The sequence below is a fragment of the Pelecanus crispus genome, chromosome 8 (assembly GCF_030463565.1).
Source record: "Pelecanus crispus isolate bPelCri1 chromosome 8, bPelCri1.pri, whole genome shotgun sequence".
NCBI lineage: Eukaryota > Metazoa > Chordata > Aves > Pelecaniformes > Pelecanidae > Pelecanus > Pelecanus crispus.
Window position 1 is genome coordinate 12251620 of NC_134650.1, and position 141882 is coordinate 12393501.

The 141882-nt window shown below is 51.4% G+C and overlaps 3 protein-coding genes across 3 annotated transcripts in view; 1 reads left to right on the forward strand and 2 right to left on the reverse strand.

Annotated features, from left to right (window-relative positions):
* Positions 1–907, forward strand: part of NEURL1B (neuralized E3 ubiquitin protein ligase 1B) — a 6358-nt gene extending 5451 nt beyond the window's left edge. Inside the window, exon 4 of the mRNA XM_009481410.2 lies at positions 663–907. Within this exon, the coding sequence (XP_009479685.2) occupies positions 663–907 (245 nt within the window). The remainder of the gene's footprint in view (positions 1–662) is intronic.
* Positions 908–10791: 9884 nt separating this feature from the next.
* On the reverse strand, positions 10792–86948 carry SH3PXD2B (SH3 and PX domains 2B). Its single transcript, XM_075714894.1, has 13 exons — positions 86877–86948; positions 73803–73883; positions 52866–52941; positions 41600–41676; positions 37482–37573; positions 27072–27097; positions 20088–20222; positions 18476–18580; positions 16272–16389; positions 14753–14979; positions 14173–14222; positions 13205–13330; positions 10792–12288 (listed from the first exon to the last, which is right to left on the reverse strand). Exons 1-13 carry the CDS (start codon positions 86946–86948, stop codon positions 10792–10794), a joined length of 2682 nt encoding a protein of 893 aa, XP_075571009.1.
* Positions 86949–93956: 7008 nt separating this feature from the next.
* STK10 (serine/threonine kinase 10) overlaps positions 93957–141882 on the reverse strand; it is a 52027-nt gene continuing 4101 nt past the window's right edge. Inside the window, exons 2-19 of the mRNA XM_075715141.1 lie at positions 132851–133015; positions 114891–114939; positions 112361–112510; positions 110851–110923; positions 109922–110116; positions 108813–108894; positions 107610–107744; positions 106276–106842; positions 103178–103308; positions 101064–101187; positions 99576–99755; positions 99241–99333; positions 98952–99081; positions 98417–98541; positions 97692–97880; positions 97289–97414; positions 96901–97014; positions 93957–96778 (exon numbers count right to left, since the gene is read on the reverse strand). Coding sequence (XP_075571256.1) covers positions 96638–96778; positions 96901–97014; positions 97289–97414; positions 97692–97880; positions 98417–98541; positions 98952–99081; positions 99241–99333; positions 99576–99755; positions 101064–101187; positions 103178–103308; positions 106276–106842; positions 107610–107744; positions 108813–108894; positions 109922–110116; positions 110851–110923; positions 112361–112510; positions 114891–114939; positions 132851–133015 — 2769 coding nt within the window. The 3' untranslated portion in view covers positions 93957–96637. The remainder of the gene's footprint in view (positions 96779–96900; positions 97015–97288; positions 97415–97691; positions 97881–98416; positions 98542–98951; positions 99082–99240; positions 99334–99575; positions 99756–101063; positions 101188–103177; positions 103309–106275; positions 106843–107609; positions 107745–108812; positions 108895–109921; positions 110117–110850; positions 110924–112360; positions 112511–114890; positions 114940–132850; positions 133016–141882) is intronic.

Sequence of the window (141882 nt, forward strand, 5' to 3'; positions counted from 1 at the left end):
AGCAGTGGGAAGGTGTTCACGGCCTGAAGAAGGGATGCATGTTGCTTCCCACTTTGTCAGTCTGTCTAATGAAGGTGGCCTCTGTGGGGCTGCCCTTGCTGCAGCAGCAGTGCTGCAATAGTAGGGGTGCGGTATCATGTCTGGGGGTCTTACACCACCCAGACCACTGCTCTCTGCGCTGCCAGGGCTCCACTGCCAGAGGGATGCCCGCATAACTGCTCACGTGCTGGTGTTCGGGTCTCAGGCAGGCAGCCCTGAGCGCCCTGCCTGCTACCGTCCCCGGCACGTGCTGCCCTTGCGCCGTGCTGCAGCTGCCTGGCACGGCCAGTGAGACGCAGGAGCACCCTGCGTGGAACGCGGCTCCTTTGGGGAGAGCGGGGCTCTGCACGCCCACACTGTGAAACTGGCGCACGAAATCACAGCCCTGCTTGGGGAAGCCCAGGTGAGCTGTGCTTGCCCCCATGTAGAAGAGGGATGGCAGGCCCTGCTCAGAGCTGTACCTGTGCCACCAATTAGAATACTCTGGGGTTTGTTTGGCCAAATGGACCAGGCAATGACTAAGGAAGGAAGAGCCTTAAAAATTTACTTGAGTGTGTGTGTTGTACAGTGTCACGTTTGCACCACCCTGGTGACTAAATCATCTCATTCCTCCTCTTTTGCAGTGACTGCTCCCAGCTCCCCTCTGAGCCCCCCCATCTCTCCTGTCTTCCCCCCTCCAGAGCCATCAAGCAGCAAGAATGGGGAATGCACCGTCTGCTTTGACAGCGAGGTGGACACGGTGATCTACACCTGCGGACACATGTGCCTCTGCAACACCTGCGGTCTTAAGCTGAAGAAGCAGCTCAATGCCTGCTGCCCAATCTGCCGACGGGTCATCAAAGATGTTATTAAAATATACCGCCCTTAGCGCCCGGCTCGGGCTGTAGGAAGGGGGAACGCCGCTAGCAGTAACCATGCCTTTCCGTCCCTGCTTATGGGTTATCGTGCTGGTCAGTCGTTATCAAGTGGCTCGTTATCTGTGTTTCCTTATTTGACTGGTAGGGCACAATTCAGGGATAAAACTGAGCTGAGGATCATGTGGGGCCCAAAGGCACGGCTGCCGTGCCGGCCAGGCTGTGTGCCCATGGGCAAATCCGGGGAATCGCAGTCTGGAGCTGACCCAGCTGCAAATGAGAAATTTCCCGTGCAAAGGCTCTTTTTTTTCATCCTCCTCTGGAGGAGGCTCGCTGTGGTGCGGATTGGGAAGGGGAGGTTGCCACTTGGTCAGTGCCGGGTGACACTGGGCTTCCCAACCCTGAAACCCTGACAGCTCTGGGCTGCTGCCGGGTGCTTGCGCTGTGGTGGAACAAAATTAGGACAAGGCCCAGTGGGAGGGTTCAAAGTGGACAAAACTGATCTGGAATTGTCACGTTCATCCGTGTAAGGGGAACTAGCTAAGGCCAAAATAGTAGCACAGCCAGATTGTTTGGGCTTTGCCCCCCTGAACGGGCTTCTGGGGCACATAGAGAAGCTGGCCTGGACTAAGATAAAGCAGCTTTTGCTTTCTGTGGCAGAGCAGGGACTTTTGGCCAGGGAGGCTGAGACCCCAGGGAGCAACCACAGGGTAGCAGTGAGGAGCATGAGCCCGCTGAGAGCCCCAGCCAACCCCTACTGCTGCAGCAGCAATGGAGCAGCGGGCAGCAGCGCTGGGCTGTTCAGGCGCTGCCCGTATCTCTGGCGGCTGAAGCCATGAATTGCTGCCTGTGGATGAGAGGGGCGTTTGGATGGGCACACTGCAGTCCTGGCTTAGAACAAGCATGGGGGCTACCTCTGCAGTGATGGTGTTTGTCACCTCCAGGCACACAGGCCTGCGTTTTGCTCTGCTCCTCTTCGCAGGCGGCGCAGCTGCCGTCCACACCGTCCTGCCTGGCTCGCCTCTCCTAGCCCTTCCCCGGCAGCCAGCCGCCGCAGCAGGGCTCAGCCTTCCTCCCGCCCCACCACAGAGACTTCTTGGAGCCTGTGGGGAGAAATTGATTTCTGACCCAGTCCCAGCTGGCTCACCTTTTTTTCTGGGGACTGTGTATGTGCTGATTTTACCTGCTTTTTCTCCTGCCTTTCCAGGTTTCCCGGCACAGCTCCCAGCTGCCCGGACACTGGCTCCCAACAGTAGATGAAAACTTGTTGAGATGAGCATGAGCAGGGATCTATCTCACTTGACTTTACTTGGGAGGAGGAAAGAAAAAGGCTCTGGGGCTATTATTAGATGTTGGGACTTAAAAGGTAAATGGATTTCAGCTGTGATATTAGACAGTTCCAAGCAGCAGCAACCTGGATGAGCTGGGCAGCATCTGAGCATGCAGCACTGGGGCTGGTGTGAGGAGCTTGGTGTCCTTCTCCCTGCTCTTCCTGCAGAAGCTGCCCTCCATTCTCCATCCTCTGCCCACTTGCATGGCTCCTGTCCAGTCCTTCAGCCTGAGCCTGGCCAGTTTCCAGCTGGTCCAGGTTCATAAATAGGGGAAGAGAGAGGATGCAAATGGGAGGTTGAGAGAGGGGCTGGTGTCATTCTAGCTCAGTGACCATGTGCCACCAAGTGCGTAAGAACAGCTTTCTTCAGAAAGGTGCAATTACCACGTTTTAGTCCAAAAAAAAAAAAAAAGAATAGGAACCCCTGTACATTTCAGGGCTTCTGGGCACAGAGGGGCAGCCTGATGCTGTTGGTGTCTGTCACCTTGCCTCGCCATTTACTCTCCTCCGAGGCGCCGGTAGCTGTGGGTGCACTGCCACCTCTCGCGGCGCTGCTGCCTGGGTGGTGGTTTGGCGGTGCCGGCGGTGCTACGCTTGGTTACCGACCGTCACTCAGCCCCATCCCAGCCCCACTCTGCCATCAGGGAGAGCACACCCAGGGGAGCAGCTCACCCTCCTCCCACTGCCAGCTCACAGGGCATGGAGAAAACCTGTTTTTTTTTCCTTGAAGAGCTAATTAACATTTTAATTAAGTGTATAAATGAGAGGCTGCTGCATCGGCATGCGAGGCTGCTGTATCGGCATAAGAACCTGCTGGCTTTGCAGAGCCCTTTTTGGAAATTCCACTCGTGCCACTGGCTGCGTCGCCACCAAGCGTGCTCAGCCCTCAGCAGAGCCACCGGCACTGCAACTGCGGCACGAGTTCACTTAACCTTTGCAAAAGGAGGCAGTGAGGGCACCTTTCCAGCAGCTGGAGCCTTGCCCAGACCTCCAGGCTGCCCTCCGCCCTGGGACCACAGACATTGCCTTCGGAGACACCTCCCTGGTCCTGTGTTTTGCAGGTTAGGGTCCGGCTATGGTCAGTGGTCACAGCACTAAGAGCACAATGATGGCACAGTATGTGAGCATGGGATGAAAGGCCAGGGGGGTTAGCGCCTGTCTGGTGAACGGGCTGCATTGGTAAGCCTTCGCATGATGAGGAATTCAAGGAAAGTTGTCCAAATCCACAGCGAGCGCTGTTAGCTTGGATCAGGTCTGGGCTAGCAAACGCCAGCAGCCATCCCTGGGGCTGCTGTCCTGGTTTCAGGGGTGCCCAGTCCCTTTCGGTGGCTGCACACAGCTACACACGTGAGCACAGCAGAGCCTGTTTGCTTGGCTGACACCTCAGGTCGATGAGCGGGGCTAATTGCATACCTGGGGTGGAGTGGTTTTTTTGGTGTAGCTTTTTTTTTTTTTTTTTTGTAAGCCAGCAAGGAGAAATACCAAATCCACCCCAGGCTGTGTCTGAGCTGTTCAGGACACATTGCACAGGTTGAATTTTTCCTGTAGCAGCCGAGACCAGTTTCCAGAATGACAGCATCCAGCAGGGCCAGCGAGGGAGCCAGCTCAGTCAGTGGAGTGACAGGAGTCAAGAGTCTGGAGTGCAGCCGTGCAGCAAGCGGGATGTGGGAGCAGTGGATGTGTCGCCCTGCCTATCCAAGAGCAACAGGAATTTTCCAAAATAGGCCTCTCATAAGAGATTTCCAGGAAAAGGTAGCCTCTTACAAATTTAATTGTTAGTACTTGTATTGCTATTTTTTTTAAACAGTCCGATGATATATGATTTGTACAGAAGATCTGTTTGTGCCTTATAAGGGTGTCTGTGCACTTTTTATCCTTTTTAAAGCAACTTTTAAAAAGAAAAAAAAAATGGGGAGAAAACAACACAGATCAATGGTAGTTTTATAGAATTTTGTGTTCACTGAGAACCCTGCTTTTTTTTATATATATATTGGAGTGAAAAAAGTGTTTATTTCCATGGATTTTCCTCCCTCTCCTCCTAACCTATTTGTTTAAAAATTAAAAAAATAGGAAGAAAGAAAAAAGAAAAAGAATAGATGGGGGAACTCTTTTACCTTCCCCGTTTCCAAGACAGTTACTCTCTTATTGTTACCTTTATGATTCAGTACTGTGACCTGTACATCATGTTTAAACTGAATCAGATTTTGGACCTCTGTATTAGGCTTTTCAAGCAAATCATTTGGGGGGGCCTGGGGGGGGGGGGGGGGCATCGCACGAGGGAGGGAACTGCACTTCTACATGTCAGTGCTCTATAGCGTTGTGTTCGGTGCTGTGTTTTACTTTTGTCCATTTACCTGTTTTACATTAATATAATTTTACTTGTTTATGAAACAAATAAAACTTTGGCTTGTAAAGAGTGCTCCTAGATGTTTAAAAGTGTTTGACCTAGAGGGTGAGCAAATCCTTTATTTCCAAAGCGTGGCAATACTAATACATAGAGGCAGGACACCTCCATTCAGCTCAGGTGCTTCTGCTTCCAAAAAAAAAAAGTTAGGCACTTTAAATACCTTGCATGAGCTTTGCTTTGCTCCTGGGAGGTCACTGCACAGTGGCTACTCAGTCTCTTGATGGGCAGGGGGCATTCGTGGCTCATTTAACCTTGCAAACCCTTGAAAGTTTGGCCAGCCACTGCAGTAAAAGCAGGGTGTATTTTAGGGCTACAGAGGTGGTGGTGGGGGGTGTCCTGTGGCAAATGCCCTCTCCAAGTGCCTGAAATTCCTCATCCAACGTGCACCATCTCAAGCACAGCAGCTGCCAGCCTGGCCCCGCTCCTGTGCCCGCGCTGGGGCTGTGGCAGCCTGGGGACCGTGCTGGCTGGCCCTGGGAGGGGGTGATGCAGACACAGGCAGGAGGGCTGCTTTTTTTTGTTTGTTTTTATTTTGTTTTTCTTTTTTTCCTTTTTTCCTTTTTTTTTTTTTTTTTTTTTGTTGTTGTGTTGTTTTGTTTTGTAGCAATGCCTGGCTTTTTATTTCACAAGCACAGGCCAACAGAAGGCTGCTCTGTAAACTGTTTATATCCCAAAATGTGGCCCGCTGAAGCCAGACACCAGTTGAGCAGCCTCAGATGTGGTTTAAAGCAGAGTGGAAGAATTCATTCATAACTCTGCCCTGGCAAGAACACAGCCATAGTTAAGTGTTTGCATGAAAAGCCTCATGAGTTGCAGGTGGCGAAGGAGCCCGACAACGGCTAGTTATGCCAAAATGCCTTCTTATAAATGCTGCTGCCCCTTTATCCAGAATGCTGAGCCTTGTGGGCTGCCAACAGACTAATGCTGCTGGTCTAAGGCCATGGAGCGACTGCACCATGCTTGGCATTAGTGTGATGCACCTGCTCCAGCCACTGCTGGCCCGAGACCTGGGGATGCTGTGGAAGACCACTGCCTGCTCCCATCACCTGCGCCCACAGCCCCCTGCTGCTCTCCTCCCCTCTGCCAGCCTGGGTGCCATGACGCACGTACCAGCCCAAACTGAGCCTCCCATGGCCAAAGCCCAACTCTCATTAGCGCTCTGCCAGCTCTGCTTGCGGTGCAGCCACACAAGTGCTGGAGATTTGGGCAGCAGCTGGCATCGCTCAGCACCAGGAGCAGCGTGCCCATGGGGACGTGGCACGGCACTGTGCCAGCTGCAAGTGGCTGCTTGAGGTGGGACGGGCCCCGCGTGGCCACACTGGTGCAATACTCCAGGTTATGTCACATGCCCCAAATTTCTCCCTGGTGCACTCATCTGCTGCTGGGTGGCAAGTGGCAGCCTCAGGGCGGATGCTGTGTGCTGGGCTGCTGATGTGCAAGCCCTGCACAGAGCGTGGGCGGGCAGATGCTCGCTTCTGGCATGAGGCACGTGCTGCAGGCAGGTGAGTGAACAGCGGCTGTCGGGGGAAGCAAGACGGGCCCCGATGCTATGTCCAACACCTGACAGCAGGCTGTTACTTGCTGCCTGCACAGCCCTGCATATGGTCCTTGCAGCCCTGTGCGGGCTAGGTGGGTTTTGGCCACCTGGAAGCCAGGGAGTGAGCATGGGCAAGGCTTGCATGTCCCAAGCTGGCAGGCAGTGAGCTGGGCCAGTGGAAGACGCTCTTGCACGTCTTTTTTTCCCTCCTTCTCTCCTGCCCCTTACCAAGCACTGCATGTGTGCAATACCACAGCCCTCTGCCAGAAGGTACCTGGGCTCTGGGGTCCAATCCTTACTTTTGCGTGAGCCTTTTCAATTAATGTAGCCCTAGACTGTGCCAGCCTGAATCCCCAAAAGCCCCTCAGGATGGGCAAGTTGTTCCCCTCCTGTCGCCCACCCCCTGAAAAAAAAAAATCACCAGGCTCAGCCTGCTGGCTTGAGCTCAAAGTAACACAATTGCTACACTTGCACTGCCCCATTTGCTGGGTCACCAACCTGGGCTTGGGCACAAAGGCGAGACTCAAGGAACTGTGTGGGTTCCTGTGGCCCTTGGCACTCCCAGGCACTGCTGTGTGTGACAGGGAGCATAGCCAAGGCTGCCCAGACAGACGGACGGATGGCACGACCCACCGACACAGGGCTGGGAGGGTCCGCTGTGCAACGCCCCTCTGTCTACTGGGTCAGAGGTATGGGAAGAAAAGCAAAGCTTTGCTGAGCACTGTTTAACCTAGCAATGACATTTCTCCTTCTCATGAGCACTGGGGTACACACAGTGCAAGTGGGGACCAGGCTAAACCCCCACATGGGGAGTATGGCAGCCCCCCCCAACCACAGCTGCACAGGAGAAACAGCCAGAGCAGAGCACAGGCACTACACACATACCCATACCTGAACTCTGCTCCTGCAGTGCCTCCAGCACGGGACAGCCATGAGGTGAACTGGGGCACAGCAGTGATGGAGGAGCTGGGCTATTCCTGGCCAGAAACCATAAGTCAAAAGTCCGAGTGTTGTGACCTACTCCAGCCCTGTTCCAAGGGATGTCACAGCCCTTGCCGCAAGCCCCCGTGAAACCAGGCAACACAGCACCACCCCGTTATCTCCCAGCATTCAAAAGCACCCGAAGACAGAGAAATGCTTCACCTGGGAACAGCTCCTCTGCAGCACGAGGGAGTGCATTTCAATGGCTCAGGGCTCCTTGCTGGTACCACTGCTGGAGCAACAAACGGCACGTGCCAGAGCCCGAACCAGCTCCCGGCAGAGCTGCCGTCACTCTGGGCAGAAGAGCAGCACACCTCCCGAGACAACTGCTGTGCAGCACCCCAGACATATGCCAGCCAGACACAGGTTCACAAGGGTGCTTGAAACCAGTCAAGCAGTTTCTTTTTATTTCTTAAAAAAAAGAAAAAACCAACAAAAAAACCCCACCAAAAAACCCCACTGAATTTAAAAAAAAAAAAAAAAACAGTTCCCTAATGGTGAAAGTATAGATACGGCATTTACACAGCTACATCTATCTTCTGCTGACCCCCCCCCCCCCCCCCCCCCCGCCCACATTAATGTAGATTTATATGCGCTTACATAATATAGCGAGACATGGACAGACAAATGGGCTTCGAGAGCCTGCGGGAAGGAGCGGGGCGCAGCGGGGCCTCCAGCCTGTGAGGGATGTGCCGAGCCGTGGGACTCCCCCGCCACCCGGCTCTTCCGTCCCAAGCTGCGGTGATGCCCCCCCCTTTGCCGCAAGCCCCAGCCTCGGGGCTGCGCTGGTGGTGGGCAAGGAGGGAAGTTGGTCTTTGGCTGATGGGGTGATGCGCCTTGCAGCCAAGCCCAGGGAACCGAGCTTCCCGGCCACCCTCCTCCTCCTCACGAGGTAGTCGGGGAGCTTGGCCGCGTTTGATGTACGAGGTACAGAGAGGAGGCGCAGCCTGGCAGAAGGCGTGCGTGGCTGCGTGTTGGATGGTGGGGGGGGGGGCAAAGCCCTGCCAGCCCAATGGCTCTCAGCATCTTCCCAATAGGAGCTGTTGTCCAGCCTGCGGTCCCTTCGCAGATGGAAAAGCGGTAGGGAAGGGGTAAGGCTGCAGGTGTCGGCACCCTACTGAGGGTAAACTCCTACTTTGGGCATTCACCCTACCTTCCTGGAAGTTCTTTGGGAACAAGGGAGCGATCCTGTCATGTGCTCAATGAGCCAAATACAGTACTTATGTCAGCAAAATGAAGCACTACCAGTTCTGAGGTTCAGTCTCGGAGGAAAGCAGAAATAGCCCTCATTTAGTACGGAGGCAACAGAAATAGCATTGTCCCCTCTAAGGAAAGCCGGGGGCAGTGAGGTCGCTGAGACAGAGAAAGGAGAGCCACTTCTGCAATTAAAAGGCCATTCAGCAAAGCGAGAGCAAGGACACAGTGCCACAGGGAAAGGGCACACAGCCCTTCCACCTCCTGCGTGAAACTGCCAGAGCAGACGGGGACACGGGCCCAGCCCCCTCCCCAGATACGGTGGGGGCTGGATTTGGCCACTGGGCAGCTCTCTCTCATCCTGTCCCCATTCCTTTCCAACGCAAAAGGGATTTACTGGAGCAAGAGATGTGTAGAGACAAGGCAGCATTGTTCCCCCAACCCACCCTGCAAATCTCCTGGGAGCACATCAACACCTCGCAACGTGCCACGCAAGGAACTTGTTATTGGATTGGGTTGCAGATGTATTGCTTATTGCCAGCGCAGGTGAGTCAGCCTGATCAGAGGCTGATGTGCCACCAGAGAAAACTGTAGGTGGGAGGGAGAGGAATCAGCCAGAGATCGGGGTGCATGCATTCCCACGGCTAAAAATGAACCTTGGGGCTTCTGGATATGAGGCTGGACTGGGATGGTGAGGACTTCTCTATCAGATCAAACCAGGGCTGGGACAAACTGCCCCATCACCCTCCCAGAACGACCCTGGCCTGAGGCACCACCATTTTCATTCTGTATGCAGACAGAGATATCTTCAACTCCACGTTTCCAGGGTAGAAAACACAGGACAGAGAAGGAAGTGAGTGCTTGGGGGAATGGAGAACACTCCTTCAGTTCTGCCAGCTTCAAATTAGAGGGAAAACTATTTTTTTCAGCAGCAAAACAATGCGGCTGCGGAGCTGCAGCTGCAGTGCTTACACTTGCAATTACACTACAAAGGGCAAAGGGGCTTGGTCAGAAAGAAACCCGCGGAAGCGCAGGATTTAAAGCTCTTCCGGAGAGAAATGTGGCCCTGAATCTGCAAGTAGCCAAGTACAGAAGGGAAGAAAACAGCACTGGGGAATGACAGCCCATCCATGCTCATCCTCCTGCTGTGATAAGCAACACTGCAGGCAAGAGTAGGCTTGGCAGGCAGGAACGTCAGCACAGAAAAACCCCACGCTCTTGCTTGACCTGGAGCCCCCCAAACAGCCCACTAAGCAAGATGAAATGAAAGTACCTGGAAGACAGGCAGAAGGGGTGACAAACAAGGCAGGGAGCCCCTGAGCACCAGACACACCTCGCAACTGGTTGTGATGAGGAGCTGAACTCCCACATTCTGGATTGCACTTGATAATATCAGCACCTACTGAAGGACCCACCTCCTGGCTGCTGCCCGCCAGCCCGGGGAAGCTCTGTGGGTCGTGGGAACAGGTGGTCCCCTATTAGTCCAACAGGCAGGGCAGTCTGTGTGGGAAGGAAAGCAAAGCATCCTTCCTCTTTCCAGGGCTTTTGGGGTCATTTTGGTCCTCTGTGCCTTGCATAGTATTCTTCAGCTACCGAAGCAAAACACCTCTTGTTGTTTGGTTGCAATACTGCAAGGGAGAAGCCTGCATAGCGTCCTGGATCAGTACAGAGAGGACCTGTTATATATGTCTGTGTGCGTGTGTATTTTTTTACATTTGTTTTTCCACCAGGAGGATGTTGAAGTTAACACTTGTCATTGTAGAGCAGGGAAGGACCAAGGGACGGTCCCATGGCATGTGCAGGTTGGGAGCAAGGCACAGCCCTTAACCAGAGTGCAACACCTGTGCCTGCACGTGCACGCAGAGCTACAGGGACCCCATTCTCAGCAATAATTCCTCCTTTTTCCCATGTTCCCTATGGCTCTGCTACACACCTGGACTAAGCAACATGACCTACAACATTTGACCGTGACCCTGAGCCTCAGGGAAAGGCAAATCCTTTTATGCAGCCAGATTTCCTTCGTTGGTACCATTCCACACTTCACTTCTCTCCCTGGCTACTTCTGTATTTCTTTTTTAATTCCCCATACAGGTGGCAAAAATGTCCGTCAAGGTCCATCTCCCCAGCATGGAGAACCATGGTAGCCATCGTATGACACGAAGGTTGGCCAGAGCAGCTCCGGCTGCACGGCTGGGCTGCCGGCGTGGCCATGGGAGCATAGTGCTCGGGGGAACACGGGGAGGAGGGCGGGTGGGAGCACACGAGTGGGGAGGGGAGGCCGAGCTGCTTCCTCCATGCTGCCGCCAGCAGGCACCAGCTGGGATGTGTAGGATCTCAATTATTATCTTTTTTTTTAAAGCCAGCCTCACAGAAAACTATAAATTAATCTGCTAATTAAATACTCAGGTGAGAGACCAGGGAACCTCCAGCCGTGCAAGCAGAAGAGTGGCTATGGCTTCTTCCGCAGGTAATTGGAAGGGATCCAGCCCTCCCAGCACGGCCCCCCAGTCAGGACCTTGCAAAACCACCAGCCGCTGCTGTTCTTCTCACGAACTTCAAACAAAGTCCCTTCTTTAAAGCTGTTGGTCTCCTCGTCGCCTTCAAAATCTGCCACTGCCACATAGAGAGCTTCCCTGGAGATGTCTGGACTGGAGACAGGGGCTGAGGTCCTCTCCTTGGCTTCCCCTCTCTCCACTGGCTTGGATATGACCTTTGGGCTTACGTTGCTTTTCACTTTGGCTTCATCTTGGACGGAGGCAGAGAGGAATGGCTTGGCTTTTGGAGGAACCAGCATGGGCCTCCCTGGCACCGGGGACGACCTGATTTCAGGTGCCTCCCGTGCCGGGGCCCTGAGCTCTGCTGTGGGGCCGGAGGCAGGACCCCCTGTTTTCTTGGGTGGGGGTGGTCTGCGGGGTGGTACAACAGGACGCTGCGGCGGGGGCTCCCTGGCAGCCGGGGTGTTTGCTGGGCCCAGGGGAGATTTGGGCAGTGCCTCTTTCGCAGTGTGGCTGTCCAGCTTGGGCAGGGGTTTGCTCTCCACGCTTGGTCGCTCCTGAAACCTTCCAGAAGCCTCTGAAGAGACCACGGCATTATTGAAGGAGCTTTCACTGGCAGTGGTGTCCTGCTCGGAGGGTTTCTCTGGGCACTTTGCAGGTCTAAGCTTGCTCCGCAGGCTGCAAATATCCAGTTTATCATCAGCTGGAGGTGGGTCAGTCCGGGGGGCTGCAGCGGGTTTTGGCCTGATCTGAGGTCTTGACTTCAAGAATGGATTCTGGGTGATGGACTCAGGCTTGTCCTCCATGGGCTCAGCTTTTGGCTTGGTTGGCTTGACAATGGGCCGGAGGTTTGGCTTCTTCACTTCCTTGGCTGACACCTTGTGTCCACATTCGAGTCCCATTTCATTTTTCAGCTGGAACAGTTTGCCCTTCTCTGGTTTCAGCTCAGGCTTCTTGCTGTCCTTTGGGGCTGCTGACTGCTTGGGTGGGATCATGGGCAAAATCATGCCCGGGGGCTTGGGGGGAGGCCTCTGCCTCTCCAGTAACTCGCCTTCTGATTTAATGATGGACTCCTTCCTGGGCGGCAGGCTGGGCTTTTCCTCTGTGTCACGGTCTGAGATCTCCTCATAGCCACCGGCAAAGGCTAGGTCTCCACTCTCAGGAACCTCCTTCCCCTTCCAGTCTTTGGCCCACTTCCCACCACAGTCCATACCGTTAGGAGGAGCCTCCGGCAGAGGACGGCACGGTCCCGTCACTTCCTCGCTGGCGCTGCTGTCGGCCACAGTGTCACCAAGCCGGAGCTGGGCCATCTCGTTGGGTAGCGGAGCCAGGAAATTCGGCCTGGATGCATTGCTGGTTTTCTTGTACTTATCAATGAATGTGGCGGGGGCCCAGCCTTCCTTCTCCTCAATCTGAATGTACCACCAGCTGCTCAGGTTCTTCTCAATAACCTGCCGAGGGGAAAGGAAACTTTAGACATCCATGCAGGAGCCCTCTCTGCACAAGAGGGGATGCTGGGTGTCTCTGAAATGATATCAGGGTGGTACATGGCCTCGGTGCCTCCCTGTCCTGGTAACCAGAAGCCGTGTAATCACAGGACTGGTATCCTAGCAGGAGGGGAACCTGCCTACAACCTCTGCCAGGGAAGGGGACCTGCGTGCTATGGGACCGAGGAACGACAGAGCCATGTCAAGGAGCTGCAGCTGAGCTGTCACCATCCCGCCCCGGAGGCAGGACCGGGATGCTGGTTACTGGCGGTGGCCACTGCGCGGCACTGTTGGAGCGATCAGCCGGCAGCGATACCGCACGGATCAGTAGCCATCCGGCCTCTGAGTGCTCCAGAAGTGGGGCTGGGACCTGGGAGGAGCTGACAGCGGCAGCTGTAAAAGAAAAATCCTCTTAGAGAGGCACAGCTTACATTTTGAAAAGCAAAATCACATCTGCAAGAGAGATTCTGCCGGTGAAAGCGGGTGTGCCAGGAAAGCAGTTCTGGAAGGGCTTCTAACTTTACACCTGGCTTAACTAAGAAAAAAACACCATCTCTACCCCGATTCGTGATGTGGTTTTAATTTCCACTAACTCAGACAACACAGCACCCACATACTTGGGGGACAGGAGGCCACCAAAAGCACCAGGGACTCCAAAGTCTCATGAGCTCATAAAGGTTTCTCTCCCACTCTAGAAGAGCCCTGGGATGTCAACAGTCCACAGAGGCAATCACATGCCTGGTTTCCACCCAGAATGCCGTGGTGAGCAGATCTTCCCTGCCTGGAAAGGGAGCTCCTGCCTGAAACAGGTCGCAGGGCAATGGGAGTCAGGAGCACTGCACTGATGTGAAGATGTGAGAAGGGAAGATGACAGTCTTACCTCTACTTTCATTCCTGCCTGGAAGCTGATGCCATCAGGGATGGTGGTCTGGAAGTCAGCGATGGTGTAATATTCTTCTTCCACTTGAGGAGGGACAGGAGGTTTAGGCAGGTTCAAACCACGTGGCTATGACAAGGAAAAAGAAACCCATCAGCACGTTTCTACAGAAGGTGCGACACAACATCCACACAGACCATCAGCCTGCAGACACACAAATCAGCATGGCCAGGCCAGGGAGATCAGCTGTGCCCATGCAGCACCCTCACCAATACAAACCAGCAAATGATTTCCAGTCTGAGCAGAAAATTACTCAGTGCCAGAGCCCTTGCTGACAGCAGAGTTACCCTCCCCAGAAGGAGGGAGCCAGTCTGCAGCCTCCCACTGGCAACCCAGCCTTGTGGGACAGACTGGCCAAAAGTTCATCTAAAGACGACACACAAAGAGAAGAGTCTTAAGACAGCAGGGGGGCGACATGCATTCTCCAGCCTTATAGAATCACAGAATCATAGAATCGTTTAGGTTGGAAAAGACCTTTAAGATCATCCAGTCCAACCATTAACCTACACTACCAAGTCTACTCTAAGCCAATCAAGGGTAGACTGGACTAAACCATGTCCCAAAGTGCCACATCTACCCGTTTTTTGAACACTTCCAGGGATGGTGACTCTACCACCTCTCTGGGCAGCCTATTCCAATTCTTGACCACCCTTTCCGTAAAGAAATTTTTCCTAATTTCCAACCTAAACCTCCCCTGGCGCAGCTTAAGCCCATCTTGCCTTGACCAAGAGCAGCTTAAGCCCATGCTTAAGCTTGGCGCAGCTTAAGCCCATCTTGCCTTGACCAAGAGCAGAGCCCATGGTACAGGGGCAAGATCCCAGGCAAAGAATAACCAGTGCCCAGACATCCTTTCAGTGCTCCTCTCCAACTCCCTTTGCCATTGCTGCTCTCCTACATCAGCAGGCACTTACTATGGTGAGATCTCGGCGAGGAGGGGGTCTCTGCCTCATCTTTGGTGACTCTGTGGAGGAAGAATTTCAGATACTGTTGAGTTTCTGGCTTTTGGTCACACAAAAGACAAGTAAAAGAGAAAACAGAAAGGCAAGGACCAAGCCTGTCCCATGAGGAAAGGAAGCCAAAGGAGGAACCTGTCTGCCTGGTACCCAGGTTTTGAGACCATTCCACTAGAAGAGGAACCAGCTTTGCACCATCAGGTGCTGCTGGGAAATGCAGCTGAGGTCACCACATGAAATTGCTTTTTCATTGCAGGTCTGACCCAGAAGACTTGGCCTGCAGGGGGTTAAAATGCCCCAGCTTCTGGAGAAGCATCTCCAGTCTGGGAAGGGGAGGCTTTTATCATATTTGCTGATCCTCAGCAGGTGTTCCTGCCCCATCTGCCTGTGCAATGTCACCTCCAGACCTTGATGCAGAGCTCACAGTGGCTGCAAGCCTTCTACCTCCCTCACACCCCGTTATGTAGCCCAAAAGCCTGCAGGAAAGGCTGTGCTGCCACCCCAGCCACTACCGGCCTCCTCCCGACTGGCCACTTACTGCGTCGGATGTCAGCATTGGGCAGGGGACGGCTGTCGAATTTCCCATCCCTTTGGCCAGTGAGCCCATCCTTCTCTCGGCTTGCCACGACCTGCTGCCGGGAGATGCCATCCAGATCCAAGGCACACGAATGAGCGGAGGAGCCTGACCCCAGCTTCTGCGAGAACATCTCTCCATTCCCCTTTTTAAGGTAGGAGGCAGGGGCCCAGCCTTCTTGGCCCTGGTACCTGTGGTGGCAACAACGGCAGCGTCACTGTGCAGAGCCCCTGCGCTGCACCAGGGCTGCGAGCCCTTCCCAGAGGAGCAACTCACTGTGCTCAAGTGGTGTTGAGCCATCGGACGTCCCCAGAGCCAGAGCTCAGGACATGCATTGACTGAAGGTACTGCAAGATCTGGGCAAAAGGAGCTTGCCCGCTGTCCTGCCCCATGGCACGTGGGCACCTGGAGAGCTCCAGCCATGACTAATGCTCCCGTGCAAGCCGGCTGCAGCCAGCGGGCCGAGGGCTGGGAACGGCATGAAGCCCGGTTTCCTTTTCACCTCAGCAATGGCACCAGTTCAGGAATGAAGCTCACTGACAGGGGAAGCAGAGGGGAAAAACAGAGCGCTGCTGCTAGGATTGATGTACCTGGTCTTTGGAGAAAGCACAAGCCCTTTGCCTGAGCGCTTGCAGTCTGGATCCCTTCCCTGCTCTAAATCTGCACTGTTTAAGAGGGAAACCAGCCCTGCGATCTGATTAAGAAACCACATCCGCAGAGTCTCTCTGCCATGCTGGAGGGTCCTGCGCCAGCGTCAGAGACTCTCCCCGCTGGCCGGGCTGCAGCCACTACGCTCAGATGGCACCAGCTGCTGAGCTTGTAATTGCCTTTAGAGCTCTTGTGGCAGCTCTCCTCTGCTTAGAAAGTCGATGTACGTTTTTCTGGAGCTTTGCTGCTGCCAAGACCAGAGGTTCAATGTAAGGTTAAGAAAATTGCAGCATGTGCTCCCACCCTACTCATGTCCGGCTGTTTGCTAGACCACAGACAAGAGAAAATGAGCTTCCAGGAGAAAACAAGTATCAGCTCAGGACGATCTGGAGTCTTTGGCCTCAGCACACCCTGCACACAGCAGACCTGGCCCGGACAACGGCACTTCTCCCCAAGAGCCTCCTAACACAGCCAGAGGATCCAGCCTGCCTCCAGGATGCTCACTGGTTTTCCTATCAGCAGCACATGACGTAACACTAATGCTCTCACACTGGTTCCCTCTGCACTGCTGGGGCATGTGATGCTGTGATGTAGTCCACCTCCCAGCACAGGAAATCGGGGGATTTTAAAGATGTTTAACCACAGCTATGCTTGGCTGAAGCCCTGAACATCAGCTAGCCTTAGTTTGTAGGGATGGAGAGAAATGAGTTCTGGTACTCTGCCCTTCCCAATACGCTGGACATGCCTTTGGACCGTACATCCCACATGCATCAGGTCTCTGCTTTGCACAGCCCCAGCTGCAGTGCCAGGGAAGAGGAAGAGGTAGGGACAGTACCTGATTTTCCACCAGCCCTCCAGGTTCTTCTGGATCACCTCCACCACAGCCCCTTTGTCCAGGTTCATTTCATCCTGGTCCCTTGCAGTATAAGGGTAAATAACGGTGTACTTCTCCTCTGTTGGAAAGAAAGTGCGGTTTCACAGAGATACTGTTTTACAGAAACCTGGACTCAGTCAAACAACAACGGTTAAGTGTTTTATATAATGATAATTCCTGTTGTAATACAGGTGCAAACACACATAGACAACCATTCATAAAAGAAATGCCAGTGAAATGTATTTCAAAACAAACCCAGCTGCACTTTGAAATGTAAGCTTTGGTGAGCTAGTCTGGTCCAAGGAGAAGTTGTTGAAAACAGTTCCTCCTCTCCCTTAGGACTAAAGACTATCTTTTATATGACAGCTCTCCTTTCACCTGCTCTTCACAGAAGCCCTTCCATGCATCCATTTCAGTTCAAATTTCTTTCTCAGAGCCTTTAAAGAAGAACTGTCCTCTATAGAGGGAAAGAAATCCCACAGACATCAGGGGATAACCCTCCACACAGAGATGTGCTCTCATGCACAGCTCTCAAACCGCAGGTCTACATGAACTTCCCTGTTCAACAGTTGGGTCCCCCAAGACATTGGTCAAAGCCATGTAGTCCTGGAGAAGAGTCTGATGTCCTGTCCACTAGACCAAACAATGATAAGCAGGAACACGGATGCTCTTCCCTTCAAGAGGAAGGGGAAACATCCTAACAGCCATGCTGACAACATGTCAGACAAACACCCCTCTCCCTCACCTTGTCCTGTCCTCTCTGGAGGAAAGGCAGGAAAGCAATTGCCTGTGCTTAAGCAGTGCCACAATAGGGTGAAGGCCCGTTTGCGAAAAGTCTGCCTCCAAACCCCACACCTCTGGACGTTCATATATCCCCACCATGCATGTTTCTCGGCTTTGTCTTCCTGGAGGAGCACAGCCCTTGAAGGGCCCGATTTCCCACTCCCTTCATGCAAATGAGTCAAAGCAGAAAATGCCATCACGTCTGGCAAAACCAAGCTGGCTCTTCTCTTCCTGACCCCATCTGAGCTACCAATCCCAGGGCTATGGCTCAGAGGAGTTACTCTTACAGGAACTAAGGCAGCAGCTGCAAGAAGTCTGCATACATGTGTTGGGGGAAAGCAGAAACTCCAGCCTCTGTACACAAAACAAGCCTCAAAAAGTTAGAAGGAACAGCTGATAGAGGAAAGAGAGTTTGACATGAGTGGGCCTAATGGAAGGCTGAGGAGCACGTATGGCACACACAGAGGACTGACACAAGCAGGGTCCATCGCATGCAAAGCGAACAAACATGCAGACAACAATGGTCCAAGCACAAAACATGGGCAGCCGAACAAGTCTCTATGAAGTCCACCTTGACCCCATCCACTGGTGTACAAGTCCCCAAGAGTCCGACGGCGGCCAACGTGCCTGGGCAGAGACCAGTATCTCCATGGGACTGGGAAGAGCATGTTGGGGAAGCAGGAGAAGGACAAGAAAGGATGTAAGGAGGTGGCATTTCAGGTCCAAGAGGAGACAGGGCTGACACCAGCCAGAGAGTGGCACAGAGACTGTACTTGCCTGGAGCCCTCTGGGGGCTCTCCCCCGTCTGAGCCCCGCCTCCCACCTCCATCTCCCCAAGCAAGGGACTGAGCCAGCTACAGCACTGCTTTGAAGCATACAGTGGTCAATGGGAAGGATGCATTCTCCAGGGGCGTTTCAGATCTGCTCTAAGCAAAAATATTTCAGATATGGTCTAAGCATAATGTGAGCTCATGCATACTCTTTGTTCTGCATGGGTCTAGAAGACAAGGGAATTGTCCTAGGACCTGAGCTTTGTTCCTCCTCCACTGCAGGTAATACAGCTCCCTGGGGTCTATAGGAGGCATTGGGATGGCAGAACTGGGTGTTCCCTAGAGGTGGTACCTTCAGCCCCTCTGTGAGGGAGCAGAAAGGCCAGCAGTTACACCACTAGTATCCACCTGCCCCACTATTGCTACAGCACTGGAGCAGAGTGCTGGGCAGGCAGGACCATTATGGGCAGACATGACTGAACAGCACATGTGGGTTTGTCCTTCCCTGGGCTGTTGCCCTGCCTAAGTCAGGGAGGGCTAAGCAGTCCTGCGAGCAGCTCAGTGCAGTTCAGCACGAAGAAGCTGGAGCAGATGTCTCCAGCAGCTTCTTACCTTCATCCGGCTGCATTGCAAACTCATCCTGGACACCATCCTGGGCCTCCAGGCAGGTCGCTGGCACCCAGCCTTGCTCCTCCGATGTGCTCACAAACCACCATCCTGAGAAGAAAACAGCAGGCGGCTCAGTCAAGGGCTCCCACCAGCCAAAAACTCCCTCCCTCCCTCCAAACCACGAGCCTGGGGGGCTTTCCCCCTCCTTGCCACCTGGAGGCTGGAGTGACCCCAAAGCAACAGAGCCAAGCACTATGTGAAAGGGAGCACAGACAGCAGCATGGGAGAATCGCAGCTGAATGCTATCTAAATGTACGGTTCCCTCCCCATGAACAATGGGAGAGACTCTCAGAATGGAATGGCTCCAGCCACTGCGTTTGCTTTCCTTTTTTTTTTTTTCCTTTCATGGTTCACTTTCCCTCAGTCTGGGTCAGCAAGCCCAGGCCAATTAGCAGAGATGAATACACTGTCTGCAAATCGACAGCCGACTCCTGCTGCACTCTCACCTTCTTTACATTTGTGGAAATAGCAAATTTTAAAAGCTAAGAGCAAACACAGGGTTAAAACATGAGCTCTCCCAGCAGAAACCTAGCCAGCTCCATAGCGGCCATGAGCAATTCTGGGCCACCCTGGGTGGCCAATCAAAATAAACATGTGCTCCTCAGTTATTAAAAGCACAATCTATTTGTGTCTTTAGGAGAAAAAAAATTAAAGACCAAGCAATATCCTCAGAACCTCACCAGTGAGTCATTTAGCAAGACAACTAGATTGTCAGGGAGGGAATCAGCACCTACCTGCATGGAAGGGAAAACTAGGGCTGACATTTGATAAATAAATTATTTGCCATATCTTTTGAACTGGCTGTGCTGATAGGTTTCACTTGCTTCAGGGTTGCTTTTATTTTCCCCATTCTCAAACAGCTGCTGGTGCAACTAATCCTCTGGGGACCAGGTTTCCGGAATTTTAAAATCTATTTTCAGAATTTATCTTTAAAACCCCCTGAGTGACTTCTATTAACTTAAGGGAATAAATTCCCCTTTTCAGCAAACTCCAGAAGTTGGGCCCATGACATGACTCAATCCCTTTGCAGAGGTTAAGAGAAAGCTTAAGTTTTGAAGCAAGCAAATGGCTCAGCTGCCTGTCCCGCTCCACAGCCGGGTGCTTCATTGTGTTTGGAGGCAGGAATTGTGAATGCACAATGGGGGCTTTCATGGGCACCATGAGAGGGTCCCCCACTGTCAATAAAACAAGCCTGCCAATTCCGGGAAAGGCTTTTGTCCTCAGGACCCATCGGCCAAGTGTTTGAGCATGAAGAAGCATAGAGACTGTAAAAGATGGAGGGTGCCTGGTGCTCAGCACACGGGTAATCAGACCCTTCCTTTAGAGACAGCCCTGAAGTCTTGTCCATGCTCATACAGACAGCCTGCAGACTGAAGCTACTTCCTCCACATCCCACCTCAGCTGACCATCCAAGGACATCCCTGTGAGGTGCCTGGAGGCTGTTTTGCTTAAGGTCCTATTAGGAAAACACTGATAATACAGGATTGCTATTCCTGCCCCTGCTCTGCAACGCAGAGCAGACCTGAAACCCTCTGCCAAGCCGAACTCTCTGTACCTGATTCGTTCTTCTCAATGATATCCACCAACTGGCCCACGCACAAGCTGATCTCGGAGCTCTCCTGCTTCTGGTAGTCCGCCACCACGACATACTGCTCCAGCACCAAGGGGTCGACCGACGCAGAGTCAGCTCCTGCACAGGGGGGACAAGAACCGACCTGTGTGCCAGTGTCAGCGCCAGCTCCTGAGAGCGCGGGCCACCACTCCCAAGCACCTGCTGGCCTGCGAGCAGCTCCAGGACACCCTGGGGACCCCAGCGTGAGAGACGTGAGCCAGAAACTTGGGCAGAGTGAGGAGGAGAGAGACCAAACCAGCAGCCAGGTGAGATGGGTACAGCCAGGTGAGGCCTTTTACTTGCTACCCACCTTCCTGCTCACAGACAGAGCCATCCAAGCAAACCCACCACCGCCACAGATGTGCACAGCAGCCTGGTCCCTGCTGTGGGAGGCCGAGGGGGGCTCAGGGCAGTCTCCTGTGCACTGGCATCAGCTGCCCCAGCACACAGACCAGCTCAGACCCCAGCTCAGTACACACAACCGACAGTGAGTTTTGCCGGTCCTGACTAAAAAGCCTGGACAGCCAGGTGGAGGGACATTTGTAGGACAGAGCAGCATCCCCCTGCCATCAATGCCTTTATGTATTTCATCCGCCTTCTCACAACTTGCCAGTACTGTTTGCTCTCTCTGCTATTTGCTCCATTAACTCTGTTCAGCAACTCCTGCTGCTCCTCCTGCTGGAGATCCCAATATCATGTCAGAAATGAAAAAAAATACCCCAAGGAGGAGCAAACAGGCAGGATTCACCGGGAGCAAGGCCTTCCTTTGGCCAGAAAGGGGCCCGACAGCCGGTGGAGAGCTGGGTGCTGCGGCAGCGGCCGCGCGGAGCCCGGGCAGGCTGCAGGTGGCACTGCGGGCTAAGGGCAGGGGACACCCGGCTGCGCTGCCAAACCCCTCCTCTGCCAGGGGACCAGCAGCCAGGCACAGCAGGGCAAGGCTGGCTCGTATTTTCCCAGCACATTTTCATGTAGGAGAGCGCTCTGGATATAGACGCACCCCCTTCGCTTGGCGTTGCTTGCTGTGGTAGCGCTTCAGCAGAGGTTTCCGCTCGCACCTGTCTGCTTTTGAAACACGGCCCCAGGGTTGTCCCGATACACCAAGCAAAGCCACCCTTTTCCCAGACGTGCGCAGAGGCTTGCTGTCTGCAGGGAGACCACGAAGCAACCCAGGGCTTTGCAGGCCCACATGAGCAGACACTGTGTGTGCTCAGTGCCGAGCCCAGTCTATTCAGCCCCACCGAGCAGGGCGTTCGCTCGGGCTCAGCCTCCCACTAAACCAGCCACGAGGTGTTACATTACCCAGAGCACCAGCAGCATTTGCCCCGTCTGCCTCCAAAAAGCAAAAATGTGTAAGAAACTCCTGCCCATGACTCCCCTCCACCCTGAGCCCTGGCTCTGGCCTCCCACCCAACGCTTTGCCTTCTGGCTTCGCAACCTGTCAGATGAGGATGCTATTATATTATCTCGCTCTCCACAGGTGCGGTAAGAATTAATTAATATTTGCCCAGTGCTTTGGAAATAGGATAGTGTTAATTATTATAGCCTGAGTGATACAAAAGAATCACACACCTGATCATGGGTTTTAAGTTGAATTTACAGGGGCTGTGCATGTACTCTGAGCAGGGAGCCTCAAGTTTTGGGTCAGGGCAGAAATCACATCTGGCCCAGCCCTCTAGCTGCTGTGGCGTGGCAGATATGCAGGACAATTACCTCCCAATCTCTAAAGGGTGTCAGAAAGAAATGACATGGAGAGTGATGGTCTCTTGGGATGTAAAGGCAAAATGCAGCAAAGACAAATTCAGGCTACGTATCAGGAAGAAGTTTCTATGGGCAAGTACACCTAAACTGCAACGGCTCCTCTATCACGTGAGAGGTCTCAGCCTGACAAAAGATCTTTCCTATGGGGGAACCTATTTTAGGGCACAATCCTGCAATGAGCGGAACAAGAGAGATGAGTACAGATGGACAAGATCTAGCAGGTCTTCACCAATCCTAGGATGCTCTGCTCCCCCACAGAGACGTTCTCCTGTGCCCAAGGTCACAACCTCTCAAACTGGTTCTGAGAAAGAAAGACCACAGCAAAGATTTAAATGAACAACGTATCTTCAGGACGGCCTGATTTAAAGGAAGAGGAGGCAAAATGTCCGTGTTATTCTGCTATAAACAGCACTCTGCAGAGCTCCAGGTGAGCTGGCCAAGTGCAGAAGATCTGTTACCACTAATGAAAGCTTCCTCCATGCCAAAACCCAGAGGTGGGGCACCAGACAGAATTAAAAATAGCCCTCTAAAGTGAACGGTGGATGCTAGGACTATCTGTTCTACTAGCTCAATTAAAGGTTTGTGCTTAAAGTGATCAGAGGATCTACCCAGCCCCTGAGAGAAGAATAACAGCTATAGGAAGAGAGAAGTACTGTCCTTTCTGCCTCCCTCGCTATAATTACACCCATTGCTGTGAGGCTATTTGTAGTTTCAGCAGGCAATTCTGGATCCTCCAATGTACCTATTAAACCAGGAACAGAAGTGGTAAACTGAGCTTGGAGGAAGAAGTAGGAGTTAATTTCAGGAGCATCTTCACCTGGCATAATCATCCTCAACCACAAAACCACACACTCAAGTTAACAACAAAACATCCTATTTATGGGCAGACTTAGTCTCTTAAAAATAGCAATGGTGTAAACCTTACCATCTAAGATGAGAGACAGTACTAAACCCCTACAGCTGGGGAGGGGAGGAAGCGTTACTACAGTCCGGAGCCCACATGAGAGCGAGTTTTGCAGACAGCTGTAGGCAGGAGCACAGACTGTGTATCCTGAACACCCTTCATTTGTGAGACTGACACAGATGTGGCCTAGAGAAGGGATGTACATTGAGTCAAGAGACCACTGAGGTCCTTGGACTGGACTTGCAGAACTGATGTTTGCCATGGAGGCAGGAGAGCTGCCGGGGAGATGCATTCAGCTCTGCAGGCAAGGCCAGGCAGAAGCTACCTCCAGGCAGTGCACATCCCAGTTATCAACCCAAGGATTGCTCAGCGCAATGACCTTGGTCTCAAGACACATCACATACGAGTGATGGGTCAGCCCATAAATCTTTGCAGGTTTTGTTTGACCAGGAACTTGGCCATTCACCCAAAGTGTTGAGATGTATAAAACTAGGTAGGAAATCTCACAGATATAGGGTTGCTTGCAACATTTCCACCCTTTCCTATTTCATGCTTTGCAGTATGAGTGCCAAAAGTGAGGACTTTCTTATGGGGCTTGGATGCTGATACCTCCAGAGGGAAGCAAAGAGCTCAGGACCGAAATAAAAGAGGGGGTGCAGGTTTTTGAAGGCTGCCCTTGCTGTAGACTCTAGGCCTTGCCTAATGCACCTTCCAAAAATGTCATGCTTTATCCAGCTTTGGATAATGTTTCTTCCTCCTAGTCCTCTGGCCTGTGCTAATCTGTCCAATGCTCTCAGGACAACCCCTCCTCTCCCAGACCTGAAGAGTTTGTGAAGATCGGTACTGCAACAGTGAGTTTCTTCCTGCTCTCACATGAAATGGGCACTAGATGTTGCACTGTACTCTTTGCAAGCCCTCTCATCTCTCCAGGGATTTTCCCAGAACTGGAAAATAATCACATGGAAATACCATTCACCAGCAGTGTTTTAGAAAGGTCCTCCCTATGGCTGCTGTAGGATATGACAGCTGTGTCTTCACTGTCTCTCATTAGACTGGATATTGCGGTTTGGGGTCTCTACGCCATTGCAGGCACAGTACATAGCACAGCAAAAGGGATGTGGCCACACAAGAAAGCATCTAAAATAAAACTGGCAGGGGGATATTGGAGCTCTCTTCCAGCCTCCTTGGGCAGCTCCACCAAATATACACTCTGTAGACAGTTTCAGGTTCCCCTGCACTAAGTCAGTGCTGCAACCCATGACTCTCCATCTGTGCTTTCTGTTGAACTGCGAGAGGAGGAGTGAATAGAAACGCTCAAAACAAGTCTTGGGGACTGATATGATGACTACTTTTAGATGTACCTAAATCAGCGGCCAAGTCAGTCTTCAGAGTCCGGGGAATAATCTACCCCCCTGCAAGTTGCAGGCTGTACAGAACCTGGGCCCATGCCTGAGGCTTACAGACATGTGGGATTACAAACACTGGTAAAAAAACTCAGCAGAGGAAGCAGATTTTATTTCCAATGCTCACTAACAGCGGGCCCTCCTTCCAACAGCAAATGTCAGTTGAGTGTCTTGGTCACCACAGGAGACAGGGCAGAAAGCACTTTAACCCACTTTGCATCCCAGTGTTTGCTTAAATCCCATTTCAAAACAGGGCTTGCTGTGCCAGGAGTTCGGGAGCTCTTTCCAGCACTCTCCTGAAGAGCAGCTCACCCCCTCTCTGGCAATGCTGCGAGAAATAAGCAATTGGGAAACAATTCTCACTGGTTTTGCTTCTGAACAGCTATTGCTTGCCCCCTCCTCAGGGAGATCCCCTACCAAAAGAGCTTTTTTTTGTGTCTTGCTGCATATTTGCTACCTCAAAGCAGGCCTGGCTTAAGGAACTGATCAACAATCAGGGACTTCTACAAGGTAGAAGAGGATTCAGGGGGACAGCAGCAGAACCAAACTCTGTTTCCGCTGCCAGAAAATGCAAGACAGTGAGAGGAGTCTCTGAACACATCTGGCACAAGGCATCTGCCCTTTGTAACCCTACTGCATGCAAACATCTTTCCCTGATGGCTACTGCACATATGCCAGGTGCCATGGGCAAAACATCACATCCTGCCCTGCTGGGGCAGACTCTGGCTTGGATGTTACCCAAACTGTCCCTGCTCCCTCCCTCTCAATGGTACCAAGCAAACAGTATCCCAAAGAGCATTTTCTCTTTGACCTCAGCAACATCCCTGTGTCAGGTATAAACCTGCCATGCCAACAGGATGGCAGAATGAAACTGCCCATAAACCTGCAGTGGGAAGGCAGGACAAAGCTGTGTACACAGAGGAGAAAAGCTCCTGCTTCTCTAGCAGTCAGCATCCTTAAATTGAATTCTGCCCTCAAAGAACTGAGTTATGCAGCAGAAATTTTCTTCATCTTCTCCTCAACCCTAAAGAGGTCGTCTTTTCTCTTGCCTAACATAAGTAGACTGGGTTCAAAGTGATCTAAACACACACTGATCTCATAGGGAAACATAACACCTTTCCCTTATTCACCAAATGTTCCTGCTGAGCCAACACACAAGAGAAGTTTTCAAGACGAGATAGATTGTATCTTTATTTTACCTCTGTTTTATCAAAAGAGAGGAGAAGTAAAAAAATTGCAGTCATTTTTGTCTCCACCCAGAGCCAGAGACTTCGCTGTGCCTCCAAAGCTAGTTGAAGACCCACCACTTCAGCACAAGAAAGCTAGTACAAAAACTGCAGTCTGTGCTTGCAAATAGTTCATGAGAGCTATAAAATGACCATCCCAAGGTCCAGCTTTCACAGACACACCTTGCAGGAGTCAGAGTTTGAGGAGAAAATGTTGTCTGAAGGTTTTAACTATACTCATAAACCCATGCTAATCAATCAGGAGAGCACCCAGTTATGACCTGCCCATGAGAATAGAGCAAAACCAGGAGTCACTGTTCAAGCAGACATCTGAACTTTTCATATGCATCCTACAACTAGTCTCAGGTAAGAGGCTGGGACACCATCAGTTCTTGAGGGAGGGGTGCCCTGCAGATCCAGTACAAAAGAAAGGAAAGTGGAATTAGGTCTTTGACTCTCTCCTGTACCTTTTCTCTCTCCTCTGAGAGGAATCCCCTCATCTACAAGTGAATTTGCTTATGCAGCTTATGGCAGTGCCAACTCTCAGGCCAAAAACTTTTCCACAACCTATTTCAGCAGAATCTCCATCCAGCCAAGACTCAGACCTTCCTTCCCAAGGACCCTCGTGCTATTTTTATACCTTCTGTGGCTCCAGTAGCTAAAAGATGCCCTCCCTAATCCACAGACTGAAGGCTCTTCGCTTCTTCTCTCCTTCTCTTCTTTCTGGGAAGCTCAGATAACTGCTAAAACACACCAGCTAGGCGGTCTTGCAGAGATGTTCCCCTCTCTTGAGGAGCAGGGATAGAGCATCCCAGATCCAACTGTCCACCCAAAGGGTCCCAGCTGGTGCAATCACCAAGCAGAACACACCACTGCATCAGGAGACTTTCAACCTCACAGTGACCGCCACGCAACTCAGACCCTCCTTTGGACTTGGGAAATTTTGCATCCCCATCCTCCTGGCTGCAGACCAAGCCCTGCCCCTGACCCAAGACCTGCGACACAGCCCCTGCATGTGGAGCTGTACTGACGGTCAAGTGCCAGTCCTGAACCTGCCGTACCTCCTCTCCACTACTGCCCTGTGTCCACCAGCCACTACAGAAAGCTACGGGGGATGTGACAGCTTCTTGCAAGGGGCTTGCCCACCCAGCCCGAGCAGGTGTCCCCCCGGCAAAAGGCAAAGCGAGAGCAAGGGCCAGGTAGCGAGCGGCTGTTACTACCTCTCTGCAGGAAAGAGGCCGTTCTCTGGATAAACCCTGATGAAGGAACAAAATGACGGGAGACAAGGCATGAGGCGGGGAGGGAAACGAACACGGGGGTGGCAGCAACATGGCAATGACTTGATTAACAAGTAAATGGGGAGGCCAGCGCAGCGTGGAGAGCTGCGGGCGTCCATCCCACCTTTGGGAGCGCCACGGGAGGCGCAGAGGGGGCGTGAGACCGGGACTTGGAGGCTGCAGTGAAACGCTGGGTGGACAGAGGGGGCACACTGTGTTGGGGAGGCCCAGGCCCCACAGGGAAGCATAGCCAGGGGTTGGTCCGCCATGGGGCCAGACCCTCATCCCGCTCCAGGAGACCACGGCTGTGGGTGAAAGGAGAAGCTGGTGGAACCGGCAGAGGGGAAAGGAGTCCTTACCAGACCTCTTCTTTCCAATGGGCTCCCTGAAAAAGAGAAGGAAGAGCGTCAGCAGAGGGATGGGGTAGTTGGGTTGGTTGCTGGCCAAACAACAAACCCATGCAGGAAAGCACAGCAGTGCTGGCCCTGGTGGGGCCACTGACCTCCCTCAACCAACTCATGTCCCCACACGTGACATGGGGCATCACCCGCCTTGCAAACAGCCTGTCTCTCTCCCCCTCATTTAGTCATTTAATGCTTTCATCTTTCCCAGGGTGAGGCTCGGTTGCTGGCCTGAGCTCCTCGGTGGCTTGGTCTGACAGCCACAACTCCCATCATGTCACTTGGTGAAGGTGGGTGGATTGGGATGATCTGGCAGCAGAGTCAGGAGCTGGGGACAGCCAAACCCCCAGAACTGCTCCCAGCACAGACCACAGCTCCCACAGAAGTGGGCACCACTCTGAAGACAGACAAAGAGGGAAATATGGAAGTTCCTCCATGTCCCGCACCTCTCTCAGGGACAAGGATGGGGAGTGGTTGGGGAAGGGGCAAACATTTATACCCCAAAACAGAACACGTCATTGAAGTGTTGTAGAGAGGATGAACACGAGGGCTGTGCAGCAGAAAAAGTGCCTCCAGGACAGAGCAAGCAGGAGCTATTGGTGGTTATGAGGAGGCAATGAGGTAGCTTCAGCCCATGTCCTCTTGCTATGGCCAGCACTGGCCACACCGCTGATGAGATGGGTTAGAAACCACAGGTCCTGGGTCCCTTCTCTTATCTGAGTGTTGCCAAGAAACATGGTTGCTGCCTCAAACCCAGGGCACAAGCACAACCCTCTTCAGGCACAATGAAATCTCGGGCATTTCATGATTATAACCAAACCAAAGAAAATACGGGCCCAGAAAAGCCTCAAAAATTAACACATAGCAAACCAAGACACTCAACCAGCCTGAAACCCAAACAAATGCACCAGCTCTGTCCCCAGCCCAGCCACAGCGGTCCATGTTGTTACAAAAGGGCTCTCAACACTTTCACATAATTCACTGCTGTGGCCTTGAAATGCTACAGTAGTGTGGGGTGATGGTAACCTGCTCCCTGTTTATTTACGGAGAAGACTGCTTTCCCCACTCCTCAGACTCACATGTGTGACAGATCAAGACCATCTGGCCAAGAAGAAATACTCAGGTACCAGGAGACATGCATCGATCCTTGCTACTTCCAGGAAGAGTAACAAGCACAGAGGAGGCACTGGAGCTTCCAAGGAGGAAAACATTCACCTGGTGGTAAGGGGAACCTCCTGAGGCTTTGAGCTGCCTGACTGCTGCTTGGAAAGGCAGCTGGACCAGCCCAGATGGACACCAGGAACCCCTTCATCTGCTTATCAAGTCCACTGGCAAAACAACCTTTTCCCCTGCCTCCCCTTTGTTTCCAGGCCAAGCAGAGAAATCCCTCCATGCTCAGCAAGAAATCCAGTCAGAACTAGGCTTTACTTTGTTCTCTTTCAAGCTTATCTGCATTTTCAGACCATTTTTTTGCCCTAGAGTGATGGGGTGATGCCGGGACTTGGCTGCCTTCAAAGACTGTCCACCCATCCTAGCAATGCATTTTGCTAGCAACACCTTATCCTCCCAGTCCCCTCTTCCCTTTGCACCTTAAACCTCTGGTACCCATCCATGGAGCTATCAATAAAATTAAATGAAATGCAACAAAGATGGACTAGAAACAAATGGGACATTGTTATCTAGAAAGTGGAGACTATCTGTTGAGGTCAGAGACCACAGAACTGTGCAAAGACCTGAATACCACGTCCCAGGTGCAGAGAGCAATGGAGGAATCTACTGGACAAAGCATCCCAAAGACTCTTCTAAACAGAGACCGCACTGCAGAGCTAAATCAGAGTTTATCAATAAGCCACATTAAATTTACCCCAGCTCAGTGGGATGGCAGGGAAGGGAGGCGAAGCAACGCCAGATGAGCACACTGGAGATCAGCAGGTGGGCATGGCACCTTTGTGCTGACAGGAGGGTGCTGATGGAAATAACTGTTGTTTTTCCCCTGCCATCTGCTAAACGTATTACTGTAACTCATCCCCCTGTTTCCTTTCACCGGTTACTCCGTCTAAGTGAGGGGGCAAGGAAGGAGCTGCAATTTCACTTTGCTGCTGGGTTGTTCCTGGCATGGATACAAAGTGCTGCAGGTCTGAAGACCAGCAGCCCCAGCCCACCACCTCAGAGGGGACAAGAGCTCAGACAAGACAGGAAACAGCAATAAACTCCCATCATCCTCCTCTGTTCCCCATGGACCAGAGAAAGGCACGCAGCAGAGCCTGCATGCACGGCTTCCTGGAAACCGGTGGCTCCAGAAGAAGAGAAGAGGGAAAGACCACTCTGCCTTCCACTGTGAAACTCATTTAGCTCTCACTCCCACAACAGCCAGGCTGTGCAGATGAACCAGGCAGTCACAGCACAATTACAAGGCACCGATACACAGCTATGACTGTGTGCCACCAACCAGCCCTACAAATCTCCCCAGGTGGTAAAACTCAGGACCGGTTAGGAGTCAGGTTTCTCAAGCATCTTCTCCAGTGTATCAGACAGCGTTCCTCTGGATCCAGCCATGGGAAGGAGTGAGATGGGGTGCACAAGGCTGCGGCAAGGGAATGAGGCAAAGCTAACAGCTTGGGAGGTAGGTTCAGAACAAACAAAAGCTGGCTGTTCTTCAGCAATATGTAGGTGAGCTGTTAAACTCAGGATAAACTGCAGGATATTGCAGACACTGAAAGTCTTCATGGGCTTACAGGGTCATAATTCAGGAAAGAAATGTTAATTAAAAACCATTAATTATAAAACCCGGAAAACCCTAAAAGCTAGGACAGTGTCTAGAGAAGAACTGTTACAAGCTTGCTTGACTTTAAACTCTTTCCTAAGGCACTCACACTTGGTGGCTGCTAAGCTAGGCAGACCACAGTGTGCTGCAAGGAGGTGGCTCTGAGGTTGCCACGCAGCAGAGTTCACCTTGCAGTGGGACTTGTGGGAGGAAGGTGTCCCGACATGTGGCTCGGGGACCTCAGCACCATTCCTACTGCCCCGCAGCCCTGACCACAGCCAGCTCATGGAGCTGGAGAGGGACAGTGGAGCACCAATGCAAGGAAGACAACTCCAGCTGCTGCAAAGCCAACCACACAGAGGCCACAATCAACATGCAAGATGAGATGGATCTGAGGTCACCATTCCAAGAAAACATCTCCCACATAAAAAAATCTAGCTCTTGAAAAAAAATCCTTCCATAATACAGCAATGCCATCAAAACAGCTATCAGGAGGTAGTTCATCTTGTAAGTATTCAACAAGGTTGGAGATGTTAGCAAAGTTTATGCAGGCAAGAGAGACTGAGAACTAGGGTACAACAGAGCTCTTGTTTGGGGGAACTGATGTTTAGCACATGCTCCACTGAGCACTGAATGAAGCCCCTGTACCCCACACTGCAGTGCCGGTACTACCCCTGTGTTTAACCACTGGAGAGTTGGCCAAGCTGAACCTTAGGGCTCAGAAAGCTGCCCTGTTAGCACAGAAAATCAAGTACTCTGTCCATGCAAGGGGCTGGCACAAAGCGTATTTTTGCAGAGTGGATTCAACCACTCTGATATTTCTGTCTGCTGTCATCTAGGAAAGAGAGTTCTCGGCAGAGAGTAAAGGAGACCACTATTTTGGAGCTGAGATCTAGCCTGAGCTCCTGGTGAATCTGCACGTAGGCACCAGCAGAGCTGCAAAACAAACAATTCATTATACAAGCTGTAATTTTTCTGGATAGCGGGACATGGCTCAAAAGCCACAATCCAGCAAGCACCCTTAATCCAAACCAACATCCATCAACTCAGGGATCTCTAGTTTATCAGCAAAAGCTCCTGGAATGGCATCCTAGATGGGGCGGCCACTCCATCTTGGAGCAGGGACCTAAGCCTCCCCTTTTTCTATTAAATCCCCTGTCACCTGGCCCAGGAGTTCATGCCCCTATTACCCCCCAAATACCACTCAAGGGTGACAAGGAAAACATGTGCTCCTGGCACAGCTCAGCTACGAGGAAAGGTAAGCACACAAAAAGCTACAGGGAAGCAGGAAGAGAAGAGATGTGCTTCTGGAAGACACTGGCTGCGAGTTTGCACTTCCAATTTATGGAAACAAGGGAAAGGAACAGATTTGGTCCCTTCTGCAATGATGGAAACATGTTTCTGCCCAGCGTCTTCTTCTGGTGCTTTGGACCAATCAGAAATCTTTTACCCACTGATGGCTGCCAGCACCATGGCCCTAAGCAGGACCTTTCAATTAGCCCATACAGGAGACAAGCTGGCACAGTCAGATCACATCAGGGTTGATTCTCATTTTAGCCCAGTCCTCCCTTCTCTGATTTATTGGGGATGGTGCTTGCCTGGAGTCCCTGTCAGTCTGCATGTGGGAAGCAATCCATTACCGCGACTGCCAGTGCCACCCCCACCTAACCGCACATCACCAGGGCTTCGGTATTAATAGAATAACGACGGGCTGCTGAAGTTGCTACAGGCATAACCTCGTTAGCAGCATATGCTTCCTCATCTGGTTAGGTCCCAGCTCATTACCATGCACCTTCCAGCCCAGACAGCACAGGCAGCCCCCAGCCATCACAGCCCTTTGCTGACTCAGCAGAGCTGGGATTCAGCCCACACGTGGGACCTGGGTCCTGCCCGTCCCCCTTCTCCTGCCTGTGATGCTTCCTCTGGCATGCAGCAGGGAAGAGTGGGGTTACTCCCTCTGCACTCAGTCCTCCACCCCAGCAAGAAAAATATCCACAGCAGCAGAGCTGAACTGTCCTCGAAACACACCAAAATCCTCTCCCTTTAGCCACGGGCTGTTTGGGAGAAATAGCAGGAATGCAAGCTGGGGATTTGAGTTCAGAGGGTGCCTGCACGTACATAAAGAGGGAAGAAAATAATTTTTAAAAGCTGTGCCAGACTGTGGCTGCTGTCAGCGGCCCTGCTGCAAGTGGAGTTTGCCCGGGATGTGTTTGCCCAGAAGAGGTGCAATGCTGCAGCTGCACGTGGCAGCCAAAGTGACAGCGACGTTTTGCTGGTGCCCAAGGGAACAAAGAGCTCCAGCATGCCAGGTTTGTGGGAGGATGGAGAAAAGGTGCCATTTTCCAGTAAGCTGGGAGAAGGAGGGGAGAAGAGGCAGCCCCTCTGCCAGGGGTATGGAAACTGCAGTGAAACTTTTGTTGAGTGAAAACAAATCTCTCCAGCTCTTGCCATGTGGTGGCAAACGCCAGGTGGGCTCCAGGCCACCATGGGGGGACCCTGGCCCTGAGTGCTGCTCATGCTTCCCAGCAGGCAGAAGCAAAGCACAGACCAGTACCTTGGATCAAAATCCTCAGGGAGGCTTCACACCTGCCTACAGCTCAGTACCAGAGCTGGAAGACATCACTGGAATGAAAATGTAGTTCTTCAGTGCTTCCTCTCTCCGTTTTCAATGTCTTTGGGGTGTATAACCATAAAGTGTGGCAGCAGAAGCTGCAGCCACCAAGGCCCAGGAGTGCTGGGAATCTGGGGCAGGTACCCACTGCTGTGAGCAGGATCTGCGTTAGCAGATCAAGGACAGATGGACACCCTTCCCACCTGCCTGGGCTGCCTTCCTCCCAGGAGAGGACCAAGCCCCAGCGGCCACCTTCTAAAGCGGAGCACAGTCCCGCAGCAACGCCACTGGCTGAGACAGCGGGCAGGGAAAGGCACCTGCCCTCCCTTCACACAAACAGCTTTGAAGTTCAGCTCAACTGGGAAGCAGCAGACCAAGCAATGTGCAAAATGCTTTTCCTGGAGGATGTTTGCTTAGCTGCAGCAGGAGGAGGTTTCTCATCCATCTGCAGACTAGGCAAGTCAGATGTGGGGTTTCTCTGGTTCCCACCACTCCACAGCCCACCCAGCAGGCAGAAAGCACAGCTCCCAGTACTCCTATTTGGGTGGTAGTGGCCAGGAAAGCCAAGTAACCTCAGTGAGCAGGGAGGAGCAGCAGCTGAAGTTCACCAGCCAAACCCCCAGCTGGGGTCTCCAAAGACAGGACAGGCACAGATGTAATCCCAGGTGCCGCAGCCTCTGCTGAGAGATGGGCTCCATCTCCGCTATCATCTGGTCTTGTAGAGGTCATGAGCCTTTAACAAGCCTTCAGAGAGTCCTGGTACTGGGACTGCTGCCCATCTCAATCCTGTGCTAAGCCTCCACATGATGTCCAGGCAGCCCACACCAGCCTTGCAGCCCTGCCCTCCCTTTGCAGAGAGGGCATCAGAACTTCCGAACTTCCTGAAGCCCGTAGCTTTCAAACTGTGAATCCACAGCCCCCAGAGGGAGCGAAGCAGGGTGCTTAAGGATGTCTTTTAAGCATGTTAAGAAAAAGTAAATTTGCTCTACAGGTACCTGTGCCCCCACTGGAAAAAAACCCCAAAACTGGGTTCATAAGCTAAAAGGTTCAAAACAACAACTTTAAGTGTCTTATATATGATTGGACGCTCAGCTACCAAAAAGAAAACAATGAAAGATGCTTTCAATGAAGGAGGCTTCTCATGGCTAGGGGTACCTCCTGGACAGAGGACAGCAGCTCCGCAGCCCCTGGGAAGCAGCACGATGACGGTTCCTTCCCCGGCACACCCTGCTTGTACATTGTGGACAGTTATTAAATAACCACTTAGGATCTTGCTTCACTATGGAGTTAACCTGGGCTCCCGCATGTCACAGAGCCGAAATTCAGCTGGCAAGGCGAGTTAGCAGCTGAAAGCCTTGACTCAGCAGTGGCTTTGTGCCCAGCTGTTCAGAGTTCCCCAGCCTTATTCCAGAAACTATCTGTTGTGGCTAAAAACAGCTTTAAATTGAAAAAGGATGGATGGGAGGTAAGGGGGGTGCACACAGCAACTTCCCACCTCAACACCCAAGCATCCTGCTGCTGGTCAGACCTGCTGAGATACGCGGGGAGCAGGAATTTGATGATTTCTCTCCTTTGAAACTACGGTTTTCATAGGGCTTCCATCCAACACCAGGGAGAAAAATCCCACATCCCCACAGATTGCTAAGTTTCCAGAGGATTTCTCTTTCCATAACCATTTCTCTTCTCCCTCCGCCTCCCACCACTGCTCTGTGGAGTCACCGCTTCCCAAATGTAACCAACCCTTCCAGATTACAGCCCCACTCCGACCCACCACCAGGCAGCCCTCCAAGGTGGAAGCAGTTGAGTTATCCCAGTCCAGAGCTTGCTGGACAGGGATCCACGTCACGAAAGCCACCAATCGTCACTGCCAGTGGAAACTCCACAACCTCAATCTGCTCTCTTGTTTGAAGTGGTCCCTCTGGGCAGGAGGACACTGGAAAGTTGGCAGGTGCGCACGGAGGAGATGGACAAAGGGCTTCACCTCCCTCTTCCACCCCCCGAGTGCTGGAGACTCATGACTCGGCTCCACTTTCAGCTGTGATCTACTGCCCAACTGGAAGCGATGGGGGAAAAAGGACGCAGAAAGTCAGCTTTTGACTCTTTCCCTCTCCGCTCAGTCCTCATCCACTTGATCTCCATTTGTGCATGCCAGCGGCAGGGCTGGGGCTTGTAGAGCAGACGAAAGATGGAGAAGGGCTGAGAAACTCGGGCTGCAGGCCTGGTAGCCAGCAGCAACCTGTTTTCGTTGGTGCTCCCAACACTGGCCAAGGGGCACTGAAGGGACCTGCGCTGCAGGAAAGCAGAAGGCAAGTCCTGGCTCAGCCCAGGAAGAGCACCAGCGCTGGGGAAAGCAGACACCACAGGGGCCCAGGGATAGATGCATGGGCTGTCCAACCTCCTCTTTCCATTCTCAAACACTGCCAGATCCAAGGACTAAGTTCATCCTTTGCAGTTAAACTCAGAGCTCCACAGACTGCAGTCAACTGTGGCCCCTGAAAGTGGTTTCACATTTTGGGGTGATGAGAGTTAGGTGGATCTGTGCCCCAGAAAAAAATCAAGCAGAGGGTGCATCCAACAGCACCCAAAGGCACATCCCCTTCACTGCCACCAGCCGCCACTCCCATGGGTGAGCTGCGACCTGAGGTGTCAGCTGGGGAAGCCGAGGTGAGGGGCAGGGAGCAGGAAGGGTCCCAGCCATGGTGCTGCGAGAGCGGCTGCTTGGCTTGGCACCAAGCATGCTGACCAGTTCTTTTTCCCTCCCTCATTCCTGCCTTTCAGCCACCCAGCACAAAAAGCTGCCTGTTTTTTTTTTTCACTCCATTCATGGCCTGGCTCCCTTTCAAGTTCCCGGAGAAAAGTATTTATCTGCTGGATGAATGATGACATCCGGCCAAACCCCAGACACACCATCACGTCTGATCCAGCCCAGCCGTCTATCACAGCTCTCATCTCGTTATTGGTAAGCTGGCAGCCTGCCAGCACTCGGGGCTCGGGAAAGGGCTCCCACCAATGTCTCCAGAGGAGAGAGTCAAGGACTTTTATTAATTAGCATTTTGAATTGTAGCTAATAAATACCCCTCTGGCATTCAGGCTGGGATAGGAAACACAACAGAGATGTCCTTGAGATGCTGTAGCATTTTGCTGCTGGAGGCAAATGGACAAGAGTCACCTGCTAAGTCCTTCTGCATGCTGCAAGCTCACCTCTCCTCCCTGGAGAGGAGCACGCAGCAGGACGGAGCATGACTGACAGATTCAGTGGTGCGTCACCTGCGCCCATCCAGCACTGCAATGGCCAAACTCTCACAAACACATGGCAATTTTTCAGTGAGTGTAATTTTGCACCCAGGAGCTGTTCAGCAGTCCTGCAGGACACTGCGGGATGTACCTGAGGATGGACCCCACAACACAAGCATATGCTTGGGACTAGACTTTGGGCTGGCACCTCCACTCCCCTTGTCTGTTGGACCCAAACCAGGGAGACAACAAGGGACATGGCACTGATCACTGCTTGGCTGGACAGGCAGGAGCTACAGCTTCAAACACAGAAAAGCTGTACCACTCTGGGGCTGACGCTCAGCACCCAAAGGTCTCCACATCTGAATCTGCTCCTTATTCTGGCCACAGTCCCCACTCCGCCTGATTTCTGGCTCAGCCTACAAAACAAAATAAAAATGAAGAAACTGGATGCAAGACTGAAGCTGCCCTTCAATCTACCATGTGTGACAGTGCCTCAGCTACAGACGGGCTCAATAAGTGACTTCCTTTGCAATGCAGCTCACCACCCTCTCATGAAGGGCTCCAAGACTCATGCACAGGAAGCCCCCCACGTCCCAAAACAGCCCCAGGGGCTGTTAACCCCTGGGATAAACCCCCACCCAATGTCTTTGCAAGCTTGTCTTTTCCTTGTGTCTCTTGCTTGCCCCTGAGCTGCTGCCTTCACTGGGGGATGGCTGCCGGCGTGGCAGGTTAAGTGGTGAGCAATAGCTGGGCAAGACGGATGAGAGAGCCAGCCAACAGCAAGCAATTAGTTAATGGGCTGCGGGGCCCTCAGACCAATCTCATCAAGTGACCATGAGCTGCAGGAGGAATGATGACAGGCCAAGCAAATAGAGACAGGAGCCAAAGGAGCAAAGCAGGAATGGGGGGAAGGGGGAATTAAGAGAGGGAATGAAAAAAATCAAAAACCCAGGGAGAATATATAGTCCACAGAAGCATAATACTTAGCTGGAGACCTGAAAGACTCAGTGTTGCTGCTCAGAGGAGAAAAACAAAATCCCTTCATCTACCTCCACACCCTTCCAATACAGAATGAAGTCAAATCAATTTACTGCCTTTCCTCTCATAATTAATCAAGCCTCCTCCATTGCTCAACCTTTGGTAGAGCTGCGCATCATGTCACATGCAGCATAAAAAGAGAGAGCAGCATAGCAGGAGATGGAGGCGGCTGCTCAGATTTATGCTGCTTGTGATTAGTAAGAGATGAGTGGCTCCTGGCCAAAGTAGCTCATAGTCACAAGACTTATAACCACACAGAATTGCGTAAGGCACGCAAAATTCCTTGCAAACATTCCTTGTTTTGCATGGAAAGACTCTGGAGCGTTGTTACGGATGGGGCTCATGGACACGGCTAAGGGAAAGAGCCTTTCAAACAAGGCAGAAGTCGTTAGTAACCATGTGAAATGAGGCTTTTCAGACTGGCCGTGTTTCTGAAACCAGCATCTGTGAGTAGAAAGTGGCTTGGGAGGAGACCAACACTTTATGGGGTCCCAGAGAAATGTTTCCACTTCCCCGCTGGAGAAAGCTATGCCAGGAGTTGGCTTGTCCACCTCAAGCTGCACAGCCCCCATTCCCTCCAGGAATACCTCCAAATCCCAGATCTGTGACTTGCAGGGGGAGCCACTGATGAACTTCAGACTCTTACAGATACCAGCACGTTCAAGGCAGTTTGTGTTTCATCACCATCCCAACGGCAGCAGCCACCCAACCAACTTACTCTTTGGGGGGCGTCAAGTCGTCAGGTCGTGTCTCAAAGAACTGGAGAACCTCCTCGCACTGGGAGATGTAGGGAGGCAGCTGGATCAGAGCCTGCGGACGAAACAGAGACACCAGTGATGGGAAACATCAACACTGAGCAAGGATCTGAGTGAGGACAGGCCCTCAGAGCGCAGGGGACTGGCTCAGCACCCATGTGGTTCCCAGCACACAGGAGCACAGAGCCAGGCTGGGGAGAGCTACTGCGAACACACACAGGAGTGGAGCAAGACCCAGACAGCCCCCAGTTACACACACGACACCACCCCAGCTGCAGCTGAAGATTAAAGGAGAATAAGCAGAGACTGCCCAGGCCATGCTTAGCCCAGCTCCAGCCTTTTGGACAGATGTGACCTCGCAAGGTAAGAGCCACGGGGATGTCCATCCCAGCATCCAGCCTCCTGGCCACAGCAGGGCTCAGTTTCCCAGCCATGCTGTGGGCATAGACCGTCATCCTTGCGACAGGCTGGGCAGTTTACACGTGGCAGACTCTCAGTGCCGTCAGCCCTGATCAGCACATCCCAAAAATGCTCCGCTGGGCAACGGCAGCTCGGGAAGAGGCCGGGAGAGAAGCAACAGGAGGCAAAAGCAGGGACACCAGCTCATCAGGGCAAGGACTGGAAGGCTGCTATGCATGCTGTCGAATGGCAGAAGCTATAAGCTGCCTCTGCTTTTCTCCTTTCCCTTCGAGGAAGCCTGTTGCAAAAAGACAGGCTTCAACAGTGGGATTTGCAGGGTGAGAGTGTGGATGTCTGTGGGAGCTGGGGGCAGAGTCTGGGACAGCAACATCCGCCTTGGGCCAGAGCTCTTGTAGGTCCTTTCCAACGTGGGCTGCAGCGAGGGCTGGGCAGGGAAGGCAGGATGGGTAGCTGCCTGGCAGAGAGCCCTGCCCTGCTCTCTGCTCCTGGGAGGGAACGGAGTCACAGACAATGGTGACTGCAAAAAGTTAAAAAAAAAACCCATGCAATTGAAAAAGGGACAATCTGAAATCAGGGAGCAGTGCTGCAGCCTGACCTGGAGCAGATGTTTAACCAATTTTCCATATAATTCCCTCTCCCCTCCATTTGCTGTCACAGCAGTCTCATGACAGCAGTGTGGGCGAACCGAACCTCCACTCATTTCTGTACCAGAGACAAAGCCACATCTGCAAAGCCCTGGGGTTACCACACAGATCAGATGTAGCTCCATATTGACCTAATTGCTGGCCCCCAAAAGCCCTTCCAGCCATTCAGCACACATTCACTGCCAGCACAGCAGACAGTCAGACCACTAATCACAGGCCAGCTGTGATCAAGATCATGTGAGAGACAGGAAAGAGAGAACTACTCACTCCATGGCTTTTGGGTCCAGGGAAGGGCTATTCAAAGACCAAGTTTTGCATGGATGCCATTCCTATGTGGGTACCACTCCCCAGTTCCAGGCATACCATGATCTACACAAGTTCCCCCATGCCAAAATCACTCTGATTTTGTGGCCTGGAGAAGGCTCCGTGATAGCAGGGGATGATCACAGAAAACACCCTGTGCTGGAAGGATGAAAGGTGAGACCCACAGCTAATTTCTCAGGACATCTTGAAGGAAGCCCACCTAGAGCTGAGGCAGCTGGCACAGCAGTGGCCAAAGTCAAGCAGGCCACACTGCAGTCTAGCTGGCCATAGTCTACAGCAGCTATGGCCACCAAATAAAAAATGGTGGCACAAATAGTATGACATCTGTCCGACCTCTGGCTCTGCCATCCAAAGGAGTGAACTGGAGAGGGCCTTCAGAACACAGCTTCAGCCCATGGTGTTGGAACCACAGCAAGTCACCTTACCCACCCTGCTGCCTGCAAGCCTGAGGAGAAAGGTCATTTACCAAAGACAGACAAGCCTTATTGCATTTAAATCCATTTTCCAGGGAGTAAGAAAGGATTATTCTCTAGCAACTATTTTTTTAGTGGTCCACCCTGTCTCGTTGGGGTAGAGCATCACAGCATTGCAACTCCTTCATCAACCCTCCAACTAACACTTTCTCAAAATCCCTTAGACAGGAGGAAGACAGTTCCGATACCAGGGGAAAGACCAACAGATGCAGAACACAAAGAGAATAAACTGGGAAAATGAGAAGAAATTTCAGGCGTCTGCTCCCCCTCCTTGTCATTCTTATGGTCGTTTGAAGTCTCATTTGGCAACTGGTTGCCCCTTACCAGTTGCTCTGATTCTTTTGCTGCTTTTCTTGCACCTTACCTTAAATTGCCACATTTTTCAGTACGGTGAGACCTGGAACAGAGCCCTTCAGCAAGAGCACTGCCTTGCAAAAGCAGTGGTTCCCTCCCTTGCTCCTCTCACCTACTTCCACCCGAAATCTCACCCACCTTCTTTCCAGGGCTCTCCCAGAGAATGAAAACACCCTACTTCTCTCACAGGAGATGGCAAGAAAGCAAAAACCTTCTTACACAGTTTTCTGTGGGAACTTGTTCACGACATATTCACCTAACCTTCAATTCTCACTCAGCAGGGACAAGCTGGAGGAGATATTTGGTGTTTCTGTTCCGCACCACTGCCCTCCAAGCATGTGCAACGTCCACCTCCAACGATAAACACAGCAGTAAGAGTGTGCTGGGACCCTGCGGCTGCAAGCTGCAGCACGACATGCCCAGGAGGGACATCTCTCTGCTCCCACTGACTCCTTGCTCATTCCACATCTCTGCAGCATTCGGTCCCACACCCACCTTCAGCTCAGCAGCTTTACGGTTAAGTAGCAGCAATTGGAAGGCCAGGCACAGTGTTATTACTCAGTAATGCATTAACGGGAGGAGGAGAGAGCATCTCTCTAAGTGGGTCATATAACATCAGCCATTATGTTCCAGTTGTTAAGTCAAATGGATTCATTATATTTTATGCCATTAATGGCATCATTCTGAAAGAGACAGCTGCAGCATCTTATCACTTAGAGACTTTTTCTTCCCAAAAATTACATTTACGGTTGTGTGTGTCTGTATGTAGCTGGCACATTTTAGTGACTCGGAAGACAAGGGGCTGATCATGCCCAGCTGGAGCCAAGCAGTTACTTGCACCATCAGCTTCCCCCACGCTGTATGGAGTACACGGGTCCAAGCACACCTTGCACTACATCTCCATCACTCTGCTCTCATCTGCTATCCTAGCCCACAGTGGTTTTCACCCGCAATCCCACTGCAGAGCTGTCAAGATGCATTTACCAATTCACCTTTATCCTTTTATTTGTTATTCCAGCCACGACATCTTTTCCATAGGTCTGACTGAGTCCCAAAACCCTCAGTCTCTCCCACCATGCAAAGTCCTAGGCCACAGTCGCTGCTACACCTCCCACACCTAAGGAATGTGATGGATATTTCACCACTTCCCCACCTTTTCCCTTGGGTTTTGTGGTCTTTGTATATGTTTTCAACAGCATTCAGACTGGATTTTGGAGGTACCAGTCCTACCTCCAGACCATTTCATGGCTGTTGCAAGTACTAGCGCACTTCTTTGACATGACGAGATGTGGCATACTTTATTTGTGTGAAAATATTTTTTTGTGGACTTTAGTATTTTGTGTGTGTGTGTGTCCCTTGAAAAATGCCCTAACATCATAATTTGCCTTATACTTGAGTACAGTCTTATAATCTTCAAGAGTATGGGGCAAGTAATCTCAGCCTTATCTCTGTTGGCTTCCAATAATTTTCTGCAGGTACAAGTCATCTTACTCCTGTGCAAATAACAGTTTTACATAACCAGTAAGAGGAGTTTATGTGCCAGTTTGGGACCATCCCACCAAGAAAGTGCTGTCTTCTACGTAAAACAGCAGGTTTGTTCCCAACAGATGGGAAAGGAAAGGCTCCCTGAGAAATTGAGTCCTTCAAGCCTAGTACTGCACACAACCATTTCACTCCAAACTGCCTACTAGACAGGACACGGCCAGGCAGCCAGGTCCTTTCCAGCCCATCTGGAAAGCTGGTTCTGGTTTGCAGCTTGAGAAAGGAGAAGAGAAAGGGAAAGCACAGTAGCAGGGTGCAAGCTGGTGTGGAGCTTCATCTAATATGTGGTTTCATCTTTAGTTCATGCTAGAAACCTCCCCTTACCTTGCAGTATTCGTCAATAGGTATCAGGCGCTTGACTGCAACATCGCGGATGTGACTCCGGCGGAAGAGGATCTTCCCTGAAACAGGAGAGATGGAGAGAGAAGAGCAGGTCAGCACAACGCCCAGAAATAAAGCACATTTAAAGTGGCAAGCATGTTCAAGGAGAGAAAAGAGGAAACAATTACCAGCAAACTGCATCCCATCTTCTCTCACCAACGTGGCGATGACAGAGGAGCAGCCCCTGCCAAAGCACATGCCTGATACCTTAGTCTGCTGGCATGTGAGTCCTAGGTGTAGAAGTCCACTGGCAAATGCCAGCACTCGCCAGAGAAGCGGATGTCCCCGTGACTGCTGGTGCAGGTGGGACCCTTGTTGCAGGCTCCAGGCTTGCTCAGGGCATCTGAGTCTAGTGTGGGCAGAAGCCAAGCCAGAGGGTTTCTCTCTGTGCAACTCCTGTGTCAAACTGGTCCTTGAAGCCACAGTGTTGGGACTACAGCTCTGAGTCAGACCTATAGGATTTTCCTTCCTGTCTGGGGCTTATTTGTGTTCTCCATTAATGGGATCCTCTTGCCACTCCATTTCCTTCCCCTCTGGCTTGTGGTACAGGCCTCTTTCCTTTGAAGTCTAATGAGTCCTAAATGCTTCAAGCTGCCTTTACAGAGAACAGCTTCTCCGGCATTTAACGAGACAAAAGCCATTAGCAGACAGTGAAACAGATACACATAGAGACTCAGTGATCAAAAGGACTGGTACTGCTAGGATTTCAGACCCTCACTTCCCAAAGCACCAGGAACTGGCACTGCTTTGCAATATGATCACCTGGAAAATCGTGTTTTGGGGGGTTGGGGTGGGTGGTAATGAAGTTCCCTCAAGTTCCTTCTGACATCTCCCATACGACAGGAAAGTCTTGTGTCTTTTTGTCCCTACTTGGGCTTCCAATCCCACCACCAAACCCACGGAGAGCAACTGATGTGTCTGTCAATGAAACCCCTTCACTCTTCAAAGAGGTGACCATGGGGCAACTCAGAAGCCAAACTCCCCTCAAAACCAAACACCAACACACCATCTTTGCAAGCAACATGAGAACAGGGAAATGCACTCTGGGGAGTCACACAGCCCTTTGCTGCACCGCAACTAGCTTCAACTCCTACAGCAAGCATTCACAGAAGCTGCAGCATTGCTGGAACCAGAGGCTGGATGCTACCAAGCTACTCATGAACAGGACCTGTTAAAATGGCCACACACATCACAATTTTAAAACCACGGCTGGGTCACCCCCCTGCTTCTCCCCGACTGGTCCAAGATCTGGAACATGCACAAATTGTGCAGCCTGCCAATGCATTTTTTAAGCAGAGATGCACTAAGCCAACCCAACTTCAGCTTGCAAGCAGCATGAATCAGAACTTCACAGAGGAGCCAAACCTCCTGCTAGGCTCAGTTAATGGAGAATGCCTTCGAAACTGGACTGCCCAAGAGAGCACACAGAAATCACATTACTAGCTCTATACTTGTTCTCCAGTGAAATGCAAAGGGTCAGGCCAGCTCATACCAGAAGGATTGCTTCTCATTTATGTCCTGCTGACAGTGAGGGGCTGAGACATTCATGGTGGGAAATGCTCTGCTCTGAAATGCATTCCTTCTCACAGCCCGCCAGAGCCAAGTCTGGCAGTCTTTATGATATAGTGAGAAAAAATACCCCTCTAGTCAATCTGCCTTTTAGATTTTGAGGGTGAATAGCCTGGGAACACAGAAGTTGTCTGGAAAGACTGGGAGGGAAAGGGAGCGACAACCAGATCGGAGCTCCTTTCCTTGCCTATAGCAATTGTTTTCCAGCAGACAAGCAAATGATCAACAGTTTTCCCTTCTCACCAGCAATCATGGTGTATTTGTTGCACAGGTTTCTATTTGAATGATGATTTTTAAAAAGATGAATGGATCACAATAATTTTGTTGGCAATTGTAAGGAATAGCTGGTTTTGTTTTATGTCTGCCAAAATGAAATCACTGATGGGTGGGTACATTATAAATGTCTGAAATAATAAGTTCTGGGTGTGGGAATATTTAAATGTTTAACAAACAGATGCTAGTGAATAATAATAAAAAGAATATAGTTTTGGTGAATAAATACATCACAGCAACTGAAGTGATCTTAAATTAGCCCAGGCACAGAGCATATGAACCAGCAGGAAATCCAACTCCTCTCTTGATTTGCTCTAGATCTAGTATTTTTCAACAAGGACGTTTCTTTTCTAACAAAAAGCTGCTTTTTAATCAAAATGCCTAATTAACATGACTGTGGACCCTTCAGTGCTGCCAAATACAGCTATATAAATCCTTGATTTGAAAGGCAAGAGAGAGCAGGAAACCACTTCCCTCCTGGAAGGGAAAGATGGGCAACTTGCTGAGTCAATGAGATGCAACATTTTCCTTGGCACATTTTCCTTAGACCATATCTGCAAAATGGGAGTAACAGTGCTGCCCACTGGGGCTTTTCATATGGCCAAAGACCATATAATGCAAGAGAAACGCATGACATTATTCATCTCACGTCTGCACCCCTCATTGCCATAGCTCCAGGGGACACAGCAAAGGCAATGGTGCCCATCACCCACATCTTGTTCTATGCATTTTTTGCTTTCTGCTTTTTTTGGCTGCCTCCAGGAGCTTGTAACGACTCTCAGCCTGGTACTGGGTTACTGCCCTGCTAATTGTCCAGGTGGACTCTCTTCCTTCTGCCCACAGCAGATACTCCTTCATGCTGAAGGGGAGGAGAGGCCTCAGGATCAGCTCCTCTAGATCCTAAAGGAAACAGATGGCAAAGAAATGGGCAGATGGGCCAAGGCAAGAGGGAAGTTAAGTCTGATGGCTGCGTTGGGTAACTGCTGTTCTGGCCTCTTCCAATGAGCAGCCTGACATACAGGTACAGTGCAGAGAAGGGCTCAATCGCTGGCCTGGCTTTGGCATAGTGTAACCTAGCTCCAGGCAAAGGCAAGCCATGCAGAAATGTCTGCACAAAAAGATGCCAGCAGAAAAGAGGGGAAGGTCTCTGGGGTTTGATTTTCCACGGTGAAATTTCCCAGTTGGCTGAACTGTTCACTCAGTAAATCCGCAGCGTGAGAGATGCAGAGGGACAGGAAAGGGGAGCAATCTCAGCTGCCTTCGTGGTATCAAGCAAGAGCAAGGACACCCTTGATGCAGTTCGGATCCTTGACTCCTGGATGCCTGCAAACTCAGCAAAATTTGCTCCAATATGAGAAAAATAACTACCAGCTCTACTTTTTGTTAAGAACATCCTTTGGTGCGACTCACTTTACTCCAAACATCCTCATAGCAGTGCTCCTGCCCTCAATGTCAGTGTGAGGAATACAGAGGGAAAGACGTGTGAAGGAAGGCAATTCTGCACATCTCACTGATTAGTGGCATTTTCCATTGGCTGGTAAGGTCACTGCTGCTGCAGGCTCCACTTTACCAGCTTCTCACTCTTGCCACAACTCAAGCACTCAAAGATTATTAGATATTCTTATTTACATACATAATGTTATGCATGAGCAATCAGAGCAATGAGCCTCGCTCCCTGCTAGCACAAGAAAGACGCTGCACAAGGAAGTACGGTAAAATACACTGTCCTTCATACACAGAAGCAAAGCTATGAGTAGACCGAACATTTACCACCTGGGAATGCGTCAAGTAAGTTGATTTTGGAAAAAGAAGACAGAGATAAGGCACCACTATGGAGTGGCTGCCCTGGCAAGTCTCCCTGTGCAAGAAGCACCCAGATTCCAGGACATGCTGCCTGCTTTCCCTGTTAATACCTACAGGGAAAAAGTGGTGCCTCTAAGAAGGACAATGGCTCTGAAGACACTGTGTCTACAAGTTACAATTTAGAAAGTGTTCTTTCTTCAGTAGAATATACAACACGTCCTTCCAGTGAATATATTTATTGTACATTACATTAATATAACTGTAGATGCACCAAAGCATTGTGTGTGCTTTGCTTGCTATACATTTGTTACCACCCTTTCCCAGCAGAAGTTAGGTGTTTTGAATGCATCTGCTCTTTAAGGGTAAGCTGGCAATATTATTATTATTCTCCATCAGCATTTTGACTGGAGAAATCTGACCAACACAACCCATCCTTTAAAGATAGAGGGAATAAAACCAAAAGGGAGAGAGCTGGAATATATGCAACTCCTTAAAAATCAAAGCAAATGAAGTCTCTCTGGACTGGTCTTCATTGCAAAAGTGGGAGGATGTTCCCTGTCTACATGTCTCCAGCTATACCTGATACCATGTTTCATACACTTATTGGCTGGTTCCAGCTGCTGAGGGGAATTAAGCAATGCAGAGCAGTTTATTATTGTAGGGTTGCTTTGGAGTAACAAGGATTAGTTTCATTTAGAAAAAAGCAAGCCACCATAAATATTTACATCAACTGGATGTCAGGGTCAGAATCGAATTTCACCACCCAAAATAATAAAAATATCCAGCCTTTTACGCAGTGCTTTCCAGAAATCACTGGGTGCTTTATACATAGAATCACAGAATCACAGAATGCTTTGGGTTGGAAGGGACCTTTAGAGGTCATCCAGCCCAATCCCCCTGCAGTGAGCAGGGACAGCTTTAAAACATAACATGAAAGCAGCTGGGGCAGGTGGAGGACCTCTGCTGTAGTGCTGTCCAGAAGACCCCAGCCATCCCCTGTCCCCACGAACACCTCAGGAAAGGGGCAGGGCATAAGCGGCAGCCCTCAGCCGAGAATTCACCTCAGGGAGGATATCCCAAGGGCAAGCAATGCTAATTCTCACCCTGCTGCTCTTCCCTAGGCCCCTCCAACCTCCTGAAGGAGAAGCGCCGTGCCTTTCCCGTGCCGTAGACGGCGCTGAGCTGATGCCTGGGCTGCAGCCAAAGCCAGCTATGCTCTTCAGAGACTGCTTCCAAGCAATTGAAGCTTTTACCTACCCAGAGAAAAGATGAATTCAAGAGTAACACAGCAGCAGAAGCCACGTCTCCGGCTCCCCTTGCCGACTCGAGCATTTGTTTACTTGTTTTGTCAAGGTGGTTTTGACAGGCGCTTCAGCACTGGGGGCACCGGGTGGTTCTCAGAGGGGGACTGGGGAGGGGGAAACCTAACAAAAAGATCCCAGCCTACCATAAAGCCAACCTCTGGCCACATCTGAAGGACTTCTGAGTTGGAAGCAAGCGCCTTGTCTCCCCAGCTGGGCAGTGACAGGGCAGAGGGGGGAGACCTTGCAAACAGCATGGCTATGGGCGCTTAGGCCTGCTTTTCCCTTCCCCTGCCTGACCCCTTCCTCCCTCCCTCCCCTTTTGACCTGCTGGCACCATCCGCTCAACTCTGGCACTCAAATTGTCCCAGCGCTTCCATTTCCTCCCTTTCAATGCCCTGAGCACTGCGCTGACGGCAGGGAGCCAGCAGTGTTCTTCACCCTGCTGGGAGGGAAGCCTGGAAAACCACAGTGCCCTTGATGCTCTTTCAAGACTCCATCAGTCCGTGGATAGAGCTCACAACCTCCTGGGATGTGGTGCTGCCCAGTTAGAAAGCTCTATGTCCCACCAACGCAACCATGCTCCTCCTTTCTTTCCTTCTTTTGTGGGGACACTCCTCTTTCTCTACCACTGCTACTCATTTCCACCCACTGTGGCCCAGAGGCCCACCACACATTAGCAGCAGTTCATCCAACATAACGGATAAGCAGCAAATCCATCCGGTGCGTCCCTGTGAACCTCATGCCAGCCAGCGCTGTCCCACAATAGCTGTTATCCCAACTGTCCCACTGTAGGTAGAGTTTTCCTGTAAACCACTGGCATGGTTTCCTTCAAATCACTCCTTAAAATCTTCCTTTGCCACAATCTCTGCACTCCTTTCCCCAATGTGATGGTCCTTCCACTGATACAGTCCAGCCAGGACACAGAAGGGCCAATCTGCTGGCTTTTACGTCCTATCCAGCAATGAACTCGCTGGAGCAGAGGTTGCCCTTCTGCATTTAAGCTCCACATCACTGGGCTCAGGGCTTCAACAGCAGAAATAACATTAGTGTGCTGCCTCATACCCAACTGGGCAGGAGGAAGAGGTTGGTGCCCACCACCCACTTGAAAGTCATCCCCGGGGAGCATGAGCTCTGTCTCCCATGCAGTGGAGCTGGTGCCAGCCAGAGAAGCTCTACTGAAGATGCTCTGTCTGCCCACCTTCCTCTGGTGCCAGAAAGCTTCTGCTCTCCCAGGACTGGAAGAAATCCCCTTTGCGGCTTATCAAGGCTGCTTTGCTTTGTCCGATTGACCGAGAGTAAAGGGTGCTGCAGCAGCTCCGGAGGGGCGGGTGCAAAGCGATGGATGCAACATGGCCCCTGCTGCCTCAGCCATTCATCAAGGACTGCAAAGTGTCAGAGGAGAGCTTGGGGAAAGGGCTGATAAGGAATTCAGGTCTCCAGCAATATGAGACAGAGCAGGCAGGCCACAAGAGGGGTTAATCTCTCCAAACAAACAGCTAGGGCTCTGCAAATTATTCCCTCCTGTGGGAATTCTCCAGGCAGAGCTGAAGTTATACTGAGGAGTAAGGAGCTGAAAAAACCAAGGCAGGCATTTCAACCAGCAAAATGGTTGAGGCTCCTCTTGAGCCAAAGGCTGTTACTGGATCTCCAGCAAGTTGGAGGGGCAGAGAACCTGAAATGATCACCCTGCCGATCACAGCCATGAACCAAGCCAGATATTTCAAGAACGGAAAACGGTCTGTACCTCTTGCTTTACCCTGAAGGACTCCCCCCACTCCCCCCTCACCCCACAGCCTCGGAAAGAATTCACTTCTCTGCACCTTTCAAATCACATCCAGATTTTCCCTGGCACATGTTCCAAACTCGCTTCAAAAAAAGGCAGCCCCAAATGTACACATAATTAATCCCAGCCCACAGAGCAGCCGGCTACGTGGGCTATTCCTAGGATGGGGAAGCAGGCGTGGGAGATGGCGTTTCCAGGAGCCCTGCTCTTAGCATCTGTTTGGCAAAGTCCCACGCCGTGCACATATCCTGGCAAAAAAGAGGGGGACCAGGAAAGTGCCTCTGGGGCTGCCCTGGGTATAGCATAAGCATGGAGTCCCATACATTGTGAAATGAAGCCAAATTAAACAGTGCCCCTATCAAGACAGCCCCTTCCACTCCCATGGTTTGAGATCCTGCTGGAGCAGGAGCGAAATGTTACCCAGGCCACTGCTTCTATGGCCTATAGTGGCATGCAATGGAGAAAAACATAAGGTAGTTTGTTTAAAGACAGCTCAAAGGTCAGAAGCAGAGCAACTGCTTCAGTGCAGCACTCTGCCAGGGGTAATACTATCTGCAGGTCAGCAGGGTTAGCTGAAAACCTATGGAAAAGGCAACTGTGCTGACTATGGTCCGCAAGCTAGCCTGGGATCGTCCACACAACAGTGCTACAGCAGAGATGCCCATCTTGCTAGAGCAGAAAATGGTAACTAGGACCCTTGCCCCATCTCCAGCTCTGATGAAGATGCAATGGGACTGCGGAAAGTTAGGTACTGTAGCTGGAAAAGGGATGAGTTGTCCTCCACCTCCTTCACAGGGCCTTTGTGGGGAGCTATTAGCATCCCCACAGTTGTTCTGGGAGAAAAGCCCCAAACTATGTGGGCAGCATTGATGCCCATGCCAAGCAGGTTAGCAGGCTGGGAAGGGAGTAGAAAGGAGGCATCATTCTGCTTTTGAAAACGATCTCACTGAACCCCCTTTCTCCTCCTCCCTTCTTGGGAGTTCACTATTGTCTGTAGTTAAAGCTTCCTAAAAAGCAATTTTACAGCCAAAGTTAGCTCAGCGTCAGGCAACCCCTCCTTGCTGAGGCTCACGTTTCCAGTGAAGCAGACTGGCCAGGATCTGCTCCAGGCCACTCGGGCTGTACGAAGTTTGGAAGACTCTGCTCTCCTTATGAAAGTTGTTTCCTGAAAGATCTGGCACAGCCCTTACACAGCGGGCCCAACTGAGCTCATTTGTTTTCTTAGTTCATTCTTTCCTGGGGTCTCCACACCATCTCCCAGCCAGCAAGCGTGTAACCCTTAGTGTGGACTCCTGCAGGTGAGGATGGAGCTGCCCAGCACGACACCCCCCAGGCTGGGCAGTGACAGGTTTCTTCTCTCTTGCCAGCTGCTCCTGACTCTGCTCCAGGGACCGCAGTCAATGCCATGCATGGGCTGGGTGCTGCCAGAGCTGTTTCGACGGGCCATCCTCAGCACCACATGAAGCTGGGCAGGCTGTGCCGGTGGCTCAAAGCCAGCAAAAGTAGCCAAGAGTCCACTTCAAATTTCCCTATATGGCGGCAGAGGCTTTTCAGACATGGTGCAGGAGCACTGCAATGTCCTGCCAGGCCAAACTGGACCCCACCAAGCTGTGCTACAGAACGACCATGGTGCCAACACCCAGGAAGGGACAACCCGTGGCCCCAGACCTCAACTGTAATTGCTCTGCCCTGCTTTGGAGGACCCAGCTTTATGACTCCACTTCAAAAGAGCTGAGTGGGCTGAAGGACTTGCACTTATGAAAGCATTTTCTGATACCATCAGAGACCTAGTTCAAAAGACCCAAAGTCTCTAGAAATTTCCAAGAAGTCAAATCCTTGAAGCAAACTAACAAAACGAAGCAACACAAAGCACACAGAGTTCCTGTGGGCTGGATGTTGTAACTACAGACTAATGATGGAACTCTCTTACCATTCTGGGAAACCAGCCAGCCAGACAAACCCAGATGGCACCTTCTCAGGTCATGGTGGTGACCCTGAGTTTGGGACACTTAGGGGTTTGCTAAGAAAGCCAGAGCTGCAGGAGGCACAGGGTCGCAGGAGACATTTTTGAGAACTGCAGTGGCCACAATGTCTAATGTTACTCTACAACGGACTTCCCAGAAAGCAGCGTACTTTCAGTAAACCACTGGAGCCAAATCTCCACTGGTAATGAAATTCAGATGCTAAAAATGATGCTCAAAATGGGACTGGGAGCAAACTACAGTACTCACAGAAGCTGAACATAATCAAAACCCTAGCAAGTCTAAGCATACTAGAGCCACGTTTTGCAAAGAAAGAGACCCAGGCTATTTGCACTGACCTCACCTGGATGGCACCCCTAGGCAGAGAGAGACGAAGTCTGGGTTCAGCTGTAAGTAACAAAACCCATTGCCATCCCAAACTGGGAAGGCCAAGAACTGCTCCAGAAAGGAACCATCCTCTAGCACAGCCAACAACTATTAAAAGAGCCTTCCCTTGCCCCAAAGTGAAGTCCTCTTTCAGAGCAGACACAGCTTGCAAGCCATCTCACTAGGGAGGTGTGGCTCATCGTCCTGCTCCAGAGAAATCCACCAGCTCCTGACCGCTCTGTGATGTGCGGCAAAGGCAACATGATTCACACTTCTTAACAACACAACTTCCCTGAAGCAAGAGGACTTCTGAAACTGCCCCATGAGGACAGGCAGATGCAAGATTATCTGTCCTTCCAGTGGCTACCTCCTGCTTGGAGCTAGGACACCATCCTGTGCTGACATCTTCTCACCACCCCACCCCTTGCCCTGTGCTGGCACCTGAAAGTACAAGTGGTAAAGCTGTAGGTGCCAGCTGTTAGGCATCAACACCCTCTCTCTTCTTAGCTATCGCAAGCCACTGCAGAAATGAAATCTCAAGAAAAATTTCTGGGAGAAGCATGGACTAGCGGTTTTCCAAGTCAATGTGTGACTACCTCTGAAAACAGTATTATTTCATCCTGTTGCAAAAAGGGGACCAGAGCAAAAGGGCAAATGTCTTTGCAGAGGACACACGCAAATGCACAAGCTCCTCTACAGGATGGTCATCCTAACTCCCCAAAACTGCTTTCTTACACAAGAGCCAGACTTTATTTTCCAGCAACTTCAACCCCCTTTTTCCTCCAACGGAAATCCCAGTGACATGCCTCTTAGAGAAGGGAAACTATTTCAACACCAAGAAGAAGAAACAAATATTGATGAGTGTGCTGTGAGAAGCAGCGCTCCAACCAGGCTTCCCGAACCCGATTGCTGCCTTCCAAAAATAGCAGCATTTTGGTGGGAATTTTCTGCAAGTGCAGCATGGCCAAAGCGTATGTCCAATTTTTCCAAGTTACGCCCTTTGCCAATTTGGCTTCCATTTTTCCTCCCCACTCCTTGCTGGCAGAAGTACTTGTACAGCAAAGGCTTTTCTGCTGTATTAATATCAGGTGTGCTTTGCTTTTGCCGACGTTACAATGCAAGGACAAGCCAGAATCAGAAATCCCTCTATGGGAAACCCAGACAAGATTCTCTTGCTCAGAAGGGGGTGTAAATTATTTCCTTCGTGCCAGTCAGTGAAAAGCAAAGCCCACTTAAGCGCCTTTATGTGTTCTAGAAAAGCCAGGAGGCAGAGCACAGCACAAAGGGCTGCCCTAAATGGACCTGACAGCCACTGGAAGTGATTATGGTACTGTGACATTTCTAAATATGCCCATTAGCTACTTGGCGGTGGGGGTAAAGACAACTCTGTGGTCAAAGCCATTAGCTATGGGTGCATGAAAGACTCCCAGGGCCCCCTCAGGCTGACTATTTTTGCAAGGCACATTAGGGTTCTTTTTTTCCCTGGTAGCAGCAGCACCAAAGCGCAGCCACAAGCAATCCCCCGCACCACAAAGTTTGCACGGACCATTGCATCTGCTCCTTGGGCCCACAAATGCTCAGATGCATGTTGGGCTGGCAGGGCACACATCATGCCACAGAAACCCTGTCTTTAGGCAACCAGTCCTGAACATCACGGGAGGAAGCTGAGGCTGTCAATCAGCTTGATTTAACGTGTGGAATTTAATTATTTCCTTCTTTCTTGATGGCCTTTTGAGTTGTGTGGGTCAGGAAAAACAGCGTAGGAGCAGTTCCTGGGGAGCCTCACACCACCCTCAGCCCTGTGCTGTGCTGGCTAGACACCTTCCAAAACCCAGCAGGCTGCTGTGGGGTTGCTCCTGGCAGAAGCCACGCAAGCGGGGTTGCTTAGCTGAAGTCCCCCACTAATGCCTTCTGGAGGGAGAGAGAATGACTGAAGGGTTTAACACTTGCTGGGCTCATTGCTAACAAATACAGATGTTTTAATGGACACAGTGCAGGCTAAGAACTTGCTATTGCTCAGATGGTTCAGGAGATAAGAGCTAAAGCATGTGTATGCTCACACATGTACTGGGAAAAAGCTCCTGCCATTCCAAACCCAGCATGGTTTTTGCCGGGGCCCACTCGCCTACCTGGCAGAAAGGGAATGATCCTTTGCTTGGGGTCCTTCTGCCCTCCTTCCATAGGAAACTTGTCCAGCATTTGCATCTAGAAAAAGAAATGCAAGAGAGGTGATTAAAGTCAGTGATTAACTTGCACACACAAGGCCACTCTCCCCAGGAGGAGGTGAAGCCCATTCTCCAAACCAGCAGTGTCCTAGACATCATTCACAGCACCATCAGCCAGGGTACAGTGACCTGCAGCACCAAGGGAAGGACATCCAAAGCAGTGCCAGAAGCACAAGATCTTAGCGTCGTCTCCACTATTTTCAAGACATTTCTCACCACTGATATTGCTCATCACTATCATTTTGCTCACCACGGGTGATTTATGTAACCTGCATTTCTGCAACTATTAAGTTTCATCCTCATGGACCTCAGTCACTAGATCTCAGAAGCTCCTCAAAAAAGGCATATTTTAAGCTTATTAGCTCAAGCATAGCTCAGCACTGACACAGTTCCTGGACTACAGCTGACTTGGACTCACAGCACCAACTCATGTTTGCCTGCAAAAGGCCATAAAGTTATACGTCAAGTTTGGGGAACGCTTTGTGCTACACAGGCTCTGAGGGATGAAAGTTTTATGAGATCTTCAGCATTAAACAAATAATTTCCTGACTGATGCAGCTGCACTTAGAACGTTTAGTCAGCAAAGAGAGGCGATAACCAGCCCTTGCTCTCGCTGGGTGCCTGCAGCGGTGCTTCAGCACATGCACACAACTTCCTTGCAGTTGCTATGATGCTTAATACCAATACCCTGGCAGGATCCACGTCCTCAGCGTTTTTCCTTTACTTGGTCTTGCTGGAAAACACCATTTGGACTGGGCTTTGCACTTTACACAGAACAGAAGAGGAGAAAGAGCCTGCTCAGCCATCCATCCAACCACGCAGATACTCCCTCCTTTGGAAGGAAGGGGAGGGAGATATAAACTCTCCCTTGTTTTCTCCGGGGCATGGATCTGAGCTCTGTTTCCCATCATCTGAAGAGCTCCCTGGCCCCCAGGGTATTTGAAATGGGTCTTGCCCTCTCCTGTTGGAGCTATCGCACTCTGCATAAGTAATTAGGCACTTATGGAAGCACTGGAGACACCTGCCCAGGAAGTGTCCTGAGCACCTATGATGTCTAAACAGCCATTCTCCTCTGGCACAATTAATATTTAAAGTATTTCATGCAAAGAGAAAACTATGCAACCAGAGAGACCGAGCCATTCATCCCACGAGAGGCATCTGCAGGCAGCCTTCGCCCAGCCTGGCAGAAGGATGGGCACCACTGAGCAGCCAGACGCACAAGCCATGCTCCCTCCTGTCTGCTGCTCCGCCATGTAACGTCAGGAGCCCCTTCACTATGGAGAATCCGTGCAGGGCCAAACTCGGGCGTCCCAACACCCCTTGGGGATGTGTCCCACCTGGCTCCCTGGTTTTCATAGCGCTTGTTCTTTGGCACTTATTTTTCCACATGCTTTTTACAGGAGATCTCTGCTCCTAGCTAAGGGCTGTGGACTCCTCTACTACTAGGCATGAGCTTGTTTAAAGTGCTGTAATGCTAAAGCTAAGCCCTTTTTGTCAATATAGCCCTCCACACCCCTGCACATGCAATACTTGCATTTTTTTTTTTCTTGGATCTCAAATACACTGGGATAAAATTATTGAGGTTTGGTGGAGAGGGGGCAGAAGGAAGGAAGTATTTTTCCTACATTTTGATAAGAAATAAAAATCTCCCCCAACGTTCCCAAAGACAACAGGAAAACCAAAAGAAGCTCTCAAATATTCTTTTCAGAATGAAAACAAGACATCTGAGAACCAGGATGACACTAAGCACAAACGGACCCTGTTTACAACTTCTTCTCCAAAAAAATTTTAAAGGGTTTACAACAAAGAAAACGACTCCGGACTCGGCAATAACTGGGGACTGTGGTGGTGTTACCAGCCGCCACAAAGCAAGCCCGAGTGCGGCTGAGGGAGGACTCGCCTCAGTTACTACTCAGTAACATAGTTACTCCCGCCCTAAGGCACTGCAGCTTCCAGTGCAGCACCACTTCCCCAGCCTCCCTGGGCACGCAAATGCCTCCTGCTCTTCCCTCAATCCATGAAAATAAAGGATGACAACACATCCCCATTCCCCTGCAAAACACCTGTGTTGTGCCACAGCAGAGAGGTGCCTCTGGCCCTGTTCCTCCTGTGGGGAAGAGCTTGGGAAAGCTTGTGACTGGTGAAGGGTGAGCAAAACAAGTCGCAAGCGCTGCACATCTGATTGCTGTTAAGCAATGCAATACTTGAGTCATTGGAAGCTTTCCCCTCCTCTCATTTTTGAACGCAAGCTGAGGATCTCTCGCTCCCGGGAGCACTGAGAGCCTCCAAGGCACAAACAGTGCAAGCTGTGTTTTCTCCCATATGCACGTGCCTGGGCTGTGCCTCTGGCCAGATCTGCTCCCAACCATGTGACCCCACCAAACCCAGCCAGAACTTCAGCCCAGAAGTTCCCCATTTCCTTTTTCCTGACTGAAAGTGCCTCCTCCAGTGGCTGCTCAGTGAGCAGGAGGCAGTGTGGGGACCTTCTCCCTGCAGCCACCCTAATCCCCTCCAGCCCAGCCCAGAGCCACCAGCATCACCCCAGCCCGAGCAGACCCTGCACCGCCTGCCGTGGGTTGGCACCATTATGCCTGTGCACTCACAAGCTGCTATTTTTCTCTTGCTGGAGGGAGGAAAAAAGATTGCAAGGTGCCTGGAGCACCCTCTGGCACGCACAAAAAAGAGGAGAAGGTGGGGAAGGAGCAAGGCAGAGGGGTCAGTCCCATGGATCCCACCCAGCCTGGCTGCCACATCACGCAGCTCCAGAGACGGCAGCAGCAAATACTAGTTCATCAGTTTTACTAGGCATGAGCCTGTAGTTGAAGAACAGCTAAAAACCTACTCCAAAGAAAACAACCCCAGTGCAAGCTCTAACCACGGCAGGCAGTCTGCGTTTGCAAGATACAAGAGCACACGTCTGCAGAAATCCAGTCTGTGGGTCACGGGCTGACGGTTCTTCCGTAGCACTACACACCATAAAGTTGCAGTGAGGAAAAGCACAGAGCAGCGATGGGAAAATGTCAGCTCCAGAGCTGAGAGATGCTCCAGAGACCCGGAGGAAGCCAGCTGGCAGGTCTCTAGGTTTTGAGGCTCCCCCTACCCCTTCTGGCCCATCTTGCTTCTGCTGATTTTGCAGGACAGTGACTACGGCACAGGTTCTTACAGTGCTCTTCCCCAGGAAAACCAAGGAGAGCAGGCACAGCCCTGGAAAAGGCATGGAAAAAGGGTAAAAGTGCAGCAAGCCCACAAGCCCTGGGGGAGGGATGCACAGACAAGCATCAGAAGATGGTCTGCAGAAACGGAGGCACGCCAGCAACAAGGCAGGCCAGGGCAGGCTTCCTGGGAGAGCACCTTTCTCCCTGGCCTCGGCAGGGAAACACGCTCCTCGCTGAAGCACGGAATTGTGGAAGGGAGGCAGTCGGCATGGGGAGACTCCCACAAATCATCTCAGCAGCAAGGGTTTCCATCCAAGCTCCAAATAAGACTGCTCACATCACACTCCCAGAAGGGAGGGCTTGCCTGGCCATCCAAGATCCCAGGGAGAGGGGGAGAATGGGCAGGCGAGAGGCAGACAGACACACAGCCCTTCGGAACACAGCTATCCCTGCCGAGCACGGGAGAGCACAGAGAGGCCAAGAGCCAGTCTGGCTCTCAACAATGCACTCAGCCAGGTCAGGGGAAAAAACAAAGGGAAAAAAGAAACAATAACCCTATTGTTTCTCCCCTTCCAAGTTTATTTTAAAGTATTTGTGACAGAATCTTAAAAAAATAAAATTGGAGTGGATGCAGTTTAAAGCATTTTGGTGTGCTTTTATTATGCAGGAAGCTGCTGTCTCACACTTTTCACCAATTCCTTTGCAGTAATGCTGGACGGGAGAGTGATCACATGGCTGCTGGGCTCTGGCTCCCTAAGCCAGGACTAGGGCACAGATGCCCCAGCAGCATATCTGACCCGCAGCAGGGCTCCCCCCAACCACACATCAGGATAGGGCACAGAGCCACGTTCATCCTGCTATTTCTCCACCACAAATTACCTTATGAATTAGCTGGTTTTCTTATTAACCCAGAAATGTCTGGGCAGTGAGCCTTTCTGGAGTGAGCCATGGCTGAAGTTCTATGCACATCACGGGAGCACGCTGTCCCCATGGCCGAGCTGTCCATTACCAGGGCAGGAGATAAGGCTGGCAGGGCCACCCGGGGAGAGGGAGACTTTCAAAAGCAGCTTTGTATCAACAGCTAACGCATTGGCAGACAGCTTCTTCATTAACAGGAAACTCAAAAGATAATATCCTAATCGAATCAATTAAGAATGTTGCGGGCTGCAGGGGATCCTAGGGAGAGGGGGAATGTATGTGCTCAGCACTATTCCCAGGAAGCAGAGCATTCAGGAAGGGCTTTGCCCAAATGAGACCTGATGGTGTAATGCCAGAGGGATATGTCTGCTGGAGGAGCAGGGCCCCAGGTCTAACAGCCTGTGAGCAGGCCCTATTGCTTCCCGGACAGAATCAAACTCTGAGAAGTGTCTGCAAAAAAAAAAACCAAAACCCAAACCCCAAAACCTCAAGCCAAGTGCCAGTAGGTAATAAGGTGTGTTAAGGTGTGTCATCACTTTGCTGCTTCTCCTCGGCCTTCCACAATGAAGTGGAAAAGTCTTCCCCTCTAAAATGTAAAGGTGAAAAAAAAGAAAAAAAAATTTTTTTCATTTAAATCTGATCTGGTGGAAAGAAAAATGTCAGGGTGAAATGGTAAACACAGAGGTCCTGCATTCCCCCAGTAACGATGAACCAGAAGGGCATGGGATTACTCTTGCAGCAAGTCCTCTGCAGCCGAGGGGCTGTGGGACTTGCTTTTGTCAAGCTGCAATAAAACCCAGTCTCTCCATTAGTGGGTGTTAGGGCTTGCGTGGCACGTACCAGGGCTGCAGAAGAAAAAGCAAGTCTTTGCCAACTTATGGAGGGGATGGTGGTTCACGTCACTAACAGCAAGATATACCAGCACGGGCTGGGGAGTGATGAAAACCCAGGCGAGGAGAACAAACTCTTCCACTCTTGCACAACACCAGGAGCCGATGTTGGAGCCAGGCCGTGAGCCGTAATCGCAGGCACAGAGCGAGGGAAGTTCCCCCTTCTCTTATCAACAGAATTTGCTTTGGCTGCGTGATGGAGGTTCAGGATAAAATCACATTCCTCCTTCTTGGTCTAGCAAGCGAGAGCTGACCTAACCCATGCCTCCACCAGACACGTCTGTTATCCAGAGCAGAGAAGTCAGCTTTTGACACCACCCGAGGGGAAAAGAAAAAAAAAAAAAAAAGTTCAACAAAAGGCTTCAGAGTCTGACTGAGTGTGTGGCGGCAGAATCACAGGAGACTCTTTGTGAGAGCAACAGCCTCCCCACTGAGAGAAGGCAGCAGCTTGCCATGGGGGAAAGATGGGTCCGAGCCAAGCCTGCTCTCATCCCACACTCCAAAACTCCCCATCAGCCCCGTCCCTTGTGAGAGGGGAAATGCTGCAGGCAACCGGACACACTGCGTGCCCTGCTGTCCCCGTGGCAGCAAACTCCAGACAGGGATGTTCACATGCGCTGCTCACCCTGACCTCCAATGTGCTGAGCAGGGCATTAGTCAGGTCTCCTCTTATGGGAAGAAGAGGGTCAGCATCCCACTGATCTCCAAATGCAATGGGTAAGGGACGCAGGTCTAGCAACCGCCTACCGTCACGGCAGCACCCCAGCCGCACGGGAACGTGATGAGGGACGCGGCTGTGCGCTGAGAACCGGAGACGCTGCAAATGGGCTCCTGCAGATCAAAGCACCCTCGTGCCCTGGAGCCAGCTGGTTCGGGGAACATCTGCCAAGCAGATAGTCTGGGAAGGAGAACGACATCTGGCAGTGGCTCACAGGCTACTGATGTTCAGTCTCTTCGTGATCCTCCCCTGCACCCACGTGGACTGTCTATGAGGAAACAGGGTGAAAACACAACAGCCCAGAAAACAGAAGGACCAAGGCGGCGCAAGCTCAGATCCCAAGTGTGGCGATACTAAGCTCAGGAGGTCAAACCTGGGGAAGGACTCACTCTACTGGTGTGGCACCACATAATGTCCGTTCAATGGCCAAAGCAAGCAGGTTGTTCAAAGGCAGTAACGGGAGCTGAAGGGCAGCACAACTGAATGGCTTCTTGATGCCCCCAGTTTCTCCCCAGTCCCTGCTTTTCTGGTGCAGCGGATGAGTTCAAGGGCATTTTACACATTACCAGGCAGAGGCAATCCTGATCTCCTCAGCACTAATGGAAATGGCATTACAGAGGCTGGATTGTGAAAACCTGATGGAAAACTTTAAGCATCGCTCAGCAATAGACAAAAAGAATTAACTTGAGGTCAGAGAAAAAAAGGGCTACACAAATTGGCAGCAGCTGCCACTGCCAGAGGAATTTCCTATGAAATCACAGGAAGCATTAGACAGAGGGAGACATTGGTGCCTGTGAATAGCTCACTGGCATGGAGAGGGCAGCGGGCACGGGGCTGGGCAGGATGTGTTCCTCTGCCTGTGCTGCCCCCCCAGCCCCAGGACTGAGCCACCACCAGGTCTGTGCTACCCCGGGTGCTCACCCATAAACTACACAGACCAAACCTGGGGAGCTGGTGGGCTCTGCCAGCACGCGGGGGCTTGGAGGATGTGGCAGCTTCATGTCCACAGGTTTGGTTCGAGTCCAATGGTCCTCCAAAAGCAACCAGGCAAAAAGCTTCCACTGCCCAGGACAGGAGGCATTTCTAGCTAGAGCACCCGCTGATTCTCCAAGTGGAAACCTCAGCGGTGCACAGCTCCAGCTTAAGCAATTGAGACCATGATGCGCACTGCATGCTCACCAGGGCTGCCAGGATTCCCAGCAAAGGAGGGACTCAGCCCCAAGCATCTAACCCCTAAAAGCCTCTATTAACCGCAGTGTAAGGAGCCTCCTGTTTTATAATCCAGCCTTGAAACTTAAACCCCCAGAAATCACTCAAAGATTGTCATGTTTGCTTATTAGTGATGAGAGGATGGGAGTTTCTAGTCGCCAATATCACCATCGCAACCAACGCCATGTGTTAAGTGCAGCAGATGGGTGAAAGAGAGAATTGAGGAAGGAGAAAGAGAAATATCCTCATCTCCAGATACGTCTCTCTCGGGTCAAGCCAGGCCCTGCTCCCCGCAGAGCTTTGTGTCTGTTCTGTGCTCATCTACAAAGTGCATTTCCAAGAGCATTTTAAAAAATCCTATTTTAAGACATTTAAAGTCTATATGTTTTCAAAAGCAACAAGTAGCTCCAGGTGCCCAGTCAGAAGCACCCAGAAAGGAACCAGAGGGCAGACAAAGCTTCACGTTCCCCAAACCCAGCTCTAGCAAGTCAGTCATCAGGTGAAACACACCAAGATGGTGGGATCCAGAATCACCACCCATTTTTGGATGGCCCAAACAACTCCTGAAGAACACTGCCTGGTTTCCCTCCTTTTGTAAGCCTGTCAAGAATATATTTGGGAGAGACTTAGGGAAAAAAGAAAAAGAAACCTTCAAATTTGGAGAAGAGTACCAAGCAATCTCCACCAACAAAGCCTCCTCACAGAGCTGCTGATCCCTATCTCTGCTTCTTGGGTGACTAAAATATATCACTTTTTATGTTTGATTCATTGGTGCTGAATCCTGGAAGTCATCATTCTCTTCACAGTGCTTTACTAATCCATTTTCCACCTAATTTCTGATAATTACAGCCTCTAGATGGCATTAGGCCAGGTAGGCAGGTCCCAGACTGCACAAATGAGCACTGAAAGCTACAGCACTCCAAGCAGGCACCAGCAGCAGAGCATTAACGCCACCAAACAACCAGTACAGCATCCATAATTCACCACAGCAACCCAGCCATGGGAAATGACTCTTTGCCAGCAGACGTGCTTGGGAACAGAGCAGCAATACCCAGGGGTGATGCTGGTCTGCGCCGCTTCCTCTTCCCCATCCCGTCCATGGGAACGTTGCTCCAGCACAGCCGGGGCTGTGTCACACCGGGAAATAACCCTGAAAGGAGCCTTGGAACACGAGCAGGGAAGAGCTGTGCCACCTGCCCCAGCCTAGTGCCAAAGACCACAGAACCACCACCGCAACCATCGCTGGAGCTGTCACAGCAGCAGCAGCTGTAGGGAAGGCTGCAAAGACGATTCATGTTCACCCACGTCCTCCTCTCTAGCATCCCAAAGTAGACACGCCCAGAAAACTGGGAAGTCATGAGATTTAGTTTCTGCTGTGGAAATGGAAACAACGGTGGAGAAACACCAACACATTTGCCCTGTTTCATGTGTTGAGCAGCTGAGGCACAGCAAAGGGGAAGGCTGTGCTCAAATACTCCAACCAGATCTGGTTTCACATCTAACATGGTGCTTCACACCAAGAGGCAACCTTCAGTCAAGCATTTCAGCGATGGGTCACAGAGAGACTTTACACGCATGCCGCCCCACTCTGAGCTGCACACTTGCCAAAACCTCGTCCCTACCTTCTCCCCTGAATAGCTCATGATCTGAGCTACAACAACCTTCCTCACTCCAGATGAGGGGAAGCAGACCAGCATACATTCTTTCCCTGAAATGAACACACAGTTTTAAATCTGTGGCAGGCCCAAACGTGATGAGGCAAAGGAAGAGGCATTTGAGCTACAGGCAGGGCTGCAAAAGCTGCAGTCCTACCACGTGGGACAGCACTGCTGGTCTGAAACACCAGCCCCATGACCCTCCTCTTGCATCAGACTTCTTGCTAACAGTTTCTTTTCCCTGCTGTTCCTTCCCTAAACACAAACCCCATCTTCCAAGCGAGCACAGTCAGCAGAAAGGCCAATGTGGAGAGATTTTTTGTCTCCATGCGAGGGAGGATTTCATTCTGCTTGGGTTCATGCTGGTGTCCATCAAAAGCAGCTCCACGGCAGCCAGTGCAATTACACAGTTGGAAAAGAAGACACTGCAGACCGCTGAGGTTTAACTGCCAAAACCAGGGACTCCATATGAAACAGATATACCTTAGTAGGCATGACTGTGCTCCTTTCCACTCTCTCCCACCTGACAATAAAACTTTCTGTCTAGCAGAGACAGAAGCTAATGGAACCCTGGAGCCTGGGGGGACAGCCCCACGGACAGCATGAACCAGCCCAGCTCTTGCGTGAACCTATCAGCGTCCCCACCAGCATCCCCACCCCACCTCTGCACCAGCAGCATGTCTCCCTCACAGAGCATGCTGCCCTTGTATTCCTCCATTTACAGAAAAGGTGGGATTTAAAGATGCCAAGTTCAGTAGTGCCCAAAAACACAAGCTGGGCAGGAAGCCTCTGCAGACAGCGCATACCCACAGCTGCTGCAGCAAAGCACCGGGGTGGGCACAGGAGCCTGGCACTGCCACCACACGCATGATGGCAGGAGAGGACTCGCAGCACTTCTGAGTTCAGGCAGTCGTTGCCAGAGGGCTAGAGCTCGCCAAGAAACTCCACTTATTGCAAAACCAGAATGCTGCTGTTAAGCGATGTCTGATGGAGGAGACTGGCCCTCGCGGCTTATGGCGGAGTTAATGCACTTAACAGGGAAGGGTTGAGCGAGCACCAAGCAGCGGAGCTGGGGTATGGGGAGCCCCATGCAGAGCCTTTGGGACTGCATAAAGCAAGACACAATGCAACTCCAGGGGGAATGCCATCCTAACCCAGGATGTTCGCCCTTTGCCAGGGCTCAGAGCCAGCAAACACAGAGGCACCGTGGAGGAGCCCCAGCAGCAGACGAAGTGCAGCAACCCTATTGCTTTCTGTGCATTTAAACACCAGAAAGAAGATTTCACACAAAATTCAGCCCAAGCCACATACCTTGAACTGCACCTGCTTTTTTTAGATCCAACCAGGATAGAGGGAGATCAAGCAATGCCAAGGTTTTCCAGCATAACTAAACCTCTAAGGAGCACGAACCTTGACAGCACCCTAATCTTGGAGCTCTTCTTTAAGTGTAATCTCATCACAGAGGTACGAGGAGAGAAAACCTGAAAAGCCTCTGGCCAAATTCACTGACTGGTGAAAAAACCCCCACGGTTTTGGGGTTTAAAGCAGCCACCTGTTGGCAGGTGGAAAACAGTCACCCCCCAAATGGAAACCTCAGAGCTCCCTGGGAACTTTCCAACGAGACTTTCTTATTTCCTGAAGGTGGGCAGAGGGGTGGGAGGGGGAGAGGAGGGTAACTGGAAAATGCTGATTTGCCAAGAAGAAAGATCAGCAGACCAGTATCCATTTCAATTAATGTTTCAATTTGAACGGTAAAACCTAAGCACTAAAATGAAAAGGAATTTTTATGTTTTAAGTGACTCATCAAGGGAAAAGCTTTTTTCAAAAAAATTAATAGTGAAAAAACAAGAGAACATTTTACACATACTGAACTGAGTTTCTTTCTTTGCCAAAATTTAAACACCAACTTTCCTCCCAACTTAGGACGAGGAAACCTCACCATTCTGAAAAGCTGCACAGCTTCCCAGCTGGCTTGGCACTCTGCATGGCCGAACACAAAGCCTTCTTCAGTGGCCATTTCATCAGCCATTTTCTGCAGTTCTGTGCATGCAGTTAAAAAATACAGGATTGCAACTTTCTGTTGACTGAGATTGCATGAGAGCTTCAAGATTTTGGGTCCCTACCAGAGGTGCTGATAGTTTCCACACCACAGTGCTCCCCAGGGCAGGAGAGAGGCAATGCCCGCTGCCAGCAGCAGCTCTACAGGCAGAAAGTCTCAGATAGAGAGGAAGACCCACAACTTAATTTTCTAAAAAACAATATTTCCTCCATTTTTCAGCAATATTTTTTCCTAACCCACCCCCCCCACCAACCCCCCCCAGAAAAAAATGGCAGCTGCACTCTGCAAGGCTGAACAACTCGGCCAGCCCCCACCGGTGGCCTTTGGGATGGCTCTGCAGTGCCTGGGGCAAGCTGTCCACCTACCCGAGAGTTAAGTTGCACAACATAGTTGAACCAACAGAACTTTCGCCTGCAGCACAAGCCAAGGAGAGGTCTCACCTCCACCCTGTTCCTCCTTCTCATTCCTGGCCCTCCCAGAGCCACTCCAAGCTTGCAGGGACATGGGCTGGTTTGCTGCCAGTTTTGGGGAGCGAGGATCAGCCCCAGAGGGGTCCCAAACCTCTTTGCACCCAAACTGCTCGCCAAGGGAGGCATTTCTCAAAGTCTGCTATGGCAAAATATCTTCTTCCTCTCCGAAAAGGTCAAGTATCAGACCACGGCTCATGGTAAATGATCAGCAAGCCAAGCTTGCAGAGGAAAACAGAAGCACAAGGAATTCTCTGTAAGGTGTACTACAGCACCTTGCATATTAAAAGATACCTGGTTTGGCTAATTTAATATGGTATCAGCACTGAAAAATGGCATTCGAAGGAAAGGTTTTTCTTGCCCAAACCCTAAATATTCTATCAAAGGCAGTATTAAAACAATAAATCCACCAACCTTAATTAAACCTCCCAAACTTAATCTCCAATATCTAATTTCCACACTGCCAGGTAAAGACAGCCATAAACATAATTTGTAATTCACTGCTCAGTGACTCATGCCCATTGCAACAGCCTCAAGATATGGTACCAGTAAGGCAGAAAGGCTCAGGGAGGTGGAATTAAGACAGGGAAAACACTGGCCCTCCTCGTATCGCCAGATCACAAGGGAGACCATTTTTCATGTAGGTTGATGCTCACATTGCAATCCTAGATAACACCAGAATATAAAAGTTGCCATAGAACAGGGTATAGAACAGCATCCTGCAGCCCAGGGATGTGTGGGAGCCACGAGGTGATGGAAAGACAAGCAGAAGGGGTGCCATGCATCCAGCAGCATTGCAACACCCCCGCGGCGGTGGAGAAGCAAAGCCTCAGCCGCTGGCAGGAAAACCACCGAGTCGCCACGGCACCGCGGAGGGGACGGGCTGGCTGCCGGAGCCCTACAGCATCAACCAGCTGGCACTACATCATGTTTTCCCCTCTCCATTTTCTGGTTAACGAGGTCCCCCTCCCCGCTGCCGGCCGGCTGGAAGGCATGAATCACAGAGGAAGGGCAGATCCTGCACACCCATCTTTCTCTCCCCGCAAGGTCTCCCCTAGTCCAGCTGATGGAGCGGCCTCGCTGCAGCTGGCACAGACGTGCCTTCCTCATCCCTCCCGTAGGATGCCTGCCACATGCCCAGGAAAAGTCTGTGCTGGATCCCAGGGATGGGAACGAGGAGCCAGGCAAGCCTCGGGGCAGAGAGCATATAGGAGAAGGAAAAAAAAAACATGCAAGGAAAGTAAGAGGAAAGGAGCATCACTTCTCAGATGGAGCAGAGCGCTGGGAAGGGAGAGCAGGAGGTTAAATTCTTGTCCCCAGGCCCACTGGTACCCCAGGGAGATCATTGCAGAGGTCCACACCTTGCTTCGCAAGGGGACTCCAAGACTGCAAGACGTCCTTCACCAAAAGCGCCTTCCACAGCCAGTGTGGGAGCGCTGATTTACAGTACCACAGTAGACCTGCGACAGCCTGATGTAATCAAATGAAAGGCACAGAAAAGAAGTGAGAAATCAAGACCGCGGAAAAACACGTTGTCCCTTCAGCTTTATCACCTCCCTCTGCAAGTGCAGGACAAGCCCAGAACCACCATCTCCCTCTGTCTGTCCCAGCTCCTATTTCCATCTCCCACTCACCATAAAACTGCACAGATGCTTCCACCTCTTAGATGCCCACGATATGTGTGTGGTGCATGCTACAGTCCATACTATATCATATGGGTTAGCAATATAAATGGGTCCTGGCCATTTTAGTAAAAATTCAGCACTCTGAGATACAGACTCCTTTGCACTGATTTACTGCTATCCATCCTCAGCTCCTCCCCAGGCAGCATCAGTCAGCTTGAAACTGGTTTGTTTTGGATCCAGGGCTGCTGCCACATGATGTAAATTGCAGGTCTTTCCACCAGAAAACTGAGCTGTGTTAGATTGATTAAGAGCATGGCGGAGATGCTGGGGCTCACGTCAGCCCAGGCCCACGCAAACCTCATCAAAACCCCCAGCCACAACTGGCTCCAGGCAGGCACCCGCAGCACCGACCCCAGGGGCAGCAGGCAGGAGAGGGGCCACCAGTGAGCTCCTGCCCTCCCGGGGATCCTGCTCAGCCCTCCCAGGAACAGGGCAGCTGAGTTTCCAGGGCTTTTTCATTAAGTAGCTGGGGAGTGGAAGGGCCTTAGCTCACCCCTGAGACAGGGAGAGGGGTGTAACCCCTCGCTTCGTGTTACAGAACAACTTTTAAACACCACATTACCAAAAGCCTCACCAAATCAAATCACACCGGATTGCCAGCAAGAGATCTTAGCTCTGTCCCCGTGGAGTTGAAACTATTTTAACCACCCCATCTTTCTGCCTCACCCCTCCACAGGTTACACTCAGCACAGGCTCCCCTCCGGATCGCACCCACCAAGCGCTGCTTGGCGTGGGACGTACTTCCCCCAGGGCTGGGAAGCAAAGGCTGCGAACGCTGCCTCCTCCAGCTGCTCTGTCAGGTTTCCAGAGGGAAGGAGACCAGGGGGTGTCAACAGGGATGAATGAACAGAGCACGGGCTCAGGAGCCATCCCTCCTACACCACAGGGCCACACGGCAGTGCCAAGGGATGAGCCTGGGAACAAGAAGGAACCATCTGATGGGAGCAGGCGGAGTTGAGAGCCAGGAGGTGAGCAGGAGCCCTCAGGGCTCACAGCAAACCAGCAAGAAGCAAAATTGCTCCAGAGGCAAGAGGGAGGATTGCAGAAACCTGGCGGGGGTGCAGACACAGCCTGAGGAGCTGCACGCTTGGAGCAAAAGGAAAGGGCAAATGCTGGCCATCAGCTTGGAATAAAGCAAAAATCAAGCGCTGCTCCCAGCAGCTGCTTGAGAAATGCTTTAGCTATAAGAATTGAAAATTATTTCTGCTGCAGACACGCGCTGCCCAGTGCTGCCGCGCTCACCCCAGGTGTATGCTGGCCCTGGGAACTTTTATCTAACACCAACTCTCGGGGAGGACAGGCTGCCATTTCCCAGAGGCAGGCACAGCTTTCAGCAGCTCACAGCCCCACTCGGCTGCCAGGCATAGAATGCAGCAGCTCGTCAGGGTGCCAGCTAGAGCCAATTATAACTCCACTGACCTGCCTTGGCGCTAGCACACACGGGAATGCACTGGCTCTCGGCTGCCAAATGCTGGAAAGCTATAAATGGGAGACATTTGGAGAGAGAAAAAATTAAGGAGCCAACTTTTAACTAGGCTGAAGTGCATTGGACTGTACATGTTCTTTGCGGAGGGAGAGAGGAGGAGAATGAAGATCTTTGATGCACTGCTGGAAAAATACTGGCTGTTTCTTCTACAGACAGACGGAGTTCTTATTTAATGGAAAGTGTTTCTTCTTCTCTAGAGTTCGATTATGGCAATTCACTATTTCTATACTTCTGCACATGGTGCTTAAGCTTGTGGCTCTCAGTGCAGTCTGGGCACAGAGGAAAAAATGGTCCTTGGTGCTTTGTAGCAGGAACTTCACCATAGGAAGCTGTGGGTTTTGTCTTGTCCTTGGTCATGCAAGGACCTGTCTTTCCAGCTGTCTAAAAGCGAGATCCTGGTGATTTATTTTTGTGGTGGGGTGAAACCATGAAGTACATTGCTCACGCAATTGTGCAGAATTTTGCAGAACTCCATAAACCCTGGAGAAAAAAGAAATCCCCTAAGTGTTGAAATAAGATTCCTGTTACGAAATAGCTATCGAAAGAGCCCTGTTTACAATCCCTGGACACAAAAAGACATCCATCTCCCACAGCCACAGCATGGCCAAGCTGCGTTAGGGCTTTTTCATCGAAGAGGTTGCCAGAATGAGGCACAATCTAGAAGAGCGGTGAAATCCAAGTGGTACCTCAGCTTGTGTTCCCACCTGAAGGAGCCTTGTGCTGTTTGGGACACATTACTCCGCACACCTGCCCCTTGCTTTCCAGATCTGGAGAATTAAGATAACACTTACTTCACCTCTGTGAACCGTGTGTCCTGCCAGGAGCCCATGTTAAAGAGCAGAGGAAGAGGAGGAGGAGTGCAGGTGGAGGAAGGCCAGCACAGGGCTTGCAGTACTGGAAGCAACACATGAGGCTCATTTTAATTTTTCAAGAGTCCAACTGCCTGAAACAGGCCGATGAGAACAATTCTTCTCTGTGTGCCAGCTAGTGTCTTCTGAGCCCGTTTTAACATAGTGTTTTATTTAAAAACAGCCTGAATTACTAAGATACTGACTTTTCCCCCCTCCCCATCTTTGCCTGGTAGCTGCACATGCATAACAGGTGAAGAACCCCCTCCAGAAGGGCTAATCTGGCTTCCACGTTGAGATGACATGCACAAACCATTGCCTTTTGCCAGTTTTCTCATAAAAGTAGGCACCACTTCAACAGCCTGGGGTTTTTTTGTGTTATACACAAAGCTGTTGGCCTGAGGGCTGCAGGACTCTCTCCAAGATGACATTGCTCCAGGTGGGTCAAACTGAAAGTTTCCAGCTAAGAACCTGAAGGATTTGTTAAACATATGGACAAACGAGAGGACTGGGAAACACGCTCAATGCGCATGCAGAAAGGAGTAGGGGAGAGAGCCAGAGCCATTTTTAAGGTTGCTTGAAATTCTCAATTTTTCTGTCTCTGAATCGCGCAGCAAGCACACTTACTCCAGCCTATGTCATGTCTCTATCCCTTGGCTCAAAATTAAACCTCTGTGCAGAGGAGCAGCCATGAAGCATCACCCTCTCCTACAGCCTTCAGCTGGGACAAGGACTGAAGGAAAGGTTTCTGACTGCAAGGGGAAAAGCCCTGGGGTAACCTGTCCCCAAGGAGGGTGCCCCTGAATGGCAATTTGATTTTTAAGGGCTTGCAGCTGCCTGCCAGAGAAGATACTGCTTCGGTGGTGAGAAGGCATGACATGGCACGAACGGCAAAGCCTGCTCCAAGGGAGAGGTTTGAGACCCAGCTCCATCACAGCTCACAAGCAGCTGACTTTGTGACCGATTGGATCCACACCCAACTGCAGAGACACAAGCCTTGCTGTCCAGGATGCAAAACAAGACAGGACTGAAAAGAGCTAGGCAAAGACTCCTAGTCAAGGAGAGGATGGCTGCAGCTGAAAGGCAGAGGAAGCCAAGGACATGGAGCACGACTCCTGCCCAGGGAAAGCATGGGAATCTGGTAATAGTGGGAAAGGTGTAAAAGGGTTGGGTTTGGGTGTAAGGACATTTTAGGAGCATAGTGAGACAACAGTGGCTCTTGGTCACATGAAGACTTGAAACAACTACCATTGTGGCTGATGAGCTCATAATTACAGAGTGGGAAAAAAATGTTTGGTTTTGGGGGTTTCCATAAAAAACACAAAATACAAGCCAGTATCTGTTCTCTAACCAACAGTGTTGCTCCTTACACCAAATGGTTTCAAGAGGATCCTTCCAAGAGACTTGTTAACCTCCCTGGTTAACTGCATGAGTGATGCACCCATCATGATCCAACAGAGCCCTGCAGTCATTGCACAGCTCTTCCCACACCGGCAGGGCTGGAAGCATCTTTCAGGCACACAAGACCCTGATCCTCTATCTCTGTCAGCCAGAGACAGCCGCTCACATATCTGATTACCAACTTCCATGCCAGCTAACATTTCTAGCGTACCTGCCAGCCCCAATCAGTGTCCAGAACACAACTGGCATCCATGCAAGCATCAATCTTATTGCCTTTATTTCTTAGGAACAGTATCCATCTGCTCCCAATAGCTCACATCTGGCACACTGAGTCTTACAAAAGAGCCTCAATCCTAATTGAAGGAAATTATTCCTCCAGCCAAGAGATTCATGCAGAACTGAGTTTAGTATTTGTAGTTACAGATTTACTACAAATCATAGTTACCTGAGGTTTCAAACTTTAGAATTACAATCTCATCTAGGGTTTGTTTTTTAATCCCTAAAAGATTGTCTTACATAAATCGCCATGTGATGGAAAACATTTGTGGAGAAAGGAAGGAGGAGAGGTGGTAGGAACCTGAGCGCAGAGGATCTACACAGCAAAAACTCTCCTGAGCACTGCCCAGGTTGCTGAAGGTTTCATCCTGCAACGAGCAGTGCATAGGAGGTAGAGGTATTCCTCTGCTTAGGCATTCCCTTCCCAATTTCACCACCTGGCATGGTACGCTGAGCCTTCCTGTGGTGACCCCAGAGCAGGAAACAGTACGTCCTGCACGCTTCCCAAGGGATGAGGGCCACCACTTCATCTGCTCAAAACGCTGGACCGGGACCAGGAAGAAGCAGCCTGTGCCTTGTGCTGGGACACACAAGCTGAATTGCAGAACATCGGTTCTGCATTGGTGACGTCTGAATTGGTGACGTCGGTCACCAGCCCTTAGACAGGAGGTGACAATCTCCTGCATGACAGCGGATGGCCCATGGTGTGGTCAACGGAATGAAAACAGGTAACTAGGCAGAAAGAGGAGGTCTTGCCACCCTTGGAAGAGAAAAGCAGGGTGGTGCTTGGAAAGGCTGCTACAGCAATAAGCTGCAAACCAGGACTTTCACAGAAGAGGACCAGCCTTGGCTACTGATGACAGCCAAAGGGAAGAGCTCTTGAAGTTCACAGCATTCAGACAAAACCTTGAACGCTCCCAGCTGATAACAGCACAGCCTGCGGCATTACTGTGACCAGCAAGGTGGCTTTCAACTTTCCCCATTCCAGTACAGGGAATGCGGCTGGTCTGATATCTCTGCATGCAGACGAAGGCAGAGACCAGCACTGGGCAAACTCCAGGCTTCACGCCTGTTTCTGCTGAGCTGGCAGTTTGTGTTTTGAGTGTCATTCCTGCCTGGCTGGGGAGGGTAGAACACTCTGCCCTCCGGTTGCAGTGGGAGCAGGCTAGCTGGCAAGGCTGTCAGTAGTAAGTGTGCATGTGTTTTACTTGGCCCTACTCCTAAAATAATTGTTTGGCCACAATGGAAGGTGACAAGCAATAAAGCTGTGGCCCCACAGGGAATTCCAGGAGAAAATCCCCAACCACGCACACATCTGTGCCTGGGCTGCTCTGAACAGCAGCATCACATCAGCCCGGGGGTCAGCCCCCACCAGCCCTCACTCCTGCCCCAAAGTTCTTCTCTCTCCTACTTGGATCAAATGGTTCCTTGTCCTCCTGCCTGGGCTTAGCAGGAGGGTCACTGACAGCAAAAGGGGGTGCACCAACCTTCACCCAGATGTGGCCAGAGCTGCTATTGAAAAAACAAAACCCTGCTCAGCTTCTGGCAGAAGCATGGAAAGTGCAGCCAGAATCACTGGGAACGAAGATATTAAATTAACAAATATCTCTACCCAAACATGCATGTACTGTAATTGCTCAAGGCTATAAGTATGAATAAATTTGGACGGATTTTCACTGGATATCATGAAAGACAGATTCTTGACATAGGGATCACCTGTGACTCAAGTTTCCAATTCTTCCTCCAACGCATCAAAAAGATCATCAGAACTGGATCTCTTACTATGTTTTCAAAAGCAGCCGAACCATTTTAGCCAAGCAGTTATCTTGTGGGGCTTTTTGGTTTTGGTTTTTTTTTGTTTTTTTTTTTAAATAACCAGAGGCATGAATAATTTCCACCATGGAAAATTTCTGCCTGAAGAGCTAAAATTGGCATAGAATCATCCAACAGTCATATAATAAAGGCCTCCAGCAACAGCAACAGTCAGTGCTACCAAGCTACCTGGAGCATTTTTTTCCACTGTGCTAAGAGAATCTGTTTCACTCCCCGCCTTTCAATCCAATTTCCACTGTACTGCACCACAAGTTTAAAATAAGGACATCAGGAAGCATGTGCGATAAGGGGGAAGGAAGGGAGAAACCACAATTTCATTCATTCTTTCAAGAGAGCCAAAAAGGAGTGGTTACTTTTTTTCTTTTTTTTTTTTTAAAGAAAAAGCTGCAGGGAACAGGGAAGGGGGGAGACGTTTGCTTTAAACTTTCCCATCTGCATCATGATATATGTATAAAGCATCTCTGCATCTAAAGGTGCTCCAGGGTGTTCTGCACAGCCAGTTTCAGACTCTGGCACAGCTCCAGCCAAGATGGAAGGGGAGGAAGAGAGGAAGGTCGGCCACTATTTCCCTATATGTCCTTCCCACAGGGAGCAAGGCAGCCCAGGGAAACAGCATAGCTGGAGGCACTGGTTTATCACATATAAACCCCAAAAGACTGCACCCCCAAATGATGGCATGAGCTTGGCCACCAACTTGGAGCACCAGCGAAGACAAGATGTTGCAGAGGAGGAAGCACTGAGCTCCATTTCCTTCCAGCCCTGGCTGCTACCCAACAGCTGTTCCCTGTTTATTTACTTTAATATTTCCTTGGTTACACAAGCAGCTGCACACAGCTTAACTCCTGCCTGCACCAGCAGCCGCCCATGCCACCCTACCTTACCTTGCCTGGCATGATGCTGCAGGACAGCAGCACAGGGTAGGGTAAGGACACCCAGGGTCTTGCCAAAGCCTGGCTCTTGCTGGCTGGCCAGGGCTTACTCAGCATGGTCACCCTAATGGCCATGTCCACAGGTCTGCAGAAGGTGTCTTGCTGGGCAGGGGACGGGGCACCATCAACGTGAGCAGCCATCTCACACAACCCCAGGCTTTGCAGGCTGACCCGAAGCCAGCTGACCAGCTCAACCTGGGAAAGCCATCTGGATTCCCATGGGCTTGCTTTGCTGGGCAGGCCCAGATGAACTGTAATTTTAGCAGCGTATTTGTATCTGGATGCAGGGATTTCAGGAAAGGCATCCTCATTCCTGGGCATCCACAGCACCCTTTCAAATCAAGCACATAGCAATGCGCAACTTCACGTCAGCAGGTCACTGGAGGCAGAGGGTGCCCAGCAACTCTCCCAGTCCCACGCACAGGCCAGGAGGGACACGCCAGTGACTCTTCTGGCAGCTGCTGCCGGTCCGTAGATCACTTCATACATTTTTCTCTCTCATCTGCACAGAGCCTGTTCCAGCAGCTCAGTTTGTGTTTTGGCTCATAAAGCTCAGCCAGACCCCTTGGCTCATCTCCACCACGGACAGGGTGGAAAACACCCTTTGCCTGCTCGCCCAGAACACCAGCTTCGGTTTTCTGCAACCCAGCCTGTCCCAATTGTCTTTCCAGCCTCCTCCCTCCCTCCCAGCTCCCCCCTGCACCAGGAGGTAATCGCTAAAGCAGCTGCTGTAAGCTGCCCTCCAGGCTGGCAGTGCACTGCACTGCACCGGGCAGCAGGCATTTCCCCAGCGCCTGTTCCCCGAAACACCAGCCAGTGGGACACGGACCCAGGGAATCAGCGCTTTTCAGCAGCAGCCCTGTTTTTCTGCGATAGCAGCTGGGAAAGGCATGGTATTAGCTCCGCAGAAATGGAATTTGGGCTTAACTTTAACAAACCCCTCCCAAAAGCAAACAAAAAAACCCCAACAAAAACCCCACCACTTGCACAGATTTCTGTTGCAGGAATTCAAACACACCTATGCAGCTCTGTATGCATTTAGTCCAGACAGCAGAACTTTAACACTGGGACATGCAAAAGCCCCAGGGTGTCCCCACCCATGTGCAAGAGGCACTGGAGCGAAGAGTCCAGCTTTTGAGGTTGTCTTGTTCTTGCTTTTTTCAAGGATTTGCATTTAAGTTTTCTCACATCAAAACATTTTCTGGCAGATTACAAAAGGTATGCTTAGTGTAAGGCAGAAGCGATGCTTCTCAAGTGACCACAGCTTTCGATCCTCTGAAGTCAAAAACCCAAGAACTGGCGAAATGCTTACCTGCAGGTCAAAGAACTTGCTGTACCGTCGGTATATGACTTCTGTGGATCCATTGGACCAGGTGACTTTGATAATGTACACCTGTAGGGAACAGAGAAAGAAATCAGAGAGGAGTGAACCAACAACTCGCACCACAACCCAAACGCTGCTAAAGCTGCCAATGTAGCCCCCACAGCTGGGCATCAATCAGGGAAGTTCATGGGACCACTTAAAGTCATTTCAGCAATACTAGAAAATATGTAAGATTAAATTAAGCTCCACTGCTGCAGTTTAACTACTAAATGCTTATTGATAGTTGTGAACTAAGACAGCTCCTTATCCCTAAATAGGGGCATGCATCAAACGTGAAAGGGCACTTCTGTGTAAAAACACAGTTAAAGTCTCTCGAGACACAGACACATTAAGAGTTAGTAACTATGCCTTGGCCATCCCATCTATGGCTGCAGCATCAAGTTTGATGTCAAGATCCCAAACCTGCAGCCTGCAGTGTGCCGCACCACGCACCACCACCAGCCTGGGCCCTGGGGCTGGGGCTTGCAAGAACTCAAACCCACAAGGTTCGAAACTCCATCTGTTCTTCCGTAAGCAGCTCTGGGATTTTGTTTACTTAAATTTGCTGGGGTACAAATTACCCTCCTGTTCCTTAAAATGCTACACAATCAATCCTAGTAATTGCAGGTTATTCACAGACCTTATGACCAGGCATTTACTGGTGATGAATGTAAAAAAAAAAACAAACCCAACCCAGTTTTTTTTTCTTCTATGAAAGACAACAAGCAAATAACAGAATTGGGCAATTACTTAACTAACGTCCTTGCTTGTTACTCGCAGAAACCAAAGATGACCCTTGAAAAGATGCCAGCGTAACACTCAAGTGATGCAAACTTCAGCCTTCACTAATTAATAACAGATTGACTAAGCAGAACAAGGGCATGTTCATTTTTTCTTCTAACTTTCACGTCCTGCTTATTTCCACCACAAATTCAAGTATCAATTCACTGAAGCAGGAACAAAACATTCAGAAGCTCAGATGAACAGACCTGCTAGAACTCCAGTTAACATAATGAAGCGTGAAGGCTCTTAAGATGCTGATGTTTTGGTATTTAAAACAGAATCCCTCAAGAGTTTTCACAAGGTTTCCCACAGAGACACACATTTTTCCAGATGCTGGAATGTAACCAACATCCCAGCCCAGTATGCAAACTCAAACACCAGGAGATTCAAATGGATAGCACAACGCTACATTATTTGAGCTCATCAAATCTACTCGAATGCTGTACTAAAAATCTAATCGAAAGGTCGCTCTGCTGATCAGAGGGCTGATGCAGCATGACCTACCAAGGTGAGGAGACTCCTGAGGAACCACAAACTCTTCCCAGTGGAATCGCTTCCAAATTAAGATGGGAAAAGAGGCAGCAAGATGAAGCAAGTTCATACTGCTAAAATAAAGAACTTCAGTACTTTCAACCCAGTAATTCAATGACCACTTTTCTTAAACCAGATGATCAGCCCAAACACAGCTGCGACTGCTTTGCTGACTTGCCGTGAGCTGGCTGGGTGTCACAGGCACCACCACCCTCTCCCAGACAAAATCCGAATCACTCAGCATCACCTCACAGGCCTTATTCAGCTAACCACAATCCTCTCCTTTCATTCAGAAATTATTTTTTTGAGCTGAAGTACCTGTGCTTTCTGCATATTAACACAAGGAAGACAGAGGGCTCCTGCAAGACAGCATCTGTAGCAGCTGTGGAGACCTGGATGGACCATGACTGGCTACAAGGAAGGCCAAGACACTGTGCTTACTTATCACCAAATGTGGCTTGACAAGTACTCTGCATCGGGTCAGGCACAATACCTATTCAAGAACATGCTTCTAGACCTCAACAGGTGAGGGACAACTTGGCTGACCACAGTTTGCAATGAAAACTGGTCAGGTTGCATGACATGGCCTCTGAAGTATCTGACAGCATCCATACAGTCACCACCATACCATCAGCAAACTAAGCGTTAACTTGACGCTAAGAAAGTGGCCAAGTTGCCTTTACCCTCACCCCAGGACTTGCCGGCAGGCCAGCATGAGCTCATTTTGGTTGGAAGCTCAGCTGATATCCCAGCCTTCTTACCAGTCTACAGCACTTTATGGGGTTATATCACTGCTGGCTGCCTGCCTGGAGAGAGCCTTCCACTGGGGCAGGAGGAAGAGCCAACTTTTCTTCATTGTTTATTCCTATCCTGCCTTTATTTGGAGTCAACAGCTTATTAGACTGGGATTTTAATCAGGATGTGGATTTGCTCAAGCCAAAATGAATTCAAAGCTCTTAAGGGTAATAAAGCCATGAGATTTGAGGGCACACCACGTTTTATTATACCCTTTGCAACTGAGGGAAGGAGCATTTCTCCCAGCCGATGAGCTCACTCCTATTTTACTGAAATGCAGATCTCCCTGGAGTCCGGATAACCGTTTCTTGCGCATCCCATTTGAACAACAGAAAGGTCTCCAGGGGAATCTCCTCACCTACTTGTGGAAAGCAGAAAAGATGGGGAAGCCCACAGGGACAGGAACTCCTCAGTATCTATAAAAACACTGTCTCAATAAAGCTGGCTTCCTCTCTCCCTGTGAATATCCCCCATCTTTCACTCTGACAGCCCCATCCCAGCGGGGTATTCTGTTGGCCAAAACCATCACAGATCTTGGTCTCTGCCAATACCTAATCCAGTCCCTGCTGTCCTAGGGACAAAAAAGACACCAGAAAACATAACTCAGGTGCTCTCCTCAACTGACAACAAAAGTGCAGATTTTCAAAGGGACGAACAGTGCAGTCGGCCACCCAGGGACGGTTTTCACAGGGTCTGGAGATGATGAGGCACCAAGCTACCACAAGCACCCACACATCCCTTTCTCAGGTGCTTTTGGAAGATGCTTTCAATGATCAAACCAGTTTTGAAAACATTGCACTTGGTCTGATGCTTCCCCTCCTGGCCTGGCACTGCACCGTGTCCTGCCAGGAGCACCCACCATGGAGCAGCAGCCCGAACAAACCCAACTTTGTCCCAGTAGGAGTCACCCCATCACGTGCTCCCACAACCCTTGGTCCTGCAGAAGCTTCTCTGAGGACAGACTTCTTCCCAGCCCAGCTGTGTGGGTGAGGGCATATGGAAACAGTTATTTCATGGGCCTTCTCCAGCTCTGATTTCTACGGTCCTTCAAAGAAATAACACAGAGGAACCACCAGCAGGCCCCTTTCCATGGAAATGGTGAGGGGATCTCCCAGGGCTGCAGCTGGTGCTGCCTTGGGGACATGCACCCATGGGGAGCACTGCTGGGAATGGGGGGGCTGCTGCCACCGCTCAGATCCCACTCCGCTGTTTCCTCGAGGGATGGGGAGAGCCAAGCAGATGGCAGGGAGGCGGCGGGCAGCCAGATTCAGGAGGGGGGCTCTGCAACCCCATCACGTGGCATGGGCCATGGCCAAAAGCAACAGGCAGAGCTAGCTAAATATTTACAGTCCTTCCCAGGCCAGCGGCAGGGTCTGCACGGTGGAGGGAACTAGCTGACTTGGTGAAACCCAGGAACCAGTGGCTCGGCTCCCCTCCCTCCCTCTGGAAAGGATGCCTTACCCTGCCCCACTCCCAACCTGAGAGCCTCCATCCCTTGCTCCGCTCCAGCCTACATTGGCTCCAGCCTACATTGCTGCACACGTGTCATGTCACACCCCGCAGCTAGGCCTGATGCCTGAAGGTAACGAGCCAGGCAGAGCTTTGGAATGGGCAGGAATCTCTGGGGCTCAAGCCTCCTTAGCTTCATTTCAGCCACAGGCCAGGGGAGCATAGCTGAAATTCATACCCATGCTTCTGAAATCCTTGAGATGCAGCTCACAACATTTGTCCTATTAGAGCAAGGCGCAGAAGAGAGGTACAGAGCTTTCAGGGTCACTCAAATACACTCAAAATTCTGCTTTCAGGATTAAGCAAGCCTTATGCATGCACCCTCACCCCCCCATCACTCCTCTCCCAGCCACCAGCTGCCCTGCCCTCGTGCCTTGAAACCCCAGGCCCACGCTGCAGCAAGCTGAGTTATGGAGCAAGGAAGAGTTCCCGGTGGGACAACCTCGCCAGAGCTTCAGCGAAGACCAAAGCAAGGAAACAAGACCTGCCCTCCACTCCCAGGGGGCTTTTCATGGGGTGTGCAGAGGCTCTGGGACAGTTTTGGGGGTGCAGGTGGATGTTGTTTAATGCCAGAGGAGAGGAGCACTTCACATTAACGCCAAACGCTCCTCATGCTCCTGTCCCTTGGAGGGCAGAAGCAGATCAGATCCTTCACAGAAAATGGAACTCTACAGATGCAAAATGCTGAACTCCGACAGACATTGTGGGGATTTGGCTGCCACACTCCCGGGTTCCTCAAACTCCCTACATGAGAAGTAACTGGCCACATACCAACTACTTAAAAATTACCGATCAAGAAGTTTACCATCAGGACCTCCATTGCCTAGGATTCTCCTTGGTCATGTTTGAAAGTGAGTGTCATAAACAGAGATATAAAGACAGAAAGAAAGGCCCTGGGGATCTTGCAGCCCACCCTGCCGGGCATCATGAGCTCAGTCCCCATGGCATCCCTGCTGCCACTCTCCCCTCCCCAGCATCTCTGGAGAAGCAGCTCAGAGGGAGAACAGGCCAGTGGAAAGCAGGACTGAAAACCTTCATAAGGGAACTGTCAAAAAATGGCAGGTTGCTAAAAGAAATGCAAATGGCACATGGCCAACCATAACAGAGCTGTCAACGAGAGCTGCCAGTCAGCTCGCATGGCAGCAAGGGCTCCGCAGCCCTGGGGGAAACATGCAGGCAACCCGCAGCGGGTGCACGCTGTGGGGAGATCCAGGACATCCCTCCCGGGCAGGACAGCACCCCGGGCAGGGCGCAAGCTCCCATGTCAGGCATCACCAGAAGAGCAGGGAAGCTGAAGGAGCCAACATCCAGAGCAGCTGGAGTCACAGGGATTAGAGCGCAAGAACAGAGGGAACGAGAAGCCAGCGCTAATTATCTCCATCTGAAAGGGCAGCCAGAGATTTAATTTTATTTTCTTTTTTTTTTTTCCTCTTGAAGAAACAAAGTAGCAAGCATAAGCCCTGAGAACTGTCAGACCCCAGAAGTATTTTTCCATGGATTAATAAAGGGCCTCAGTGCTGCAGATAGCCATGGCTCCTGGTGACTGCCACCGCTCAAAGGGACCGAGGACTCCGGAGTCCTTCACAAGCCCTCAGTCTTGCACCTTCCCCAAGAGGCACGTTGTCCCATACAACAATGTGGCTAGAGAGAGAAGATGATTCAAGCAGCTGACTTGAGGCAATGGAATTAAGAAGATACTAAAAACACATAACAGAAACAGTTTCCCATTCTTGAAACATGAGGCCATGTGACCACCTAGAAGAATCACTTCTGGACTTTTTGCATAAACATGCTACGGACATGCACAAAACACAACCTGGGAGGCAGCCTGGGCTTAAATTTGAGTAGGAAAAAGGCAGACTGTAGTTGCAGGAAAACCTAGAGCTACAGTTTCGGCTTATCTCTGAAGGAGAGTTTTCAAGGAGGAGTTTTCCAAGGAGAGTTGCGAGGCATCCTGGCTGGGGGGGGGGGGGGGGGGGGGGGGGCACACAAAGCCCACAAATAAGGTTTTGGGGAGAGGGCAGCTGCTGGCAGGCCTGCGAGCTCTCTGCCTGGCACCCAGCACATGGCTGAACAAGGCAGCAAGTCCACCCTGAGCTCAGCACCACCCAGCTACACCCGCTCAAGCGCAGGAGCAGCACACCCATACTGACACAGCTCTGCGAGCCAACAACCCGCCAGCAGCCCTCCCTGGCACAGCACAGCCCTCCCTGGGTGGCTCTGCAGCAATCCCTGAGCTTATCTCCCAAATCCCCATGCCCAGAGCTCCCGCAGACCGAGACTCTCCTGTTTCAATGCCAGCCGCACCAGAGGCACATGAGTAACGGCAGGGCAGAAAGCAATGCCACGGTCACTTGAAAGACACATCCATGGGGCTGCAGGGACATGCAGCTCTGCCCACCCGCCACCGACGGACATCAGCACAGGTCCCCAGCCACTCAGCAGAGCTCCTACAGCAAAGCCAGACATAACAGCCTCCAGCAGAGTCAGAGCTGTCTGCAGAGCTGTTTCCAATGGGTTTGAGTCTGTGTGGTCTCAGGTCCAGGGAGACTATGTACAATAAACCTCTCTGTGGAAAACTCCACATATTTAAAGCATCTTTAGCCAGCAGAGGGGAAAAAGCATCAGTCTCTCTATTCCACCCGCGCTCCCCCCCAACCCCGAAACATGGGGAAGCGATGCGAAAGCCTCGTCCCCTGGCTTCGGCCGCTGCCACGAGAAAGGAGCATGCAGAAATTCAAAGGGGCAGAGAAACCAGACCAGCTAAGGGATCGAGCCAAACCAGAGCAGGGTTTAATATAGAAAAGGGAGTGGGAAATTGTAAGAGGAAAAGAAAAAAAAGGAGGGAGGTGACTGGAAACAAAGAAAGTTCTTGGCGGCAAGCTGCTGTGCTTGGCCCCTCTCCATCAGCCTTCACCGCCACAGGCGTGCGGGGCTGGGGAGGGGAGCGCGGAGGCTCTTGTGCTGTGGGACACTGAAGCTCAGAATGGGAGATGGACAGCCAGCCCCCTCCTCCATCCCCGGACACCTTGTCACCCCCTCGCTCCCGCTCTGTGGACAGGGAGAGCCGGGAGAAGGGTTGTGCTGGTTCAGACAGCACTGGGAAAGGCATGGAGAAGCGATCCTGGCGGTAACCGCAGGGCATCAGGGATGCTGCTGTGGTCCCTCTGCTCTAGCAGAGGAGACAGGCAGAAGCAACAAGTCAGAGCTGCAGGGAGGAGCTAGGTAATGGGGGTGCAGGCAGCACGAGGACAGGCATATCCTCACTGCTGCGGCAAGTAACCCAAGCTGATCTGCCCACGCACCCAGGACTACAAAGCAGCCACCTCCCCTCGCTCTGATTCATCCCTTTGTACCGTTCCTAAAACCCCAGCAAGGAACAGCTCTTCCCGCTCTGCTGTTGTACAGCTCACCAGGGCACAGCGTTGCCTGAGCACACAGCCAAAGCTGCTGGGATGAAGCGCACGCACATGGGGTTACACCAAGCATGGGGACCCCAAGGACAACGCATCGAGCCCCACCCAGCCACGGTGCAGACCCCTCAGCCGTACAACATATGCACCCGCTTGTTTGCTCTGAGTCACACTGAAGGTCAAACATATGGATTCATTTGTTTCCTATTTCCCACCGCTACATGAAACAGCCGGAAGATAGAGATACCCTCCAAAGCAAAGCTGAGAGGGATCAAGGTCACCAGACCTCCAAGAGGGCAGAGGCGATGGATGGCCCCTACATCGCAGTTCACTGCTGGAATCGTGTACGAGCACCAGCTTTCCACACAGAGCTGCCAGGCCATCAGTGGCCATCTGCCAGGCAAGATTTGGCCCTTGCACTGAACTGCGACATTCAAGGTTTTCAACAGCCTTAAGTAACGTGACTAGGGAAGAAAAACAAAGGAGAGTTTGCGTTTGAGTGTTGGTTTTCATCCACAAAGCCAAGAGCACTCCCTTAAGCCCCAACTCTTTTGAGAGGTGAGGGGGAAGGAACTTTGATCGCCTCTGTAATGCTGTGCAGCAGAGCAGACCTAGGCACAAGGACCGGTCCAAATTTCTACCAGCTACAGGCTCTAAATGCCCTGCCTGTGGCCTGCCTCAAGCAGGAGAGCATCGGCCACCTGACAGGAAACAAGATAAGATACAGCAGAACCGCAGGATACGGCAGCAAAACACTGCTGAGGATGCTGAGAAAGCCCTCAAACCTCTGGGGGCCACCAATGCTGAGAAACTCTTTGCCGTGGCAGAGACTCCATCTTCCTGGATTCAGCCTTACTTCATACGTTCTGGTTTCACTTTTGCTCTCTTTCATTCCTAGTTTAGTTAACAGCCCTTGGATAGATTTCACACTATTCATTTTAACCTCCTGCTCCCTCAGTCTAAACTCACCCAGCTCCTTCGGTTCCCCACAGGACATTCCCACCATACAAAGAGCACAGTCATGCTCCCCAGAGAGCATGGCACAGGGGGAGTCATCGCCCAATGCCCTTCTTAAGCCAAGCAACCAGCATGATTCACAGTGGCAGAAATAACGCAGCTGTACAAGATGATAGTGCACCAGGTCCCCACAGAGCTCTGCTTCCGCTGGGCAAGTCACGGCCAAGGGACCATATCACACAGGTCCATGGGACACATGTTCTTCAGAAGACATCTTCTGCTCTGTAGGTACAAGGCACCAAAGAATGACTGAATCTATAGATCAGCAGCCCTCCTCCTTGTCTTGCCATTCAAGCACTCTTCTCTGAATGCTCCATAAGCAATTCCAGATAAGCAATGGGGTTGGGCTGGATAACAACTGAAACCACCAATGGCCTCACCACTACAAGGAACAGGAGCAGAGAAGACGCCTACCATCACATCACAAATTCCACATCAAAAATATAACACATTCACTTTTTGAATGTGTTTTTCATCAAGCTTGTTTTAAAATATCTATAGATGCTATCATCTAGGCACCAGATTCCAACATGCACTGTTAATTACTTTCACAAGGCAGCTGCCACAAATGAGGTGGTTCAATATGCATGGGGTATTCACCTTGTTTAAAGTTTGCAATCTTGTCAACTGAGCTTCCAAGATAAATGTATGCTGCACGCTTTGTTTAAATTTCCCTTTTTCAAAGCGATACATGTGTGCATGGAGGCCAGGAAAGGAAGTCCTGCAGGAGCATAGTCCAGATTTTCCAATAAACTAACACAACCAAAGAGCATGCTACTTGTTCTTTCCTGTCGGGGGTGTGTGTGTGTGTGTATATATATATATATATATGTTGTTGGGGTTTTTTTTTTTTTGATTTGTGCTCTGGAGCAACCATTTAAAACTATATGAACTATGGAAGTGTTCTTGGTGGACAGGATGGTAGAAATAAAGATGCAATTCAATTACATTGCTATTAACACATATAACAAAATACACAAATTGCAGCTGTATTAAAATGAAAGGTCCTGAAGCTTGCTTAAGGGCAAAAAAACCCCAACCAAAATCTGGATTTAGCAGGGAAAAGCTTTATTTTAGGGACTTCTACTAGAGAATAACAAACACAAACTATAAAAAGATCCCACGTGAAGTCCTTTAAAGGACAATTTAGTCCGTTTCAACTATGGCTTTGTTTTGGATCTTTTCTGAATAAACATTCATTTATCAGAATTTGAGACTTGGCCAGACCATAGAAATGACAGTCTGTTACTCTGTCGCCCAGAATGATTATTTTTAAACTTTGCTCTTGGACTTTGCCTTTTCAGATTTGCAGTATGGCCCTGGAGCCCTTGCCAGCAGCATCCCCAAGGGGCACGAGCTGTAATGACTTAACATAGGATCGTATGGGAAATGTCACTGCAGGGTGACCCTCCAGCCGCTGCCTGAAGGACGGGAGTTCCCCTCTTCACTTGGATGGGGGGCTGCCGAGATCCCAAGCTTGGTTGTTGTCTCTCGACAGGATCGGAGCAGTGCATCCTGCAATAAACACCTGCAAAAGGATCATTTCTCGCTGCCCCTTCCAGGTACTGCCCATGGAAAAAGCTTAAAGGCACAAGTGCAGTTGAAGCAGCTGGGGCTAGCAGACCAGGAGAGGTGTCACTGCAATACAGCATGATATGGTTTCACAGCCAGCAGAGCAAATTCAAGGCCCCTACCACTCGGAGCAAGAAGCTCGGTTATCCTTCCCCTCTTGGACCTTCCATGCGTGTGAGTGGAGTTGGTTTGACAAGAATGGGAGCAGATGTGTCAGCCTCGCACCCTGCCAACATCACAGCAGCAAAAACCTTCCAGGAGCACAAGGCTGACTGCAAGGAGAAAAGCACACAAGGGGAGAGCTCCTCCTCCGCTAATTACAATTTAGCCTGACCCCTGCCAGCAGTATCCACCAAAGGGTTTAACACCTCACTGAGGAGAAAAGCAATCACGAGGCTGTTCCCATTTCCCCTATCCCCCAAATGGCTTGAAACATGCCTGGGCTTCCTTTGAACAGCCCACCCAGCTCCTCCTGCCCTCAGATCAGGTACTGGGCTGTCACCAGGGTAAGGAGGACAGACAGGAGATGGAATAAGTGCAGTGTTGTCCCAGCATATCCTTCCAGAGGAGCACGGCCTTCAGACACCCTGTCAGGGGCAGCAAGAGAGCAGCACACCAGACTGATGCTCTCTTGCACCAGGATTTGAGCCAGTGCCGTTCACAGGCATGCAAATGTTTGAGAGCATGGGGCTGTGTTTGGGTCCCCAGTTAAATCCCAACATAGCTCAGCACACATTTGAGCTGGCACCCAGCTACCTAAACCCTTCCCAGCACCTTGCTGGGGCCTCACCCAGCCCGAGAAACCCAGTTTGGGGGAATATTGTGTCTCCTGCTTCAAATCAGAGCTGCAGAAAACCACAAGTTTTTGTCTCGGGCAACACAACTCTTTTTGTGTCGATTACCAAGGTGATGGGTGAACTACGCTGGCCTGAATAGAGCTGGCCTTTCCTACAGCCCCTCCCCACCGCAGGCGTCAATAAGGACTTTGAAACAGTGGTTTGATCTCACTTTTCTGGGAAACTGGAATTCCTGACTTTCTGCTGTGGCCTCACTACAGCCAACACAACTGGACCTTTGTCCAGCAAAGAAAAGCCTCTCGCCGATGCAGAGAGCAGCCCGAGCCTGAGCGGTACAGGTCACTCACTGGTCAGACCAGCACAGAAGCAATGGGAGGAAGAGCTGGCATGCTCCTCCAGCCTCCCTGGGGACAGCAAGCGGCTGCCCCACGGGATAGAGAACACATTTAGGCTCCGCAATGAGAAGCCAGAGAGCAAAGGTTTAACATGTACACTTTGTGGTTGACTTGGATTTGCAGCATGCCAGCAGATGCAAGTAAGATGACTCGGCCGTGATTTGCTGTCCCTCCTCTCCCCCTCTTTACAGGAGGAGGAAGAAGAAAAAAGAAAAGAGGGGTTTGATTCCATATAATTAACTGGCTTTGTGAATCTGCCTAGTTCCTATCGATCCCCTCAAACAAGGCAAGCGCTCGCATTCACTCCAGCACTGCCCTGGGGAGGCTGCTGCTTGCAAGCTGCCCGCCCCTCCCTGGGCTCAGCCCCGCTGCGAGCCACGCTGGCTCACACTGCCAGGTTTTGGTCCAAGACAAGTACAGGGAAAGGTTAGAGGCAGAGGACTCAAGCCACCGGTTGAGGAGGGAGCAGGCAGCTGAGCTGCACAGCTGGCTGTCATGAGCTGTGTGCAGCCACCTTCTCCCACCACCCCAGGAGCTTCTGCTCCAGTGCCCCCACCCAGCCACCCCACCGTATGTCTCTCCTTTCAGATAACACCTCTTCCCAGATTTCCAGCCTCAAAGAGATTATTTGCGCTATGCCCAACTCCACCCGCCTTGCCCACGTGGGTGGAGGGTGAGCAGGGATGGTGCCCAAAAAAGATCATGTCTGGCTCTTGGGGTGCATATCCCAGTCGTGGGGACACAGGTCTGGATGGGTGTGAGGAGCCTCCAGCCCCAGCAAGGGAATCGGAAGGCCCAGAAGGGAGAGCAGAGGAGCAGCCGCAGGTGACCCTGCCTGAGCCCCATTACAGGGCCCGACTGCGGTGCAACAGATCTGCCAAGACAAACAGAAGTGTATGCAGCTCAGCAAACCTCCTCACGTACATGCTCCTCCAGATCAGATGCATAACCCAGCTATGATGAGTAAGTCTGGGACGGACGCGGCAGGAAGGGGGGCACGTTGGGAGCTGGGGCCAGGCTCAGCCAGGGCTGATAAAGCCACAGGCAGGGCAGGAGAGGAAGAGGAAGAAGCGGTGATGAGGGGTTGGGCGGCAGCAGCCACATCACATCCCTGGATGCAAGGAGGAGGTAACAGCCCCCCTTTACCCTCCCCTCCATCCTGGCTAGAGCTGGCCTGCCCTCTGCTTTTATCTGACTTGCTCACTGCCACAAACTAGCCGGGGTGACCTGGAGAAGCCCCTGATCTCCCAAGAGCTCAGGGTGCCCGGCTCCACTGACACAACACACTCCAGCCAGGGCACACACCACATCCTCACAACCCAAATGTGCCACGCATAGTGTGTCACTGGGTCACCCCGGTCTAAGGCAAACAGGGAGGGGAGAACATTTTAGTCTTTGTTTTATGGTTGTTGCCAGGATTCACCCACAAGGTCTCCGTGGATGCCTGGAATCACACCAAAGTTTAAAAAAATTAAAAAAAAAAAAAAAAGAAAAAGAAAAAACCCAACCCCTTCAAAGACAGACAATCCCACAACAGTTTGGAAGATGCCCTGGAGCATGCAGGAACACGCTCCCTGGGCAGCTCACGCAGAAGGGGTGCAGGGGACACGAGGGAACACCTCACAGGGACGGCAGCACTCGGAGCGGCTCACAAGGAAGGAGCCGGGCGGTCCCTCGCCCCGGGACTCTGCAGCCAACAGGTTTCAGAGCCCCTCTGCCAAACGCTGCTCCCGCAGGAAAGCAGAGGCACTTCCCGGTGGTGCCCCGGAGACGCCTCCTCCTCCCGGGTGCGTGCTGCCCCAGAAGCCCCTCCAGCAAAATCCCGCCCGCAGCTCCTCCCGGGCACCTCCCGGCGCCCCCCCCGCCGGCTCCCGCGCAGGGTCCCCACCGGCGCTGCCCCGGCCGCCTCCCCCGCGAGCAGGGCTCCGGGGGGGACCCGCAGCGCGTCCCCCCGCTGGCAGGCAGGGCACGGCGTGACCCCCACGGGAGACGCCGGGGGTGGGAGCGGCAGAGCCGGCAGCGCTGCCCCCCTCCTCCTCCTCCTCCCCCTCCCCTGGGCCGGGGCTCGGCGGCCGTGGGGGAGCGGAGCCGCCCGCGCCCGGCCTTTGTTTGCCCAGGGCCGGGCGCGGCGGAGCGGAGCGGAGCGGGGCACCCCGGGCAGGGCCGGGCCGGGCCGGGCCGGGCCGGGCCGAGCCGCGCCGCGCCACTCACATAGTGCTTGTTGGGGATGCGCCGCTTCTGCACGTCCAGCACCTTCACCTCCGCGATGCTCCGCCTGGGCATGCCTCTGCCCCTCGCAGCCCGGCGCCGGCGGCGAAGCGGGGAGCGGCGGCGGCGCTGGGGGAGGCACTGGCGCACGCAGCCGGGACCGGAGCCTGCAGCGCCGCGCCGAGCCGAGCCGCCCGCCCGCCCGCTCGCTGCCGAGGCGCGGGAGGCGGCCCCGGCCCGCCCCGGCCTATCCCGGCCGGCGGGGCGGCCCCGCCGCCGCCCGCTTAAAGGGGCGACCGGCACCGCCCGCCCCACGCGTGTCCGCCCCGCGCGCGGCTGCTGGCGGGGGTGCGCGGCCCCGCGGTCCCCTCCACCCCGAGGTGGGGAGGGGAAGAAAACTCGGCCGTGTCTGCGGGGACGGCAGGCTTTTTGGGAGGGTGCAGCTGGCTGTTTGCCCTTCGCTGGGAGGTGGCTGCGGGGCTGGAGGGGTCCGGGCTCGCCCGCCTTGCCCGCCATGGTGGGCCTGTGCGTGGGCTCCATCACCAGGTTTTGATTCTCCCCCCTGCTCTCGGCCCCTAACAACGGCCCCCAAGGCAAGGCTGATGTGATCACCAACAGCCGCATCCCTAAAGGATCCGGGAACTGAACGGAGCAGAAAAAGGTGGCTTTGTTGGCTGCTGGTACCAAGGTGGCTTTGTTGGCTGCTGGTACCGTCACATCACCAGAACTGCCTTACCCAGGACAACCCCCATGCCCCTGGGGGCTGAGCCACTGCACCCCACCTCTCCTCCCCGGCAGCCCACTCCCACATGCCATGCTCTGTGCCCAGCTCTGCCCTTGGGGCAGTGGAGGGGACGAGGCAGAGACGGGGCGCTTCTCTACATCAGTGCCACCCACGGCCTCCGAATTCCCAGCAGCTCCTCAACACGTGGCACAACCGCAGCTCTCTTCCCCATTGGGCTTTTAATTACATTATAAAGTTACCCACCGGCAGGTCATTAGCTTTCATATGAATTTAATTTAATCATAAACAACTCATCTCACTCTTTAGCAGCTCCTTAAATGTGGCTCCTTTTTACACTGTTAACTTTGCTACAACCACCCCAGAGAATTAATGGAGGCACAGGCAGGTTGCCAGGTCTTTATTGCCCTCCCAAAGGGCTCATCTTCATCCTCCTCCCCCTCAGCTAAGCCCAAGACCGTAGAGCCCCTGTAGAGACGGTTGCAGGAAGGATGCTAGGTTTTCTGAAGGGGACACCGTGCTACCGGTGACTTCTCTGACGCCTGCTGGCATGCCACCACAGGGCTCGTTTACTTGTGGACCAGCTGCACATTGCTCCCCTCCCTGTCCCAGCCCTGCTGTCACTCCTCAGTCAGCCACGTGCTGAAGGTAGGTGGGCAGGAGGCCATAGAGAGGCCCCAAGAGCCCTCCCTTCCTTCGTCCACCAGGAGAGCCCTGACATGGCTAGGGCTGGACCTTGAAGTGCTAATCAGTAGTGAAAGCCTGGGAAAGCACCAAGAGACAGCAGAACTGCAGCTTTTGATGTTGTGTGGAGTGCCCAGGTTTGGGCAGATAGAGTTTTACTGGTTTTAAAAGTCCTGAAAGATGCATGAATCCTCCAAAGGATGGTCAGGAAAACATCCAAAGCAGCTGGGCATCATGTTGGTAAGAGAAGAAATGTACACTGAGGAGAAATGTATACTCCAGTGGAACACTGGAGAAAGGGGGATTAAGAGAGAAATGAAACGATTATTGGTCTTCACGTGTTGAAAGGAGAAACCAGGATAGAGAGCAGCTGAGGGCACTGCAATTGAGCAACGCAGAGGATGTAACCTGAAGAGCTGAGGATTGAAAGGCCAGGCAAGGGGGTCACAGAAGGGATAACAGAAGCAGGCAACTGGATACGTAAACCACAAAAACAAGCACAGAAACATGCTAAACAAGGTGCAAGGTGAGGGGAATTAAGTAAGGCAACTGAGTTACAAATGCTACAGCTGTCCCTCCTGCTTCAGGTGCTAGTTTGTTCTAGTTAGCAGCGACTGCGGGACTGCCAGGCATCCGGGGAGAGGGTGACTGTGCTGGTCACGTATATGCAGAGCTGGTCTGATGCAGTGTGGTAATTTGGTTTTACAGGAGTGCACAGACTGACCCTACATCTCTCATGCACTGAGAACAACATAGCCAGATTGATCATCTTGCTACCCAGTCCATCTGTACATTAACACAAAGTCCACCATCCAGACACCTTGGACTCACTACTCATGAACCCTAGGATCAGTTTGTGGGGGAAAAAAATTTAAAAACCCAGCTGGGAAGAGCAAATCGAGAACATGTAATTCAGAGAGCATTTTGACCTATAGGTGCAGCATCCATGAAGAGGCTAAACTGGGGGGTTTTTGCTAGATTTGTCTGGTCTAGCTTTAGAAGCAATGATAGTTGCAGCAGAGATGGTGTAGGACAGCAAGGAGTGCTGGGCAAGCAGCCGATGAACAGCCGGAGTCCCAGGTGCCACCAGCTGGAACACCCGCCGCATGCAGGACCCTGCACAGCATGCAAGCAGGGCAGGAAAGCTGTCCCGATGGCTGGCACAGTAAGGACCCACAGCAGAAGCAAGCAGAGAAGTCTATGAGATGGTTCTGAAAAGGAGCTGTATCCCTACTCATGCTTCTGTCATCTTGTGCTGGTCAGACTCGAGGGGACAGAAATCCTATCTCCAGACTGTCACTTTAGCATATGGAGGCAGATGGTGGATTTGGGGCGGGGGGGGGGGGGGGGGGGGGGGGGCGGCAAGTTCTGCCCATTTTTACAGCCACAATGCCTGTTCCCTGCCCTCCCCTTCCACAGGGCCCAGCTGCTATGGAGCACCGTACCATTGTGCACCTTCACCAGCGACCTTCATGCTGGCCTCCCCCTTTCCTTTAATCCTGGCTCCACTGTCACAGTTGGGAACCCACAAGAGACAGAATGAATGCCACACAGTGACACTGTGAAGGACACCTCACTCCTGAGCTTGAAGCAGCCCAGAGGGATACAGATGGTGCTTTGCTTGGGGAAGCTTTGTGCCCGGCTCCCCTTCTCAGGGGTGCACAAAACCTTTGGGTATTCCCTTGCTGATAAATCCTTTTCCCTGTGCCACAAGGGCCCCCCCTGGAGATGTATGACATTGAAAGCAAAAGGAGAATGTATGAATGAGCTCTCACAGCACCTTGGACCTACCCGCTCCAGGGACCAGACCCTGGTTTCCTGCCATCACCCTTCCAGCTCCTTTGTGTGTACTGCCGTGGATGCAGCCCCATGGCACATGCTGCTGGACCGTCGGGCCATTCCTTTATATCTGGTGTAAATCAGGTGTACCAGACAGCCAGCTTGTTACACACAGGGGGTTACTTTATCCCATGTCTTCCAGCGTAAACCCACTCCAGGCCTACGAACTCTGGCAGGGAGCCAAGCGACTGCACAAAATCAATCAGAAGCACTTAGGCATTGGCCTTGCTTCCCCAGCAACGTAACCTGCTGAAGTGACTCCATTGCTCTTGGATCCTGACAGCACTGGGGACCAGCTGCAACCTGACAGCTTATGAGCACCGAGGAACAAGCAGAGGTTGGAGACAATCGCAGCTAACGTTGCAAAATGGTTCCTGTGTTTAATTAATGAGTCTGACGAGAGCTGTTGAGAGGAGCGGAGCGGGGCTTTGCACACTGACCTGATTGCCTCCCAAGGGAGGCACGCTGGGAAGCTGGCTGTGGAGATGTACAGCCTGGCTTGGTCTTTATTGCACCTTGGTAATTTATCAAGGAAACTGCCAAGCATTTGCTAAGGGAGCCCAAATGAGGGTTTTGTGATTGACCTGGGAGTCCCATGCTTGGCCCACACTTCTGGTGGTGTGGCCACAGGAGCAGAAGAGATCTGGCAGCAGCACTTCCTATGATGAGGTTAGGTGGTACAAGGGTACAGTACTGAGGGGAGCTTTGGAATAAACAAGTCATCTCCTGCTGCCCTAATCAAAGGTTGAAGTATTGTTAAGCCAAAAAAAAAAATAACTACACAGGTGAGCTCACCACCTATGAAGAGTCAAGATCTCCTTGACCCACGTGCACTCTCCCTTCTCTCTGTCAGGATCAGCCGAGCAATTTAAAGCAACAGGACAAATTACTTCTGAAAAGCCAGCTATCAGCTCGGATGTGCAAATAGGTTTCTGCTTGGCTGTAAGCAGGCTCCAGCTGTTTGGGCATAGCTGGGCCATCCCTGAGGTCTGTCAGGTGTCAGAGATACAATGGAATGAGAAAGCAGTGCCCCACCATGAGTCCTGAACTGCAGAGGAAACAGTACCTGCAGTCCTTCTGGCACAGAGTCCACTACTTCTGCTTGCTTTTTTAATTTAAGAATTAAGAGTGTGTGCCAGGTGGCCAAATGTTTCCGGTCCTCCCCAGAGCACAGAACAAATGCATCTGTCTTCCCTGAGCTCCGTCACAAAGATTAGTCAAAAATGATGCTCCTACTACAACAGAGGGTAAATCTTTGCAGCTGAAGCCCAGCAGAGCAGTGGTTACTCACCGTATCACCAGGGCTGGATTGCACAGATTCTTAGCCACCACCTGGAATGATTTTCCACTGTTTCAACCCCAGTATTATTAGGTTTAGCTGTGTGGCATGGATGATACCCATCACAGTCAGCCTGGCAGTAGATTGCACCCATCCTGCACGGAAGTATGGCAGCAGGGAGAAGCAGACCCCGTGGAGGGGCTGCTCAGTCCTCAAAGAAGGGGAGGCTGTCCTAGCACATGTGCTAGTGGGCAGGGGAACCCTGGAAAACTCCTGAGGACAATGCTAGAGTGGGAAACAAAATACTGATGCACTGCTGAGAAGCAGAGATCCAGTGAAAGGTGTGCCATAGCAAATGACAAATCCAGGAAGAAGAGTGAGCAAACATTTCAGTGCAAGGGGACAGCTCAGCCCCAGCTCTGCGCTTGTGCAGGCAGCAGCTGGGCTCCAGAGCCACTGTTTCAGTGTGCGTGCCATCTAGTGAACACAAGAAAGAAGAGCAAACATCACCCCTGCTGCCCTTGAAAGCCTGGAAACCAGGCCCAGGGGAGAACCAGTGGGTGCTTGTGAGGGCAGGTGGGGTGCCAGGGTGACATGTCCCAGCCACCTAGTTCCATCCCACCCACGAGGGGGGCAACAACAAACCTCATCAGCAATGCAGAGCCACCAGCCTCTGGAGAGGCTTGGCTTGCTCAAGCCCTGGGTAGTTTGGCATTTGGAGAATTAAACCAGTGGCCAATGCAGCAGGAGAACATGCAACAGCATTTGGCTTAACAGGGTGCAGATGACTTTTGAAGGAAGTACCTACGGCAGTGCTTGCCTCTGGCTGTCCTCCTGCAGCAAGGGAGGGAGAGCAGATGCAACCACAGGAGGAAGGAATGCAGTTAGGTACGAGCCCCAACTCCATGACTCTCCCTGCCTGCCCTGCTTTTTCTTCCCCCAGAGAGTTTCATCATCCCCATCATAGCAGGAATGCTGCAAAAATCCTTTGGGCAGCTTGGAGGAGCTTGGAGCCCAGACGTGACAGGACACAAAGCGCAGAGGAAATAATGAGAGGAGCTGAGAATGCTACAGCTGCTGCAGCATCAGTAAGTTTTTCAGGGCTGTCACCTCTATTTTTAAAAATTAAGAAAGATTTTTGCTTTTGCTCTGTTTTCAGCATTGCACCAGGGCAGAATGGTAGATAACAGTTATTTCTGGAATACACAGTACTTTCCATGTATTTATAAATATAAGTATCCTCACAGTTGAAGCTCCCCCCAGGCACTCCCAAGGACATGCAGATGAAGTTAAATACTCCCCTGAGATCCTCTGCTTCACTGGGATACACTGAGTGAAGCCATTTTTGACCAGCGTGTCCCAGGGGACAGTGCAGTCCTGGTACACGCAAATGAAGGAGATGGCTAATTATGTGTCCTCAGCTACTTAATTTCTTACTATCTCACGGAGCAAGGAGACAGGCACCCAAATGCTTTGCTCTTGTCCTTCTCTCACCACTGGGCTGCTCATGTAGACCCCCCACCACCACCAACTTAACAGTAACAGCTCCTGTCTTTCACCACCTCACATCTGAACTCACAGCCTGCGACGTTACCTAACCAGGGTGGACACAGGTAGCAAGATAATTTCCCACATGAAACCCAAGGTAGAAGTTGGCAGGCTCTGGAGCAACCTTCCAAAAAACAAGGGGAAAACCCCTACCAACTCCCTGGGGTCATGTCAAAGCTGGCCTTGCATACCGCGTGTCCTTGCTTGGTGTAGGGAATCTGGATGAAAGAAATCATAACTAAACCGGCAGGTAGAAGACTCCAAGCACAAAATGAAGACCACACAGGCCCTGTGGTTGGTTACAGAGGTAGTGAGAGCTTTTCTGAGCAGCCCGGGGGAGCAAGCAGAGGTCTCCCTCTGCACTGACAGGGGAAGATGTGATCTGTATCTTGGCCTCATAATGCATTTCTAGGATCCAAGCGCTCCTCAGCTGAGGGCAGAGGGGAGACAGGGGGCATCTCTAGGACCTTGTCCCAAAAAAGCAAGGGAGCCGAGGCGTTTGAGTGGTATCTTCTGTTACGGCCAGACAAGCTGATAAAAAAGGAAGAAAAAGCCATGCATACATGGTTTGCTCTCTTCAGACGACAGGATGCAATACTCCTCTTCACCAAGCAGGGTCAGCCAAGCACTTATTTTAACACACAACGAAGCCATCGACACAACTGCTGCTGCACTTCCATCTACCAGAGTTTCACCTTCTTAGCAAAGATGTTATTGCCGCTGAGCCGCGGCATGCAGCAGAAGTGCTTCTGAAGCAACTAGCTCTATTTTAAAGAACTGGAAGTTCAGCCTTGCAAGGTTCACATGCCAGAACTGGCTCTGGAAGTTTCTGTAAGTCAGCAAAACGCAGACTAGAAACAAAGCTGCTCTGAGGACCCACCAGGTGATGATGCAGGAAATCAGACACATGCCCAGGTTTCTCAGTCTGTTAACTTTATTACAAAGGTCTTTACATCACAGTGGTGACCCCACTGAAGACACTTTGTATAAAACGTTTTTTTTAATATTTTGTAAAGCTCCATTTTAAAAAATGGTGTCCCATCCCCCCTCAAAACCAAGCTGGGTTTATTCGTGGTTCCTTCTGAACAGGAAACAACAAAAACATCCTCTTTTGAAAGGGGAAAAAAAATATAACCACCCTGTAAACATGAAAATCAGAAGATGTGCTCTCCTGCCCTCTTCTAGGAGAGGGACATAGTACTAGAGCCCCCACACACCCGGAGAGGGAACAGAGAGTAGGGAAAGGGCAGGGGACAAAACCATTCCCTCCCTCTAATTAGCAAAATCAAAACTGTTGCTAGCTCCAGACTGCAAATAAGCTGGACTGGAGAAAGGGACAACTGATTTACCCATAAGGGCATCACATCAGCTCTTTAAAAGTCCCCAGAAATAGTCTCCTTCCTCATGGCTGCACAATATCCAGGGAGAGCTGGTGCCAAGGTGGCAGTCAGAGGCAGCAATGCCCTTCAGCTGGAGGAGGTATGTTACAAACAGTGTGCTGCAGGACATCCTTCTGCAAGTCACGTGTAACACGTGGAAGGACAGGCACCGGGTACTGATTTCTGTGACAACAACCATTTTATAGAATACGTCCAGCCTGACCCCAGTGGGACCAGGAACAAAAACGCTGGGGCTGCCAGCACACATTCTAATGCAATTAAAAGGCTCAAACCAGCACATTGCTCAGGAACAACCCCCTGCATTCATTCATTTTACATCAGCACCCAACCTGGTGCTATCATACCTGAAAGGCACAGTCAATGCTTTTGGAGATGGGACAGGCGGACTTCCTAGGAGGACAGGCTAGTTACTGAAAAGCTGCTATGCAGTCTGCTGCCCTTAAGATCTCCATCTAGGCTATATTCGTTAATAAAGACATCAATGGAGTGGATTCAGAAGAAACTTGGAATGGCCCAAATAGATGTAGTCTTGCTAGTTTGCAGGAAGCTTATAAATATGTGTTATGAACTCTAAATGGGTAGTAAATGTAAATGCACACCTCAGATAAAAAAGGTGTTAAAGACCTGGGGGCTGGCTCCTTCACCTAGGTACCTAGAAGTGTAGCACATCACATACCACCTTTTCCTGAAATGCCAGTATGTTTCTAAATCAACACGAGACTTTAAAATAACAACTTTTTTTTTTTTCTTAAGCAGTGGTTTTTTCTTGCTCGAGAAGCAGGCCTAAAACAAACAACGTTGTCCAGAGATCAACAGAGAGAAAAACTTAAGTGCTACCTTACACCTTTTGGTTGTGTAAAGAGGAAGGTGCTGCCCAGTGAGGTCTCTGTCGCCCTACCCAGGTCTGTGCTCTGGGTCCTACCCAGCAGCTCAGCCAAGGACTGCCTTGTGCAGGTGGAGGAAGGCAGCCCAAGCCAGACACATCACCATGGAGCAGAAGGAACAGAGGGCTGGACCTGCCGCTGCTCTGCCACTCTGCAGCACGAGCCCAAGCTGAAAGCCAGGAGAATCATCCAAGAAACCGTGGCACATCATAAGGAGATGACACATCCGCGGAAAAAGTGATGCTGAGAGTAACAAGCCACCGTGACCTGTCTCCGCATCTCCTCTTCCCTAGCATCCCTTGTTTCAAGACTCCCTTATTCCTTCCAAATGATGCTTTGCAGCCTACAACCCTCGCTGCAGAGTGGCCAGGCTGGCTGACCCACATGGCCAACACATATATAGCACTTAAAAAAACCAAAACAAAACTCTCAAGCACATGTGTGATCATGAGAGTTCTGGCAATAATACCCTTCTGCCCCTCACTTGTCCTGACCATAAGGCACATGACCGTGACCAATACCTCACTGTTTCACCACAGGACGGAGCACTGTTACAAACCTCCCCCTCTGCACATACACTTCTTTAAGAGACAAAAGCCTGCAGCCAGCTGAACAGTTTAATTACGCCATAGTCCAGTCTCTGATAAGACAGTGTTAGCTAGGTGCCAGAGGGACTGTGGTGCCAGCAATCACAGCAAATGAAGAAGCAGAAGCATCTTTGGAAGGGCATCCAGCCGGTCCCCTTTCTGCATAGTCTGTATAGGGAGGAAGAGGAAAGAAGAAACGCAACCCTTCCTCCTCAGAGGCAAAAACAAGCCAAATCACTGTCTCCCTTGAGCAAGAAAAGGCCACAGTAAATAGAAATAAATCTAAGGCAAGTGTTGGGGGGCCACAAGGCCAAGGTTAGCCTAAGACAATGCCAAAGCTGCTCTGCCCCAGACTAGTCCTTACAGAGGACCGTGAGGAGGAGCAGCCACAGTGGAGAGAGAGGCTGGTAACCCCTGTGCAGGAGGCAGGAGCCACTGCCTGTTTTTCCCTGTTCAGAGCAGTTATTGCTTCAGTCTAAGTTGACAAGCTCGGTGAGCACCAGGCTCACGAGAGGCGACGCATCCAGCTAACAGTGTAAGTACGATCGCAAGAAGGGTCCTGCCCGGCTTCCCAATGTGGAGCTGTGCTGAGCAGGCCAGTTCCCGGAAAAGCCACCAAAACTTCCAGTCAGCATCCTCCAGTGTAGTACAGAGGCCACATTTATCCCAGACAGACCAAGGGGACAGGAGGGTGCTGTTGTGAGAAGAGGCTGCCGAGAGGGTCTTCCAAGTCCAGGTTGCCCACCTGCAGCCCAGGAGGACACAGCAAGTACCAGCTGGTGGCCTGCCAGCCGCGAGGTGTTATGAGCTCTCTGCGGAGCTGAAGAGGACAAACTTGGCGTGCTTGGTTGGGGATGCCGGAGTCTGTCCATCTGCCTCCTCACTCAGCTTGAAGAACATCTCCTGCTCACGCTTCTTCTGGTTCAGCTCGTCTTCCAGGGCCTTAAGCAGAAGGAAACACGCACAAATACACAGAGATGTATTTGAGATTGTACTGTAGCTATGGACAGTGTCCCCTCCAACCAGCCAAGCAGGACACCCTGCTCTTGCCAAGGAGGAACTACCTTCTTCCGTGGCCTCAGCTTGTCCCGCCACTCCTTCATGTGCTGGTTGTGGTTCTCATCCAGGGACTTGAGCTTCTGGGTTTCATGCTCAATTAAGAGGTGACACTTTTCATTCTAAACACAGATCACAAAACAGAATGCCCATTAAGCAGCTGGGACTGTAAATCCTGTGGTCGAACAGGACTTGCATCTGCCAGAGGCATTCAGAGCTCTGAGCTCCAGGGCATGTTTAGACATGGCCACAAAAACCTCTCAAGGCAGAGCAGGGGGACATCAGTTCTAGCTCACTGACACTCCTCTGCAGCCAATTCTTACGACATGCTCCTTGTGCTGGAGCAGAAACAGTGCACAGGCAGCTCCAAGAGGCTGAGACATGAGGGATGGGTACCTGCAGCTGCTGGAGCTCGTTCATGTTGCTCGTGCACTGGGCCTGCATGTCCTTCATCTGCGTCTCATGCTTCTGCTGCTGGTGCAGCCGCTCTGCTTTTTGCCTCTTCTCTTCCTGCTGAGCAAACTGGAAGAGAGAAAAGCAGGTGCCTATGTAGGCAGCATTGCTCTGCTCTCCGAAGCTGGTTAACAGAGCCCTGAGGATGCTTCCCAGCCCTAGTCATGGTGGAAGCAGCGCTGAAAACCACACTTGGTGCCACAAAAGCAAAGACCTCTGACTCCCTGCCATGGGTTAGAAATTCGGGATCACTTGCTTTTTTCCGACTTCCCTTCTGCCAGTAGGCCAGCAAAGTACTTCACCCCCAAGCCAAGCCTCAGCCCTGGTGCCCTTTGCAGGACCTGACCTGTTTTATTTTCTCCCGCTGCTCGGATGCAGTCCCGCTGGAGTGGATGTGAAGGCTCTTCTTGTACATGGCCATGCGTGTCTTCCCTTCGCTCCGCTGGATTTTGGGGAGCCGGGCTTTCTCCTGCTGCTGCCGAATTTTCAGCTGCTCTAACATGCGCTGGTTGTATCGCTGCATTTGCTCCCTTTCCTGCAATGGCAGAGGGACAGGTATCAGAGGAGGAGAGACACCTCAGGCCAACAAGAAAGCGCTGAGGAGACCAAAGAGAGCTGGAGAGCAGACTTGGGAGTTGCACAGAGGTGGCTGGTGACAGACAACTCCAAGGGGAAAAAGAAGTGAGAGCAGCTACTGAACATGCTGTGAAAGCAGAAAAGGGGGTTGGAAGGAAGCAGAAATGATCGTGAGATGTGCCAGTCTTCACTCACTGCTCTGGGGATCCACTATCCCACATACCGGACAGTGACAGATTTCCAGAAAAGCCCCCAAAATTCACAACTGCTTCTTGTATGTTAAATGCATGCAGCACAGAATGTACATCCCAAGCAAGCAGGATGATCCAAGTGTTATTCTGGTCCCTTTTTACTAATAATGACCAAATCCCTTAACTCCTAACCCACCCTCCACCCCCCACTTGCAGCCTGGAAGGGAAACATCCCTTTTGGGGAAACCCAGCCACCCGGCCGACCAGCACCCAGCACCGGTGTAGGAAGGTGCTAACTCTTCACCTTCTCATGCTTCCGGAGCAACTCGTGCCTCTGGAGGAAATACTGGTCCTTTAGCTGCTGCTTGACAAGCTGGTGTTTCTCCTGTTGCTGATGCTCTTCGAGATCCCAGATGCACGCCTCCCGGTCTGAGGAAGGGAGAAGGGTCAGGAGACAACCCACCCTGGCCCCCCAGCTTGATCGCACTCAGCATCCCAAGCACAAGCAATCGCTACACGCGGGAGCAGTACAGCAGATGTGGAGGGTGATCGTTCACTTCCTGTTTTCCAAGAGAAATTGGTTGCAAACCATATCAGAGAATCATTTCTTGCAATTATGAAGCCTAATTGGTTCGTATTTGTAAAGCGCTTTGAAGATTAGAGCACTAAGTATTATTATTGTTAAACATTTAGACAGGATCTGGAAAGACTGTTTTTTCTAAATCCTATCCTACCAGCTTGCAACTCCGTCACAGCATCTGTTGCGTGGGAAGAGCCAGTGTTGGATAAACCCATCGTTACAGCATTTGCCTTCCTCCTTTTCAGCCTTTACCACCCACCTCTCATGAGCTGCTGCTTTTTGTTCAGGCACTCGCGTTCCTTGTCACAGATCTCTTTTTTGTTCTGGGCGGTTATATTCTTCATGGCTAGCTCCAGGTCCTCCTTCTGCTTGGCCAAAAACTCCTGTTCCTGGAAGAAAACAGCAGTACTACCATGAGCCCTCCTTCTGCTTCAACTTGAAAAGCATCTGGTAGTATTTTAGAAACTGCCAATCCCTCAAGGAGGAAGGATGCTTCTGTCTATGCATTTCCCAACCCTGGATTTGTGGCAATCTTCTCTCAGCCCTACCATGGTTTGTTTTTTCTGGGCGAAGTCATCCATCTTCACCTTCATGTTCCCTTTGCGCTGTTGCCGTGGCAGCTTCTCAACCTCATTCTTGACCTTTGGGGAGTGAAATGAGATTTATCAACAGGTAACTTTAGGCCAAGAACAACCCCACCTAATATTGCTAAACAGACTGGACCTCAGGAAACACCCAAATATACCAAAGAAGAGCAAGAACTTCCTGCTAAAACACCAACAACTGCTTCCCTCTCAAGTTCTGCTATGGAGAAATGCTGAAGTTTTCCTGGAAGAAACAGATGCAGGAAACGAGCTTTCCTCCACCCTATCCTCATTTTCACCTCCTTCTTCATCTGCTTCAGCTGCTCCAGGAATTTGACATGGTCCCGCTCCTGCTCCAGGCGAATGCGCTTGGCCTCCTCCCGCCGGTGCAGCGAGTGATCTTGTTCCATCTTCTCAATCTGCTGCTTCTGCTGCCGTTCGAGGTTTTCCAGTTCTGTGTCATAGAACTTCTTCTTTGTCTGTATGGGAAGGGAACAGAGGTCAACCTCAGCCTCCTCTGTGCATTGTTTCCTTCCAAAAATTTAAAAGAAAAAAAAAAAGAAGGGAAAAAAAAAAGAAAAAAAAAAAAGAAGAAAAAAAAGAAGAAGAAAAAAAAAAGGATGGGGATTGTCCTTGCATGAATTGAGCCTCTTTACTAAACACAGAGGAAAGAAATTTCCAAATAATGCCCCATGAAGCTCACATGGCAGAGTCAGCTCTAGCATGAGCCCAAAGCATTTTTTAATTTGTCCTAGAGCACTTCAACTGTTTCTCCTTGCTTACATCCTGATCTACAGCATCCCCCTGGGACCCATGGCCCTGGGCAAGTATTAGCAGGCAGTGAAGCTCAAACATAACAGTTCTTTCTCCGCAGACCAGGACTTCCAAGTTTGAAGGCACTGTGCTCCAATAGCACCCTTGTGTCCGATCTCTCCCTCCCTGCGAGCAAGGGGGAAGGAGCACATGGGTATCAATGGGAGCAGCTTGCAAACTGCCCCAGGGGAAGGGCAAAGGAAGCAGGTTTGGGGGCCTTTGCACATTGTACTGCACGGTGAATAAATCTCACAAATGAGAAGTGACTTGCTAAGATGGGAATTCACAGCCGTGGCATGTCAAGACTGTAGAAATATAACAGAACACACAAATAAGTGATGGCTCCCAGCCTGCCGCAAGGGGATGGGGTTACCAGGCGCACATACTAGGTGAATTAATAAAGGGGTATTTAAAAGATGGCTCGCGAAAGCTTTAACGGGACTTACCTACAAAATTATTTTTACTTCAACATAAGCTGCCCACAGAGGGACTAGGTATGTAAGCCTAGCTTCTCTTTATTCAATTTATACTCAAACTTGTTAGTTTTCCTGCTCTCACATTCTGTCCACACTGCCTTCTTATTTAAAGGGCTTTTTTTCCTTTGAAATACAACAGCCCTATAAACTGTTTCTCACAGTAGCCATGAACAGACATACAAGAAAAGATCGTTGAAGAGGGAAAATCCAGAGCAACCCTTCCCCTGCTACACCAGGTCAGGCAACGGCAGTCAGTGCCTCCCAAGCTGCAGGCTGCATGTGCTTAATGCCCACAAAAGGCTCTGTCCTCCACAAACACATCCCATCCCTCAAATCCCAAAGGGGTTCGTTCCTCTGTGGTCCTGCTCCCTCCAGACATGATGCCCCAGGACTGCTGCAACCCAGAGAGCATCACCCTGCGCGAGGGTCTGCAGGGCATCTGCAGGGGGGAAGTCAAACCAGCACGTACCAGGAGCTTCCCCTTCCCTGCTCACGTACCACCATTTCTTGCTCGAAGCGCCTGAGCATTTGCTCCAGCTGCAGCTGGTGTTTGCTGTTGAGCTGGGCCTGGTTTCGGTGCTCCTCCTTCTGAAGGAGACGCAGCTCCCGCAATTCCTGGCGCCTGCAGAGGGTTAGAATGGAGGGGGAGAGAGAAATGGAGAGTCAGACGAGTTCAGGGCCACGTGCCTGAGCAGAGATGGCAGCATCAACAACCAGATCATTTCAGCAGGGAATGAAAGCCACACAGCCGTCCCGTAGCACCCTGCCATGTGCTCCGAGCACAGGCAGGAGGTAAATGCCAACTGACTGATGCGCTCTCGGGCTCTGTGACCGAAGCACTGCGAGGAAGCAGGATGCTAATTTACGCTAACTGTTGGCAAACTGTCAGTTTTCACAAGTAAGGCCTATTAGCATTCACAGCTTCTCAAACAAGCCCTGTCAAAGTTTCTAAGGTGATGCTGCAGGCAACGCTCTCCCAGTCATCACCCAAAATACCCGTTCTGCCAGCTTGGCTAGCGCACACTGGTCTTCAAAACACACCTCAGACCAAGCTGGTGCTGCCCTGGCCGGGCCCTGGCGCTCCGCATCCCTTCCTGCTCATGCCCTGGTGGTAGAAAGGGCACTTTTCCCAAATTCTGACTTATGTACCATGACACTGCATCACTCCCCTCATCCAGCTTCTCATCCAGTAAAAGGAAGCCTCTGCTCAGATGGTTGCGTTTGAGCCCATTTGCCATGTTTGTGCCCGACCGAGCTGGAAATCACTGATGTACCATGCAAAAGGACCAGCAGCAGCAGTTTCCCCGTGCAGGGTCCCCACTGTGACCTCCGCTGCTGTGCATTAGCCTTACACACCGAGTACAACCCTCTCTGGGGGCCCTCCTGGGAAAAGCACTTTGGAACGCTTTCTTCTTTCAAAACCAACTCGAGCCCCATTATATCAACTGGCCCAATATGATGTGCTCTCTTCTAAGCTAGCCTTCAGATCAATACCTTGGTGTGTTCCAAAATGCAAGAAACAAGCCCCTTAAGTGCAAATCAAGATGCCAGGAGAGTTGATTGTGTCTATTAGCTAGTCCCAAGGGAATAACCAAATTCTCCCAAAAGGTGTTCAGGGACTTGATGCTTTCCAACCCAAGCCTCTCCGTCCCTTCTCCCACCTCCCAGATGGAGCAGGCACTATTTAAAAATTAAAAAGGAGCCTCTTTTCAGGGATGCCACCACACCTGAGAGGACCAGGAAAAAGCCTCTGTGGCTGCAAATTCCCTGTACGCTAGTACATGTGCTGCCCATGTTATATTGGGGTTATATGCACTTCTCACATGAAACTGAGTAGCTAATGAGCTTCTGCACATATCTGATATTAGGGCCTACAAATAGGGCTGCCACAGGGACACAAGGTCCTTGGGACAGATTATATTCTCAGGGAGTTCCTCAGAGCAGCACAAGAGAGTCTAGAACAGGGCATCAAGCAAAACAATTTGTATTTTAATTATTTTATGGGCCTTTTCATTTCAGTGCTGCTACTGATAGTATCAAAGCTAGAAACAGCAGTTTCCCTCCCTGAGAATAGGTCATGGAGGTTTGAAAATTATAAGATCTGCAAAGGAGTCATACAGGCTTAAGCAGAGAGGATACACCCCTGAATATTAAGTGATGCTCAAGGAGTTTACAATTCCCTTGGCCTTTCTGTTAATGAAGTCTGAGGAGATATAAGGACAAAAGGAAGAGGAGCATCTTGAAAAGATTTCTGTGCTTATTTCCACTGAGCCAGCACATCTACAGCCCTGCAGACACGTTCAGTCATCCCCAGAGGACAGAGCCAGCCACAGCACAAGCTTTCCTTTTCACAGCCTTGCTGCATCTTATCCCTGAGATGCATCCCTTGTTCCCCTGCATGCAAACAGAGCTCAGCTTACGCAGTACAGCAAGCCCTCTGTCAGCCAAGGAAAGGCCAAAAGAAGTGATGCCCACACTGGACAGTTGTCCTATCCAAGTGGGACCGAGACAGAAAATGAGAGGACTTTAGGTCACTCCTGGATTTGCTTGCAGAGAAGAAAACCCTGCCCCAGCTGGGTGCCCTGCCCTCCCTCCATCCGCGACCCACTTGCCTGAGAAATCTCATCTCTTCATCCTTCTTTTCATCCTCACTGATGATCTTTGAGGTGGTGACGCTCACCTCTACTCCATCCACCACAAACTTGCGGGTGCGTTTCAGTGTCTTCTTGTGCATCCGGGAATCCTGAGTTCGGCAGGAGAGGAAAGGAGGCGGCCATGAAGCAGCTCCCCGGCTTGCTGCATGGGGTGCTGCAGCTGGAAGCCTCAGAGCAATTTTGATGCTGTTGTTAATGAAGAACATAAGCAAGGAAACCACACCGAGGGAAAAATAAAACAAAACAATTTATCACTGGCAGATTTGGAGCTGCCATTCAAGCCACGCAGCCTTTGCTACCACGCTGCAGTACAGTGTGATTTCCACCCTGCAGAAACCTGACCTGGAGGAGAGACAACCTACCACCTTGAAGACCCTTACTCTCCATGTCCAACTAAAGCAAAGCCTGATGGGGGATGCTGGAACCCTGCTGAACTGCAGTGCCAAGGAATCCACACAACGTGAAGCTTGCAGTGTTTTAAAGCTGCTGGGCCATCCGACCCACAGGCACCCCCCGCACGCCTGCAGGTGCGAGGCCAGCAAGGCCCCCGCATCAGGCTGCGATTATGGATGGAGCCACGGGGAAGGAAACAAGCCAGCCCTGCCCCAAGGCTCACTTCTCGTGTCCCTCTGGCCCTCATTACAGCACTTTGCTAATCACAACCAGCTCTGAGCCCCTTACAGTGACCTCCACAAAGCACAGCCCTGGTTCACTTTCATTAGCATAGATAGGGACAAGTGCCAGGAGCACCACGTCCTCTCCCAGCAGTGCCACAGCAGGTCAGCATCCCTCTGCAGCGTCAGCAGTGCAAGCCTCGCTGAAGGACTGCATCCAGGGACTCAGTTTCTTGGGGGGAAAAAAAAAAGATATGAACAACTTGAATCATGCAGTCCTACAAGGAAAGCACAGTGGTGGAATGAGCAAAGGCTCCCTGAAGTCTTCTTGCTCTTACTGTGATGACCATTACAGATATAAAAGATGGCAGAAGAGCTTCACATGAGCCCGCAAGGCCCAAAGCAAGCCGCTGGAGAGCTTGCTGCAATGGAGGAGCCAGAGAAACTCCCAAACTCACCTGTAGATTTCTTATCCCTAACCTTTCTGAAAAAAGAGAAAAGACCTGGATACTTTTTGCCAATACTTTTTTTTTTGACTAAACTATAAACAACTGGACAGAGTCTAGTAATAAAAGAGTCACCTTAACTTTGCAGTTTAGCCTGTGACAAAAAGCATGTAATAGTTAATGTTTACAACCAGGAATGGTTTAACTCTTTGGTGCCCCTTCTTTTGCTGCAACCTGCCTGGCACCCTGTGCATGCAATCCAGCAACACCAGGAACACAAGCAAGGGCAGAGCAGGGGAGTTTAACCCCATGACGCTAAGGCTGGGCAAGGAGCCTGGGTGAGGAGGGAGCAGCACAGCCTGGTACCCCCCCACACACACTCCCAGCTCATTGTGCAAAGCAGAAGCGTCAGCAGGGCATCTGTCCCAGGGCCCTCCAGCAGCATCACTCCTGGAGAACAGCTCTGCTGGAACGCCTTGCTTGGAGAGATGCCATTTAGTTTGTTCTGAGCATTGCCTCTGGCTGGGGCCATTCAAACTGTGATCCAACATGATCATCTCTTTGAGACTTACTCCCTGTAAAACCCGAAAAGCTCCTTTCCCCTTCTAGGGGACCAACTGGGGAGAGCAATTACACATGTGGCATCATATTCATCTTTGGCTAGCCTCAAGGAGACCAGGTGTCATAGGAAAAGCAGTGAGGAGGGGTACATTGCTATGCAAGAGCATCACACTTCCCTCATTAGGGATCTACACTGATTGCAGGCTCCTGCGGGGGATGCTGGCTCTCATGCTCACAGCAGGAGACAGGAGGGGAGGAAAGTTTTGCCGAGAATAGTTTTCGGGCACATTTCTGTGCTGGGAAGCTATCACTCATGCAGGCAACTGGATAAAGATCTTGTGCAACACATCACTCTGCCCCCTCAAGACACACACATGTCTTCTTCTGAAGCTCAGCAAATATCATTCCGGTTATTTTGCCTCTTCCTCTAAGCCATGCTGACCTGGCCAGCACTGGCTCATAAGCATTCCCAGCCTCCAGAAAGCCTTAGCAAAAGCCAAGAAGCCTGGGAGGTCTTTGTGCAAGCCACTGCTGACACAAGCCAGACCAGATGTATGGCAGGTTGGAAAAATTGAGAGAGGCACCACCCAAATAAGCTTTCTCCTTGGGCTAGGTGTTCTAGGAAAGCAGCAGAGTGATGGACAACGGATAAAGTTTAGGAAAACACATTTTAGGTTTCGTACTTGTCCCTGCTCTGACTGTGTACAACCGCACAAGTCAGGCGAGTGGCACGGTTACTCCACACTTCTCAGGGACCCAAAATAGCTACAAAACATCAGACTTCCATTAGATTCCAGTGGCCTGGGACAGCAGAGGACACATGTATTTGCAGCAGCTCCACCAAGAGCTTCTCCTTCACTTGAGGACATGCCATGTCCCCATGGCACAGCTTAACCCAGCACCGTGTGCTGTGCTGCCCTGAGCCCAGCTGGGACAGGTGTCCCACAGACAGGGAATACAAACCATCAGAGGCTTTGCCTGGAGATGGGCTTCCTCCCTCCTTGCTGGCTCTGTATTTATTTGCAGAGCTCCAAGCCTGGAAGCTCACATCGCAAGTGCCATGGCCAGCCTTTCCAGCTACCTCACCAAACAGCACTGGAGTGGCACCTGGGTGGTCTTTAGCATCTTGCTAAAGCAAGATTCACGGACCCTCTGTCTTCATCCAGCCTCTGCTCCCCACCTTCAGGCACAGGGCAGACTAGGTGCAACTCACTTTCTCCTCCTATACTCAAAGATCAACCCCATCCAGAGTACAGCACGCTGTGTTCTCAGGAAGGATTTTAAGGGGCTATGGCTGATGCATGCATGTGCACAGCCTCTCAAAGAAAGGATCTGAATTTCAGGGACTTGGCTAAAAAAGGAAAAAAAACCTCAGCACTTCTTAATAGGAGTTTGCTGCTCTTCCTTCTCCACACTCTCTGCCCACCACTCTCACCTTCAGGGAGATGGAGCCACTCTCTCTGTTGAGGGACAGGTCAGCAGACAGGGAGATGGTGAGGTCCATGCTTTCGGAGGCTGAAGTGCTGCCAGAATCTGAATCCCCTTTGGACCGGCTGCCAGGGAACAGTGCTGGGGGATCCAAGCTCCCGTTGGCAAGCTTCTCCTCCGTGAAGTTCTCCAGGTAGCTGCTCTCTGGTCGCTCCCCAAAGCTCTTCCGCTCCTTGCCGCCTGGCGCAGGCTGCTTGTTCCCCCCCGGTGAGTTACCCAGCTGTCCGGGCTGCGAGATGATGTCTGGCTTGCCCTGGGTGCCCGCGGTGGCTCTCCCATCCTCTGGGCCAGAGGAGGCAGAGCTGGCAAGGGGTTTTGTGGAGTGGTTGCTCTGTTTGTCACTGTCACTACTTATCCCTTCATCTGAGACTCGATCGCTTTGTCCATCTGTGGTCTCCTTGCCAGTCCCCACAGCCCCGTTCACTGCCTTGGGCAAGGAAGAGTCAGGAGGCTTCTCCCCATCAAAACTCAGCTGACTCGCCTCAGAGGGGTCCCGCTTGTGCTTACCGGGGGGCTGGAAAGACAGTGAAGAGGTGTTGGGTTTTGCACCACTGCTTTAACACAACTGCAAGAGCTGCAAGTCCCCACGCTTCAGAGCAAAGTCACCCACAACTAAAGAGTTACTGGGAGGAAATGTTCCCTTTTAGGACATCCGCCCATCTTTCTCCAGGTGTGTGGTCCCAAGGGCTGTGGATACAGTCAGTACTGGAAGAAAACAGCTCCAGGACCTGCAAATTCTTAAGAGGTAGCCTAGGAGTTTGCATATTGAACCCCTTTTCCCGTGGCTAACTCCATCATGGATTAATCACTGTCCTTTTCCACAGATGAGGGAGGTCGGGGCATCTCCCCCACCAAAGCTGCCCAGGCAGCCCCATGCTGTCCCCTTCAAAGAGCCCAGCTCGGGGCAGGTTTGCCTGGCTCCCTCCTAGGGCTGGTGGTGCCTCACTGCTGCACCCCATGCTGCTGGTGTTGCTTCCACTCCAGCTTCTGAGCCTGTACCAGGGCCTATTTTTCACTTTTTTTTTTTTTTTAAGAAAAACTTTTTGTAAGCCCCTCCTGTGAGCAGGCGGCTGGGCCACCCACCAGCATCACTGCTTCTCCGTGCCCTTGACAGCCACCGAAAAACAGTCCTTCCCTGCCCAAGCAACCGCTTCCCCCTCCACCTGTTGGGGCCCAGAATCGCCATGAAGCAGCCTTTTGGAGCCAAGAAAAGTTGCCAGGCTCTTTCCCCCATCACAGCCGCACCAGCAAACTTGCCAGTGCCGGGACAGGAGTGCTCACCGAGGCAGACTCCGATGAATCATCTTCTTCCGCTTCGTCCCGACTGTCCTCTATCTCTTCCATCACCTCAGCCTTGGCCTCAGCCACCAGCTCACGCAGGGCCCGGTTGCTGGTCACCTTGCTGACGAAAGGATGCTGAAAAGCCGAGAACAACGCACAAGTGTGAGGTGGCCAAAAACCAGACCTCATGGCTGAGTGAGCACACAGGGAGGGCAATGGTGAGGACCACTTCTTGCTTTTGAACAACTGCAAAGACCTAAGAACATGGTTCTTGCCAGTGTCACCAGGCTTAACCCCCCAAATGAATTTACAGATACGTGCTGCATGTATGAGAAAGAACAAAAGAGAACACAATGCCAAGGTTAAGTGCCAGCTCTGCACACAGATGTTTAAAGCATGGTGCTCTGCAAAGCTGCTTTATGTCAACATCCCCCAAACAAGAGCACCAGCTGCATTTAAACAAGGGGCTCTCGCCACAGGGGAGACACCCCCACCTCACCACGGGTGGGCTCAGCTCCGGGGTGCAGGTTGGAGCTCGTGAGGTACCACTGGCAGCGGGGCAAGAGCTAGTCTGCAAGTAGAGTGTGGGGGAAGGTTTAACTGAAACCAGGCTCAAATCACTCAGTGCACACAGTGGGGCGTTTGTGTTGAGCTTCAGCAAAAGGCTGGCGAGTCCCTCAGGTTTGCAGAGCACATTGCACGCTTCCTCCTGCTGAGGAACCTTCCTCCAGTGCAGGACGGGAAGCGTGCAGCCAGCATGCCAGTGCTGCAGAGCAAGAGCGTTTGCAGGCAGTGGGGAAAAACACCTTCCACGTTTTTGCTATTATTTTGGAAGGGGACAGGAGGAAAGGAAAGGAGATTATTTTAAATCTGGGATAATCAGATATAATCCAAGCTGGCTGCTATGGGGGCATTTTTAGGCAACGGGAGCCATTTCTATTCCAGCTGGTGTCCCTAGGGGCTCTGCAGTTTGCTCCAAAGGGAAAAACATCGCTGGTTTTTTTGGAGCATTTTAATGGCTGAAAAATACTATGAACTTTCTAAACAAGGGAAAAATAACCTGAAACCAGTCTAGGACCCATCAACACTTTTTTTTGCTTCCTTCCTTAAAGAGAATCAGGCTGTACAGATGCAGTGGTTCAGACACTCGCAGACCCAGACACCAGCTGCACACCCAGCCCGGGGGCTGGTGCTGGTCCCTACCTCCAGCAACTGGGCAGCACTGGGCCGGGTCTCCGGGTTCTTGTCCAGCGCCGTCTTCAGGAAGTCTCTAAACTCCAGGGACCTTAAAACACAGTCGTTGGCAAGAAGCTCAGAAGAAGGAAAGGCCTCGAATGCCACAGGGGTCTGCTCGATCCCTTTGCAGGTTGCGTCCCAGTTGGCACCTGGCCACAGTCACCATTTCACTCCCAGCACGGGAAATCCTGTGCTCAGTTATTCTGATTATTTGTAAGAGAAGCAGCAATGTGGCCAAGTGAGGGACTAGATTTTGCCTTACCTGTGATGGCAACAGACGGCAGGACTGAGTGCCAGCCACTGTGCCCCAGGGCCGAGGCAGAGATAGGAGAGGATGCCAGCAGTTATCCTCCAAAGGAGCCCATGGGTGGAGCTGCTTGTGGATGAGGAAGCTCCAGGACCCATCCCCACAGCCACAGTGTGAAAGGATGGCTGTGAAGGACCAGGAACCCCATAGGAGGGCACCCTCAGCCTGCAAAGCACAGCTCTGAGATACAGAGTGCGTTCCTGATCCAATTCTGCCTTCTAAGCAGCTCCAGGGGAAGTGCTCCCACCCTGCCTGCCAGGTTTTAGCGGTGGGCTCCTGCCTGCTACCTGAACTGTGGTAACAATGCTTTTGACTCCAGTGCTCTCACAATAATATGCTGCTGGCTATAATGCAATGGGTTTTGTCACCATTAAAAAAAAAAAAAAATTAACTGATTGGATTTTTTTAAATGCAGAAGAGGCCTTCCAGACTCTAGGAAAGAATTCTGGAGCTCTCAGCCATCTCCAGGTTTAGAGAAAAATCTGCCTTTCATACAAAACTGGGATGTTCTGAAAACAGCCATGGGATCACCTTCGCGTCAGCAGGGCTGCGGGTGGGCAGCAACACCTGCTGTGCTGCCTGCACACCGGCAGCACGGTCACAGCGCAGGCAGCGCTGAGGCCCCTAGCACACAGCTGGACCTAGAATACAGCTAGAATCCTACATTAGGTTCTCAAATTAAACAATACTGCTATAAAAGACGACTACTTCTCTCTTGAAATACTGCGTAAGTTGGGAGACATGTATTCTGCTGCCCAGCAGCCCTCACCATTTGGAAGGGCAGCTGAGTGTGGGGGGATCGGACTTGGCAATCTTCAGTAGGACTCTCATGGGGTTGAGCTCATGATGGGGTGGCTCGATCTGGGCCATTTCGATCAGCGTGATTCCCAGGGACCAGATGTCCGCTTTGTAGTCGTACGGAGTGTCCTTCATGGTCTCGCACATCACCACCTCCGGGGCCATCCTGCAAGGGGCAGAGCAAGGAGCAGGGATAGGGAGCGATGACACCACTGCCATGCATGTGAGCCTTGCAGCAGCGATTAAATGCTTTAAATAATCCACAACATTGCACAAAAAAGGGCCTTTCCACCCAGCTCTGGGTTTCAGAAGAAGCGCATCTTTTCTAAGGGGTCCAATCCCCCCTTCTGCAACCTAACCGAGACAGTTGGTTTCCACAGGCAGCCCGTGGAAACCCCCAGGCCATTGACATCTGGCGCGGATGTTGCTTCAGACAATAAATTAATCCTCGCCGATTCCGTTCCTTCAGCAAGTCGGGTGATTTAGAGATTGCGTTTCTGGAGCGAGGAGTCGTTCCCATGTGCTTGGAGCTGCTTCAAAGCCCACTCCACCCCCCCGGGCCGGGGGGAGCGGCAAGCGCACACACGCGAGCACATGTGTGTCCCTCGCTCCTCCAAGCCTGGAGCATGGTGGCCCCTCAGCCTGCTCAGGGCACCGTGACACGGGGCAATGCTCCTGCACCACCGAGGCTGCTCACAGCTCCCTTCAGGCAAGGGAAACCCTTGCACATGTGGACACTGGCCAAGACTCCTTGTTAAAATCCTCCCACCCACGCTCGGTAAGGCGCTATGGTCCGACACATCCCAAAGGCCATCAGCTCCCCATTTCTGAGCAAGCCGGATTTTCAGAAGAGCAAAGCCCCTCATGAACATGGGATTTCTTAGCAAGCAAGTCACTCACCAGTAAGGGGTCCCAATGAAGGAGTCTCGCTTCTGCAAGGTTTTCATGTTTTTGGCAGACACTCCAAAGTCAGCTGCAAAGAGCAGTAACATTAGATGCTGTAGGAAAACTGAACGACCCTTCTGAATTAGCACACTTGGCTGAAACGCAGATTTAAAAGCAAACACACATTGAAGGCAAGAACATGATACAACGTGCTTGTTTCCTCTAAACTGAGCATCAGAAATTAAATTTGCTTTTGGGTACACAACCACCAGGGACCTCCCCTCCCATGTACTATAAGACAGGGGCATAACAAGCCACCCCTGCTGTAACCCAACCCTACACATCTAGAGGGAAGTAGGATCTTTTCCACAAACAAAAGCAGCTCTGTGGCAGATTACTTTCAGGACTGCTATTTCATAGCAAAAAGTCTAATTTTACACCAGAAAAACCAAAGTGCTGTTGCATTCTTTCTCTTCCCTTCAGCCCCATGCACAGCGTGATGCCTTTCCCTGATTTTGTCCCTTCTATAGAGAGCTGCTGAAGCAACCCAACCCAACCCAACCTGAATTGGTAAGACCTGCAGAGGGTACCGAGCCCACTCCAGGTCAGTTTGCTCTCTGAGATGGCCCTGAAGACCTCTGGAAGAGCTGTTATCCATCTGCACCCCAGGCTCAGGGTGCCCCTGACCATGGGTCATCCTTGGCCCAAGCCAGCAGAGCATTTCTTACATCAGAACAGAACGCATGGTCACGGGAAGGTTTCCATCTTCCCAGGCTAGTTGGTCTCCATCATCCCAAGACACATGCCAAGAATGCCCCACAGCTGCTGGCACCCCTCATCAGGGTCCAGAATCTGCAGATTCCAGAGATCCAGAATCCAGAGATTTGCACCTTTCTGACCAGACCCTACAGAGAAAGCTTCTCATCCTCCAGCAGGTAGGTGGATGCCAATTTAACTCAAGCCCACAGCAAGTTGGCAAAGCAACCCTTTGGCAAAACTCGCCCTGTCACCACCAGACCTGCTCTGGAGATAAGACGAATTCTTCCAGCTCCCAGCCGTGCCAACTGGCACCCTGCACAGGATGCTCAGCAGGCCAAAAAGCATAAAAATCAAGTTCAAAGAGCAATTAAACAAATTCACGAAAGGAAAAGTCCATCAAGGGCCTGAGAATGGCTGCAGCTCAGGGAGTCTCGGTGCCGGCTGGGCGCTAAGCAGAGCACACAGTTCAGTGGTAGATTTGGCCTCCCATGAAATAACACAGTTTTCCCTCACCTTCTCCTGCCTGAGCTCATCAGCCAGCAGACAAGCATCTGATGTCCCGGAGGCAGGGCAGAAGGCAGAGAGCATCCCTCAATCCCCCGCCATGCTCAGGCACAGCCGAACACTACGATCCAGCTCCCAAGCAGCACACGCCTGTCGTTAGCGTACTGTGAAATGGTCCCAAGCAGCACCATCGCCCACGCCTGCTCTCGCAACAAGCTTGGCCGAGCGAGCACCCGCTGTGCTCCTGTGCCAGGTGGCTCACCAAGCTTGATGTCCCCATCCTGGGTGAGGAGCACGTTTCCTGCCTTCAGGTCACGGTGGATGATCTTTTTGCTGTGGAGGTAATGCAGGGCTTCCAACATCTGGCGACAAATCACTTGAATTTGGGGCTCGGTCAGGCCTCGGTCCAGCTCTGCGGGAAGGGAGAGAACCATTAAACAGGGCGGGGATTGGAGATATGCTCCACCTGAGCAGCAGAAAGGCACGGGCTACCCAATGGACCATTTAAAAACCACTGTCCATGTGTCAAAGCAGCAGGAGACCAATGCAAATCAGCTTGTTAAAGTAATTTATTTCCTTAGCCAGCAGTTGTAGTGCAACGCCTACCTGCTTGGAGCTGCTGGTTTATAGCTCCCTCCCGGGGATGCATGGCTGAGCCGACTGGCCCAGGAACAGCAGATGAGGGGGATGAGGAGGGGGAGCCAGGCACGCCTGCAAGGGGGTTCTGAGCTGTCTGTTCTCTGCCGATTTGGGAAACGGGTCCGTGCAGGCAAGCCGGGTCTCACCTGGTGCAGCGACGATGCTGCAGAGAGGAGGGAGCTGAACTCGGCTGCAGGCGGCAGCAGGGTCAAACGCAGGCATGAACACTTGGCAGCTCCGTATGCAGCCCGTGCTCTCATCCCCCAGGGAGCTACCCCTGCTGCAGAGATGCAGTGTACCCCCCTGGACATCAGGAGGGACACGCCACCTCCCAAAGCAACAAGCAATAAAATACTCATCAGTGTTATCCCTACCCATTACTCTGAGCTGCTTTTTCAGGTAGCACCAGGTACCAGAACACCAGCTCATACCGTGCTGTCTGTCCCTATTTCTGAAGCTTGTGGGGACACACAACCACTGGCACGACCTCCCTGCTGAGCTCTGCCCAGCCACCTTCACTGTCCAAGACCACTTTCCAAGGCAATGGTTCTGCAAACTATCAAACCTCCAGACGGTTAACATCATCTGAACTTCTCTCTCTCTCCCTCTGCAAGCCCCTTGCAGCACAGATCCCCCCTCCAGCACAGCAGAGCACGTGGAGACCAGACCAAGCCTTAGTCAACTCCAACTGCCCAAACTGCATGGCCAGGATGGGGACCGATGGATGGACCCCAGCAACTGGGACAGATGCTGCTTCAGAGCAAGGATCTTAGCCACAGGCTCAGGGATGCTGGGTCAGCCACTCTGTTTCTCCTCCTCTTCCTCACCGAGATCTCCATTGCTCTGGGGAAAGGTGATGATTTTCTCTCTCCCTGGAGCCTGTGGCGATAGTGAGGTGCAGCAAGCCACAGGTTTTGTACAAAAGATTTCAAAGGCAAATGCCAGTTGCTGGTGGGGATGGGGAGGTGGAACAGGCAGCATCCGGCAACTCTGAATTTACTAATGCCAGGAGCACTCCTGAGCTCCAACCCCCAGCTCCTCCTGCCCCTCATTCAGGGGGTAATGGCACTACAGCCAGGCCACTTGCTCATGATTTTCTAAGCACCCCCTTCCCACTCCAGCTCCCATGTCCTCCAGAGACTGACTGCCATGAACATGGACCCATGAATGCTCAGGGTGGGGTTTAGTGTCCCAAGAGACAGGGGACCCCTGTTGAGGTTTTCCAGGGTAAGACATCATTTTCTCCAGCAATTCAGCAAAGGCACTTTTACTTGCAGTGATTTGGACCTGCTTTAAAGAAGATCCCTAATGGAGGCACAAGTTTTAGGGGCTTAATCAAAGATGACAAGTTTAGGTCCATACTCTTCCTGGAAATAAAAAGAAATTGAGGCCTTTGGAAATATCAGGGCTGAAAGGGAGTAACCCCCGTGGAGACATGGCTCTGCCCCAGGGGCTCCAGGCAAGCAGATGTCAGAACACCGTGTTCGCTTCGTGGAGGGGACATCACCTCCCCTGGGTCTGTACAGCCCTGGTACAGAGGGCCCGTGGCACCAGCCAGGGCATTTTTGGGGAACACCCACACACTCCCAGTCCCAGCAGCTCTATGTGCAAGGGAGGAGTTAAAAATGGGAAGATTCCTGGAATTACTGCAAACTGCAGTTTATTTGAATGCTCGTGCTGCTTCACCAGATGACTGATACCACACAGAGAAGTCAGCAAGGAGATCCTGGGAGATTCATCACGACCGGCGCCCAGATTAAACATCTCAGCCTCACTGCCCTTCCTGGGAAGCTGTGGGAACGGGATCCCAAGCACCCAGTGCCTCCGGCAGAGAAATATTTAAAGCCATCTTTCCCCTCCAGCCAGACTCTCCCTTCACCTCATGCCTTGTGATCTGCTGATCCCAGCAACATTTAAATCACAAAAGGACTTAAAAGTAGTTCAAGAAATGCCCCAGGGCTGCCACACCTTCTGCTCTGGTTACGAAAATAGGCAAACTCATGGGAGAGAAATGGTAGCTGGAGAAGCTATAGGGCACCCGCATCTGCCGTCTGTCCGAAGGTTGCCCCTGAAAGCGTGCCAGAAGGCTGGAAACGCCTTGCAGGCATCGCCCCGAGCATGGAGAATAGGCCAGCACCGCACGCTGCACTCACCCAGCATGGTGGCATCCACCGCCCCGCCTGGGCAGAACTCAATCATGATCTGGGAAACAAAGAGAGAGGAATTAAGTCAGGTCTGTCTCACTGAGCAAAGTCTACCAGGTAGGGAAGAGACAAAAGCGTTGGGTTTTGCTTCTCTGCATGGCAAAGCTGCCCCTTCTCCCCACACCGGGATGCAGAGGTTTTGGTGCTCCCCAGGACACATCCCGCAGGCATCCCCAGCATAAACGACCACCCAAGCTTCAGGGGCAGACCCTGCACACCGCCCGCAGCAGCCATCTCGGAGGGACCGTCCCCATCGCCAGGCTCATGGACACCGCCGGCAGTCGTGCCTGGCCCCGTACCTGGACACCCACCCCGAGCAGCCAGCTTCAGCTCCAGCTTCCTCTCTGTTTACATCTTTTCCCACTGCATTTTGGAGCAAGGGCTGCTCCAGAGAGTGGCCTTGCCAACAGGATGAGATAGCTGTCATAGCCGGGAGCTGACGTGGCCAGCAGAAATCATGCAGCATTTTCTTTGGGAAATGAGAGATGGGGGGGGGCTGTCGGGTCTTTAATTTTTTTTTTTTTTTAACATTTTTTTTCCCTCCCCTACTGTCCAGTAGTTCATTGCACTCTTGATTTTGAGGAGTTTGAGAGAAAAATATGCCAATAAAGAGGTCAAGTACATCCACCAGAATGTTGCTGTTTCTCTCGCAGGGATGTGCGCAGAGTCCTGCCAGTCCCCCCCACCTGCCTGCCTGGCCCCTGCTGTCCCCCCACAGAGCGGGCAGCACCCACTGGGTGGGCACGTCCCCAGCAGCTCGGGGATGCAGGTCCTCTTCCCCCTCACCTCTGCACAAACTCAGCCAGAGCTGTTCCCAGCGAAGGGCTCGGTGCCAGCCCCAGATCCCCGCTCCCCTTTGGGGCAGACGAGGCTGCTCAGATAAACAGATTAAAACTCCAAGCAGCCATGGGTTACAAGGGACAAGAGATGCTTCACCTCCCCGACAAGCTCTTCTTCTCCTTCTCGAGGCGACACAGGGCAACATACCGGAGAGGTGAAATGCCAAAGTTTATTTTGAGGACAACTGAACAAACCGAAGGCAGTGTTTACCAGCACAGCTCTCTAAGCCCTTCAAGTGGAGGTCATGTATTCAACAGAGCTCTAAGGACTGGACCAGGAGCCAAGGGGAGAAGGTTCAAGCTCCCTCTTTCCCATGGTCTAATCCTGCAGCTCCAGGTGAGCCACATCCCGCCCTTTTGTCCTGCCGCTCCTACACATGGACATAGGAAACACTATTATCGACCTGGACTGTGGTGGATGACGCAACTGCTTTGTTTTGGAGGAGAAGGAGGAGCAGGATCAGGTGCTGGGATGCAGCAAACCTTGAATTGCTCTGCAAGCATTGGCCCAGGACCAAGAGTCCTGAGAAAAGAAACCCAGGCAAGGTGGGTGGCGCGACACAGGCACCGTTGGAGGAAGCGGAGAAGAATAACCAGGGGCCAGGGCTGGGGAAGCATTTGAGGCAGGCAGATGGAGAGAAGCCATTGGGAAGACATTTGCAAAACAGAAGAACAAATCTGTGCTGACTCGGAGCTGAGCAGGAGCCTGGCAGAGAGGAAGCCAGCGGGCCAGCAGAGCCCTCATGCAGATGGGCCTTGTCAACACACTTTTTCTTGCTTGACTTTATACCTTCAACCAGAGCATCAGCAGCTTCACCAGCAAATGGAAAGGCAAGAATTGCCTCCTGCCATGGTGTCACCAGGCACAGAGATCCCCGCTGCATCCCTGTACCCCATCATCACCCCAACGCAGCTCATTTCAACCAATTATTTTTATAGTGTTCATCAGAGCAGACTAAGACCACCACTGGATGCCAGCCCTTCCTGGGCTCCACAGAGCCCAAAGTGCCAGAAGCAAACCCCAAACAGCCCCACACCAACGCCAACCTGCCAACTGAGAGGACAGGAGCTTTCCCTTGCTCTGGGAGGCTGAGGGGATGCACGGGGCTCTGCTGGCACAGCCAGCCTGGTGACGGCACCTCCTCACAATGGTACCACAATCCTGCCCGTGGGACCTGCCCTCTGCCAGACCATCCAACCTGCCACTAGCCCAGACCAGCCAAGAGCGAGCGACTGCTGGATGCATTACTCGAGCCCATGGGCAGGGTGTGCAGCAGCTGCAGAAGGACAGCACAGACCTTGATCCCATATAAGCCTGAGTATCGCATCTTTGCGCTGCTATGGCTGGTAGAAAACCTGCCTGTACAAATGATCCTGTCTCATCACTGAATCACAGCCCAGGGTTTCATTCGTCTCACATGAGCAATCCTTTCCTGCTCCTGCCAATCCAGGCACCTCGGGAACTCACCTGCCCAAACAGGGGGTCTCCAGGTTCAAGCAACAGCCACCCTGATGTTCAATCAGTAGAGAAGGCCTGGTGAGAAGCTCGTCTGTGCTACCAGGCTCAGCTCTTGAACCTAAACACTCCCCAAACTTCAAGCAACCCAGCGCAAATCAGCTGCTAATGTGGCCTTTGCCATCCAGGTGACCTGGGTGCTTTCATTGCTAATGCTCAGCAAGCATCTTTACAGCTTCTGCCTCTTCAGGTGTCCCAACTAAATGAAGTCCCTTGGCATCTCACACAGCTCCTCTTACAGAGCCTCCACATTAAGAAATGTAATTTTAATTTTGAGCCGGGGGGGGGACAGACAGAAGGTAGCTGGTTAGGTGACAGCCACAGCCACAGCCACCCTGGCCAGCAGAGCCCCCGGCACCCCAAGGCAGCCCCCCGAGGGCAGGTGCTGTACTGAGGTTTACTACCAGGGGCACGGCTGGCACAGCTGAAACGTGCTCTGGTCACACACACTGAGCTTTTAAATGGGGAAGGGCCAGGCACAAAGCGCCCTACTCTGGATCTGTGTGGGATGCATTTCACCTCACAAAGTTGCATTCGGATTTGCAGTCTAGCAATGAGAAAATTAGGGAAATCAGTCCATCTGAATCAGCATGACCGTGTATGTTTATGCAGGCACAGCAGGCTGCAAGCCAGGCGCTGGGAATATGGGAAATATGGAAAATTTATAAATATGCATTTTCAACAAGGGCAGAAATGCCAAAGAATAATTATGGGTGTGTCCAGATAGTCTGAACATCCAAAAACCTAATGGGCTTGTTTCAGCCCAGAAAACCTGATTTAAATAAATGCAACTGGCAATCCTATAGCTCATACACCATACACACTTCCTTCCAGGAGCAGGACCAGCCTGAAAAATGTTTTACCACTGAAGCAGGTAGGAAGGCAGGCCTGGTGGCAGCAGCACGTGGCTGTCTGTGTGCGAGCTGGGGGACGCAGGAAGCTCGCGGGGAGGGGAGGGGAGGCTGTGCGGGCACCCTCCCAGACCCACAGAGGGGAGGGGGACAGCTGGGCGGCCCCTGACACCCCGGGGTGCGCAGCCTGCTGCTCTGGCCGTGATGAGGAATGAGTTGTGAGGATCTTCAAAGAGATTATTGAGAAGAGCCTGTGCATCTGTGCAGCCAGGAGGCTGGTGATTTACCCAAGAGCTGCACAGAGTTTAACTGTTTCCTTAGGACTGTTTCCATGTGCTTTGATACATGGGCTGTCCCAAGCCACAGCTAGAGGAGTAACCGCTCTAGTGACAGTGCCAACCTCAGTGCTGCGCTTTGCCTCTTAATGCTGCATGGGGCTGCTGCCTGCACTGCGCTCGGCCACTGCCAGCAATGCCCCTGTGACCTGCAAGACCTGGGACCCACCATGGGGCTCCCTGCAGAACCACAGCAGCACCGCAAAACAGTTTTTACACAGCCAGTCCCAAAAAAGCTCCTGCAGTCTCATGAACCAGAGATATGAGACCCGTGGGGGCCTCTGCCCTGATGCTGACATCCTGAAAGCGGCTCCACACTAATTCCAGCTGGGGGGAGCCCCCCCACCTCCTCCTCCCCCTGCCCAGGGTCCAGGCGAGTGGGGTCTGAGCACCCGTTGTGGGGTCTGCCGCAAGCAGCCTGGAACGGGGCTGGAGCAAACATCCTGTTTATAACGATTTCCTCTGCACGAGAAATCCAGGGACTTCCTTGCCGAAGGCTGCCCAGCCCTTCTGCTGCGCTGGGCTCCCAGGGGGGACATGCAGCAGCAACAGCAGCTCTCCCTCCTGCTGCCACCTCAAAGCCATTATAAATCCTGGGGATTACACGCTATCGCCATTTTAGTTTTCAGTCCATAGGCAGTTGCAACTACACCTTGCAGGCACATGCAAAATTCGCCCCTAGCCCTCATCACTTCAGCTATCTGAGCAACACAACTGATGGCTGCCTTCAGAGTGCAGCCAGCGCCCTGTGCTCTCAGCTCCCACACCACACCAAGAAAGCCAGCCACCGCGCCGGGCTCCTTCGCAGCTCCACACGGACACACAAGCTGCGTGCACAGGAACAGATTTGGGCAGCCGGTTTATAGACATAGTAAGTAACCTGCTTTTGCTACCTCTCCAACCTTCATACCACAGTTTGAGTGCTGCTGTTTCCAAGTAAAATGGGCCCTTTTCTCCTATACCTTTAGTGAAACAGCATGAATGAAGAAGTCTGCATGCAGAAGCCACATAATCTTTCCTTTTCAAGAACCTTCTGCACAGGCTAAATTAAATTTAAACTTAAATTTGAAAGTGAAAGTCCAACACAAGTTAAATGGCTTTGCTGGTGACCTTGATTTTTCCGGTGGCTCATCCTAATCCTGCCTTTAGGCACAGCAGGACCTGGAAGCATTTTGTAAGCGCAGGTGGGAGCAGGGCACGCAGAGGGGCTGGGGCCATTTTCTGGGCTGCTCGAGTAATAAGTGACTGCCTGAGAAGAGAGGAAGCAGGATCCAGTGAGCCTGGGGGTGCGCAGGAGAATAAATATATGTACATATGTATGAAACAGCTATGGCTTAAATCAAGTGCTCTTAAAGATGCAGGTCTTCAAGTTGTACCTGAGTGAGGGGGCACCACACTTTATGAAAAAGCATTATATGACTTTGCAGTTCAAGACAGCAAGAGTGGACACTGTGCCAGGAGAATCCCTCCAGCACCTTACACCAGGTGAGGGCTGGAGGGACACCAACCCAGAAAACAAACCTAGGATGGTTTAGAGCCCAGTGCAGTTTCTGGGTCTGACAAACCAGGAACAGCATCTCCTGCCCAGGTACCAAAGTCCTCCCAGGCAGGACCAAGAGCCTGCTTGTTCCTCCCACCCTGGGCAGGACTGGTCCTGCCTCTTGGGTGTGTTTGAACCCTAGAAGTTTCTACAACATTTTAAAAAAAAAAAAAAGAAGAATTGAAAAAGCTTATCTTGAAAGGTATTTTTACCAAACACTGCACAGTCGCCAAGGGTGGAACAGCTGATGTCCCTGAACTGAGGTTTGCAATTGAAGCCAAATGAAGAGGAGAGGACACACCCTCAGCCAAGCGTGACTCATCTGATTGGCATGTCAGAGGGCAAGAGGCCCATGAACTGTTCCCTCTGTAGCAGCACTGGAGAAATGCCTCTTCCAGTCAGGAGGGTGGCAGGGGGGAAGCCATCAGCTGAGAAAGTTGGGGGCAGCTCATCTTGGCAGTGGTGGTCACGGGCAGCAAGGCATTTCCCACGAGCGCAGCAGGCTATGCAGGGAGGCTACCAGGTCCCCTTAGGATGGAGGAGCCCTTGGCTGGCAGCCCAGTCACTCCCAAGTCTCTGGAGGTGGCAGGCACCTGCAGGCTTTTCCTGTGACTTTGCTGCTTTTGCAGTTGCACGTTCAGTTGCCCAACTGCTTTGGAGTCATAGTGGTGCTCCAGAGCACCCAAGCCATTACTACACGGGTGCACGCCATGCTAAGCACTGTAACCACGCGGCCACCTCCCTTCCCACAGAACCCTGAGCTTCAGCACCAGTGGGCACAGGAGGTTGCCCGCATCCCCAGGATCCATCTGGCCCCAGATCCACCCTACCTGGCCCAGAAACTGCTTCAGAACTGAAGTACTTCAGCAATTTCCTCTCCTGATCTGCAGCAGAGGGCTTTATTTTGTTTGTGTAAGCAGCTGCCCACCACCAGTGAGAAGGTAACCCGCAGCATCCTGCTGCCGCGGCAGCCTCCATCGCCCACGCGCAGCCTCATGGCTCTGCCACGTTCTTGGGGCAACTTAGAGAAGTCCTTGTCAGCCACAGCAGAAAGCACCCTCCAGCACAGCCACCGGCTCTCCTGCCTTGTATTGGCACAGAGGGACTGGGGAGATAAGAAAAGTAAATGGGGTAAAGTAAACTGTGTTCCATTTACAGACCGAGCTGGTGAAAGGAAATGCTTTCTAGGTTGCCTCCTTGCCAGCCATCACACCCACTCCATTTCCCCTCTCTCCAGGATGCCGACTTGGCACAAAGCTCCTGGTGGGGTCCTGCCATTAGCAGCAGTCACTTCCATCTCTGTGTTCTCCAAGTTCAAGCAGGGCACGGAGAAGGAGCAGGGTGTGCCACAGCTGGCCTCAGCGCCATGCTCACCATCGGAGGTTTCGGTCCTTCTCCATGCAGAGCGGCCATTGCAGGGAGACCGCAGTGGGAGGAGGGCGGTGGGCCCCTGGGCTGTCCCTAATGTGCAGACCCGGGAGGGAGAGGCAGGAGGAAGGAGCTGGGGGCAGATGTGGCTGTGTGGGTACCGCAGCGAGGAAAGCAGGGCTTTCCTGGCATCGCCCACCCACTTACAGGAAAAGTGGAAGAAACGCAGCAAACAGCAACCACTCTCGTGATTCAGAGGCAGTGTGGCCGGGGGGGTGGAGGGCAGAAATCCTTCGCGTTCAGCAAAAATGCAACAAAGGGAAAGAGAAAAGAGAAAGAGCCAGAGTGAGTCGGGGGCCCTGGCTGCCTCGGGGCTCTCCTGGTGCTGCAGAGAGACGTGAGCAGCTCGATGAGAAGGGCGGGTGGGGAGGACAGTGCAGAACAGTTAACAGGGACTCCCAGTTACAAAACCTCGATGCCCCCAGGCACTGTGTCAGCATCCCCAGTGCTGCTGCCACTGCAGTCACCCTGCCTGCTGGGCCCATCTGCCCGGTCAGTGACGCTGTGAGCTGAAGCCTGCCTTTCCTCCCAGCACATCCAGGCAATGGACACCACTTCTGAAGATGCCTCATGTGGGAGCCACCAGCTTGCTCAGCCCCATGACAAGCCCCAGCGCAGAGGAGCGAGAGGACCCCGCTCATGCCGGGGTACAGGAGGGAAGGGGGAAAGAAACCCCCTTATGGTGACTTTTACAAAGCTGCTTTTTAGGCTACAGCAAGAGAGAGCAGGCCCTGCTTTTCTGTAAGGGAACTGCCCAAAGGGGGAAGTCTGGATCCTCCTCCCACTGCAGCAAAACTGGTGACTGGGAGGTGAGAAGGCAGCTGAGGCGGCACTCTCGAGGCAGCATCACCTCGGGCAAAAACCACAAGGCATGTACCACTGCCTGAATTTCAACAAACGGCTGCATTGAGAAACAGCCACTGCCTCTGCAGCTGCAGAGCCCTTCCCCTCTCTCCCCGCCAGCCTCCGCTGCTGCCCCTCCAGCGGGGCACAGGCAGGGGACATGCAGCAGGTCAGTCCCTCCTGCCGAGCCCCCAGCCCCACTCATTTGGGTGGCTCACTGACCCTGCACCGCCGCCGCCAAGGGTGAGGGCTTTGGCCACGAAGCCTGTTGCCGCCCTTCTGCCGTCAGAAAGGGAGTTGCAGCCTGTGGTGCCTTCCTCCCCCTCCTCTACCCCTGCAGAGCAAACACGCGGGCAGGGGTCCCGGGGCGCCGGTGGCACGCGAGACCTCGCCCCCCCCGGGCAGCGCAGGAGGAGCCCACCTTGGGAACAGCACCCCTGTGCGCGCCCCCCAACCCACCCAAAACTTCTCCTGCTTTGGTGTGGGATGGAGTCTCCCCTTCAGCGCGCCAAGCCCAGGGCAGGACCGGGGTTCCCGGAGGCCCCTCACACAGCCCGCACTGGCACCACGGCACCCATAGCACAGGATGACTCCCCTAGCACCGCAGGCGGCAGGGGGAAGGCAGGAGGGCTGGGAGGAAATGGTCTAGACCTCCCCACCTGCAACAGGGTACAGAGGAGTCACAGCAAGGCAGGTCTCTCCTCCCAGCATTTGGATCATGCACCGTGGGCGAGACATGCTCCTTCCCAAGGCCTGCAGCAGCGCTGGGAAGCTGAGAGCACAGACAGTCTCTAGGGCTTTTGGTCTCGACTCAGAGGCAAAGGAGACTGAGCAAGGCCAGAAAGCATCTTCCTGCAGCCCTCAGTCCTTGTTCTAGAGGAGCAGAAAGTTTCCTGCCCCATTGCCAGTGACAGTCATTCATCAGCTGCTGAACGCCAGCTTTCCCATCCAGTTCTCCAATACCGGGTCACACAGCAGCTTGCTGGTGGCCATCCCACACTATTGCTCAGCCCTGTAAGACACACACTGTGGAAAATAAGGGATAGAGGCAACAGCTAGCTCTGTTCTCAAACTCTGCATGTTACTGTAGCACTGAGAGAACTCAAACAAGGTCAGGAGCATCTGGAGGGGGGACCGAGATCTGCACAAAACCTGTGGAGGGGATGCCCCCAGCCCAGAAATGCTGGCTGCAGTGAATACCAAGTGCAGCACAAAGAACGCAGATGGCCATTTGTCCAAAAGCTGCCCAGGTAAATGACAGATCTGGACCTCAAGTACCATCTTGAGACCACTCCATGCCAGAGGCACGTGGGCAAAGTCCAGTCCCGCACGTGGAACGGCCAGTGGGGACACAGACAGCAACCTCCATGCGTATTCTGAGACACCAGCACTGCCTCCACAGCCCAGCTATGGCCTGGACACATGGGGAGGCTGATGCTCCCCCCATGAACATCTTGTACCCAGCCCCACTTATCTGTTGGGGCTTCTGCCCACAGCCGGTGCCTCTGAACACCCAAGCACAGGGTGGGGAGCCACCCTCGTGGCTCTGTCCCCTGTCCCTCCAAGCCCATCACATCCCTGGGGCTGACGGGCTGAGCCCATCCTCACGGCTCCAGCAAAAACTGGACACACTTCTACCTCTGAGGACTGAGAAAGGGGCTTCAGCTTCTGAGTGACACAAACCCCAGAGGACAGAGCTGTTCCTCGCTGGTGGAAAGAACGCAGTAATATATTTAGGCACAGAAACCACATTTAGTCACGGTCAAGGGGCACGTCCTTTACTCCATCTGCCTGACATCTGAACTCAAGTCCTGGTGGCTAATGGCAAAGCTATGCTGTCCTGCCGGCTGCAGGAGGAGGCAAGACGAGCAATGCCGGATCAGCCCTCCCAGGAGCGGCTTCCCTCTTCCCCCCCACAGCACATGGGCGGCAGGACCACAGGGGCTGTGTTTGGGGAGCACCACCTTGGTTTTTAAATGCCATTTGGTCAGATCTACTCTCTTCTTTAAAAAAATCAAGGGCTGTGCTGACTGGTGAAGTTTTGTTTGCAAGCATGTTGAGTCTTCCCATTATCTCAGCCAGCCTGCCCTGCTCAAACTGAAGTCCAAGGATTAAGTTGACATTACAGAGTGGAGGGAGGAGGTGGATCACATTCCTATGCCCGCTTAACTTGGCACTTTCCCTGGCACCTTCCTGCCCAAAACTTTTCACTCGGCACATGCCAAAGGGCTAGAAGAAAGCGGGGGAACAGATTATGCTGGTGTTGCTCATAAGCCAGATGGGCTGATTCAAAGCAAGGCTGAGCTGCTCCAGCTATTTGCTGGGGGCTGAAGACAGGGCAAGCCGCTACAGCAGCCTCCTAGGCACTGAGGTCACACGCCGTCCTTCCCAACCTCATTTCTAGAGCCCCACGAGGCCAGCATGCCACCAACACAAGGGGGGATGAACACCCGAAGGACCACCAGCACCTGCAAAAGCCACCAGCTCCGCACTCCCCCCGGCTGCCACAGGCCCTCAGCACACACTGCAGAGGCCATAAAACAATACAGAAGCCACTAGAAGCCTCTTTGCTGCCACAGCAGAGCACAAATGTCAACAGCTTGTCTGACATGGCAAGTATGCTGTAGGTGGAAGAGAAATAATTAGCTCTCTGTAAGAGAGTGCTCCAAGCTTGCCAATTTTCCCTTACAGACAAGGACACTATTCAGAGACTTTAAACATAATAAACCTTTTCTCCCCCCCTTCCCCCCTTTTCTGAACAAAATAATCCACAGAGAAAAACATTTGAAATTAAAAAAAAAAAAAGTCTGCCCCATAACCAGTGAGGGAAGATGCAGGGCAGCTAGTGAAGAAACCCAAGGCTTATGGAATTTCAGAGCAGGAAAGTTTTATCAAGAGCAAAGTCAGATAACACTGCATACTCCTCTCGAAACGCAGAGCTCCCTGCTGATCACAGGGAGACCGGGGATGAGTTTTTCACATGTAAATCATTCTGAGATGACAAAATATTTCCTTGAACTATCCCCCCCAACAGGTTGGCAGAAATACTCCCATTCCTACTGAAATTTTGGCAGAACAAATCAAAACTACTTTTAGGCTAACCAAATGGTTTTGATGTTGCAAAAAGCATCCTTCCCCTTGCTAGAATCACACAGGGCGTTTAGTTTCTTTTAACAAGGGCTGGTATCCGGCCCCTTTGAATTCACCATCCTGACTTGCTAACCAGCCTCCCAGAGGGATGAGAATCCAAGAACACCCATAGCCACTGAATGCAAACAGCTACAAGATGCAGAGCAGAGAGGGTCAGCATGGCCGCGACCAGGTTGCGGTGCCTGGGATGCCGAGGACTGCGGGAGGGGTTAATTGCAACATGCACGGGCTCATGAGCTCTCCCTTCAGGGACCAGACCAGCACCCGCTCCAAGCGCATCATCGCCCTCATGGCAGGAGGAAGGCCAGTGTTCTTGTTTGCTATAGAAACAAGAAAAACACCGAGGGAATGGCTCTCTGCCGGGGCATGGGGCAAAGCCTTTGCTGCTTTGAGGGCTGTGACTGGGATCTCCCTTCTCACAAGAAGTTAGTCAGCATTTAGAGGCCACTCAGTTCACTAAAAGCATTTGTTACTGGATGGGCAGCAAAATGCAGAAAATCCTTTCAAATATAAATAGCTAAAAGGAACAAGTTGCTTCTTCAGTGGGAAGACTCACCAACTTCAAGCACCCCATGTTTGTGCCAGCACCTAAAATAGACGATGCACTTCAGAAGGCCAGAGCTCACTGTGAGAGCTAGAGTTTGACCCAGGACTCTGGTCTGGGTCTTTCGTGGTGTCTTTTATTAACAGCCAGCAGCTCCAATGCAGCCTCAAAGCCTTGCCTGGCCAGGAGGACAACTCATTGAAGGGGTGGCAAAGGACTTTACAAGTTTTCCACTGCTGCCTGACATCTCCCTAGAAACAATTATTTGTTCTGATCATCCCCAAGTTCACAACACAAGGTGCCTGGATCCATCACACAAGACAAGAGCATTGGTATTTAACTGTTTCAGTGAAGGCTTTGAAGTCAATGGAAACCTCCCAAAGCCATAAGGTCTGCAAAAGACCATCCATCCCTCCCAAATGACAACTTTCAGGCTGTATCTGAAATAAAGAAGTCTAAAACTGCAATCTATCACTCGTTCCAGGGCATATGCTGAAGCTAGGTTTCAAGGCACTGTCTCCTATACTGAGGTAGTTCATAATTATTCATTTACATGCAAACATTGCTCCTTAGCATTTCCCTTGGTAAGCCAGCCAAGTGGGAACGTGGCTTATTGCAGTTCATTTCTAAACAAAGTTTTAAAGTGCTTTGAAAACCAATTTGCCTATAGGTTTCTTGTCTGCTGCTTTCTTTTCATAAAACTATGGCCTTATGGTTATAAGCTTGGACTGGGATTCAGCACATAAGACTTATTCCCAAGTACCATTTACCTGCTGGGTAAACTTTAGGCAAATTCTTGTCTGTGCCTCAGCTCCCCCTTCTAATAACCGGGATAATGACACCAGGTGTCTTTTATAACAGCATTCCACGGTGTATAGATGACAAGGGTATGTAATCACAAGGCATTATTATTGCTTCAATAACCTTTTCTTGTAACGTTAGCGTGTATAAAGGATGGTAGACAAAGGCTTCTATTCTAGTTTGTGTTGTCCTGTTGCTACCTATAGAAGCGCTCTTGAACTTGGCTGGGCTATGGTAATTTGCCTGCTGCGTAAGTCGTTCTTGGTGATTGATCAAAATCACTCCGTTTCCATCCCTGCTTTAAGGGAAAGCCCCAGTTTTACCCAGAACAGGATTTCCAGCGACTTCCCAGGAGTCTGAAAGTTCACGTTCGCAAGACAGAGCAGATATTTTGGTCCCACGCAACCCGCTGCCCAGCTTTACAGCAGAGAGGAGGGTAGAAGACTTAGACCTCCATGTCTTTGGGAAAGGCAGTAAACAACCTGCATGTGGGTGAGGCAGAGAGAAGCCTTACTGCTTTGCAGGCAGGCAGTGGGTGGCAGGGAGGGGAGGGAGGATGCCACCCAGACACCCGCTCCGCAGCCTCCCGGCTAGCGAAGACACAGTGCCAAGGTTGGAGCAGAAGTGATCACCCACTCAGGTCAATTACACTACTCTGAACAGCAAATTGCTTGACCCTGGAAGCCCAGGGAAGCATCAGAAAAAACACTGGGACACATTGCTTTTTCCAGTTTCCAGCCCTGGCGAAGATGACGTGCATCCAGCTGACTCTAAGGACAAGGAGGGGACACAGTGATGTCCTTGCAGCACTCCCAGCCTCCTGGGGCATGGCAATGCCCTGTCCTGATGTGTGCAGATATCTGCCCGCATCTGCTCCTCACCTACCCACCCTGCAGAAGTTACTGGGGTTGTTTTGCAGTTCTGCCCAAATTCTGGACTGGTAGGAATTTAGAAACCGGTCCAGCAAACACCACCCCCACGCTCATTTGCCCAGCGGGCCTCATCCTGCAGCAGCTCCTGGGTACCAGAGCACGGCCGTGCTGGCAGCACAGTGCTGGGTGCTCTCTGGGGCTCTCAGGGTGCAGCCAAATCTGGCACGGATTTAAGTTTCTGAAGCTGGGGGAAAGGAGGAAGAGAAAGGAAAGGCTTGCTCCTCTAGGAGGTTGGCCAGCTGTTAAACAAAGTTTGCAGGTTTGGGATCACTTTGTTTTTCAAGGTCTCTCCTCCGCTACGCTCCAATACTACGCATAGTTCAGCGCTCGTGAGCTGCTGTTCAAGCACTCTGCAGGGATGTTTGGTAAAAAGCTTCAGGAGCACAAGGCCAAGCAGGAAGGGCCAGTTTAGACTGCAACTCTCCTGCCAAGTGAAATTTTCCAGGCACACGAATAGCCCTCGGATTCCTTGGGGACAGATGACTGAGAAGCCTGGAGAGCCCAATCTGGTACAGCATTCGTGTGAAGGGGTCCCCTGCAGGCATCCAGCCACAGCTCAGGCTGCTCACCCTGCGAGACATCCTTGCAAGTTGCAATAACCTCCCTTCACTAAGGAGAACCTTAGGGAATCTGATACTGTTATCAGCTTGCTTTTTTGTTTGTTTTAAACAAAAGGTATTTCCAACTTAAGAGAATTAAAAGGTGCAGATGCTTTACATAGCCCAGCAGTCTAGTGCATGGGATAATGAACATTTCTTTATGATACAGGATTTTCAAGAATGCCCAAATCTCCAGTCAACATCCATATCAAAGGGGTAGCAACCCAAAAAGTCCCTGGCTAAACATGTCAGGGCCTGCCCACAGAAAATGCAAAATGCTTTTTTAAGGGAAGTACAAAGACTAGCTACAAAGCTGGTGTCTCTCTGCAAGCTATGAGTTACATACCCACACAGCAGGCCAGTGAGAAGAAGCTTTAAGCTGATTAAATTAACCATCCCCAAAATGCTCCAGCAAGGCAGGGTTACCTGCACGGTACAGCGATTTTTGCTTTGATCTCCAGGAAACGTCTGTTTATTCAAAAGCCCATTTGCTATAGCAACCACAGTTTATAGAAAAGGAGGGAGGGGGAAGAGAATTCTCTGGTGCTTCTCTAGAAAAGTTGTACCACCACTGGCAGAGTCCTGCAACTAAATACCGGGGGCCAAATCACATTTCAACCACTTTCCAGAGAACCCTACAGACTCAATGCTGAAGCATCTTGACAGGCTGCTGCAGGAGGGAGCCCAGGTTTCCTGCCCTGCCTGCGGACCGGCTGCCAGAGCATGTTGGGTTGTCCAGCAGAGATGGCCACCATCCCCTGGGAGCAGAGATCTCCCGCAGGAAAGTTGGAGTTCATCACTCCAAACAAGACTCTCCTCCCTGGTCATCTTATCGCTCCTCTGTCTGTGAGTGGAGACACTCAGAAGCAGCAGAGATATTCAGAAGCAGGAAATCAAAAGTTCCTCCCTTCCTTTGAGGTCTCAGTGTTTTTGTGTTGTTTTGGAAGGGGAAAAAAAAAAAAAACCAAGCACATAGCCCTCAAGAGGGGGACAACACACAAGGTCTGTTGTTTTTCTTTCCCACTACTCATAATTATCAGCGCAAATTCAGCACCAGCGATTCCAAACATTCAAAACCCATACTTCAGTCCAATTCCTCAGTCACAAAATAGCTTTAAAGAGTCCGGTTTTAAAGTTGCATGTATATTGGGCGTGGGGGATTTGCCTTTGTGTTTCCAAGTCCTACATCGCACTTCAGAAAAAAAAAATACTTTAAAATGTGGCCCAGCCACAAGGACTCAAACGAGACTTTTTTTTTTTTAATAGCACGAGATTCTCAGCTTTCATTTGGTGCCCCCATTTCCAGCAACTGGGATTTATGCAAAAGAACATCAAATGCCACAGGGCTTATAATAAAAATAAAATAAAATCATGAAAACTCCCACCACTGCAGTTTTGCAAGCCTCCCTGGGCTGTCTTCAACTGGCACAAGACTGCTTGGCCTCTGCCACGAGCAAAGAAAAGATGGGGGGGAATGGAACAAGATAGCTGGTGAGGGCACAGCATCTCTGCAATGTATTTATATGCCAAGGAAGTTCATGCTGAATGCTGTCATCTCACCAGTTATATTCCTGGGGACTCACTGGGGTCCTCCAAGCCCTTGCCTGTGGCTCACAGTGGGCTTCTGCTCTGTCATGTGCGAGAACCGGAGCTCTCCTTCAGCTTGATGCCGATCAGGCAAGAGGAATTTGCTGGTTTATGCTTTCATTTCAGTGCTACGGATTTCAAAGCAGCTGCTGTAGAATAAGCCACTTCCCTTTGCACAGAAAGTTTTTTTGCTCCATAAATATTCCATGTCACCTTCTGGTTACTGAAGTGCAAAGCCAAACCCTGGCAGAGAGAAGCCACGGGGACCTAACGCAGCTCGGAGGGACAAGGAAGCCTCTGCAGCAGCAGCCACCACCAAAGTCCAGGTTTCCTCACATATTTTCCTTGTTAGTTCAAGAGTCGGAGAACAGTCAACAGACTGATTTAGCAAGAGCCCTTCTCAGCACTGAGCCCCTCTCAGCACCGTCGGCTGAGACTGCTTGTGGCACAGACCAAGCCATAAATTATTCAGAGCCAAAGAGCTCCTGCCATCCAGGAGGCTGGGCACGTCTGGACCCCTTGCCAGCTTGTCTGCGTGCTCCCACTCCTGCCCCATTCTCACTTTGAACATTGTCTTTCCACGCTGGGCTGCGAGGACAAGGAAACCACAGCAGATTGCCACCCAGACACGCACCCGCAGCAGTTTTACCCAAAGCCTGAGCCACTTGAAGCTAAAAGCACAGCAGAGTCCGTGCACCCATCCTGCAAACACGCCATTTGCAAATGGTCCAGGAAAATGCTGGCTAAAATAACCACACAGACAGAAATGGGGATGGGATATGGACAAGACAATGAAAGCTGGTGTTTATATTTGGATGCAAATTTTCCCCAGCAGTGTTGGTGACCGAGAAGCGGAAGCCTTTGACTTTAGGGAAAACCTGGTAGCGACTAGAAGCCTTCCAGAAGTATAACAGCCTGGCTTATTTACTTCCTTCAAAGCCAGCAAAACACTACAGCATTAATAAGAACAGCCTGAGCGATGAAATGCAAATGCCACTCAAATAATTAAATAAAGAGAACGATCCTCCTCCCAAAACAATGGACAGGGCTGTAAAGTCTACCCTCACGGGAAAGTCTCATACAGGAGGCTCTTGTTCCAGTAGCTTCAAAGAGGGTGTTTAATTTTAGTAGGTTGGCAAGCATATGACATTACAAAGCACTTCTCAGACAAAAGCAGAGCTGAGATCTGCAATCCATTTTCCCTACAGGAAGGAAGGCAAAGCTTCCTATTGCAGGGAGGAGGTGGAAGGGGAAAGGGGAGGGGGCTGACATTTTAGAGAGAACAAGGCCAATGTATAAAATTCAGGCAGACCAGGCGCAGAGCATGGAGGTAAAAACAGCAGAACCGTGGAATACAAACTGGCCCCATCTCTCACCCAAGCTTGTTGTATGTTTGCCTTTTAATTTTGTTGAGATTAGTTTTGCTGCAGTTGCAATCTGTCCAAACCCCGAGTCCCCTCCTAGAAGAGATGTTTGCCTTTAACTTCCTTAGAAGGGTACATATTTACTTTGTTCTTTAACATGCCCAGGGCTCAGCATCACGATTAGCAGCCATCCAAATACCAAATCTCTGGACAACTTGCAGCCCAGCTCCCTCGAAGCACGAAGATGCACAGAAGGAAGCGCTCAGCGCTGGGTACTGCAGCCCTCTGAGCGGAGCGTCACAGAGAAGTTGGGGGCTTCACCGATGGATTTTTAATTAAGAAGGGACACTGACCCATGCTGACATTGCAAAAGGTGCGCACATTGCCCAGTAAAACAGTACCTCTCCAGCATTGCTTAACCGAGGCATGAACTAGACATGGATTGCGTTCTTCCAGTGACAGCCCCATGGCTCATCCCACACTCTGGCCTCAGCTCCCCCAGCATGACAGGCAGGGACCGATGGCTCTGATGGCTCAGCTCACACAAGTGCAAGTCTCAAAAGCTGAGATCTCTTTTTTTAAACTCTAGTAAGATTACCCTGGGAGGCCACAAAGGTATCCAAAGCATTAAAAAGAGGAAGCAATAAGTAACAGAGCTGCTGAATGCACCCTTTGAGACTCCCCTGACTTGCCAGTAGTTACAAGAAGGAGCAGATGAACTGGCCGAGAAGATGGCTTTGAAAATCCTCATATTCACCCAATTTCCACTACCTTGACACAGGCACATCTCCATGTACACAGGCACAGAGTTACTCAAGTCTAGCACGGGGCAAGTATACAAGGCTTCACGCCCTCGCCCTCTCCAGCCCCCTGCACCTTTCGCATGGAAGCATGCAGGAAGGTGCCTTTCATGCTCACCTTCCTCTGCTGCCAGGGACTCAGAGAAAACAGCAGGCAAGGGGAAAAAAAACCAACCCCCCCAAAAAAAAACCTGCAAGGCTAGGGGAAAGAGATGCAGAAACCTGCTGTTCTAGCCACAGCACAAGTAGTCGTTGCACTAACCCGCTGGATTACATTTTATGTCCCTGTGCTTCCACAGCCATGGGGAACGGCGCTCTTGCTATCAGTTGCCTCTGCATTAAAGATGCTGAGGCAGAAATAAGACACAAATCAAAAAAACAGGGTTACCGTTCCATCTGATCTTGCACAAAAGAGAGTGAAGTGGTGGAAGAGATGCCCTTATTGGTGCTGCATTTTCTACCTTTACAAACTCCGAATGTGGGGGGGGGGAGGGGGGGGGGAACCAACTCCAGTTTTCACTTCACGGTGAAGATCTGTTGATCTTCACTGGACTATTTATAAGCGACTTTAGTGAGAAGACAGTTAGCTCATCAAAGAAAGTGGGGAAAATCCAGGCACTGATCACACAGTGAGTAGAGCCCAGCTTGTGAGTCATTTCTGACTCACACTAATGCTTCAAGCTGCTCCAGAGGTACTGCTTCACCATACATTAGCCGTTTCCCCTCTGCAGAGTGAGAAATGCACAGCTGTACGGGTCACTCACAGCAACAGCCTCTTACCCAGAGCTTGCCATCCCAATAAAACGCTCCCAGGAGCTTGACGATGTGCCGGTGATCGCAGGTCGCCAGTATTTCAATCTCCACCATGTAATCCTCCAGTTCATCTTCACTCTTTGTTTCAATGACTTTGGCAGCTGCTAAAGCACCAGTTTCCTTATTCTTAGCCTGCAAGACAAAACCAGCATGAGTAGAAAGGTGAGGAGAGCCAGGAGCACATGGTACTTGCACAATTCCCACTCCTTCAATTCACACTCTTGGTACCAGCCAGAGCACAAGCATGGAAACTTGCAGATGCATTTCTGCCTCCTAAACCTGCCCGTAGCTTCGCAGAGGGGATGAATGCTGCATCAGAGCCAAAGCATCCTCCTTCCTCCCTCCAGTCTCTAATGCCCACACCACTTCCCATCATGGGGAGAAAGAGGCTTTTAGAAAAGGAGGTGCATCCTATTGGTTGTAGCACGAGAAGAAAGATGACAGAGGCAAGAAAAATCTCAGAGTATAGAGGGTCTGTGATAACAGCATAGGTGATAGCTCCATTTACTAGAAGGACAGAGTACACAGACAATCCAACCAAATTCACAGTACAGCTGTGAACCATCTCCACCCTGAACTCCCCTGCCGTTCCCCTTCCTCACCAGGACGCTCACCAAGGCAGTTTTCATAACACACGAGGGAAACATAGGGATCACCTCCTTGGCAGGTAAAGCAACAAGAAAGGTGCGTTTTGATTTCCCAGGACCAGCCGGTATTCCTGGTGTTGCATATTAGTGAGCTCTTCAGATCACAGTAAGAAAAATACTGCACGTGCTCTCCCAGCTGCCCCCTCCATTTTATATAGTCCCTTTAACCAGCTTACTCACCAAATAACTAGAAAAACATCAAAACCTCTTTGTCCTAGCGGTTGGAAAACTTTTACTGACTTTCCCTTCCCATTTCTCACACCACCACAGGAGTGTGCCCTTGGGTTAGCAGCTTGCTGACCTCCTTCCCCCCCCCTGTCTAGGAAGGGGTCACCGATAGCTGCACAGGGGCTGCTCTGCTTCGAGGTGCCACACACCAGCAAAAGGCTATTAATGCTGGACTGGAAGCATATGCAGACAGATTTCTTACCACCTTACTCCTCTTGTGCCCCCATCCCACATGGGGAAAAGGCAGCTGATGGAAGGCTTGGCTAACAGCAGGCGTCTGTAAGCAGGCAGCACCAGGTGAGCCTCAGCGCTGCTCCCATGGAGGACTGTTTGAGCACCATCCACCCAGCACTGTCTGTTGGCTTCTCCCAAAACCGCCAGGGCAAGTCTGCATTTTGCAAATGCAATTTGCATGAATTGTTGCAGAAACTAGACGTTTGCAACAAAACACCAAAGGGGGCATTTGTGAGACAGTCTGCACACAGGGCTTCTTCACTGTGAGATGTGTCACATGCTAGGAGAGGGGGCGAGAGGGGAGCTGTTGACTCAGGAGCTCCCCACCATTCCCAGAAGTGCATTGAATCAGCAGATCAAGGGACAAGAGAAATCCCTACAGCTCACCCGCTCTGCTCCCCACTGACGCAGCAGAGCCCCCCTGGCATGATTCCTGTTCATTACCCATTTTCCTTCCATCACACCCACTCCAGGCTGCCTCTCCCCCAGGGGAGAAAGTCCCACTGTGGATGTTATCACCAGAGGAGCTGGGCAAGCTCTGGTTGTGACCTTTCTTACCGCTCTGTAGTGTACATATCTGTGTTTGGAAAACCTACACGGGAGCTTACAGGAGGATTAATTTCTAGTATAAACACCACAAGCCCCGCTGAACAGTTTTATATGGCTTAGGTAATAATATAACTGTGTATCAAAGAACAGGCTGGGGAGAGGGGGAAGGAATAAAGGAAAAAACATAGAATGGAGGGAGGAAAATAAGGGACCCCTGAGTCTCTGCTGGGTTTTGAAGACCTGCTGCATTCGCATGAGCTGGCATGGACAGCTGTGTCTTTACCACAGGGGACAAATCCACTTCCATCTGGGCTCGCTGCCCAAATGCCAGACAGCAGCTCATGCTGGTTTCAGAAGAAATTAGGGGGTTTCTTTTGCTCAGGTTGATTTGTTTCTTACCAAGTTGCCACCGGATGCCCAGAGGTGGGCACGCAGAGCGGGGCAGGGGAAGATGTGGAGCAGAGCAAGCATGGGGAAAAGCACCGCACTTCCAAATCGGAGCAAGAAGTGCCCCACTGTGTTTGCTCTGCACTTACGGCGTTGGGAGAGGTCCAAGGAGGGGAAGTAAATATTGTGAGAAGAGGTGGGGCTTCCCTTGGAGGTCAGCCATCACACGCTTCCCACTGGCAGGGTCCTGGCCAGCTCAGCCTTTCCAGGATGCTGGGGCCCTGCAGGCACCTGAAAAAAAACAGGAGCAGAGAGTGCTCCAGTCCCCCACAGCATCATCTCCCACCGAGAGGTCTGAACCAACCTGCCCTCACCCCCAAGCCTCGTGGGAGCCACCCCAGCAGCCATGCTGCCACCTCTCATCCCCTCCCAGGCTTGCTAAGGCATGCAGGGGTGCTGGATGCCGAGCCAGAGGTATTGCAAACTGGGCTGCAAGCTGTGGGTGGGGGAACAACCGCAGCCCACGTGTTCACTGTGGCAGCCTGACCGCGTTCGTCGTTACTCCTACAACTAATGGGTGAGCAACCCAGCAACCCCCAGCGATCACTTCCTTTCTAGATATGAGCCCGTGTACACCCTGCCTGACATTCAGTCTTTAAAGATGTCTGTAACAGAATTAGCTGCTGCCTTTCTCCACCACTTTGGACTGTCCTGAATGAGAGTGTTCACCCAGCCATCTCCATTTCCTCATCCATTCTAGGAGGGGACACAGCTTGGGGAGGGAGGTGATCCCATGAGCTGCATGAGGTGGGCTTCCACCCCAAAGGGAGAGGAGCACTGCACTGTCCCACGTCCCCCGAGGCCAGCCGGCACAGGGAGGTCACACCACTTGGTCACACCAGTGGAAGAGAGACCACCATCTCCAAGGAGAAGTCAGCTCAGGACATCACAAACTCATGATGCAAGAAGACTGAGCTTTTGAAACAGCAGGCTCACATGGGCAGGGATGCCATGCGGACGGTGTGTGCACGAACCCTGTACTTCCCCTGTGGCCCTGTGATAACGTCACCGTTACAACTGAGTGCACTCACGGCACTTCCCAGAAGGGACTAAAATGCCCCACTGCCGTGAGGGATGGCAGAAGAGACCACCTGAGACCATGAGGTCAGTAGGAGATTTTGGAAAATTAATCTCCTCTGGCATGGCCCACTGTAGTGCGGAGAGGAGATCGGTTGCCCCACACAGCTGCCTTTGAGAGGACCAACACTCGTACAGGCTCGACACCTCATCCCCTCCTGAGTTGTCCACGGCACCTCTGAGCCCAAACCTGGTCTGTAGTGTTTCTACCATACAAGATGGAGGAAGATGCATGCCAGCTGGTGTGGGCACTCCTGAACTGAGCTCAGCAAGTCGTGTTTGTCATTGCAGGAGCTTTGGAAATCCAAGGAGCTTCTGCCCACTTCTCCACCTTCTCTTTCTCTCCATCTGCTTGTCCTCCAGCCCTGACACCAGGCTACAGCCACATTCCCAGCAGCCTCCCTGGGAACAGCAGCTGCCTGCCATCAGGCAGATGGCTGCATCACAGCCCCTTGCAGCAGCCAGCCAGCTCTGAAAGCTGCTCACAGCAAGCCAGATTTGTACAAGCAGCATCAGATTTTGGCCAAGTACGCCAGGCGGTCTCTCTGCAACTCACGTCTGGCAATTTCCTTCAGCTTCTCTGCCGGTATTTTCCTGCATACAATGTATTACAACAGACATATTCTTCCAGGAAGGTTTGTGTGGATCCTAAATAGACCAAATGCTTATGTTGCCAGCCCTGGGAGGCTGTTTCAGACATCCCAGGCATGAGATGATGCTTTAGGGTTTAAAGCCTTTTCCTGATTTCTGCTTATCTTTGTACAATAGATCAGAATCTGCCCCAAGACATTAGCACAAGGCAAAATACAGCCCACTCTGAGCCCAAAAAGCCAAGCTAGCAATTAGGCAGAAGGAACCAGCATTTCCAAGTCTGTAACCTGCAGGCCTTGGATGATACCCCTCACGGCAAGAGGACACGGAGCACCAGGCTGAGAAGCAGCAGCATCTGCTGCTCACTCTCCAAGAGCTGTGGGAGGGAAGAAAAAGCTTGCCACCAGCCTCTCTGCAGCTTTACCTCTACCTTGAGCTTCACTGGGGGTCTTGCCCTCACCTTGCAGCAAGGGAAATTAAAACTTCTCTCATGGTGGGTGTTTTGTTTATCTTTAAATCCCCAAAAAAGGAAGAAACAATGATATGGAGGAAAGAAGAAAACCAAGAACTATCAAGAAAGCACCCTAGGTTGACTCACCAATAGTGAATTCGTTAGACAGCCACATCATTTGAAATGCAGTCCTGCAAAATACGCAGCTTGAACTACAAATCCAAAATCTTCTGCAAACCCCAGCCTAATTACAGCGTCTCCAACCCAGCAAAAGTCCATTTAGAGAATGCAGAGATGGAGAGAGAGCTTCTGTTCTCAGGTAGAACACCCCCAAATGCGCAGCCTTTGAGGAATTCATGGTGTTTCCTATTTTTTCCAGTGAAATTTCTGGACAGAAGTGAAAGAATCACCCAGATGGTAAGATCCCAAGAACAGAAGCTGTTCGATGCCACTCTATGGCCTATGGCTGGTCAGTCAAAAGCATGCATCTAGTTCCATCTTTTAGCTCCTCCACTCCTGGGCATTTTAATGCCATGGATAATTTGTCCCTGGAGTGCTAATTAGCACCAAAAAAAAAAGAGCAGACAGCTGCCAGCATAGTGCCTAGAATGTGCTGCTGAACTACAGTTAGATTCATTACAGTCTTGGCATTTAAAAACTGAGAAGCCCTTATGGCCACTACCAGCCTTTGTGCAAATCAATGCACCGCACAGACCACGGCGGACAGGTCTATGCAGAAACAGGAATGGAACGTGCATTCCACAAAAGAAAACTTATCAAATAAAAGTTATCCAGTAAACCACTTCCAGAAAGCCACGCCAGTAGCCAAGCAGGATATAGAGCAAAGGATCTTGCCAGCGTCCTCTGGAGCAAGATGGATGCTGGACATGCTACTGCCAAACACACCGGGAATACCAGGAAATAGGGGATGAGTAGGAGTACTCTTAGAAGGCAGAGGCATGGACAAGCTACTGCTCAGCTTATGGATTTAAGGGGCGAGAGGTGCCTGTTCAGGTAACAGAAGAGGCTGTTTGGCCTTTGCCTGTGACTCGCCCTCTGAGCCATTGTGAAATCCAGATTTGTGACAAACGCAGGAACTATTTTAAGCCTTTAAAGAACACATTACCGGAAGGCTGGATTGTTCAGTCCTTCCTCGGGCAGGACTGCCACCGAAGGCACGGCCAGTTTCTCGGTGAGGCAGAGGAAAACCCTGCGTGAACTCTCACTCACTAGTAGAAAGAACAGAGCTCGTACTGAGAGCGCCTGGATTGCTTCGTCTAGGCTTGCGTGCTCACAGTATCTTCCCAAGCAAAGGGATGATCCTTTTTAAGCTGGTCTGCCACACCATGCCACCACATTTTTGGTGTGAGCTACTCTTCCCATCCTTGTAAGCCTTTTCTCCATGTCAGGAGAGCTGATGCTTGAGATATCGCTGAGTTAGAGAACCAGGAGTAAAAAGCATGGTGCTTTCAGTGGATGCTGTATTTGCGGGTTGATAGTTCTGACTTCCCCCCACCATGCACCATATTCCTATAGTGTGTCTTTGTATGCAAGCAACTACTCGCTTAGATATTTCTCAGGAATTACGTAATGATTAACTGCCTTCCGATGAACTTTGCCTGAGCTGTCTGCATCAATAAACAAACAGGATAGACAGGCTCGAGTCAGTGCTCATACTATTGTGAAATAATCAATGGGAGCTGAAATGAGTTCCATGCCCAACAAGCACCCAAGAGCTACTTCAGTTTATCACCATAAAATGAAGCCTGTTTCGGTTTTTTTTTTTGGAAGTGCTGAATTCACCCTTTGGTACCACCCTGGCAGCTGTGGCAACGCTTTTGCAAGGGCTAGGGGGAAGTGGAAGTGGCTTGCGAAACAAGGCAAAAAGTGTTAGTTTTTTTTTTTTTAAAAAAAAAAAGCCAAAAACGCCTTCCTCTGGCTTTACAAGGTAGAGGCAAGGGAAAGTAACATCGCCAGAGAGCTCAAGCTATGGCCAAGGACTTCTCTTCTATGTAAACATGCCAAAAAAAGCATAACCAAAGCATGGCACACACACCTTTTCTTGCCTTAAAAGCTCAGCAACGGCCCAGCAGAAGTGGGTGAGAGATAACAAGCCCAAACAGCAGTACGTTAGTCAAGGAGCAGAAAAGCTCCACAGAAAGCTTCAGACTTTGCACCCAAACACAGCAGCAGACAAGAGGCTCCTTTGCTGGTATGCCACACTATAACCCACCTACAGAAACTGAGCTGACCTCATGGTCCTGGCACGAGCGAGAGATGAACAAAAATCCATGCAAGGTTTGAAGAAAGGAAAAATCTACATGGATCCAACATCTACAGCCTACATAGACCTACAGCTTGAAAGCATGAGACATCCTTCAAACCACTGGTCCCCTGGAAGAGCACAGTGCTCCAAGTGAAGCACTCCTGCCCTGGTCTTCGCTCAGTCAATGCCATGACATTGAAAAATAAATTAAAATGGGGGAAAGAAAAGCCACGCAACCTCTTCTGAGTTTCCTAGCAACTTTCTGCAACAAATTTGGTACATAGAGAGCTAAGGGCCAAGCAGTGGGCTGAATGGCTACTATGCCTGAGAGCCAGGGAACGGGGCTTAGATGGGCAGTGGTAGTATGCACGTCTGTCAGCCCTTTCACACGGTGCTAGAAAAGCATTGGATAAGCAAGGCCTTTGTAGAAAACTAAAAAACTGATCAAACCTTTGCTATCTCCGTAGCGCAAGCCTGCCCAGGGAGGACACCCCAGCAGCATGCCTGCGATTGCCCACGACTGTCAACGAGAGAAATGCAGGGCAGGCAGCAACTCAGCAATGCCAACGGGTGCAAGCACTGAGGCCCACCAACATCGGCTGGTTTTGCTGGGGCACAGCTTCCTTCACTGTCTCTCCTGCCTACTGAAGTAACACACAAACATTTTGGTTGGTTAAATAAGAACACGAGCCATAAGGACAGGAGTACAGGTAGGTGTCAGGGAATTGCACGAGAAGGGAAAATGTCAGGAAGCTTTCCATGTGTTGGAAGGGAAGAGCATTCTGTTTTGAAGAGTGGGCATTCAGAGGGTGGAAGTGTGGTGTTTTTCTATAGCCAAGTCAACAAAACCCACAGGAGACAGAAGCCAGTTAATCCAACTCCAGCAGCACTAGTGCCATCACTCTGCTCTTCACGCGGGGCACGCTGCCCCTTCCAACCCCGTGTCCCGGAGGCAGCATGCACAGACGCTGCTCCTAAATACAGCTGCGCTCTTCCCTCTTCAACGGGAGCAAAGCAGCTCCAGCAACTGGGTGATGCTCGGGCCCAGCCGCTGAACCAGATGGGCTACAGGGAGCAAGGCAGCAGTTCACCGTGCCCATGTTTTGCAGTGCTTAACCCTGGCACGCCACAGACGTCCCACCGCTCCCTACCACCTTCAAGAGGCAAGTTTATTAAAAATTTAGCTGTTATTTCATTATTTTAAAGAATTTTTAAGTGACTTTGCTCTTCCTAGCTGAATTCTTTTTCACCCAGGATTTCAGGCTGAGCAAGGCTGGCAGTGCTGCTGGATGGGAGGACAGCGCAGCCACCCACTGCACACAGGCAGAGCCCCCCGAGGACCCCCGACTGCATGGTGTGGCAGTGAGGGTGGGCTTGACCTGAGACCCATGGCAAGAACCCCAGATTTACAGACAGCAGCACCCCAAGGATGAGAAAAAGAACATTTTTTTCCAAGGAAACTGCACACTCAAGAAAAAAATCTTTAAAAAAACCATGAGACGTGCTGGGCAGGGATTTTTCTAAGGGACAATGATTGCCACGTGCTTGAGGGTGAAAGGCTCAAAGCCTTCATCTAAGCTTTCTCTTCCACACAGCTGCCCACAGCTCCCACTGTCAGCAGCATTGCCAAGCTCTGTGCCATGACACTGAGTCATTATCAAAATATTTAGGCCATGGAGAGCTATCCCTCTTCCCTGCCACACAGATACAGCCGTGGCTCCGCAGAGTGCAGGACAAGCTTCACTTGGACTTCAGCAGGGATGGAGCACCACACGTTTCAGTGAGTTTAAAGTGAACATCAAGTTTAAAGTTCAAGCAGGTTTAATATTGTTGGGCCACTGCTCTATATGTAAAGGAGTGGTATCTTCCGCTTCCTCTTCTCTCCCCAGCTGAAACATTTTAAGAAAACCCTTCAGCTATTCTAAGGGAGAAGGCCATGATTTGATCCTACCATTGGTTTTTAATTTTTTTTGTGGCATAGTTACAATCAACTTAAGCTTCGCCCTGCCTTTTATTTTCCTTCCCCTCTTTTTTGGGGTTTTTTTTGGGGGGGTTTTTTTGGTTTTTTTTACACTAACCCAGTAGACTAGCATCTTTCCATGACACCCTTTTCAGGAATTACATGTTAAGTCCCTCATGAATGAAACCGACAAGAGCTGAGCCCCAGTCACTTGAGCCAACTCATGCAAAACCAGAGCGATGTAGATTCGGCTGGTGAGCAGAGAGAGGTCTGCAAGTGACAGGGATGGCCTCATGACCTTGAACGGGCCCATCGCTGTGAAAGCCGGGCTTATAAGGCAGCTGCACAACATTTAACAATTAGTCTTTTATTACTCAAATTTCAAAACAGAGCATTTATAGTCCATAGCGTATACAGCACTAATACCACCGTAATAGATCAGATAACCCAAATTCAGCTTTTTAAGCCGTATCTTAAGAAGAAAGGACAACAACAACATAAAAGGCGTGCTTATGAGACTTGCTGTGCCATGGGGCTCAGCATTACCTC

Excerpts from the sequence above, each read along its gene's own strand:
- SH3PXD2B (XM_075714894.1), bottom strand. The coding sequence starts at position 86,948 with ATGCCCAGGCGGAGCATCGCGGAGGTGAAGGTGCTGGACGTGCAGAAG. Across the intron at positions 37,574-41,599 it reads CTATTGACGAATACTGCAAG|GCTCTGATCCAGCTGCCTCC; the intron begins GTAAGGGGAGGT and ends TTTCGTCCGCAG. Across the intron at positions 14,980-16,271 it reads GAGGGCTGGTGGAAAATCAG|GTACCAGGGCCAAGAAGGCT; the intron begins GTACTGTCCCTA and ends TTGCCACCACAG.